Here is a 141,081-nt window from a genome sequence, read left to right on the forward strand (position 1 = left end):
ATCTCAGAAACAATGCCGGTAAAATATTAATAAACAGCCCACTAAATTGAACTCTCAGCTATTTAAAGTTTTCGGAGACACCCTTGCCTGGTGGAGTAAGTATATATAACCTTGCTCTTTGACCCCACTGCTCTCAGTAAGCAACAGCTATCATCCCTTAGTTATTCACAGCACGAGGGGATTTATCCAGAAAGTGTGTCTCTTTGAAAATACCACAAGATAGATGTAAAGGTAGAAAACCCAGAAAAGTGTTTTAATGAATACAGTACAAGTACTTAACTGCCTGCCTGCCTGCCTGCATATGGACAGCTTGTTTGAAGGAGAGATTTTTTTTCTGGGGTTTTCTGATGACGAATCGAGCCTTGGTTTTAACCACTGATCTATATATGATTGTATGACTATATATGATATTATAGATCAGTTGTTTTAACACATATTTGTTTATCTATTTACGGATAGTTAGTTAGTGGTCGCTACGTTGAGAATCTGTGAGGCATGAAATTCTGTCCCCACCCACTCCTAGAGTTGACTGGGAAACTGACCAATTGGAAAGTGTAAAGCCACGCCCATGCCGTTTTCACCACGCCCACTCATGCCTCCCATTTGGATTTGCCTTGTTTAGCGGGTCGGCGGTCCATCAAAGCATCCTTCAGGCGGAAGTAGACATAGGGATTTTTTTTTTTTTTTTGGAAGTACTTTGACTTGCGCACTAGCTGCCAGGGTGTAGTCGGATATAGTTCCTTTTCTCCAAAAGTTTTTTTTCCACATGGCGGTGGTTACAAAACACTAATAACGTGAAGGTTTGCAAGAGAGAAGTCGTGAGGAGATTAAGCCACAACTTTCGCTTTTTGGAGGTGAAGCGATTACCACCATTTTCCGCATGAGTTTATTTATAAAACCACAAACTCGGTAGCTTGCGAGTTACCGCAAACTTTTTAAAGACTGCGGGGATTTAAGTGACGGTAGCTACTTGAGGACGCGTAAACAAAAGGATACAATGTCGCTTTTTAGCTGTTTGTTGTTATGGACTTTGTGGGCAGCGTGCAGTCATGGAGCGATGGATGAATGTATAGACGAGTCCGGTCGGCCTCAGCGCTGCATGCCAGAGTTTGTTAACGCCGCTTTCAATGTAACCGTAGTGGCCACTAACACTTGCGGCTCGCCGCCTGAAGAATACTGTTTACAGACCGGGGTAACGGGGGTCACTAAATCATGCCACATTTGCGATGCGAGAGACCCCAGAAACTACCACGGCGCTGGTTTTCTCACCGATTATAACACCCAGCCGGATACCACCTGGTGGCAAAGTCAGACTATGTTAGCGGGCATCCAGTACCCGAACTCCATCAACCTGACCCTGCACCTGGGTAAGCAGCTTTCTCTTGGATTCTCGTCAAATTGTGTTTCAGAGTCACGAAAATTTTGCTTGTTTCCCTGCGCTGTGAAGAAAATTTGTTCTGGTGTTAAGACAAGTCGATGTGGCATTGTGGTATTTAATATAATCTCAGTTTCATTAGTAGCTATTCATTAGATACTAGTCACTAGTATCTAATCTGACTAATATGTGTTCTAATAGCTTTAGGCACCATTTGCACAATTACCTGCATTCATTGCATGTAATAACCTTGCTTGTTACTATTCACTATTTATTTCTTAGTTACTTTTTGGATAGTTGCTTATATCTGTTCCTTTTGTTAGATTTATTAGAAATTAGTGCTAATTTATTAGTCAATAGTGTGTTATTAATCTTATTCGAAAGTAGTAATAAACTATTAAATAACCATTCTGACTAGTCAATAGAATGTCAAGTAAAAAAAGTAACACTACAATAATATCTTATTAGTTAACATAAGCTAACATGAACAATAATTCTAAAGCATTTATTAAATGTTAATTTCAAAATGTACTAATAATTGTAAAAATACATTGCTCATTATTAGATTATTTAATGCATTAATGTTAACAAATGAAGCTTTATCGTAAACTTTAAACAAAGGCAGTTGTAGAGAGACCATACATGCTAGTGTGTCTCATAAATAAATAATAGTATCCAATAAATAAGTGCTAGTAAAGCAGAAACTAATGGGCTAGTTACTAGTTACTTCTAAGGTCATAATGATCTGTCCACTTTTTCGATCTGCTCAGATGTGAAACATCTGGCAATTGTAGTTTTCTGCATTATACTGATAATAGTGATCAATTAGTCCTGCTGGTGAAATTCATTGTGAAATTATGCTATTTCGTAGCTTTAGGTAATAATAAATATGCATGTTTCTAATCGTCATGGTTCAACTTTTTGTTGTATTGTATTGAAAAAAAAAAAACAGTGACGTGACATACAGACAAGTATGGTGACCCATACTCAGAATTCGTGCTCTGCATTTAACCCATCCAAAGTGCACACACACAGCAGTGAACACACACAAAGAAAGAAACCTTACCTAAGAAGATCATACAAGATACATTCTCTGGGTTCAGAATAACTTTTAGACAATGATATAGACCCTCTGTTAGATCTGGCATGGAGAGACCTCTCTACTTGGCTGTGAAGGTTTGCACATAACGCAAATCATTGAATTTCCTCCAGCATAAGCAGAATTATTGGGTTGCAGGAAGAGGTTCTTCTGCCTGTGGGAAAAGAGCAGTAACGTAACCCAGTGGTTCCCAACCCTGGTCCTGGAGGCACTCCAACACTGCACGTTTTGCATGTCTCCTTAATCAAACAGACCTGATTCCTATTCAGGTCATCAGCTCATTAGTAGAGACTTCGAGACCTGAAATTGATGTGTGAAACTGAAAGGAGACATGCAAAATGTGCAGTGTTGGGGTGCCTCCAGGACCAGGGTTGGGAACCACTGACGTAACCAATTAGTAGAGTCTCAGCAATCCATGACCTCTGTAGCTTTTCATTCCCAAGTAGATGCAGCTATATCAGTAGGCATGTATAAGTAATAAGCATGTCTAATGAGCTGTAATCAGGGTGTCTTTGGCTTTCAGTGTTCCTATCAATCAAAGAGGAAGTGGGCGACGGGCCATTTCAGTCAAACGCCTTTCTTCTAATTCACTTTAGTTCTTCTTGTTGATTTAGGCATTTTGCATTTGAATTGCTTCATTTAAACAGTGTAAAACTGATGGCCATATGATATTTGATGCTTTTTGTCTTGATTATGCGCCCTAAGGTAATGAAATTAACAAATTTGTTGAGCCAAAATTTTATTTTTAATTTATTTGATAAATTAAATATGTTTAATACATGTGCTTCTATCAAAACAAAATATTTATACATAAATGTAAATATTATATTTATCAAGTTTTTAATATGCATTCTGACATTTTTCTAAACAATGTTTTAATGCAGTACTCCAAAATTTGCTTAAAATACACATTTTTGCATCTCTTTTTAATAGGGCTGTCAAATGATTAATCATGATTAATCACATCCAAAATAAAAGTTTTGTTTACATAATATATGTATGTGGACAGGGTATATTTATTATGTATATATAAATACACACACATAAATTATATATTTAGAAAATATTTACATGTATATACATTTATATATTTATATTCTTATATTTTATATTATATATAAATATATTTAATATAGAAACATAACATATTCTTCTTAAATATATACATGCATGTGTGTGTATTTATACATACATAATAAATATACACAGTATACACACATATATTATGTAAACAAAACTTTTATTTTGGATGTGATTAATCGTGATTAATCATTTGACAGCCCTACTTTTTAAACATCTTACTGAAAACAGAAGCCAAAATCTAAGAAGATTCACAATTGTTCATTTTGCTTGTTTGTTTTATTCTTGTAATTTTTTTTTATATATATTTCTTTTGTTTGTTTGTTTTTTTTTAAAGCGACTCCGTAGGTGGGAATCTACAAGTAGTCTGGGTCCCAGCCATAAGCTTTTATTTTATGTGCTCTGCCTTTGATGGATTTCATGTTTATTCTGCATTCATTGGGATGGTCGAGGCAGAAGCAGGCATGTCTTAACTTGACACTGCTGAGTTCTGGGAGAGCGTGAGGATTTGGCCTGGCCTATCAGATTCAGGGGGGCGGGGAGAGATGAGGAGGGTAGATTTACTATTGAACATTACTGTATGTCCCAGACTCATTCTTTATTAACCAGTTCTGGCTGGCCTGTCATGCTCCAAGAATGCCATGAAACTGAGAAATGGGAATCATCATCCAGACACTAGCTAATGAAGATTTGCAGACATGTGCATCAGAACTTGTACAGGCAAATAGATATAATATGGTGGTTTAAAGAATGGTCAGGTTAAATGAAGATTGTTGATGCTGTCTGTTTCAAATTGGTCTACTTGTCAGACACAACCCCGAGGGATTGCAGACAAATTTAGCTATGCTGTATCATACCCAGCAAAAAGTGCAAGTTTACATTTCTGAAGTTAGGACGTTGTTTTTCCAGAATTGTCTTATTGATTGATATAATACTTGGGGCCTAAAACGAAGACTAGGGAGCTATAGGATTACAGCAAGGATTCCCAATCTGAACACTTTGACATAGATTATTTACTTGTACACCCATGTAAATGTATACTTGTATAATATATCTTTTTTTTTTTTAATTTTTTTTTTTTGTATTTATAAAACAAAAACCATTTAATTATTATTAATTCAGGTTTGCATGGAATTGAAATTAGCTTATTTTTCATTCCCCGTCCTTTCTCATGAATTCAGGTTATTAATCTTATTTCAAACGTTTCATCCTTGCAAATGTGACCTATTTTTTAGGCTTAGCCTTCTCTCTGGTGATATATCTGGCAACAATCAGCTTAAATACAATCGACTGCAAGTTTGCATTCAGATCTGCCTGCATTAATTCATTAACTGATGGATAGAACCCAGGTCCCACCCTCCTTTTTTGTTTTTCAAAAATGTGTTTCATTAAGAGGTACATCACAATATGGAAAAATTGATATGTATGACTTTAATAGCTTTTCATCATCTTATAAATCCTCTACAGTTCCCTCACAAACCTCCAGTTTGGCAAACCCTTCCTCAAATGAACCATTCCTTGTTTATTTCAAAATTGACCCTCAGTTTTGTAAGGGAGTCAATTTGTGACCTCAGTATTGGCTCTGAATGATTCACTTACAGAGTCTGATTCAAACAGCTAACTCACAAGTAAGTTCAAGATTTTTTGTGAACCTTTTTGATTGACTCATTAAAACTGCACAATAAAGGCCCTGTAGGCATTTAAAGGGATACTCCACCCCAAAATGAAAATGTTGTCATTAATCACTTACCCTCATGTCGTTCCAAACCGGTAAAAGCTCCGTTCGTCTTTGGAACACAATTTAAGATATTTTGGAAGAAAACCGGGAGGCCTGTGACTGTCCCAAATACTGCAAAGTAAATAGCAGTGTCAAGGTCCATAAAAGGTATGAAAGTCGTCCTCAGAATACTCATTGGTTTTTATATAGAATTCATGTTGAATTATAGCTGTAAAATGTTTTTGTCATAGGTGTATATTTTTTTTTAGCATTGATAGAGGAACACAGCTAATCCTACAAGTCTGTTACTTCCAAATTCTTAAACTGGTTCAGTGCATTTCAGATGAAGTTATTCTCCAAAACACATTTATTTATTTATTTTTTTGTGGAGGGTGTGAATTTCCTTTCATCTGATAAACTGCAGCAGTGAGTGATTCATTAACTTGAGAATGACCCTTATCGTGCCCAATTTCCTCTCTGAAATCTGCAGTGCTTAGTGCAAACTGTCAATCCATGCCTTGCATTTTACTCTGCATCATATTGTTTTCAATTCCTGTGTCATCTTCAATGTCATACTTAAATGCTAAACTATTAAAATGAGAGAGCTCATTTTTCTCCTGTTTGTAATCATATGCTGTCCTCGTGTGTTTATCAGGAGTTCTGCTTGTTTTCATTTCTGTTTTCAGGGAAAAGGTCTAGTTGAACATCTGCCTCATAATTGTTTAAATCTGGGAAGATTCTGGTGCACACTATCCAGAATACAATGTGGCCTTTTTAATGCTGTCTTCCTTTAAGATTTGTACAGACAATTATTTATGTGTCGGGAAAAAGCTTGTTTTATTTGGAGATAATGGGCATTTACAGTATGTTAAGAAGGTTGACCCTGGTTTACTTGACGAGCCAAATACTTGGAAAAAGTTGCTCTCAGTTCTTGTTTTCCTCCTCTCTTTTTCTGTTTCATGTCTCATCCGCTTTCTCTCTCTCTCTCTCTCTCTCTCTCTCTCTCTCTCTCTCTCTCTCTCTCTCTCTCTCTCTCTCTCTCTCTCTCTCGATTTCTTAAAAGAGAGTAGACGATGAGTGGTAGCAGTGTGGGAAACTGAACAGCCGAATGTTTCATTATTCTCTCATCCCTCAGAGGTGCTTTTTTCCCCCAAACTCCATCAAAGAACTTGTCATTTCTGAAGGGGGACCAGATGGTCCAAATTATACCAACCTGAGTGTAGGGGGTTGGAAAGAAGAGCTTGCTATCTGGTTTGAACCTATTGTTATTCTCTGGAAGGTATGATCTCAGTGTGGGAAACTTGTGTTTATGAAACCTTTGTAGTTGAGCTGTTCATGTAAATGCGCAATTTTGTTTTACTCCAGTTGTCATCGGCTCTGTTGCTGCTTTTCTCCTTTGGGACGGAAATTGGCAGTTAGGGTTAGAATTTGTTTGGAATTGCATCACTAGTAAATGTAATCCAAGCTAATTTGTTGTTTCCACACATTTGCAATGCCACCACCACCAGAAAGCACTTGGACTATTTGGTGGCTCTTATTGTACAGCCAGAGGCAAGATTTGAGCTTCAGACCACCCAGGGTGGACAAAGTGCAGAATCTTCCTCATTTCCTGGTGATAAAGCCATTGTGAGCCACTAGTCTTTTCCAGATTGTGCAAACGTGTGATGAAAGAGCCCACACTGGGTCTGTGGTGCCAGCGATAGGAGCCATCAGATGGGGAGCTGTGGTTATGGTGTCATTTAAGAGAGCGTTGTCCTGTACGTCCGCTTGACTGAAATAGTGAAATGAGCCCTCGGGGCCACTGTTTTCTGCTCTTGCTATCACTGATTAGTGGTTGTAACAAATGACTGGACACCGCTCAAAGTTAAGCTCTGGAGATTTAACGCTAGTTTGGTATAAATAAGCCTGTTTGCGTGATGGGTGATGATTTCAACATGCCATTGTGCTACTTTTCTTTCTGAATTAGATGCTTGAGAAATATTTAAGGGTTATTCTTATTTTTGTGTGTATCTTTTGATAATTTTTAAAGAGAATTTATCAAATGATTAACGAAGATCCTTCAAAATATTTGAGAATATTTTTGATTTCTGTAATTTTGTAAAGTAGACATATTTGCAGTCCCCCCAATGATTTTAGACCACTCCACACACACACACACACACACACACACACACACACACACACACACACACACACACACACACACACATATATATATATATATATATATATAAAATGAGAAATTTTGCCAAATAGTTTTGACTATTGTTTATATTGTATTTTTCTTTTAAATATTATTGATGTGATTAATTTGCATGCCTTGTACCACTTCGATGTGCAGTGTAAAAGATGCATTATAGCTGGAAAATATAGTAATGACCGATATAAAAATTCTGTGCTATTTTGTATAAATTAAAAAACTGAAATGATTTTTTTAAACAATTAAGGTGAATTTGGGTATCACATCATTAGATTGTTCAGTAAGAAAAAAATAAATCTATTTGAGTTTTGCTTGATATTGCATTTAACAGTGTTATGAAATTCTTGTAGTTTTTAAAAATCAACATTAAGTGATTGATAGAGGGTGGAAAAAGTATTGTAAATGTAAAAAGAGTAAAGTGAGCATGAGCAGCTATTCAGTATTGAACAATACCAATAAATTTATCATTACCAATAAATCAGTGATATCAGCCAATTCTGCATGCCTGTTGCCTATGAAAAATTTGAGTGTACGCTACTTTTGTTTGTTTGTTTTTCCCAAACAGAGTTGAACAACTTGGTAATTATTAGTATTGTTGCTTTTTGTTTGTGTTCAAGGAGGAATTGAACATTTTCCACAGTTGCCTCCCTGAACTTAGTTCTCACCCTTTTACGCACACACTGAATGTACATTATTCATCCTTGGTCTTTCAATACCATAAGACTTGCTCTCAGCTCCACCTGTAAGCAGCGTTCATCTTTGGATTTGGCTCTTCTCAAATGTCTTTGATTGTCTCTAAGGTACGACACCCTATTAAAGGCTTCACAGGTGATGGCATGCATTAACCTCCAATCTGATAACAGCATATATTTACAGAACACTTTGTTTCCCTTCTGCCAGCACTATATTGTCAAAATTCATCATGCAGTGTTATTCCTCATTTCTTTGCTCTTTCATTTGATCTTAAGTCTAGACTTGTAATGGAATTTCATTCTGTGAATGTGACTGCTCAACTCGTGCTAGTGCATGTGTGGAATAAGTCTGTGTGGCGGTAATTCTCCAATCCTGTAATTCACAGAATGATATAAGAAGCAGGGAAATACTTCCATGAACACCTAGATGTGCAGCTGATGGCCTTTGGGCTGATGCCAGCATTGCAACCAGGTGCAAAAACAAAATATTATCAGTGCTCTGATATGACCTGAGATGTAGGTCAACCAGTTCATCTAGCATTTAGCCTGACACATGGGGTACATGTGATTGTACTTGCAGCCTCTTTGTTTTTGTTTTTTATGCATTTTATAAAAATTAGCATTTCAAATAAGCCTAATATTTTATGTATTTTTTAAATGCTATTTTTTACACACACACACGCACGTATGTAAAGATACACATACAGATGTATGTTAAGATACACACACACATGTATGTAAAGATACACACACACACACACGTATGTAAAGATATACACACATACACAATTACAGTCCTTAATAAAAGACATAAACAAACGTATATAAATAAACACACGCAATATACCGAATGAATTTCTCATTAGGGATGGGCGATATCTTATCGTTTGCGATATACCGGTAAAAATTCTCCCCACGGTAAAAATTAGTCTTCCCACGATAATAACGATAAAGTCTAGTTGATGACACATTTCTGTGTGCGACTGTGTGGAGTGATGTGAAGGAATGCGGACGTGAAATTGAGCAGCTCCTCATACAATCTGGAACAGGTTTGGATAACACTGTACAGTGCGACAAAAATCAGTCTGAGCCTTGAGTAAATGTACTACAGTAGCACGTGTGCAATACAGTTTTACACCTGTACCAGTCTCCCACAAACCTGTTGTCCAACAAAGATATTATTTATTGACGTGCTTTTTCTCCATATTAACTTCATAACAGGTTTCAAATAACTTATTTTTGAGATCAGATGTGTTTCGTATCACAGAATAAGGCAGAAATCATACTATTTTATAGCATTATATACAGTGATAAAGGCTATGTCGATTACCATTGCATTATAAATATACTTTAATCTTACGAAAATACCCAAGATTGCTTGAAGAACACAGACCATGTATTTTGTGCAATCGCGTGTTTATTGTCTTCAGGTTTCCTCAGTCAATATTTCTCTATCTGTGTTTTATTCAGCTACAGCGATCACTGGATACCTCTGTCCATATCAGTGATTTCCTGGAGCATTACTTCTACTGTGCATATGTGGAGTTTCTGCGCAAGGGCGCCCTCCGGCTTCCAGTATGAAATAAATAGTCGTGTGAACTGCTCACAACACCCTATTTTGGGTAAAACTAGGAAAGATAATACTTTTCTCTAAAAAAAACAGGATTCCCTAAATTATCGTCATTGATATCGTTATCGCAGTAAACATCAGAAATTATCGTGATACATTTTTAAGCCCATATCGCAAAGAAATATCGCAAATGCATGTAAAGAAACACATACACACAGGTATGTAAAGATATACACTCACACGTATGTAAAGATATACACACATGTATGTAAAGATATATATACATGTATGTAAAGATATATATATATATATATATATATATATATATATACATATATATATATATATATATATATACACACACACACACACACACACACACACACTCATGTTAATATATACACACACACGCATGTAAAGATATATACACACACATGCATGTAGAGATATACACACACACACGTATGTAAAGATACACACACACACACACACACACACACACACACATGTATGTAAAGATATACGTGCACACAATTTTGCCATTTTTAACTTTATATTTTCCACAAAAGGTCATAAAAAAGCTTTTTTAGTTTACTGACACCTCAACTTAAAACATGGTTTTCAAAACATATCCAGTGTCGAGCCCTTCGCTCTGTTATTTTCCAACAAAAAGTTCTTCTGAAGCTTCAAAGGGCTGCATAGGTATTTAAGTGTGAATCCGATCTCTCGGCTTCCTTGCAGATTGTCAGTTGTCAAATACAGCTGTTTTCACACACAAACACAGCTTCACAAGCCAGATGGCAACGGGAGTGTTGTCCCAACACAATGGGAAAAACTCAATGTATTTCTTATTCTGCATTAAATCTTCCAGCACATCACACTCACTCGGAGCGGGTGGTTAAAAGAGCTGGCAGTACACGCTACACAACTGGTTCATAATTCATGAAAATACCCTCCCTCAGGCATCAGTGATAGCACATGCTTTTACAGTGAAGCATGATTTGAAAGTAGAGTAAAATATAAGGTTTACATTTGGAGAGTGAACGACCTTGCTTCCTTTGTTTAGAGACAAACCTTTTTCAGTGCATGCTACAATAATGTATCATAAAAAATGTTGATTCGTTACACTTTGTGAGTGTGTTGACATGCATAACAATGTGAGATTTACCATACCTGATTATTCCAGTTTTGACATCAGAATGCAAGCATGAACACCATTACAGATGAAGTGAAATTTGGGTAAATGGCAAAAATCCAGGTGTACAAGTTTAAGCAAAACCCAATCAACAAACTTTTTTTTTCTTTCTTTAAATTAAATCGGCTGATACCAAATAATCTGCAGCACTGCCTAATATAATTTTTGACTTGGGCATGTTGATACAGTTGTCTACATTTTGCGTGCTTTCAGGAATGCATAATTAATAGAAAATTTAATTCCTAAGCCATTCTTCAGTACTGCATTCACACAAAGCTGATTTTAAAATTGGCTAAAGGTTCAATATAATATTAATATGATAATAAAATGCACAGTGTTTTCAAGTGACACTCTCCATTGTTAAATCTCTCTTCCATTAGCATGTTGTGTGAGGAATATCATGTTCTTGAAACAACACCATAATGCTTTTTTTCCTCTTGTGGCTGAGCAAATAGTTGTTTTAGTTGGTCGTGCCTTGGGTCCTATGGTTTCCTGTGGTATGTTTTTCTGAACTGCCTGGAAAATAAACTCAACCCTTTTTGATAGAATGTTAAACAACTGATCTTCTGACAGTTTATTGCGTGAGAGAAAAAGAATCCCATTTGGTGAACCATGACAGGGTTTATTAAATATTTGCTGTTTTGATTACTTCTGTACTGTCAGAGATGGTTGTCGTCTTATTTTTCCAGTGATAGAAATATATCAAATATGAAATGTGCATTTTCTTACCAGTTTTATGTTGCTTACCACCTTTTTGTCCTTCAATGGAGGCTGGATTTTAAGACTATTTCATAACCGCGTAGTTCATTGCGTAGTTCCTTCACGCATTCCTTTTAGATTATTTGTCATGCCAACCTTGTATAAAACTCATTCATCAAAAGATCTTTTTGTTTAGCAACACTTATCTGTCAATGTAAGAGTTTTATGTATCCAGAAATAGGTTATGACAGAAAACAAGTCACGTTATAGAGTCAGACAGGTGGAGTCTTGGCATCTCTCCTGTTCTAAGGAAATGGCTCTGATTCCAACCCATGATTCAGTAATATGTCACATCATATTGAACTTCAGTGACTTTTGTTTACACGGCCCTATATGTTAAGAGCTGCTTTATTAGTAAAGGTGACCCCCTTGTCTTGTATGTTTTGATTATTTGATTAAAATACAACTTATTTTTAATGGATCTCTGACCTTATGATCTTGTAAAGATATCTCGCACACACACTCTATTGACCAAAGGTCAGTTTGGTTTCCGGCACCCAGAAAAACATTGAGCCACGATTGTAATCGGAGTCTCAGCAGTCACTTCCTTTTGTCTCCCCTGTCCAAACACGATCTCCTCCTGAGGAATAACAAAGCAAATTCTGCACTTTGTTGTGACATTCCTCCTGCCTTTGTGTTGGATAATTGGCCAGAATGCTAGTTTGCAGGGGTGATGTGGTAATAAGCGCTACAAACTCTAGAGGGATGAGTAATGGTCTATAGGCTACGTTATCTTTGAAAGATGCATCACACTTTACTCTGTTAGTCCATATTATCACATCTTCTGTATTGTTCTACAACCATCTTTGCTTCATTTTAATTTGTGATTTTTAATCCCTAAACTCAACTTTCCGAGAAAGTATTAATTATCACTCACAACTGTTGCTATGTGATATGGACTTGATTTTATTTAATAAAGTTAATTTCAGGGTAAATAAAATAAATGCATTGTTTTTTGGTAGATCATGTATTACTTTTATATTATTATTCTACTATATTTATACTTTATTATATATTTTTTTATATTTTAATTATTTTTTTAATTTGATTTGATTAAATTGTTTGAAATATTTCTTTAAACTTGATTGTTTGTTTTAATGCAGTTCATTGTTTGCCAGGTAAATATCTGCTTTCTTGTTTACATACACAATAAGACTTACGAGTTGATTTATGTGTATTATGTGTGTTCGCACGTTCGTTCGTTCGTTCGTTCGTTCGTTCGTTCGTTCGTTCGTGTCTGTCTGGAAAAGTTTGTTGTGCAGAATCATGAAAGCCGATTTACTTTATTGTCTTCCTTTGACTATGACTGCCTGAATATCAAAGATTATTTTTATCTTAAAACAACCACTGAACTCTTTCTCTCACTTTTGTATGTAGTTTCTTTCATAATCATAAAACTACACAGACTTGTCTACAAGTAAGAATGAAGGGAACTCCACCAAGGAGCTTATTAAAGTAAAAATGTATAGCAGCTTAAGGAATGTCTTGAATAGTTGCTCTCTCCTTAAAGCTCTTGAAAGAAGCTCCGTCCCACCGGAGAAGCCTCAGCCGTGTATGTCAGGGTCCTATCTTTAGATCTGAGGCATGGGCTAGTGCTCCCCCTCTATCTGTAGCCCACCCTCTTCAAGTTCTACTTCACAAAACCCCTTTGTCTTCTTTTCTTTACATGGGGGAAGGGTTATCCAGTAACTGGATTAGTCTTTTTGTTTGGTTATTCCTACTTGTCTGTTCATACACCCCCCACCTTTCAGTCTGCTTGTTTTTTCTCTCTCATTTCCCTCCATCCCCTCTTTCTTCCCTTCCTGGCTTTCTTTTTTTTTAATTGATTTTTCTTAATTAGAACTTACTCTCAACTTCATTGCCCCGTCTTAGAAAATTCTTCATCTGGATGAGATGTTAAACACCAAATTTACACTCTAAAAGCTTAACCACGGCCCGTGTTTGTAGTCCATTCATCACTGTTTACTTTGAAGTTGAAACTTAACATTCCTGCCATTGGGAGTAAATTGAAGGGTCCGGAGCAGCTTGAACAGCGATGGACAAACCATTCACTCTTGTTCAATGCGAATGCCGTATGCAGGAATATGAGCAGTCATTTATTCTGTCATCACCTGGGTGCTGATAGCATGCTGAAAGTGTGCGAGCACAGGTAAGACCTGAACAGCACACATTGATATCTGTGTTTAAACTAATCTCATGTAAGCTTTGCCAGTTTAAACATTTAAGAAAGTGACAGCACTTTCTTAATATTAATCAAACCACAACAACAAAGAAGTCACTCACTGCTCCCACTACCCACTATTAAAGGGATACTCCACCCTAAAATGAAAATGTTGTCATTATTCACTTACCCCCATGTTGTTCCAAACCCATAAAAGCTTTGTTCGTCTTCGGAACACAATGTAATATATTTTGGATGAAAACAGGGAGGCTTGTGACTGTCCCATAGACTGCCAAGTAAAATACACTGTCAAGGTCAAGAAAAGTATGAAAAGCATCATCAGAATACTCCATCTGCCATCAGTGGTTTAACCGTAATGTTATGAAGCGATGACAATACTTTTTGTACAAGAATAAAACAAAAATAACGACTTTATTCAACAATTTGTCTCCTCTGTGACACTCCACATCAGCATAGCGCCATTTTGCAAATCTGAGCTGTACGCAGCCAGCTTACGCTCTTCTGTGTCAGCCGCACCACAGGATGCACTGTTTTCTAGGGCTGGACCAGAATGCTCGATTGTTTGAATATTCGTTTGATGGGTTGGCATTTGATTTTCAATTCTGAGATTAGAATAATCTCCAAACAGCCAAGTAAACTGCTACTGTGTTCAATATAAAAAAGAAAAAAAATGTCTTGAGACAGTTTATACCCGTCGTCGCCTTCTGTTTATTTTATTTTTCACATAGAGAGTTGTCTTTTTTTTTCTGTTATTGAACGAAGTAAATATCAGATAAAAAAAACAGAAATATCTGATCATCATCCATATCGCTGTTTATATTACGCTTGCATTACTAAGGCAAGGACTGACGCATTTGTATAGCATTCCAAAGAGATCCGTAATAAGCACCACAGTGGAAAATGAAACCGTATCCGTGCTGACTGGCCCGGATCGGCACGGAATGGAACGGTTAAGCAAAGAGAACCGTTCGGCCCGATAGTAGAAAAACTGCTTATGAATCGCCCATGAGTGAACGTCATGATTCAGTTCATCTGGAAGAGAAGACAAAAATGCAGAAGGCCTCAGCTGTGTGGAAGCACTGTAAATTGAGTGAGGACAAGACAAAGGTAGTGTGCCAGATATGTGATTTGAAACTGTCCTACCACAACAGCACATCAACTTTGAAAAATTTGTTCTGTAAGTTCTTTAAGTAGTATGCCTATAGTATATTGTTGGTGTGAAAAAAAAAAAAGAGCTGCATTTATCCGGCATGTTAATCAGTAATTTTGCACACAAAAAAAGTACAGTAGCCCAGCCTAATAATAATAAATCCAAACAAAAAGAATTTGTTTTGAAATCACTAGTGCAGTGTCTGTTCTCTATTGGATGAACGCTTCTCAACACAATAAAAATGCAAACAGACAGACACACAGAGATTACTGCCATTAGAGAGAAGAATATGTTCAGCCCCTCCCTCCGAAGCTTCGAATATTCGGTGTTAATTACTATCGATGCTTCGAAGCTCAAAAAATTCTATCAAAACAAACCTTAATTATACCCATAAAATCAATCCTTGTGGCGCGGCTGATTATGCCACCAAAACAAAATGTGAGAAACACAATCTCTATCTGATCTGTCTGAAGAATTTTATCTGGGTGTATTCCAGAAAGCAGGGTTAACTTACCGTGAACTAAACCCTGAACTCTCTGTTGACTAACCCCAAACCTTGCTTACTCAAGGTATGTGGTTCCAAAAACGCATCAGGGAGTAAGTTCATTAAACTCAGAGTATGTTCCTGGTTAAAACTCAAGACATTCTCAACAGAGCCACGAATCAACGAGTCACTATGGAAACGGACGCTGAGAAAAAGCTTATTTATTACCTTATTTATTACTTATATTAGTGCTTCCTCATTAACATATAATATATATATATATATATATATATATATATATATATATATATATATACAGTACAGACCAAAAGTTTGGAAACATTACTATTTTTAATGTTTTTGAAAGAAGTTTCTTCTGCTCATCAAGCCTGCATTTATTTGATCAAAAATGCAGAAAAAAAATTTAATATTGTGATATTTTATTACAATTTAAAATAATTGTTTTTAAATTTATTATACTTTAAATTATCATTTATTTCTGTGATGCAAAGCTGAATTTTTAGGATCATTATCACATGATCCTTTAGAAATCATTCTAATATGATGATTCATTATCAAAGTTGGAAACAGTTCTGCTGCTTAATATTTTTCAGAACATGTGATACTTTTTTAGGATACTTTGATGAATAAAAAGTAAAAAAAAAAAAAAAAGAAGCTATGTTTTTAAAATATAAATATTTTGTAATAACAATATACACTACTGGTCAGTAATTTGGGGTAAGTAATTTTTCTTATCAAAGTTTTTCTTTAAATAAAATCAATACTTTTATTCAGCAAGGATGTGTTAAATTGATAAAAAGTGATAGTAAAGAAAATATATTATTAGAATATATATTATTAGAATTTTTTTTTTTTTTTTTTGAATAAATGCAGTTCTTTTTAACCTTTTATTCATCAAATATATTAGACAGCAGAACTGTTTCCAACACTCATAATAAATCAGAATATTAGAATGATTTCTAAATGATCATGTGATAGACTGGATGTTACATGTGACACTGAAGGCTGGAGTAATGATGCTGAAAATTCAGCTTTGCATCACAGCATCACAGAATAAATTAATTTTTTTTAAAGTATATTCAAATAGAAAACTATTATTTTAAGTTGTAATAATATTTCACAATATTACTGTTTTTTCTGTATTTTTTATCAAATAAATGCAGGCTTGATGAGCAGAAGAAACTTCTTCATAAAAAACATTAAAAATAGTAATGTTTCCAAACTTTTGGTCTGTACTGTATATATATATATATATATATATAAGCTATATTACATATTGTAATATTATATAATGCTGTGCGCTATCTGTCACGCCCACTGAAGGCACGCTGAAGTGAACTAACCCTGGAACATAACCTGCTCCGGAGCAGGTTAAGTTCAGAGAGTGAGTTGCTATGACTACTAACATACCCTGAAAGTTACCTCCATTTTTGGAACCGAAAGTTGAGGTTATCCACTTACTTACTCTTAAACATACCCGGGTATGTCACATAACCAACTGAACTGAAGAGGAAGTTTAGATGTCTGAAGAATTTTTTTTTTGTTTTTTTTTTTTTTTTTTTTTTTTGAAACAGGCATCAAAGCCTTTGCTGTTTGTCAAAAATATACTAATTTATAATAAATAAAAATATAACTTTAATTTTATACATGTTTTTATACAAATGTCTTTCTTTTTGATTATTTTTAAAGATTTTTATTTTATAGATTAAAAAATATTCAAAATTCAAAATTTGTTTATTTTATTTATGGATCGATTTTTGGCAAGAAAGGTAATTTTGGACCCTTACAGAAGGTTTGATTAAATTTGCTTTCTTTGTAACGTTATGTTTTACGCATGTTTTTACAGGTGTTCCTAAACATTTGCTGGTGCTGTATCTCTTGTGCATTATTAGTCCTTTTTTGAAATGAACTAGGTCTGCTACTTCCAGTTATGCATTACCTACAGTCAGGGATGTGTCCACTCAGTAATGTCTCTGACCGTAATGTGACCCGTGAGATTTCATTTAGTCATTGCTTTTGGATCTGATAGATGATCTACAAGCTCAAACATGCCATACTACAGGAAATGGCGCCCTCAGGACACGTTTGACTTGTACCCCTATGCCCATACTCCCTGTTTCACTGGCCCGTCATTGACTTCTGACCCCTTTTAATTCCAAAACGCCCTCCTTTTTTTCACCCGTGAGATCACAGAGCAGTATTGGCAATGTGTGGCATGAATTTAATTGCTTTTGCAGAAAAGTCCCTGGTTGTTTGTAACAGAAAAAAAGAGGAAAATAATCCAAAGCCAGGTTTTCCATATTCTCCCATAGGTCATTTTGATACTGTTGATATCAGCGATCACTCCGCGTGTGACAGATAACTGAAGTGAGAGAAAAGTGTTTTTTTTATATTTGAAATATGGATATTTTTCTTACAAAAATGCATGCATTCACTACAGAAGGCCTTTATTCACCCCCCGGAGCCGTGTGATACACGTTTTATTATGAATGCGCACACTTTATTTGACGACTAGTGGACTGTTCAACTGAAACACCCACTGACTGCAGTGATAGAGCTTGGAATAGCCAGGACAATTTTTAATATAACTCTGACTGGATTCGTCTGAAAGAAGAAAGTTATATACACCTAGGATGCTTCGAGGGTAAGTAAAACACAGTCTAATTTAAGTGACATGTTTTGATGTGAGAAACAGTTGGCATTTGGTTCCTATCAGCTTGTTCTCCGATATGCAGAGTTGAGGCACCCGTAGTGTTAAGGATCTTGTAGCTGTCAGATGATAGCATCAGAGGTTCGTAATTAACATTCAGGGTCTGATGAAGCTCCTCTCCCAGATGTGACCAAATGATATCTTGGTTCAACTGTATCTTTCAGCTGCTGGTGATACAGGAAGTCTCTTGCAGAAGATGTCATTTACAATTCAGTACATTGCAAAGTTGAAAATGTGTCTGCTGAAGCTGATTGTAAAAACTGGTGTTCATGTTGTAGCACGATCATGCTTTGAGACATAAAGTATGATCAATCATGTTATTATCTGCCTGTCTTTTATCCATTTTCTATCCTGAGATTCTGGATACTTTCCCTGTTCTTTCCTGCAGGCTTGTTTTAGCCATAGCAGCTGTCTTGTATACCAGACTACGATCAGTTAGCCAAATTTAGGCCCGGCAGACTGAACTAACCTGACTTATTCCATTCTTTTTTTGTCCTCAGAGTTTGCTATGTAGCATGTGCTTGACATTCTGCCTGGCACCAAACAGCATTTTCAAGTTTGTGCCCATTAGCATGCCTAGCATACTCTCCTGAGCCTTCACAAGACAGTATGAGGAGGAGGAAGAGAGTGACCACACATAGAAAAATGAATGGGAGAAAGCGCAACACTCAGTATGGTGACTTTAGCAAAGGAATTCTCGCTTTTAGTTAAACTGGCCTAATTTGTAAATGCATTACTTGGTTTGTGTGCATGTTTATATTATGTATATATTATTTATAATTAGGGTTATCTGTTACATATAATAAATTGATGTTAAATATTATGTTTATGTGTTTATTTTATATATTTTTATAATTTATATATTTGTATAATATTAGGAATTTTTATTAGTATTGTTTTATTAAAATTAATTATTAATAATAGTATATATTATTGTAACTGTTATATATTTGTTTATTTTATTATACATACACACACACACACACACACACACACACACACACATATCCTTCTGACATACAAAGGCAAAATGCAGCAGTGATGCCAACATTGAAGCTGAACGGTTTTATTTTTAAACACATTTATATGTTAATTTTGACGTTTCTTCTAAATTTTCACATGCAGTTTTCTCTGAATTTGTACAAGGATGAGCCTATCCCATCTGTCACAGGAAACAATGTAGTCTAAATAAATATATAAATATTTTAGTGTGACATACTCGTTGATGATTGCCTTTACAATGAATTCGCTACAGCTTCGTGAAGTAAAAAAAAAAAAAACCTTTTCACATTGGGGTAAATTCTTCAGTAATCTTTTGTTTTCAGCCAGCATCTTATATAGTCTCATTACAGAATGGCTTCGAATGAAACAGGATTGTGTACCATACTGCCAAATGTCATATGATTGGTTAAAACCTGAAATCTTTCTGAACTCTTGTCGAACACATGCTGGTTCAGACTAAACATTGCGATTATCCCCTCAAGAAAATCTTTGATGAAAATCTTTGAAAATCAAAACCCTACAGCCAACATCTACAGTTGTGATGAGAGCAACGAATGAGTGACTTTAGGTGATTTTGTCTATTAAAGCAAAGAGATAGACAGATGTCTCCTTCCTCTTATCACTCTCGGAAAGGACCCTTTGAAAAGAGCAATTATCCCCTTTGGATCTGCGCTGTATCTTTTTTGCTCCTGTAATGGCTGTTATCATGCTGGCTGTTTGCGCTGTGTTTTATTAAGGGAAAAGCTGGGGGTGACAGACAGGACATTGCCGGCTGATTGTTGAACCTAATTGGAAATAACTGAGTGATGGTGTTATGGTCCTGGTGTTTTAAATATTACACTTGTCAGCTTTAATATAATTGAGCCTCTCAATGTTGATAGTCTGACATCTTATTGCATAAAGGGATAGTTTGCTTAAAAATGAAAATTCTGTCTTCATTTATGCTTCTACATATCCGTGACAAACCTATGTATGACTTTCATGGTATGGACAAAAAACATTTGAAACAGCATGAAGAATGAGGCATGAGGAAATTATGACCGCATTTTCATTTTTGGGTGAACAAACTACTTTTCCTTGAGTAAGTAATAGTTCAGTTTCAGTTTCTTACCAAAATTGGGAATTAAGTCATCGGTTTATGATCTCATCATCCATAAACCCTGACCTGATAAAACCACAAACCCAGCCATAGTTGAACCTGGGGCTGTGGGAATGGGACCGAGGGAGTGGTTTGGGCTGAGCGAGGCTGCTGTCCTCTGGAGGGAGCGCTGAAGGAAGTTCTCCAGACTGTTTGTGGGGGGCTCTTCCTCTTTGTCTGATTTTTTTTGCACCGCAAATTATTAAATGTCCAGGAAGACCTTTCTCCTAATTATAGATACAGTCTGCCTGTTTATGCGTGTGTAAATGTGACAAGATGGAAATAGATGCATTGCACAGGCTTGCAGTGTAATTTTACCTTGTTTTATATAAGGAACCATCCTCTTATAGTAGATGTGAAAGGAGAGGGGAAAAAGAAGAAGCCATAAACGGATAATTATGGAGAATGTGTCCAACACACCAAGTGTTCTACACACAGGAGACTGAAATTCTACGCTGAAATCTTCTTGGTATTGTCACCCGTAAAGACCTTTACCACAGCTGCTCTCGATAAGTTCCACTCAGCAGACACACATTTGACATGTATGACCTTGAGCTTTAATGTGAGCAGGTAACTCCGTTAGCTATGGTTACGCAAACAGGATGTTTGTCCTTTGCTGCAGGATATTTGTTAACTTCCTTGCTGTTTTGACATGTATATTTTGCATGTTTAACTAAAGATTGGCATGAACACCCAAATACTCCATTACAGCAATGATTGATAATTTTTTCCCCAGCAAAATTTGAATGTTTGAATGAGGAGTTTGACCACTTCAGTAACTCTTTATGCAGCTGTTGCATGTCCTGCATCTATGTTTAAACATGCATCTGTTTAACAGTGTTTGCTTTTTCCTTGCATGATCTCGAATAGGTTCAAACATCCTCCCCCAAAGTTTCCCAAGTTCAACTCCTCTAGAAAGGTTTGAGATTTTTGTTGGTTTGGAACGAGGCCGTCGCTTGCCTTAAAGGCCTGACTTTAATGAACAGTGAAGTGAGTGTTGAGCCAAAGCACCCTTTGGAATAGAGTTTGACAATGTAAAGTTATGAGTATAACTGAGTTTATCATTAACTCTTCTGTATATGTACAGACCTGAAAGAATGAGAAGAGGCTTTTCTTCATTTTGCCTTTTCCCCCATATCCTTTTAGGAGTATTCCAAACAAGTTAAGCTGAATCAAGTGCAACTCCTCTAGAAAGGTTTGAGATTTTTGTTGGTTTGGAACGAGGCCATCGCTTGCCTTAAAGGCCTGGCTTTAATGAACAGTGAAGTGAGTGTTGAGCCAAAGCACCCTGTGGAATAGAGTTTGACAATGTAAAGTTATGAGTGTTACGGAGTTTATCATTAACTCTTCTGTATACATGTGCAGACCTGAAAGAATGAGAAGAGGCTTTTCTTCCTTTTGCCCCCATATCCTTTTAGGAATATTCCTGACAAGTTAAGCTAAATCAAGTGCATTTGTGGCATAATGTTGATTACCACAAAATGTATTTAATCTAGTTTGTACCTTTTTATTATTAGTTTTTATTTTATTTTGTTTATTATTTTTGAGCAAAAATTCAGGGTAAAGTGAGTCACTTAATGAAACTAAACAGGGCCAATTTTTGAAGGATTTAAATGCAGAAATGTGAACTTCATAATTTTATAAAAACTTTATTTTGTCTGGTAAAACTTGTCTATTACTTGTAAAAAAAATTTGTGTGTGTGTGTAAAGTATTTTTTTTTCTTTCATGGCAACAAAGTTAAAAAATTCACTTACTTTATACAGAAAATCTTAGTAAGTGATTCATTGTGACAATAAAATAAACATTAAAATGGTAATACCATTGAAAAAAGTGATGGATTGTAAGTGTCTCACTGTAACCTAGAGCAAAGCCTATTAATTTTGTAGTAATCATCAACATTGTCACAAACTCTGTCAATTGAGGTTAACTTGCATCGAACACAGAATATTCCTATAAGTTTGAGATGAAGTGCTTTAAATGATTGCAATGCTGCTTGTCTGATCGCCATATTTGCAGGTGACCTTTTAATTGCATTTCATGAGTTCACAGACTGACTGTCATACACACTTTTACTCTTTTTAATGCTAGAATGAACAAGACCAGACTAGTTAGTACTTAGCTTCTCTGGCTGTCTAGAACTCAACAAGTTACCACCATGTGTAGAGTTACAGCGCAATAAAAGCCCGTTATTATGACTAGTCAACCACAAAAATTTGTCTGTGAAAGCTGTGTGATGTGGTTCGTAGGAGGCTGTGATGTGTGGCTAGTGTCACTGTGTCTGCACTGCGGTGTGGTTTAAAATGCATCAGTGTCTTGAAGCTTTACCTTAAAGCTTCCCCTTGAACCAGTGATGACAGCATTCGGTTTCATAGAATAATATTCAAAGTAAACCACATCTTTAAGACTTGATTTTACTTAATACTATGCAATGATTCATGGTTAAATTTAATTAAACTGATGCTTGTCAGTGAAGTCGAACATTTCCTAAAGTTTAGTTTTTCCAGTCTGATGAGTGTAATATAAATAGATGTGATGAACAGGGTTCATTTGTACTGTTGTTATTGTTGCGTGATGAATATGTAGTTAAGATTTGTCAATAATAATTTATCTTAGTCCATTTTACTCTATAATTGCATATATTTTTCATTGACAAAAATAACATTATAGTTGATGATAAAATGAAACATAACAAAGAAACTTATTACATTTCTCTTTTTTTGTACGGTGTTGGAAAATTATTAATTTAAATGTCAGTTAAATTTCATTTAAACCTGCTTCGCTGTTGGTGCAAATGTAATTTGTAATATTAAATTTCTCTTAAAACCATTGTTAGTATCATTCACTTATTATATTTTTCCATTGACACTGATTTAATGTTTAATTACCATCATAAAAATTACTATTAAAGATACATTTAAATGCCCTATTAAATCACATTTGTTCCTTAGCCGGGAACCACCTTTTTATATTTTATTCTACTTAGACACACCTGTATATTTGTTTGTCTAGATGATGTCACCCTTCATGTCTTTAGATATTTTAGTCAGACACTGGAAGACCAGGATACAGGTTGTTTGATCTATAGAAGTATTGCCAATGTTTGTTGTTTGTCCCTTTTGACATCTAGGGTGTGCAGACAGGGTTGGGCCTATTGACCCTGTTTTCCTTTGTGTTTGCCCTGGTTTCCCACAGTGTAATGGTGCTTTTCAACTGCATGGTACGGTACCATTTTGGGGGTTTTTCCACTGGGTTCAGTACCTGGTACTTTTTTTAGTACCACCTCTGTTGAGGTTCCCAGTGAACCGTACCGTTACCAAAACGTGACGTGTAAACTCTGCTGATCACGGATTGGCCGGAGAGAATCGTCACTACCTGAGTCACTAAACTTGTGACACAAACACAACAGAACTGAGAAGTTTTTCAGGAGTCGCGGTAGTAGAGGCGGCGCAGCTATAACGACATGTGAATAATCCTGCCCACACAAAAACAGTACTAAACTGCAGTGGAAAAGCAAACTGAGCCAAGCCGAGCCGTACTGAGCCGTGCTGAGCAGAGTCATATCACGAAGTGGAAAAGCGCCATAACAAACATTTGTATCCCCATGTGATCATTGGTGGCCATCGCTGTCAAAGCTCACAATAGCTCATTTTGTTTTCCCATCTAGTTCCCCTGTTTGGCTGGAAGAGTGTGAAGACAATTACTCCTAATTGGTGTGGAAATCTCTTGACTGTAATCAAATTATTTGTTTGATTTGAAATCCCTTGATGTCAAGTAAACTCTTGAGTTGTGAGAAGATTGATTGATTTTTTTAGTCTGGCTCCTAAAAGATGTTTGGATTTTGTTGTCCACAGAGCTACACCAACACGCCTTTTCGTGTCAACGCCAGCCATTAGTGATTCTCACACCAAGGTCTGTCTTCTCTATAATGAGTCAGGGGGCCTCAGGCATTAAACTCAATCATTACTTCCCATCCTCCTCTCTGTTTTTCATCCTCCCCCCTTCCTGCCTCCTCCACCCTGCCCAGGGAGCCACCCTAGGGGTCCCCGTTAAAGTTAAGTTTAGGTAAAGATAGTTCATGAAAACAGGACGGCTTAAATTGGTCTCATCCTCCTGTTGTTAACTCATAAGTCTTGAGGACCTTGTAGATCTTGTGGAAAATAAATGGCCATGATTGGAATGGAAAATGCCTATTATGAAGTTTGATGTGACATTTGACTGTCTAATCTACTGTTACTAATACTAATCTGCTCTGTCTAATCTAGTTTTATTAAATCATCTGAAACTCAAATCTTTATTTCTTTCAAGTTTAAAAAGAATTAAGTCAGATTTTTGTTCCTAAGTGAAAGTTATATGGTTACAAATGATGAATTTATAACAAGTATCTTCAGCACAGTTTGCAGTGCAGGATGCAATATTTAATAATATTATTATTATAATTTTTTATTTTTTTGGTCTCTTAGAAATGTACATTTGACAGTAGCTTAGTAGTGGTTATGATGCATATGTAAATTCATCTTCATTATCAAAAACAGATTTAATTATTCTGACTGTTTGAGTTTTATAAAAATTAACCATTAGTCTATAGTAGCATACATTTAGATCATGATAATCACAATCAATTAAATCTACTGATTTGTAGATTGAAAAGCCTTCTGACTGTCTCTTTGCACACAGTGTTTCTCCTGTTTGTCAGCGCTGTTTCATTTGGCTTTAAACTAGTTTAAATCACAGAGACATTTGTGTTCTTGGATTTGAACTTTGAGCCAAGCGCATGAATGGTCCATGTGGTGCGGTTCAAATGAGTAGTGCTGTTTAGTTCCGCTTTTGCCACATTAACATAATATTGAACATTTAATGAACTCTTGTTAGTTTTATCGAGGAAAATTCTATCACGATAATTATCGTTATCGTTTTATCACCCAGCCCTACTTATCCAATAGAGCAACACTGCCAACATAAAGCCAATAGGGCCTTTCGCACCGCTTTAGTTGCAGAACTAAATGTACAGTACTAAAGTACTGGGACGATTTTGTGCGAATGGTTTCCTAGTACCATTTAAAGGGTTGCATTCGCACCGATAGGGTGTACTAGGATGTGACGTAAGCGGGTCGACAGCGATGTCATTTGTGCGCGGCTTTCAACAACGTTAACAAAGAAGAACAACGTTAACAGGAGGATGGAGGGCGCTGTGATCGGAGCTGTGTTTTTGTTGTGTCTCGCGGGTTTCACAATAATGGACATGGAATGTCGACAGATATGTAAAGCAATTGAAAGAATGGAAAAGAGGACTAAAAATATTCAACGACAACTGACAGTGCTACAAGTGCCTGCACTTCAGCGTCCGGATATTTATCGCTGTTCGTCAGACTTGCGAAATAAGTTGACACAATGTTTACAGTATGTTACACGGCGTTTTAAATCATGGCGGGTGAGGGCGTTTTCGAACACGTCTGGCCAATCAATGTCTACTTACGTCACGGGTAGTACGGGTAGCATGGGTAACAGGAAGGGAGGTGTCTGTATTACTTGAGTTGTAGGTTAAATTGAGTTTGCCTGTTGCTGGGAAGCCATGTTTTTACATGAATACTTAAAGCCATGTTTTTACATGTTACTTAAAGTTCACTAGTTAGAATTAGAAGATTGAGGAATAAATTTTAGATCAACAAGTATAAGTTCTTAAATCAATATGATTATTTTAAAAGATTTGAGTAGAGATCCCACTAGAGGTCAGATAATTTGTCAGTTCTGAAATCAGAATTTCTATAGACAGTTGTTTACCTCCATTGCCATGAATAAGGCTTGAAAGCCTGTAAAAATGTTGATTTTTTTTTTCTTTGCCCTGTTGGTTGATTTGTGAGAAGGGCGTAACAATTGATAAGTTTGCAAATGTTATATGTACATGGAACAGTCTTACAAAATACATTTTAAAGGCTAAAGGTGTTTTTTGTGTTTTTTTTTTATCCAATGAAACTTTAAAAATTTACATTTAATAGCCACCTTATGTATTACTAATAAATAGTTCTTTACACCTTGGTGAAATCTGTTTCAAGAAGTGTGTGAACAGTAGAGTTTGTAAACTGTACAGTTTGTGCTGTCCAGGCTGGTGGTATATGTTGTGGGAGTGTGGACGCTAACAGATGTTCGACATTTCTCCCAGCAGGCCGATGGGCAGATGGTAAAAAGTTATGTACAGGAAAAAAAAAACCTGTCATGCCCACATGTTTAAAAAGTCAAAGCTGTCATTGTTCATCCCACCATTGAAGAATGCAGTGAGGTCATGAGAGGAAGTCTAATTGGACTGTAGCTTTGGGCTGAAGCTTTCCCTCCAGACAGGCCCCCACTCATGTACTCACACAGCACCCCCTAATCCTTCTAGTTCCCCCTCCGGGGTCTCCGTCTCTCTTTAGGGCCTTTCGCACCACAAGAACCTTTTCATAGTACCAGAACTAATTGTGGACCTACCCACTTTTTGTCGTTTTCGCACTGCCGGAACTGGGTATGATTTTTGTACCAGACTGCCTTTTTCGAGAACCAAATCGGCTCCTACTCCGGAGCAAGGTCTAACCAGCACAAATGGTACTACCCGTGACGTAAGTATACATTGATTGGCCAAACGTGTACGAAAACACCCTCACCTGCCATATTTTAAAAAGCCATGTAAACATACTGTAAACATTGTGTCAACTTATTTTGCAAGTCTGACGAACAGCGATAGATTTGACAGACGCTGAAGTGCAGGCACTTGTAGCACTGTCAGTTGTCATTGGAGAATCTTAGTCCTCCTTTCTGTTCTTTCAATCGCTTTACATATACGTCGACATTCCATGTCCATTATTGTGAAACACAGCTCCGATCACAGCGTTCTCCATCCTCCTGTTATTAACATTGGTCTTCTTTTTCTTTTTCTTGAATTTTTTTGAATTTTTTGAATATAGAACACAAACTGTGTGTTTTAATTGCCTTTCTATTAGTACTATGTTGAATAGTACACAAGTAATTTTCCAACTCTTTATGAAACACTGTAAAACAGTTTTTTTTTTTGTTAGAAAATGTACATTTATGAATGTGAAGCTTAACCAACAAAATAAATAGATTTATAACAAAAACTTCGTTATTTACATTTTCATAATTAAAATAACAAAAAAAAACAACATCCAAAAAAAAAAAAAAAAAAAAAAAAAACCACCCTTTCATAAACAAACATAGAGACATCATACCATAACTTTTTAACATAACTACAGTGCCAGAAGATACATACAGAAGGTACAGTTTCCAAGTGCAAAGAGCAAAAAGAGCAATTAACATCAATATCCTTCATTCTTCTTTGTTTTCGTTGTTGAACGGCTCGCACAAATGATGTCGCTGTCGACCAGCTTATGTCACTTCCTAATACACACTATCGGTGCGAATGCAACCCTTTAAATGGTACTGGGAATGGGAAATAGTTCGCGCAAAATCGTCCCAGTACTTTAGTACTGTACATTTAGTTCTGGAACTAAAGTGGTGCGAAAGGCCCTTTTTTCTCTCTTTCTCTCTCTCTCTATTTCTCAGGCACCTTAGGCAATGTTTGAGAGGTTTGGAAGGGTGCTAAAGGAATGCTGAGCGAGATCCAAACTTACGGTTACCTCACCCTACAGAACCATTTTTCTCCTGGAACAGATAGAAGTAGAAATAGTCATTGTTTTTTAAAAGCTGGGTGTAATTTTATTTTTTGTTTGCAGCAAATCTGGGTTCTTTCTGGGTCAGTCTTGTAAAGATTCATATTTCATACCAAAATATGATACAGTAGTGAGAAGGTATTTTATTAATAACAATAATACATTTTTATTATTTATTTACTTATTTTTGCTGACTAAAAATTGAATATGGTTCCTGCAAATGTTATTTGAGATGAATGTTGTGCAATGGTCATCTATTGAGGAATGGTTCTCCTTAATGACAGAGGACTGTTGTGACCTGACCAACGCCTTCCTTCAGCCCCACCAAAGAGGCAGGCCTGAACATACAGGGTGTAGCTCAAATCCAATTTCTGTTCTCGTGGGGAACGCCAAAAACAGAGCATATGGTTTTTCCGCACCATAAATCTCTCACTAAAATGTCCACCACATGACATTTCAGTATGGCTTCTAATCAGTTTAGCCACGATTATAAACATTCACACAGCCGTAAACTCACAACAGTAAAGCTTTCAGAGTTGTTTAGATAAGGCAACCACTTATTCAGAGTTTTACTCCCGTCTTGTAAACAGCTTCGTGAATTAGTCATCCCCTGCAAGCCAGTCAGCCTGGGGCCCGAGACTCTATTTGCTGCTTTGTTGAATGAATGCATCTTTCTTTTGTTTTAACAGTGCTGTAGCTCAATTGTCGTAGGTCTTTATCACCTCAAACATCTCCAATAGGGCTTGAAGGTAAGCTGAAAGGTGTGAATTCATAGCATAGCCTTTGGCAAAGTACTCCACCTCTTTTTTTTTTTTTTTTCTTCTTTTTTTTTTCTAAACCCAGGAATGTCAATCCCAAATGGAATCCCTGATTGCAAAGATCTGGATCTCACCTTTGAAACTTATGAATGGGCAGAACTCCCCCCACACAATGAGACCTGCGCATTAGTGTTATTTGGTGTTTGTTTTAAGAGGATTTAATTGGGGCCATGTGACAGTTGTGTACCAACAAGACTGACCATGTTAATGTGATGTGATTTTCAGAGCCGGGCCTCTTGGCAGTGCCTCCTTTTGAAAGGAGACTAGTCAACGGCCTCTTCATTTCAAAAGGCTTTTCAGTTTAGTGATTTTGCCCATAAAACTTGGATTTACCTTCAGCACACAAATTAAATACATTTGACACTTTTAAGGGCTAAATCTTTTGCCCTCCCCTCTTCTTCATTTCTTACAAAGATATTGTTTTAGTTTTTGTGTTTTCTTTACTCTCGCTCTAATCAGAAGCTGGCCACCATGTTTAAGGAGGAACTACTAAGCAGCCATTGAAAACTCTAATGGAAGTGAAAACTCCTGGCAGATTTTTTTATTTTTTTTTTTTACACCCTCAGTTCCTGAATTTAGTCTTTCTCTCAGGGCCGATGTGTTCCATCTCAAGGCTCTGTCTCTCCTCATGCTTGGTTTAAAGTGGATTTATGGTGGTCTCTTTAGACAGCTGCTGCCTTTCTTCGCTCATTTTTCAGTGTTGAACTCATTCTGAAATGTTATGATATATAGAGTTCCACAAGCACAATGCACATTTGTCTGTGGTGCTGGTTTAAAATTCAAGTAGTAGGTCTGCAACATAAAGAATGTGATTCAGCTTGGTCTTTAGGAGGATGTTTAGAAGGACAGAATGTAGAACAAAGTCCATTTATGTCAAGGGGAGGGAGTTGCAGTGTTGTAGCAGCTGAGAACACTATCCAAATTAAAATTTAAATGCTCAAAAAAAGGATGTTAAAAAAAAGTTAAATGTTTAAAGTTTGGTAACTTGTTAAATGATAAAATAATAAAATATGTTTGGTAAGGTTTTTTTTTCGTTTTTGAAAGAAGAATCTTATATTCAACAGGGTTGCATTTATTGGATCAACAATAGAGTAAAAACAGTTTTATTGTGAAATATTTTTGCAAGTATTTTTATGACTGTTTTCTGTTTTAATACATTTTAAAATGTAATTTATTCCTGTCTTGACAAAGCTGAATTTTCAGCAGCTGTTACAGTCTTCAGTGTCAAACAATCCATCAGAAATCATTCTAATATGCGGTTTTGCTGCTTAATATTTTTTTGTAGAAACCATGATTCATTTTTTTTGAGGATTCTTTGATGAATAGATTTAACTGTAACAATGTAAAAGTCTTTAATGCCACTTCTGATCAGTTTAATGTATCCTTGCTGAATAAAAGTAGAAATTTCCTGAAAAAAGCTTACTGATTAGAATGAAATAGTGGGTTAGTGAGGCCTGTGTTTTTATGGTTTGCACACAAGCCTCAGCATGTTGCCTGAGCCCTTCTCTCATCTTTCATAATGACCAGTTAAGCCACACTGAACCGCACAGTGCTTTTTCATGAACTTCCTCACCTCCTTCAGAGGATGTGCTTTAAATTTAATGCCATATATTTATATATTTCCTATTCCCCCTTTTTATAATGCCAGTAAAGTCTTTTGCACCCAGACCCATGATCTTTTGATGACAGATGCAGGTGATGAGAAGGACATTTTGAGTTCTGGACCGTACAGTTTGTTTTTAATAGTACAATGGCCTCTTATCACAAAAAAATCATAGAAAATGCTTCATGATATAATGTGGCTAAATGTATTTTTCTTTACTCATCCTTGCGCCTCATTAGGTACTTTATGGCAGCAGTTTTTGCTCAACCGAGATGAACCTCTTGTGTGCCTTGCATTGTTTGATTTAGTGACAAGTTTCATCAAACATGTCTCTCCCCCCCTGTGGTCTTGGATGTTATCTTCTGTGTTTGATCTCTTTCTTTTAAGACCCTTTCACACTGCGATTCCGGAAAATACATGGGTAATGTGTCCCAGAAATTGTTCCCGGGTTGCTAGATTTTGCCCCTTTCACACGGCCAGTGATTTCCCGGAATATGTGCGTGCGTTCACACACAACCCGTAAAGGTGCCGTAATGACACCCTTTACGGCATTGGTTCTGGCTTTTGTTCACAAAGAGCTCGTTCCGAGACTGAACCCGGCAATGTTACTAGGTCCCCAACTTGTTTGCGTTCACACAGAAGGGGATCCGGCAATTTTCCTGCAATTTTCCGGGACCAACGTGCAATGTGAAAGGGGCTTTAATCATTTACATTTACATTTAATCATTTAGCAGATGCTTTTATCCAAAGCGACTTACAAATGAGAACAGTAGAAACAATCAGATCAACAAGAGAACAACAACGGTATACAATGCTATGACAAGTCTCAGTTAGTCTAGTACAGATCACGTAGCCAGGGTTTTTTTTTTGTTTGTTTTTTTTTAAGAATATGATAGAAAAGAAAAGGTAAGTACTAGTATTAGTTGGTTAAGTGCTGGCGAAAAAGATGAGTCTTTAGATGTTTTTTGAAAATGAGTAAAGACTCAGCTGTTCGAATTGAGATCGGGAGGTTATTCCACCAGCTGGGCGTAGTCCAGGAAAAGGTACGTGAGAGTGATTTTGAACCTCTTTATTAACAGACTTTACATAACACTCATTAAATCCCTCTATCAGACCACCACAACAACTACAATACACTCCACAAAAAACAAAAACACATGCAAGAATCTGCCTGACCCCCTACACTTGGCGTCACTAAATGCGGAAACACATTCCAGTCAGTTCAACCAGTTACTACCCCCCTCCCGCTTCGACGACTCCTATCCTTGTCACACAGTCACAGTTCTGATTACAGGTATGTGACTGAGAGAAATTGCATCTTAATGAGTCTGTTTACAGCAAAGGCTGATAACCAGAGATATCGTGACCTTGAACAAGGCACATAAACCCAGATCATCCCAAAGGGTGTTGTCCCTATAAAAAAGTGTTCTAACTCATCCCAGTGTGACATGTTGTCCGTACTAAAGGCGAAAACAGAATTTGATTATTTGATGTTTTGGAGCAAGATTTTGGACCAATGAAATCTCACAGAGGGTGGGGCTACATGAGGCTGCAGCTGGTTGGGACACTTCATTCTATTTGGTGAAGATATGACTGCATGTGTCTGTAAGTGTGTACAGGACAGATTGTGAAAGACAGGAAGTGGAATAGAATGTCCCTGTCTGAGAACTTGAAAGCTAAGCTTGATATTTGCAGAGATGTTGATGGTGGATAATGATATGCCTGAGACAGTTTGATCTGAGCAGCATGAAAATGTATGGTTTGGCTTATTCCATCCTCTATCTATTCAGCCTCCCAATGGGGAGCCCCACAGTTTTTATCATCAATACCCGGATTGTTCTGGAAGGAGTGGTGGAATTTCTCTTGTTCTTCTGCTCAGGGTGGTCCTGAATTTGAAGGGCTTGGTAAAGCCATGTACTTCTGTCATTCATTCATTCAACACTCTTCATGGACTTCTCACAACTTCTTCACAAGTGAAATAATGTGGCAGCTTTTTTATTTTATTATTTACACCCACTTAAATTAGGAATATACTGTGGGATACAAACAAATATCTTAAACTTTTGGAAAAATATAGGCTTTTTTTTCATTGGATAAGAACAACATTTTTTTCAACTGGATAACAACAACATAAATTTTGATAGATTTAGACTCTCCTTCTGCTCATAACAATTTTTTTCGGCTTCAGGGGACACCTGTGGTTACTTCCCTCACAGCTGCAGTCGATGATGGTTTAGGTCTGCAAGTGTCTGCTCTGTTGACCCAAAGGAAATGAATAACTGCCCAAAGGATTTGCAATATTTTTGGGATCACAGGTTTCCTTTTTTTTCTGGCTGCATATGTCTTATTAGGATGTTTTTCTTTTCTTTGCTCTGTAACTGTAAATGTAATGTATTTTACTACTATAATACTTCTGCCTCATTGTTTGGAGATGTTTGAAACAGTCCTCCACATTAATTCTCCTATTCCAGTATGTAGACCCTGAAATCACCGCCTCTAAGTCTCCAGTGGCTCAGTGACAAAGATGAGATGTCATCAAGTGTAAGTTCAAAGACCATCCAGCACAGCGTCCCCCACAGGGCCTGACCCTTTCCTCTTCATGTGTGCCCTGGCTTCAGTCATGCTTTTGAGCTCCAGCACTGCTCCAGTGAGCACTATGAGTCAGTGCTCAAGTGCTCTTTGTCTGTCTTCCTGAAGTGCATTGGCTACGTGAAGGAACTTTTTTGTTTTCCTCTCAGCCAGCTTCTGGCACATTTCTTCACGGCTTTGCCAAAAAATTTGGTTCGTCTTGTTTTGCAAGGATGCCGGGGAGACTTCAGAGGTGAGGCATCAATGATGGCACTATTTGACAGCGGAGTACATATATGACTCATTTGTGAATGTTTTAAGGCATTGCATTTGTTTGGGTGTTAGGTTTTAAAAGTCATCCTGGTGTTGTCGGATCCATGGCGTAGCAGTGCCATATGTGGATGTGTTGGGTTGAGGACTTAAATGGGAAATGGTCCTTTTTTGGCCCAGTGTTCTTGCAATCGTTCCCAGTCTTTGTTTCAGTGCACCTTACCTGCAGTCAATTACTATATGATCAAGAGACAAATTAAGGTAAAATCATGGCTTGAAAACATCTGGATAAGGGTTATGAGTAAGAGTAAGCTGTCCACTGAGAGAGGAGTAGAATTTGAAAGGTCCATGAGAAATATGGACATGTGTTAGATAAAACTCTTGCTGGAACATACCTTTCACTCGCTGTCTGAATTTGTATCCGGGAATTTTCCAGTGTGCATGCATGGGAATATTGTCTTATTTCATGAGTGTGACCGTCGTCAATTTCACTCTTTTGCAGGAGCCAATGCAGTGATTTTGTAAAAAAAACATCAAAAATCTTTCATTTTCTGGTCAATCTTAAAATGATATTTTGCCAAAACATTTAAAAATCTTTCATTTACTCACCCTCATGTTGTTCCAAATCCATTTGACTTTAGTTCCGTAGAACACAAAAGATGGTTTTGCCCATACAATGAAGGTCAGTGGGGTCCAAAACAATTGTCATTGTATGGACAAAAATATATTTTCCTAAATATCTTCTTTTGTGTTCCACAGAAGAAAAAGTCATACAGGTTTAGAGCAACATGTGGGAAAGTAAATGGTGACAGAGTGTTCATTTTTTTTAAGCTATTTTTTTGTTCTGTAGAGCAAGTGCAAGTTCACTCAAAAATTGGGGTGAGCTGTAGCTCATTAGCATTTAAAGAGACATGCACTGAAAAGGGTCGCTGTGAACAAAGCAAGGTAAAAAGGGTGTCGTTTTATACGACCATTGAAGAATTTTATCCAAAGTATGTTGCAGATATTTCATGAAGACCCTAAAGATTCATACTAACTTGTGGAAAATGGGCATCCGATGTCCCCTTTAATATTTTTTAGGATCATGACAGCTAGCTATTTTTTGGTGAATGAACCTTTGAAGTCTTTGATTCACCTTTGAGTCATTGTTTGTTAAGCACTACTTGAGGCATTGTCGACTTATTCACTGACAGAAAAGCAGAAAGCTCACGCCCTATTGTAAAAATCTCTCTCACTTCTGTTGAACTTTGACCTTGACAGCATGATGTGTGCAGGGGGCTCCTAAAAGTCAGCAAGTTCATTTTCATGTTAACAGCCATAATACTCTCAGAAACTGCTGCAAGGTACGAGTCTCTTTGTCATTGCTTTAAATCAGTCCCTGCTTTAGCTGCAGTTTAACTTTTTGATGCAATCTCTGTGTTTTTACTTAACACACATTGTCCCTAGTTTTTGTGGATTTGTTTGGAGAGCAAATTCCTAGCTAAAGCAAACTTAGGGCCCCCCGTGGCCCTGCTGAAAGATGGTGTCATTTTCTTCACACTAAATAAATGATGTCTCTCCATACCATTTCCATTTGGCCCCCGGTTCCAGTTTCTCCCAAACACACACAGCTTGCTCAGACATGCAAAAATATGTCTTTACAAGCTCCATATAATTCCCCAGAAGACCCCGAAAATCAGACTAAAACAAAAAAATAACAAAAAACTAAAAAAAAAAAAAAAAGAGATTAAAAAAAAAAAAAAAAAAGAGATTAGAGTTTAGAGATTATGCTCGTCTTTTTACAAGACTTTTTTTTTTTGCATGTTATGCTTTAAATAGTGAAAAGAAGGATTTCAGGGTGATTGATGATGAAATGAATACAGTAGTGGCAGAGAGATAAAAATAGTGTTTAAAAGAAGAGATTAAAAAGAGAGATTTAAAAACATAAACTAGTTTAAAACAAGTGCCAGGTTCTGAAACTGAAAGGTAGACTATGTGGTGTAAAAGTCAAATAAAACTTTTTTCTTTACATTTTGAATACGTATTGTTTTTAAAAAGATCTTTAAATTGTTTTTAAGGGAAAAATATATTTTTTGAAATATTATAAATAAATTCATAAACACCACCTGACATTTTTCAACCTGAACTAATCTAAATAAAAAATATCAATTAAAAACCTGCTCATCGTAGAAGTGGTGCATTCAAGTCATTGTCAATTATACATTTCATTATACTTTGAATAAATAATGCACCAAAATATTATGTCACAATCATTTGGAAATTGGGAAGTCCCCCTCATATTTCTAAGGTGGTTACAGCCCTGATTATTTCAGCAGCTAGAGGGAAAAAATTAGCAGAACAATGGAAATTTGAGGGCATGGATTTGCAGATCTTATCAGGCAGGAAGGAGCTCTCAGGCACTTTGTGGAACAAGGTTATGTTTGCATGGCGTTACGCCAGCTGTGTATAATATCAGTCTTGTCTGCTTAACCTTGATCCCTTTTTCTGTGCAGTCTTTCAGAGATGCGTGTATGTTTGGCACCTGCAGTGCTGACTTAGTGTCTTATCCAGTCCTTGAATCCAGCTCTATCTGCTAGTGGGCCGTACCGAAGCACAGATTGTTTAGAAAAGAGAGCTTATGGTATCCAGTCATCTTCCGCTTTATCTGAACTCTGTTCTACCTTTAGTTAGCAGACACTACTACCAGTATATCTGTGTGATATCTGCCTGGCATTCTCTGTACATTATAGAGCACATCTCACTAATCTCACTTCTTTGTTTACCTATGCTGCATATCCTCACCATACCTGATCATATGTTTATCTCAAACTTTCCCATGCAATGCGTGCCGACTCTGCACCCCAACTATTTAAAATTGGTTGCATTTCCCATTTATATATTAGACTGGTAATGAACCATCCAACTCTGTTTTAATGCTTTACGATGTTAAATCTCAGTGCTTTCAATGTGTTTTGAAGGAATGAAGATTAAACTGTAGTATTCAGTGCCTTATATTGCCTTCTCTCCTCTTCTAGGCAAGGCTTTCGACATCACCTATGTGCGTCTGAAGTTTCACACCAGTCGTCCTGAGAGCTTTGCCATCTACAAGCGCACTAGTGAAGATGGGCCCTGGATTCCCTACCAGTACTACAGCGGCTCCTGCGAGAAGACCTACAGCAAGATCAACCGCGGCTTCATCCGCACTGGTGAGGACGAGCAGCAGGCTCTGTGCACAGATGAGTTTAGCGACATCTCACCGCTCAGCGGAGGAAACGTGGCCTTCTCCACACTCGAGGGCCGACCCAGCAAATATAATTTCGACAACAGCCCTGTACTGCAGGTAAACGAGTCTCCTGTCTTTTTTTTTTATCTCTCACTCACCCTCCCTTGATTGCTCTAACTCATGAAGCCAAAAGCGTTCACATCAGTCACAGTCTCAGACATAACAAAGTTATAAGTGGGAATCGAAAACTCCGTTTCCAGATGTGTGGCTGTGTTGTAATGTGTGATTGCGGCCAAGTTACTTTTCCAAGATTTTTCTGTCCAGATTGAGTAACATTCCACAGCCTCAAACAAACAGCTCGTCAAAAGTGTTTGCATGTGAGCGATATTAGTATTTGGAAAATATTACAATAAAACACATTTCCATTTACAAGTTGCTATTGTAACTGCAATAGCAGAAAATAATGATAAAAGTGATAAAATTGATAAAGTAATAGTAAAATAGTAGTAGGATTGGCACATTGAGTTTGTTTAGTTTCAATTTAGTAATGTAGTAAATAGTAATACAGATTTAAAGGTGCTGTATGTAAGATTTTGACTCTACTAAAGCATAAAAATGCCATAATATGTTTGCAGATATTTAAGATACATGCTAAGTTAACATACTTGTTTATCTGAAAAACAATGCTACAGTCAGTTATTCTCCTTTGAAAATGTGAAATCTTTGTTTTGGTTTGTGAAACCCACCCACTGCCAGTTTACCCAATTGCATTTCAGCATCCTGGGTTGCCAGGTGTCACTGCATATTTCATTTCATTCATCATCAAGTGTGCTCGTTCCTGTTTGTGTCGTCAATCTGGCAACCTGCGTGTGCCTCAAGTGTGAGGAGGAGGGGCCGGGTGAAAAAAAACCCTCTCCAGTATTTTGAATTTGGACTGCAATCCCTAGTTCATCCACTCGGTGTCAATCCTACATACAGCACCTTTAAGAAATCTCTTACGCTCACCAAGGCTGCAGTTGCCTGATCAAAAAAAAAAATGTAATATTGTGAAATGTTATTACAGTTTAAAAATTTGATTTATTCTTAGCTGAATTTTCAGCAGCTATTCACTCTTCAGTGCCACGTGATCTTTCAAAAATCATTCTAATATGCTGATTCATTGCTTAAGAAACTTTTCTCATTACAGTTGGAAATGGTTTTGCTGTTGTTGTTTTTTTTTTTTTTTGGTTTGTTTGTTTGTTTACACTTCTTGAGCCTAAACTTTTTATTGGTGCTATACTTTTATATATATTTTTATTTTATTTTAATTTATTTATTGCACAATTATTATGTTGCTTCACAAAAGCATGAATTTTATTTTTAAATTGGTTTACGACATGTTTCTGCCCATTACACACCACAGGATTACTGTTATGCAGAAATCCTACTGTTACATTGTTTAATTTCACCAGAACTTGATTTATTTCCCGAGACCACAACCACAGAGAAAAAAAAAAAAAAACCTTTTCAGACTAGTTAGCTGAATAAGTGTTACATTGTTTCATTTCACCAGAACTTGATATATTTCCCGAGACCACAACCACAGAAAAAAAAAAAAACCTTTTTCAGACTAGTTAGCTGAATAAGAGACAGAGGCTCAACCCAATGTGAGCTGAGTCAGTCTTTCCGTGTGCTGACTATGGAATTTGTTGTCAGGCAGAGAAAGCGCACTGCATGCCGAGCCAAAACAAGATGCTGCCGTGGTTACAGGGAGGCGAAAAGAGGTTAAGTGTGTGAGAGATGAGCAGGAGTGGGTGGACAGCATATGATGTATGGCTGAATTGATGCATGCAGGCAGGCAGGCTGGGGTGTGTTTGTGAGACCCGTGCTGCGCTGTCCAGGTACTACGTCGCCTCCCGCTCCCTCAGCACAGCCAACAGTTTCAACACGTTACTAGGTGTTGAACTCATCATCTGTCATTAATATCATAAGTTGATAATTAGCTGTTAGTTTTAGATGTTCTCTTTTGTGTTTCCAAGCAGTGCTAATGGTTAGATCTGGTTGTATCTCATTTCTTGGGGGCTGAAAAGGGTTAAAGTGAAAGTGCACTCAAATGTGAAAATCCTGTCATCATCATTTTGCTTAAAACAAATGATGTAAGTTTTCCGTGAAATACAATAGGAGTCCTGTTTGCTCTTTTCCAGACATTGAAAGCGGATGGTGACTACAACTGTCAAGCTCAAAAAATGACCTTATGAATAGTGCAAACATTTGACATGCTATATTCAGACTCTACTAACACCATCCTTGCAGAATTTAGAGTCCAAATGATCTGTTTTATAATTTTAGTTCTGAGTAACTTTTGCTTTTAATCACGAGTAACGTAGTAGTGCTGTAAAGATTTTTTAAATCTTTTAAAAATGGATTATTATAAAATGTATATTATTTTAATAGTAATTTAGAAACACTATAAACATGGAACATTTCACTTTAAGTTACAGCTAAAATGACACTACAGATAAAATATTATGAAAAATAAAATTGTGATATACAGTAATAGTGATATAAAATTACTCGCACCTTGACAGAAGATTTGGATTATACTGTCCATCCCTAATCTATCTAGCTTTGATCATTAGTGATAATCCTCATATTTCATTGGGATAAATCAGTGTTTATGTGGCAGGTTTCTCTAGGGGAAGAGAACTGTGGTATCTTTGGCTGTCTTCCCAAACAGGAACATGCTCTAAATCACGGCTGTCTGCTATGGATAAGGTGTCAGAATGACTTAAGGATGTTTCCTCCTCAGTTCCAGCAGGGGTTTGGTGGACTGAAAATGTTCACTGGTGTTACAGGGTTGCCTGGCTCCACTTTGACCCCTGTGTTATTCTGTCAGCCCTGCTTGTAAAATAACAACGTTTATAGTGAAACTAGAGGAAACGCTTGTAAAGCTTTCAAAAACAGGACTAAAGTCTTGGTCTGAGTCCTGTTGTCGTTGGTTCCTGAGATTGTTTCCATTGGCACTCCCAGCATGTGGCCACAAACAAGGCAAAGTTCAACTGCAAGTACTGTGCGGCATTATTCTAAATGACATTTACATGCTAAACATCACACTGGTGTTTTTCTCTTCCCATGAAACCTTTCTACAGACATTACAGTGCCTCAACGTGACTCCCGCGGGTTTTGTTTAGATTAGAGGCCAGAGGATGTATTTTCTTTCGACATCTGCACATAGAACAGATGGGAAGAATTCTTCCCTCTCTCTAACAACAAAAAATTATCTTACCAAAAAATGAGCTAGTCTTCTCTGGGCTTTCTCTATCTACATTCTTGCTTTTATTGTCTCATTTTGTTTTATTTTATTATTTTTTTAAATGCCTAATTTGTAATTCCGTTTCTCTCTGTCAGGATTGGGTGACTGCCACGGACATCAGAGTGACCCTGAACAGATTAAACACTTTCGGAGATGAAGTTTTCAATGATCCCAAAGTTCTCAAATCCTACTACTATGCCATCTCTGACTTCGCTGTGGGAGGAAGGTACATTTTCACTCTGTTGCTTCGCTCTCCAGCGTTAATATGTCAACATATAGTTTAATGATGCATTCACATATCTTCCTGGTATTCAGACAATTGATATCAACAGCTCCATCTGGAATGCTGGACATGTGACCCGAAATATGAGTCTTTGAGCAAACAAAAGAAAAGAACCACCGCTTTGAAAGATTAGATCGTTGCAGTGTGAGCTTTCATGCTTTGAGCGATATAGGTTGATTGGGATGCATTGCTTCATTTTAAAATCTTTCTGCATGGGAAAACTCACTCTCTGTGACAGCAAGCCTCTAGTTAATAGAATTCCTTGTTTTAACCAGTTTGTTTAATTGTATATGCAAAAAAGGACCAAAACAATGAATTCCTATGCAATTATCTTAAATCTAGACACAACAATTTAATAACTACCTTTTTACTTTCTGTCTGTGGAATCTATAAACTCTGACAGTGAGCTTTAGAGATGAAGGACATGCTGAAGAAGCCCGTATGAGGGATCAGAGCACTGTCGAGCAAGTGTGAAACATCTCTAGGTGCATCATTGCATGTCTTTTCACCTTAAACTGTTTGAAATATGGAGCAGATTTCCATTACACAGCCCACATTCCCTACATTCCTGCCTGGGAGTGCTGGATTATAGAGCGCAGTGGAACTGGAGTGGGGCGGGCAGAGAGTCTGGAAAGGGAAGGGAACAAGGCTGAGGCTGCAGATAATCATTTACACCTGTTCCCTTACGGCCTGTGGGCTCCTGTCCAGCTTCAACATCAGTGCTTACGGACAGCCGTATGTTCCTCAAGTGATCTGATCACCAGAAACGTACCATCCTGGGAGTTTTATTGTATCCGTGATAAATATATATTAGGATAAGGGAAGACTGCATGTCCGATGAGTGCACGTCCTCCAAGTTATTATTCCTCACGTCACCTTTTCCATGATGCTTTGCCAAGGATCACCTGAGACAATGTGCAAGAGTTGGCTTTAACTGCACAAGCCCTCTCTTGTTCTGAGTCCTCTGCCAAGGTGTCTTTATTGGTGAATATGTTCGTTGCTGTGTGCTCAAGTGGAGTTGAGTACAAGTAAGTTTTTGTGCCCAAACTATGACACTGAATTGGTTTTTGCAGTGAAGATTTGGAACTAGTTTTCTCATGTTTCAGGGTATCTTTCATTTTATTTTGTGTAGCTTTCACTCCAAGTTGCACATTTAATTTATGCAACAAAAAAAAAGAGAAAAAGAGCTGAATTTGCAAATAAAAGCTGTGTTTTCATCCCATGTTAAAGAAAATTTTCGCAAAGTTGTGAAAAACAGAAATTGAAGATAAAGCCACTGACACACTTTTAATAAATGTTATACATTTTATTAAGTGGGAGCAAATAGATGGTTTAAGGAAGTAACAGTAGCCAATCATTTGTGCGTATTATTCAATCACATGACTTTTTCAATGCATATCTCAGAATTTATGCCGTACATACATTTTCATTTTAGTTTGCCGCCTTAATGGATAAAAAAAAATGGCAAGCAGTCTTGTACATATATTTGTGCATTTTGGAAATATATTATAAATAATATATTAATAATAAAATAATATATATATTAATAATGGACGCTAAGCGCAGCGCTGCTTCTTGGATAACTCACAGGTATCGCACATCAGACGTGTCACGTACAGTTCAATACAGTAATCCAAAACAGTTAATCTAATCACCAAACAGGCAAAAGTTCAATTCAAGAATGAAAGTAGCATCAATGAGTTTGAAGTTTGAAAAAAGAGAAGTGTGATCTTTATTATTAAAGCTCTCTCTACATGAAACATGCAGACTTTATTTAAGGCACAGAGAGACAAACGTTTTACTGAAAATGCACAATACACAATCTTCCAACATAGGATGATGTTATTATCTGCATTAACAAACATTTGGGACAAAAATAATGTGATTTAATGGAAAACTATGTGAGTGGTGCTCTGTCGCACCACGGACAGATGCCAGGTGGCACTGTCACTGTGCGTACACTAAGAAAACATTAGACCCATACTCGGAATTTGTGCTCTGCATTTAATCCATCCGAGTGCACACACACAGTAGTGAACACACACACCGTGAACCATGTTTCTGCATATTCTTGCCTGCTGTATCAAAAGATGGGCAAAAAATAAAGACACAGACATCAGCTACTCAATCTCAAAAAAAAGGTGCAGTGACATTTCGGTGATAGGCTCAACAAACATTGTCAGAGCTCTGTGTTTGAACAGCTTTGCGGCACGTTTGTGTTACGCACAACAACGGCAGGATGTGTACACATACAGTAAGTGTGCCCTATCATTGTGTGGTGGCCCTTTCGCACCTGACCGGTCTGTTACCTACTCCCTCCCCACCCAGGTGCAAGTGTAACGGCCATGCCAGCGAGTGTGTGAAGAACGAGCGCAGCAAGCTGGTGTGCAACTGCAAACACAACACAGAGGGACCAGATTGCAATGTGTGCAAGCGCTTCTACAATGACCGTCCCTGGAGGAGAGCCACCACTGACAACGCCAACGAGTGTCTGTGTAAGTTTGGTCTTCAGTGTTTAGTCAACTCTTCCTCAAAAAATGACTAATTTTGCTTTCACTGGTTTTCCTCCTATAAAGAAAAAATTCAAATTGTGATCATTTACTCACCATCATATCATTCCAAACCTTTATAAATAAAAATGGCCCTTTTTATACTGCCAAGCTCTAATTCTTCAAGAATATCATGCCCTTGTATTTTGTACCTTGTAACAGATTTGTGCACTATATTCCAAATATGTGCGTGTATATACACTTTCGTTTAAAAATTTGGGATCTGTGCAATTTTTTAAATAAATTATTACATTTATTTAGCAAGTATGCATTAAATTAATCAAAAATATCCAGTAAAGACATTTATAATGTTAGAAGAAAATCTACATTTAAAATTAATACTGTTATTTTTAACTTTCCTCAAAAATATTAAGCAGCTCAACCAGTTTTCATTTGATGATAATAAGAAATATTTCTTGAGCACCAAGGGTCTAAGACAGGAGCAATGGCTGCTGAAAATTAAAGGGATAGTTTAAGTCATGTGACTGATTCAGCTAATTAAAAAAAAAATAATAATAAAAAAATAATAAATACGAGCACCAATAAGATTATGTTCCCCAAAGTTTATGTATATACTTAGAAGACTCAGGCAATAAGTCATATGAAGAACTTTTAAGATATATTTGTCCTTTTGGGAGCTAGCAAAGAAATCAATTTATTTTACATGTACGGAAAACAAAATCTTAAAAATCCTGTCTAAGGTCATTTCTGCTGCCTTTTGTATTTCAGGAAAAAAAAAATTTTAGTAGAGCAGGGTTGAAAAGACATATGGGGTAGAAAATAAGTAAACACATTTTTTCCCATTTTGGGGGGGAACTATCCATGTCCTCTCAGCATTCAGTGGAATAAGTAGGATTCGAAAGATTCAAAATCCCACCTGTTTGACCTCCGTCATGAGTACATAGAGAACTGCAGTCTTTCCGCACAGACTAACCTTCTCCATAGTGAGTCACTTTTGTTTTCTTAAACCAAAGTTATATTGTATATGGAGGGGTTTCTGGGGTCCTCCCTCCCATTCTTTGGACGAATGCATGCAGGCACTTCCTGGAAATGCATGACTAATGTGCACATCTGATGTAGAGCAGCCTGAGAGCCAGTGTTCTCACACCCACACAGCTCCTGCTCCTCCATCATCTTATTTCCATTTCTGTCTCATGAATGTGTCCACTAATTGCTCAAGCAGAAAATCTTACTCGAAGTCCTGATGATTGCCAAACCACATCTGCATAATTCAGTTCCAGATTGCTCTGCGTAATAGTCCAATTAATGCCACCCCAGGGAATTTTTACATTTAAGTTCTGACTGTCTCTGTTTCAGCTTGTAACTGTAATGGGAAAAGTGCCGAATGTTACTTCGATCATGAGTTGTATCGTGCCACTGGTCACGGAGGTCACTGCCGCAACTGTGCTGACAATACGGATGGGCCGAACTGTGAGCGATGCTTGGACAACTACTACAGAGGCTCCTCTGGCCAGCGCTGTCTCTCCTGCAGCTGCAACCCTGTTGGTGTGTAACAGACATACTTCACCAATTTTTGTTTTTTGTTTTTATCTTAATCAAGGAGAAAAATAGAGAAACTGAACAGTGTGAGAAAAATGATGTGACGTGAGGGAACCAATAGGGTTTCATCACTATTTAACATTTTGTTTTGATGTAAATTTAAACGGGCCGAGTTTCTAACCATTTGTTTTACTGGTTCTTCACCTACAGGTTCTCTCAGTACCCAGTGTGACAACACTGGCAGATGTAGCTGTAAGCCGGGAGTGATGGGAGATAAGTGTGACAGATGCCAGCCTGGGTATCACACATTGACTGCGGCAGGCTGCAGGTAAAGTGCTTTAACTCCTTCATGCTGGCATGGCTTAAACCTCCAACCTGGAATACTTTCTTACACTTTATGACTTTTTAAGGATATATTTGATTTGCAGACCCATTAATCAGTGACTTTAAAGTTGATTCATTCTCCTTGACCTTCATGCTCCCTCTTTTCCCTTTACAGACCCTGCTCTTGTAATCCAGCCGGAAGCACACAAGAGTGTGATTTCCACACTGGACGCTGCCAATGTAAGGAAAATGTGGATGGATTCAACTGTGACAGGTCAGACTCATTACTTTACAAAACATCCACACACGTTCACACACAATGGCAACACCCCTGCTGTTAGTGTTGTCCATACTTGACTTGTTCACAATGACAAACGATATAATTACTAAGATTGTTTAAATATGTTCTCAAATTAGAAACGAGTCATCAACAGAATTAACTCAGACATCAACGCTCCAAAAGCCCCATAAAGATCGTCCACCTTTCAACTCCTGCTCTTTTATAAGGATTTCTGTCAGAGCTTTTATTAACAGACATTTCAAAAGGGGCGTCTGACATCTACACTGTTTTTCTTATGGAAAGTCCTCTGAGATCATGTGTGTGTCTGAGAAACAGAATTAGGACTCTCAGTGTCAGATGGAAGAGAAAATATTGTTCCCGGGTTGCTAGATTTTGCCCCTTTCACAGATTTCCCAGAATCTGAATAGAGCTGTACACAGAGCTGTATTTTAAAATATAATTGATTCCTGATTTTCAGCAGCCATTACTCCGGTATTCAGTGCCACATGATCCTTCAGAAATCATTCCACTATGCTGTTTTAGTGCTCAAGGAATATTTATTTTTGTTATCAGTTGTGTCCTGCTTAATATTTTAGTAGAAACCATGGTATATATATTTTTTCAGGATTATTTGATGAATGGAATATTCAAAAGAACAGAATTTATTTGAAATCAATATTGTAACATTATACATGTCTTTACTGTTACTTTTGATCAATTTAATGTGCTCTTGCTAAATAAAAGTAATCAATTCTTAAAAAAAAAAAAAACTTACTGTCCACAAATTCTTGTACGGTAGTGCAAAAGAAACATTACAATAAAGTACAGTAATTGCAACAATTCAGTGTTGTAATCAACTCATTTGTCTTTTTCTCCACAAATATTGATATTGTGATTAATTCAACTGATTAATTAGGATGTGATGTTTTTTGATTGGCACCCTTAATTTAAACATACATCCTAAAAATTTATCATTTCCATTTTGATTTTGCATAATCCCAGCTCTCCAACCTTCTTTTGTCTTGCACTTTGTGTGTTTCACTACACCTTTTGTGACAATAAAATAAATTATTATTCAAATGTTCATCAATGAGTTTTCATTAAGTAGTTCATCAAGTAGTGTGAATGGTGGTTTTGAAATATGTTAAAAGAGAAATAAATAAAACTGCAGTAATAATAATAATTGTATTTACATGGGGCTATAAGATTAAATTAAATGATTAAAATGTCCCTGAACTTTACAAATCAATTAATCAGCCATGCTGTCTCATTACTAATAAACTCTTGCCTCTTTCTCTTAGGTGTAAACTGGGCTACTTTAATCTGGACCCCCAGAATCCTCAGGGTTGTACTCCATGCTTCTGCTTCCAGCATTCCACTGTGTGTGAAAGTGCTGATGGCTACAGCATACACAAAGTTACCTCCACTTTTGACAGGGGTAGGTATCCAACCAATAGTGTGTCAATAGTGTCAACATCCTCTTTATACTAATTCCTAATGTTTTATAGTGCCAATGTAAAATCAGCCACAGTTACAAAGGATTGTGACATGGAGAATGAATAATATATGTTATGTATGTCATTGAATAGATGAAGAGGGCTGGAAGGGACAGCAGAGAGACAGCTCTATCGTTCCTGTGCAGTGGTCACCCACCACTCGAGAGATCTCACTCATCTCAGAAGACTACTTCCCCATCTACTTTGTGGCTCCAGGTATAATAGCAGACTTCTCTGTATGATAAAGGGGCAGAAGATTTCATGAATAAGACTGGTCTAATCATCTGGGATTTTTTTTTCTTTTTTGTTACTGTAGAGAAGTTTCTTGGTAATCAGCTGCTGAGCTATGGTCAGAACCTCACGCTGAACTTCAGGATTCAGCACCGTGATGCACGACTCTCAGCGGAGGACGTTGTGCTGGAGGGGGCCGGCCATCGTGTTGCTGTGCCACTTATTGCCCAGGACAATTCCTACCCAGGAGAGGAGACACAAACCTTTGTGTTTAGGTGAGGTCTTTGTGTTCCTTTTTAGTAAAACTAGGGCTGGTAATCGCTTAAGTCAAATTAATAAAAAAAAAAAAACATATTCAGGTACATAAGAATACAACAAAAACACTAATATTGTGAAATATTATTACAACTGTTTTCCATTTTATTATATTTTGATATATTATTCCTGTGATGGCAAAGCTGAATTTTCAGCATTATTCAGTAATATTTTATAAAAAAAAATTCAGGATTCTTCTATGAATATTAAGTTCACATTGTAAATTAAAAGTCAAATTCATCATAATACAGTGACATTTATTGCATGCATTGTGCCATAAAAATAAATATACTTAAAATTCATAGTCATCTCATTCATCTTTTTACAGATTAATTGATTTATACATATGGTTAGCTTATCTGATGTACTTGTAATGTTAAAAATCATCTCTTTTGTCATTTAGACTCCATGAAACTACTGACTATGCTTGGAAACCCAACTTGAAACACGCAGACTTCCAGAAACTTCTGCACAATCTGACTTCGGTTATGATTCGTGGAACCTACAGTGCAAAAAGTACGTCTACTAATTCACTGAAGCAAAGCTTTTGTTTTTAGATATTCTATTAAGATAAAATAGGAAGGTGTTTTAATTTCAGTTTGATTACAGTGACGTTGGGTTCCCTGTTGCATGATTCTTCAGGTCATTTTAAATGATACTTGAACTAACTTAATAATGTTTCTGCTATAGGTGCTGGTTATTTAGACAGCGTGTCCCTTGTGACTGCCCACCGTGGCTCTGGAACTCCTGCTCGTTGGGTTGAGAGGTGTACTTGTCCTCAGGGTTACGTGGGGCAGCACTGTGGGCAGTGCGATCTGGGATATAGGAGGAGCCAACCTGAGCTGGGCAGCTTTAGCAGTTGCGAGCCCTGCAACTGCAATGGACACAGTGACACTTGCGACCCTGTGACAGGTTTGTCATCACAACTGACTTATTTGTGTTGCTTTGCCACAGTGTTGATGTATCATTTACTTATCTGCTCTCAGGAGACTTGATGTTGATTTCACTATTTATTATCTGGATGTGGGCATTACGGAAGGTCATGTGCTCTAAATTCATGCAACATGAAAGCCATATTTTAGATGATGTCTGTACTTTGTTTTTACCCATAAAGGTCTTTAAAGACGGGTGAGCAATAGGAAAATTACATTTTAAGATTCAAGCCAAAACGGAGTTGTGAAAATACATATTTTTGGATTTTTCTAAAAATGCCATGCTTAGTCAAAATTCACTCTATACATACTATACTGCAGAAATAATCAGAGTAGTGGTGCTACTTTTTCCTCTGTGTTTATAAAACGTTGTGAGATGTGGTATTACATGGTGTCTTTGTTTCAAACTTGCAGGATTTTGTAACTGCCAGCACTACACTGCCGGCAAGAGCTGCGAGAGGTGTAAGGACGGGTTCTATGGTGACCCTATGGTCGGCTCTCCTTCAGACTGTAAACCCTGTCCCTGCCCAGCAGGTGCCACGTGTGCCGTGGTGCCCAGGACCAAAGAGGTGGTCTGTACAAACTGCCCAGCTGGAACCACAGGTACGGGCTCTGAGCATTCAGTCTGTTTAGAGATTCAATATAGTAAATAATACAGCACATGATCTCCAACTTTAACTGTCTCCAGGTAAGAGGTGTGAATTATGTGATGATGGCTTCTTCGGGGACCCTCTTGGTGAAAATGGTCCAATCAGGGCGTGCCGTGCCTGCAGCTGCAACAACAACATCGACCCCAATGCTGTAGGCAACTGTAACCGAGAGTCAGGCGAATGCCTCAAGTGCATCTACAACACAGCCGGAGTCTTCTGCGACCGTTGCAAAGAGGGTTTCTACGGCAATGCCCTTGCTGCAAATGTAACAGACAAATGCAAACGTGAGTGTTTATTTTTATTTTTTTATTACTTTTTAAAGGGTTTATTTCACAATACTTTCTCAGAGGTATAAAAATCAGGTCATGTAAGCTTAAAGAAAGTTTTATATATACATACACTACCATTAAAAATTTTATAAATGTATTTAACAAGGATGCATTAAATTCATCAAAAGTGACACAGACACTTTATTACACATTACAAATGATTTTGAAATAAATGCTGTTCTACTGAACTAGTCAAAGATTCCTGTTTGCACAAAAATATTAAGCAGAACAACTGTGTTTTAACACTGATAATAATTAGAAAAGCAATAAATCAACATATTAGAATGATTTCTGAAGGATCATGTGACACTGAAGTCTAAAGTAATAGGTGTTGAAAATTCTGCTTTGTCATCTTAAAATAGAAAAGTAATTTTAAATATAATAATATTGGTGGCACTTTATTTTACAGTCCTGTTCCTCATGTACATACTATGTACTTATTATAGTAATTACAATAACTATGTAATAACTAGGTACTAACCCTGAACCTACCCCTAAATCTAACCTAACCCATGTAGTTAGCTTGTATTACCAGAACTTTCTTTGATAAATACATTGTAAGTACACTATAAGTACATGTAAGTACACGTACTGTAAAATAAAGTACAACCATAATATTTCATAGTTTATATATATAAATCATTTTATTTTTAAACAATTATTTTTCCACCTCTGCAGCGTGCTCGTGCTCTCCGTACGGTACAGTGGACAAGAAGACGACCTGCTCTCAGGTGACGGGTCTGTGTCAGTGTCTTCCCAATGTCATTAACAGAGACTGCAGTGCGTGTGAGCCTGGTTTCTACAACCTTCAGAGCGGCAAGGGCTGTGAACGGTATGGGATTTCTTTCTTTCTCTCATTCTTATTGATACAGTATCAACAGAGCTGCAAGTTTTTAAAACAAATCTTTCAAATTTTATCCTCAGATGCAACTGCAACCCTATCGGCTCCACAAACGGTCAGTGTGATATCTTTAGCGGCCAATGCGAGTGTCAGCCTGGGGTCACAGGTCCACACTGTGATCGCTGTGAGATCAACTTCTTTGGATTCAGTCCGTCGGGTTGCAAACGTACGGTGTCCTTCTCTTTTGTCTTACTACAGCAGTTCTACTTAATGCAAAATTGCTTTAGAATTTATCCTATATCTTAGATTTGTTCCATTTACCATTGGTTTGGTTTTGCAGCTTGTGACTGTGACCCAGAAGGGTCAGAGTCTGCTCAGTGCAAGGATGACGGGCATTGTCAGTGTCGCCCAGGCTTCGTGGGAGCGCGCTGCGACATGTGTGAGGAGAACTACTTCTACAACCGCTCCACACCAGGTTGCCAGCAGTGTCCTAACTGTTACAGCCTGGTCCGAGACAAGGTAAGAGATCATCTTATAAACACGGGACTTTATGTTTGATAATAGAACAGAGCACTTCTGATACCTCTGAATTTTTTTTTTCTTTTCTCTGTACAGGTGAACCAGCAGAGACAGAGGCTTCATGAGCTACAGAATTTGATTGATAATCTGGACAATACTGAGAATACAGTGGGTGACAAAGCCTTTGAGAAAAGATTGAAGGAGGCAGAGAAAACAATAATGGACTTACTGCAAGAGGCTCAGGCTAGCAAAGGTATTGTCTGACAATGTAGTAAGTTTCAAAATATTTCATATAGTTTTAATACACAAAAAAAAAAAAAATTCAGATTAAGAAAATTAATAGGTCATCATATTAATTAATTATATGAAATAAGAAAAACAATTTTTTTAAGGTAAATATATATATATATATAAGATTATTATTATTTTATTTATATTTTATATATATATATGTATATATATATATATATATATATATATATATATATATATATATATATATATATATATATATATAAGATTATTATTATTTTATTTATATTTTTTGTACTGAACAATAATAGAGCAGATATATTTCAATTTACATGATTATTATTTTGTCATCTTTAACTATTATAATACAGAAGTGGATAAAGGCCTTTTGGACCGTCTAAACAACATCAACAAGACCCTGAACAACCAGTGGAATCGAATGCAGAACATCAAGAACACAGTGGACAACACAGGAACGCAGGCAGATCGAGCACGGAACCGAGTCCATGACACAGAGAACCTGATCAAGACCGCTAGAGAGGAGCTGGACAAAGCCAAGGAGGCCATCAGTAAAGTGGTGAGATTTCTATCTATTTCTATAGCTAATGGTAGTGGAGTCTATTAAAATGTCTCTAAGTTGACAATACTTTTTTTTTTCATCCTTATCGTCTGTTCCCATAGGACATTAAAATACCCACAACCCCTGGAGATCAAAACAATATGACACTTCTGGCAGAGGAAGCCCGCAAACTGTCCGAAAAGTGAGTTACGGTATTTCATGCTGTGTTAATAATGATTTGTCATACCACATATTCAACGTTTTTCTATGGCTGTTTGCACAGACATAAAGCAGATGCAGATCAGATTGAGAAGATCGCGAAGGACGCCAATGACACTTCCACTAAGGCCTATAATATGCTGAAGAAGGCGCTCGATGGCGAGAACAAGACAAGCAGCGACATTGATGAACTCAACAGGAAGTATGTCTTGGACATCCCATTTTATGCAACTTTCTTGTCTTGTCAATATTCTGTCATCTGTTTTTAGGAAAGTATCAAATATTTAAAATGCAGATGGTCATCCTTTACAACTAGAATGCTGTTCATATGTGTGCAGATATGTCGAAGCAAAGGATCTAGCCAAGAACCTGGAGAAACAGGCTGCTAAAGTACAAGCTGAAGCAGAAGAGGCAGGAAACAAAGCTCTGAAGATCTACGCTAACCTGACCAGCTTGCCCCCAATCGACACCAAAACATTAGAGGTGCTGATTTCATGATGTTTTATAATTCTTGCTGAATTTGCACAATCAACATGGATGCATCTATAATCCCGTCTCTTGAATTTCCCTCAGGATGAGGCCAATAAGATAAAGAAGGAGGCATCAGACCTGGACAAACTAGTAGACAAGACTGAGAAGGAGTACAATGACCTGAGAGAAGACCTGAGGGGCAAAGAGACAGAGGTCCGCAAACTACTGGAAAAAGGAAAAACTGAGCAACAGGTACATACTTGTTCCCCCACAGTATTGCTATTCATTCCTGTAAGTAATTATGCTCATGATAAACACAGTAAATTACTTGTAAGTGCAGAATTTGACCTTCTGAATGTTAGCCAGACAAGTCATTGAAGAGAGCAGCGTAAAAACTCAACGATTCTGTGTTTTCCAACTCTCTTTCCACTTCTGACTTCTTCAGACGGCTGATCAGTTGTTGGCACGCGCAGACGCAGCAAAGGCCTTGGCCGAGGAGGCAGCAAAAAAAGGCATCTCTACCTTCAAGGAGGCCAAGGACATTCTGAACAACCTCAAAGGTGAGAGGTCTTGGGTCATTGTGTAAAATATATTTTATTTATAATGCTAAAATTAAAATAAATATTATATATATATATATATATATATATATATATATATATATATATATATATATATAAGAAAATAACTATATATATATATATAGTGAGAGAGATCTAAACATCAAAGTAAATACGTGTTTAAAAATTTATTTATTCAAATTTGTGTCTTTCTTTTAGATTTTGACAAGAGAGTCAATGACAACAGAACTGCTGCTGAGGATGCCATAAGGCGAATCCCAGAAATCAACGCGACAATCAATGAAGCCAATGAGAAGACCCGACGGGCCGAGTCAGCTTTAGGCAATGCAGCTACAGATGCTAAAGAAGCTAAAACGAAGGCAGAGGAAGCTGAGAAAATAGCTAAGGATGTGCAGAAGGTACATGTTGAGTTTCAGATGAAGAATATTAAAAACATACAAAAGTTGTGGGATGTCCGTGTTCTTATCAAACTGTGCCTTTATTTGATTTGCTTTTTTTTTTTTTTTTTTTTTTTTTTAAATTAGGGTTCAGAAAAGACAAAGACAGATGCAGAAAAAGCTTTTGAGGACACCAAGATACTGGATGGAAAGGTGAATGACATGATGGACCAGCTCACAGCTGCTGAGAAAGAGCTAGAGAAGAAGAAAGCCGAGGCAGATGCAGACATGATGATGGCGGCCATGGTGGGTTATGGCCTTGACTATATGTGTGCGATTTGTTTAAAAACCATATTATAGACATTGTATTAACTTTGCTCTCCTTCACAGGCATCTGATAATGCTAAGGAAGCTGAGGGCAATGCCAGAAAAGCCAAAAATGCTGTCAGGACAGTGCTGAGCACAATCAATGAATTATTAAAGCAGCTCGGTAAGACACTTTAGTTGCCGATTAATAATCCACATTTTTGTGGCAGACATAATAACCAATAATTAAAAAAAAAAAAAGTTTGAAATCATGCAAGATTTCATCTACATTCCTCGATGCCTGATTAAAGATGCGTTATGCGTTATGATATTTTATTCTAGCTTATCATGAGTTTTTTTCCATTTTTAACTAATTAAAACTATTCACAATTGTTTACAGTAACTGAAATAAAGATGAAATAAAATACAAATATTGAATGAAAATTACAAATGTTGCTTTTTTAAATGAACTAAAAAATTTAATAGGTTTGAGTTGCTAAAATTGCTTAAAATGAAATAGCCAAATAGGAATATTTATTTAAAAAAAATAAAAAAATAAGAATGACAAAAGCGCATTCTAATTTACTATATTCTTAACCAAAATTAAAATGAAAATTGAAGGTATAAAAATAAAAGCTAATTCAGAATATAATATAATATTATATTATATAATGTAATAAATAATATAGTACAAATTAGCATTTTTAGATAGTACCACTGTTGGTATTGATGCTAATTTTATTTTCCTTGTTATACTGAGCAAGAAGAATGCACTTCTGTGAAATGTGTAACACACACCTTAAAATAACACCACCTTATCCTCTTCCAGGTGACATCGATAAGGTGGATCTGAGCAAATTGAATCAGATCGAAAAAGCTCTGAAAGATGCCAAGGACAAGATGGCAGAAAGTGAGCTGGACAGGAAGCTGAAGGAACTGAACGACATCGCTAAGAGCCAGGAGGACATGATCAGCGACTACGACCGTCAGATCCAAGACATTCGAAAGGACGTCGCTAACCTCAACGACATCAAAAACACTCTGCCAGAAGGCTGCTTCAACACTCCATCTCTAGAGCGGCCTTAACCTCTCCACGCCACACCGCTACGTCTGCCTTACACTCCCTGTGTTCTTCAGCATCCCTCTCCACCGACACCACTCTCAACCAAAACAGGCCTGGTTCTGTTTCAAATTCTTTTACTTGCATTTTATTTCCTTTTATTAGGTTATTGTTTGTTTGTATTTTCTGTACGTTTCTTCGAAATCATGTTTTACAAACAGAAGACAAAAGCAGCTTTTAATCTTTTGATATGCAGAAATGCTATGTGAAGAGAGTGTGTGTGTGTGTGTGTGTGTGTGTGTGTGTGTGTGTGTGTGTGTTTGTCTATATTTGTGTGTGCATGAGCTGTTAGGGGCCTCGAGTTAAACCCTCATGACTGCACCACTTCCAGCTCTTCCTCTCAAATCTCTTGTCTTTACAACCAATCAAAATTATGACCTAATCAGAAGCCAAGACATTTGTTTGAGGCCGTTTACTACGTAATCATTCTTAACGCTATTCGCTCAAAGCTAACAGTGAAGGAATCTTCTTCACCCCTCGTGCTACATTTGGTACTGAGAGTGAGTCGAACACATAAATCCAGTATTTCAGTTCATGTGTATATAAATTGTTCAGTACTAAAAGTCCCTGCATGGCTCAGCTGACTTCATACATTTCATGGTTGCGACACATTTCAGTTTTGTGTTTGTTTTGATTTTTCAGACGCTGCTGCTTATTACAGGTGTCCTGCGAAACACATTAACATGAGCAAAACACTATGCAACTTTGTACACTGGCGTAACAAGACTTTTATCTGATACACTGGTGCTAATAATTATTTCAAATGTTATATTTTTGTCTGAATGTTGTTTTTTTTCTTCTTCTTCTTTTTTTATTATAATATAGAGTTGAGGAACTGTTATTTGTGTAAATATGCTTAAATGATTCAGGAACGGCTGATTTTTGAATCCAAGACCCAACCAGCCACCTCATCAGTTCATGAGAAAAAAGAAATAAATCAGCCAAAACTTCTGCATAATATATATAATTTTATATATATATATGTTCTGTGGTATAATACGCTTGCCTGTATACATGGGTCAGTGTTGCATCATAGCTCTATCATTTATTTTATTTGTGGCTAATTTTCAGCGGATGGTGATAAGTAATGTCTTGACCCTTTGATTTGCACACCCCCAGACATCTGCATATTTTTCGAATATTTCCTATTTATCAGAATGATTTGCTTTACATGAGATGGTAAGCTTAATCTATGGTAAAGCATCTTTTTAGTGCCTAAACACTTGGACGTAATCCTCGAAATGTGGACATTGCATCTTAAGTTAAAGAGATCTTTTGAAGTCCAAATAATGGTTTAGGACATTTCACGGTTTGTTTGTTTCTTTCAGTTACTGCATCCGTAGTTCCTTTAGTTACAGTCTTACAGGTTTGCTAAATTGAGCAGTTCCTCAGCCAACTTATCGAGAGATTGAACTATGGAAAGTGCCACTATAAAGCATTAGATTAGATCTAGACCTCTCCTCTCTACCACTGTGGACATAAGTGCAACACGTACACGTTTATGTATAAAACAGTATTTTTAATTTATAAAGTATCAAGTATTTGTGATCTGTAGTTAGAGTATGTGTTTGCTGCACAGTCTTTATGTGGTCCTTTGGTTCTAGAGAGTGTAATGGTTTTTAAAGACTCCCTTCCCTCTGTTTTAATCAAGGCATTGACAAACACTCACCCAAAGGACCTGACACACGTCTGCTTGTTACCTATTTGCCTGTAAATTCAATCGTAACATTTGAATAATAAACAGTGGTTATTACAGGACTCACTGATGTGTTACTCTGCTTCATTTACTCTTGTTTCTACTTTTTACGGTAGTGTGAAGTGTGATTCAGTGCCCCAGAACAGCGGGTTTCAAACTTTTTAAAGTTAAGAATCTCCAGATATTACGACAATGCATACTTTTTTTCAGTTATGGATTTGGCAGTCACTTACATTAATATATATATGGTTATTTTCTTCTATTAAATGCTAGGGCTTCCAAAGGAATATAATAATTAACATTATTCACATGATTTTTGACCAGTTTTTAGAAAGCAGAAGTGAATAGTAATATAAATAAAGTGTTAAGTTCAAAAGTTTGCCATCAGTAATTTTTTTTTCTTATTATTTTCTTTTATTTAGCATGGATGGTTTCATGGTTTCCACAAAAGATTAAGTATCACAACTGTTCTCAATACTGATATAAATAAAAAGTATTTTCTTGAGCACCAGATCATATTGGAATGATTTCTGAAGAATCATGTGATCTTCTTCCATCTGAAGACTGGAGTAATAGCTGTTGAAAATTCAGCTTTGCCGTCACAGGAACAAATTACATATTGAAATATATTAATATAGAAAACCATTATTTAAAATTTTAATATTTCACATTTTTACTGAATTTCTGATCAAAATAATGCTGCTGTGGGGAGCATAAGAGGATTCCTTCAAATACTTGAACAAATCTTACTAATCACAAACTTTTGACCGATTAGAATTGGATAATTAGAATATCATCAAAAAGTTGATTTATTTCATTAATTCCATTCAAAAAGTGAAACTTGTATATTATATTCATTCATTACACACAGACTGATATATTTACAAAGTTTATTTCTTTTAATTTTGATGATTATAACTGACAACTAAGGAAAATCCCAAATTCAGTATCTCAGAAAATTAGAATATTGTGAAAAAGCTCAATATTCGAGACACCTGGTGCCACACTCTAATCAGCTAATTAACTCAAAACACCTGCAAAGCCTTCAAATGGTCTCTCAGTCTAGTTCTGTAGGCTACACAATCATGGGAAAGACTGCTGACTTGAGGTCCACTGAGGTCCAAGGTCAACGCAGCCGTATACCAGGAAGTTTTAGAGCACTTCATGCTTACTGCTGCTGACCAACTTTATGGAGATGCAGATTTCATTTTCCAACAGGATTTGGCACCTGCACACAGTACCCAAGCTACCAGTACCTGGTTTAAGGACCATGGTATCACCTGACCTTAACCCCATGGAAAATCTCTGGGGTATTGTGAAGAGGAAGATGCGATATGCCAGACCCAAGAATGCAGAAGAGCTGAAGGCCACTATCAGAGCAAACTCGGCTCTCATAACACCTGAGCAGTGCCACAGACTGATCGACTCCATACCACGCCGCATTGCTGCAGTAATTCAGGCAAAAGGAGCCCCAACTAAGTATTGAGTGCTGTACATGCTCATACTTTTCATGTACATACTTTTCAGTTGGCCAAGATTTCTAAAAATCCTTTCTTTGTATTGGTCTGAAGTAATATTCAAATTTTCTGAGATACTGAATTTGGGATTTTCCTTAGTTGTCAGTTATAATCACCAAAATTAAAAGAAATAAACATTTGAAATATATCAGTCTGTGTGTAATCAATGAATATAATATACAAGTTTCACTTTTTGAATAGAATTAGTGAAATCAACTTTTTGATGATATTCTAATTACATGACCAGCACCTGTATAGTTGACATTAATAACTTAAAAAAAAAATACATTTTGTAAAATCTTTCTCAAATTGTCCATGCACCTTCTATAGCACCCTCTTGTGGTCTTCTATGGGTCCCTGGACCCTGTTTGAAATCCCAAGATTAATAACAATAAAAAAATAAAAAACAAAAAAATCAAAATCATAATTGCACCAATTATTTGCAAATAAGTCAAAAATATTTTTTAAGATCGAAAGTCTATAGAGTGTACAGCATATTTAAACCATGTTCATGTCATAATAGCAGTGCAGTTATACAGTAATGTGTAGGCATAGCTATGTCTTTATTGCTGTGCAGGAAATGACACAGACTCGTTACCAAATCTAGTTTTTCAGTGTTATAGACCATTCGCTCATCTGATACAAAATCAGCACTATTATCAATATCTTTCCTAATTAAATTTGGTAAGACTTTGCCATGACTCAGCGGCCATCATCATATGCGGTTGCATTTCATTCAATTTGATTAAATGTGTTTTTCACCTCCAAAAGGCTGAAAGTACAAAATGTGAACTAGACACATAATGAAAAGCATTGTGCCAGTTTTGGCCTTAACTGAGTTTTCAAAAGTCATTTACATCTTTAACATAAGGCTCTCTCTTTTAACATGCTGGCAGTCATGACTCTAAAATACTGAAATAAAGAGGGTTTTTCTCTAAATCTACCAGACTGATGACTAGATTGAAAGGAACCATCATGTGAACTATCATCTGCAGAGTCAAGTCCTTGAATCAGTCGAATCAAACGAGTTTATTAGAACTTCTATAGTCATTCAACTGAATTTAAATCTTTATTACAAAATAACTTACTTATTGCAAAAGCAATAAGTTTGTTCTTCATTTTGTATATCTGTAACCTAGTTTTATCATTTAAAACCTAAAAAAAAACTGTTTTGTGAAATGTTGTGTTTAGAAAGAGTGTTGAATGTTTCTTTAAATAATATAAAATAATATTTTAAATATATGCCACAATACATATATTAATGCATTTTTATTTTACTTTATTTTATTTTAAATAGACCCAAATTCTAAAGACATAGCCCTAAAGACATTTAAATGATTAGAAATATATATATTTCAAATAAATGAAGAACCCTTAAAAAATAAAGAACAAAAAATAATAACAAAAAAAAAATGAATAAAACATTTTAACATTTATTTTTATTTTAATTAAATATATATAACAATATATATTAATGCAATTAAATTTTTATTTTATTATTTTTATTTCAAATATATGCCACATTATATGTTCATGAGACGACATTTATTCATTTTTATTTTAATTTATTATATTTTAAATAGATGACACCTTATATACTAATGCAATGACATTCATGCATTTTTATTTTATTTAGTTTTTTTTTTTAATAGATGTCACATTATATATTAATGCAATGACATTCGGCCATTTTTTCTTCTTTTTTGAAATACATGCCACACTATATATTAATTCAATGAAATTCATACATTTTTAAATGTGACATAAATGTCCAGATTCATTTTAGGGCCACTGTATATGCTCTCCAATCAAACCTATGGAGGACATAAAATTTGCAGTGTTTTCTTTATGTAGCCTAATAACTGAAAGTCATTATTTCATTATTTGTATTTTCGTTGTCCTCAGTGATCTATGAGAGAGCTTATGAGACTTTCTCTACCTTCTCTCTGTTTCTTATCCTGTCCATGTGTGAGGGTGTGGTGCTGGCAGAGTCCTGCGAGAGGTAGACAGGGTGTGCTTCACACTATGCCATGCTGTTCTCTGCGGCCGGAGCATGTTTACCTGGAGAGTTAGGTGGGGCTCACTGCGTCTGTGTGAGGAACAAGGTGTGGACGATAAAGATGTGTGGCGCTGGATGTTTGGGTGTGTTTTGGTTATGCGTAGCTGAGACACCTCTGACTCAGCCCAGCGTCTTTCCTTTCCTCTCGAGAGTTCGTGACAGGGCGTAGCCAGCTGAACACAGTAGAAAATTATCTGCCCTCCGGCCGTGGATTTTTCATGACTCCGGTATATTTGACTGTTCTACAGTCACTCGTCCAGTGCGGTTCAGTTTGTGCCGGTATTTTGATGACAGCTGTGGTTTCTGTGGAGATATAATGTTTTTTCTTTACTACTCATTTTCAAGATAGGGTCTACTGTATATAACTAAAAAGATGCCAAATGTGAATTAATTAAATTAAATGGCACATTAAGTCAGGATCTGTGTACACAGTTCAACACAACAGATTCAGTGCCAGTACAGGCATTATACAATTTGTAAACCCAAACACGACGTGCTAAATAAGATAAAGCTCACAATAAGTGTACTTTCCATTTCATCCGTATCATTTTATTGAAAACACTTCTATGGATCTTATGTCTATTAGGCCTACATACAGCCTCAAGCTTTAATATCCTACTTTTAATATCAGAACCAAATAAGCTGAAGCATTGATGAACAATGGGTTCATTGTTCTGGTGCTGTAGTTATAGGCTTTTAAATCAAACACTTCTTTATGTGAGGAATGGCATGATACATTTCTTATCAGGCACATGGTGTGTGAATCACTCCTGAGTAAATGAACAGTTGAGACACGGAGCTTGACGTGCCCGCGCTTGTCAGGTAGGGAAGTTTTTAAGTGCGCGCGCGGGGATCAGCTGGCAGAACCGTCAGGTGTCCGCTCATCGCACCGAGGACTAACGGACCGCCAGGATCATTAATATCCAGCAGACATTATAAAAGAGAGAACGTGGCATTAAATCTTGTTTCTTGGATGTGGAAAATGAAGATCAGTTGGATCATTCTTTGCGCAGTTTGCATCTGGTCTCCAGTTCACTCAACAGTTCGATGTAAGTAAAGTTTTGCCTGCCTGTTAATTCATTTTAGACATTATGATGATGTGTAGACAACTGGTACGTACAGTAGTAGGCTACTAATTTGCTTTGCAAGTGTTGCTAAATCTTGAGTGATTTGTGAATAGTTTTTTTTCATAACTGATAGGCAGAATAAATTCAGTCCAAGAAAGCTATTTTAAGGTGAAAGTGAAACAGCTAGTACAATAAGTTTGTGTATTTAACATTTCTTCATATTTTTCTCTGTTTTAAATGTAACAGTGTACCATGGTATGGTATTGAGTGGCTAATCCATTTGGCATCATATTTTAAGACAACATTAGTGACAGAAAGTCTCCCACTTTATCTGTATTTACTGTAGATTATAATTAATCTAGAACAGAGTATAGTGAATTGCAATGTAACAAAAACTACTGACAGAGTTATTGACTTAAACATCATATAACAACCAGATCATAATAATAGTCTTATGATAACCACAATACTCATCATAATCATAGCTATCAGGGGAAAATGTGTTAGCTAGATACAGTTAGCATAATTTAAATTGTAATAATGATAAACTTGTGTTATGAATGTAGGCTACTTCTAGGCAACTGGCCCCCCTCCCCCACAAAAACGAATTCAAATTCTACAATTATTATATATGCAGTTCATTATGACTTTTTTTTTTTTTTTTTTTTTTTTTTTTGTGCCGCATCCTACTGCTTTTTCTGTGTTAGGACTCCTTGTCAAGTAAACAGAATAAATATTTTTTCCATTCTTCAATGATATCATATATAGCCAAAGAATTAGAAACACCATTGAGGAAGTGTTCACAAGCTTTTTTTAATGCCAAAGTAATACATCATAATAAAATTAAAAACATATAACAATGAGAACAAACTTTGAAGTTGGCTTGAGAAAGCCTAGCCTGAAAGTTTGAAGTTGTAGCCTAAAAGCTTGAAGTTTGAAAGTTTAGATAGACAGATTAGACTGATGTTATTAACATGTTGCTAGCATTGTTATAATTTTATTATATAATTTATAATTTTAGCATGATTAGCATGTTGCTAGAATGTTGTTAACATATTTTTAATGCAAACATCATGTTGTTAACATTTTGTTTCTAGCAGGATTATGTTTCTAGCATGATAAGCATAAGCAAATATCTTAAATATCAGATCAGTAAGTTGGCTTTCTCAAGTTTAATAATAATAAAAATAATAATAAAAAAGAAAATAAAAACTAAAAAAAAAAAAAAAAAAACCATTCGAAACTGGAAACACAACAGTCTGTGCGGGAAAAAAAAAATTGTCCTGGGGCCATGTAAGGATGACTGTTGTCTAACAGCTGGGTAGTTTTGTCTCTCATTGAGAGGCTGTTGTTGCTGCCTGCCTGTGTTGCTCACCTCACCTGTGAGGGACCCTGATGTTGCCCGGTTAGGCGGAATGTAATGTCTGTTCTGAGTGGATGAGGTTTGGTTCATGCTGACTTATATTTCCTCATTATACCTTTACGATAAATTACCTACAAGAGTGAGCTTGTCCTACCCACAAAGCCTGTCTATTATCTAACATACATAATCGTCTGTGTGTTCAGCATACTGTGGGCCTGGTTGAACATGGACTAGGTTGTTTTATTGCAGGTAATCCTACATGGTCTAATGAGTTTACACAGCTGAGGGCATTTCTTCTTCCCTTTGAAAAGATGTCCACCTCTGGATGTCCGGAGTGTCTTTCAGATACTTGTTGATCCCCAGACATGTGTGGTTTTGTCATTGTATTCTGCGGTAGCTTATGGTTTGTGGGTTTCAGTAATTGTCCATATAATAACCTGGAGAGTGAGTGAATAAACCTTAGGGTGGGGTGTAATTTTCTGCATTTGTGGGAATTGTTAGTTTTTATAGGTATAAAACGGTCTTTAGATGTTACTTTCCATTGCTCACAGCAATCCTACTAAAAACTTGACTGGCGCCAGTTAACTTTGACAATGCACATCGATACTATCTTTTCAAAGACTGTAAAATGTCTGCTTATTCAGCAGATTCCTTAACCACAGAACGTCTTTATGGGCGCCTGCTTTGAACAGAAAAATGTCGACATCAAGTAACCCATCTTGGCATGTTGTCTTGCAGCCTCTGCCTGTTCATGTCATGGTAAGGCACAATACTGCAGAGCAGATCAGCTGGGATTCTACTGTATAAACTGCCAGGGAAACACCGAAGGGCGGCACTGTGAAAACTGTAAGGAAGGATACTACCACCAGAGGGCAGGAGACAACTGTGTGCCCTGCAACTGCAACACTGCAGGTGAGCTGCTGCTTTAAAGGGATGCTCCACCCTGTTATATAATGAAAATGCAGTTTTAATAGTTTATATTTAATAGTATAGTATATAGTATATTTAATAGTTTACATTTTTTTTGTCTCCAGTCTATACAGGCATTATCTGAGTAAAGTTGTACAAAATGCCTATACTTTGTTCTGTCCAGGTTCTCAAGGACCAGTCTGCAACAATGAGGGACGGTGTACTTGTAAACAAGCAGTTTATGGAGACAAGTGTGACCGCTGTCATGATGGCTCTCCAGTCACTGCCAGTGGATGTGAACCTTTGAGGTGAGAACAGTGAGCCTTACATCTCTGACTGCCATCTAACTACAGTATTACTATGTAGAATTATTTGGTTCAATCAATGTTCTTCTTATGCAGGCTAAACTGCCGGTCACGTAACAGTGGCCGTCTCACGTATAACACAGAGGAATGCCTGCCCTGCTTTTGCAATGGCCACTCAAGTGTGTGCTCCTCAGCTGAGGGATATTCCATTCACAACATCACTTCGACTTTTGAAAACGGTGAGCTTGATGTGTAATCTCTGATTTTAGTAAATCACATTCAGTGTTAGTTGCTGATTTAATTCAAAACTTTGTCTCGTCTCACAGGACCTGAGGGCTGGCGAGCCGCAACCGCTCAAGGTGTGAACCCTTCAAAAGTGCAATTCAGGTGGTCTCCTACTCACAAAGACATTGAGGTTATCTCTAAGGAGGTCCTTCCTGTTTATCTGTTTGCTCCAGGCATGTGGATTACATTTTATATTACTTAATATCAGTAATATACCATTAGTGATGTATTGCCATTTCCTTGACTCCTGTGCTTCTGTGTTTAATGTAGCATCGTACCTGGGGAATCAGGCATTGAGCTACGGTCAGACGCTCAGCTTCGCTCTGCGTCTGGACAGAGGTGTCCGTCGTCCTTCCACCTCTGATGTCATCTTAGAAGGAGCAGGTCTTAAGGTGTCTGCTTCACTAGGAGACTTGAGAACTGTGGTGCACTGTGGCAAGAAAATCACCTACACATTCAAGTGAGTCACTTCATTTCTAATAACCAGATCATTGTGTTTTCTGAAGAAGTGTGAGTGGTGCTTACCTTGCCCTGGTTCCTGCCTCTGTTTAAGTCTAGGAATTTTTAGGGATACATAATATATGGGTACCATATCAGTGTAGAGATATTTTGATTGTCCTGTTTAAAGGTCTATGACTGAGGCTGATAATAAATCTTCTTATGCATATTATACTTTATAGACTGGACGAACAGCCTGGCAGCAAATGGAAACCACAGCTCTCATCCACAGAATTTCAAACACTTCTGAGCAATCTTACAGCCATTAAAATCAGAGCAACATTTGGTGAGTCTTTAATCTCTCCACTCCAGTAATGTATCACTGAGCTGCATATATTGTGGAAAACATATATATGGATAAAAGAATTGTATATCTGCTTTCACAACAGGACGTGGTTATCTGGATGATGTCTCTCTGGTGTCAGCTAAACTGGGTCCTGGCACTCCTGCCATCTGGGTAGAAAAGTGCAGATGCCCTGCTGGTTATGGTGGACTGTTTTGTGAACGCTGTGCCACTGGATACCGGAGACGTTTCCCTGGCCAAGGCCCCCAAAGCCCCTGTGATCCCTGCTCCTGTCAGGGTGGAACTTGTGATCCAGAAACAGGTTTGTTTTTTCAGTGTTTAATGAACATTCGTATTTCAGTTATGAAAAAGAAGTCTGAGCTGAGAAAGGTGGATTTGTTGTGTTTACAGGAGGCTGTTACTCAGCTGATGAGATACCAAATCTGCAGATGTGCCCTAAAGGTTATTATGTCAACCGCCAACAGTCCAACTCCTGCCAGAAGTGTCCTTGTCCCGAGGGTGAGGCTTGCTATATTATTCCAGGAACCCAGGAGGTGATGTGTGCTCGCTGTACCCCGGGGACTACAGGTGAGGAACACCAAGGAAACATTGACGTAGATGTTCACCCAAAACTGAAAAGTCTGTTGTTATGTACATAAACTTGTTTCATTTCCTGGCTGTCCTTTTCAATATAATAAAACTAGTTGGGTCTGTCAAGCTGTACATTGTCAAAAAGCACTACAGAAGCAGAATTATAAAAGTCATGCATTAGATTTTATTATAAACTTTAGCTGAAATTTAAATTTAACTCTAAAATAACTTTGTTTCGTTACGATTGTGTACTAAATTGTTGTGCTGTTAAACATTATGGAGCTATTCCCCATATTTACTAATAACACATTTTTTTAAAGGCTCTCGTTGCGAAATCTGTGATGACGGTTTCTATGGAGACCCTCTGGGAGAGTACGGCCCTCCCAAACAGTGCCAGCCTTGCCAATGTTATGGCCACGTGGACCAGAACACTGTCGGTAACTGTGACCGCCGAACAGGGGAGTGTCGGAAGTGCCTGAGTCACAGCACCGGCCCCAAGTGTGAGAACTGTGACGATGGATACTACCACAGTTACCCCACAGAGCCATGTCAAGGTATGGAAAAATACTATAATTGTCACAAGCCTGAATATATGCTGCAGATTGTACTAGTGATGTAATCCATAACAGTGAAAGTCACCTAAGTTTTGCTTTTTTCTCCTTGTAGCTTGTAACTGCAACCGACAGGGTTCTGTGTCAAATTCATGCAATGATAAAGGACAGTGCAAGTGTAAGGAAGGTTACGATGGACTCAAATGTGACAAATCAACATGTCCTTCCTGCTTTAACCCAGTCAAGAGCAAGGTAAGACATTGCAGAACTGAAAACAAAATTAAGAAATACAAACTAATAAAAAAAATATATATTATATTAGTAATTTACATGGAACATATATATGAAAAATAATTTAGGTCAATACATTTTAGTTTGATGTAGTTTGAATTAAGTCTCTTTGAATTATTGAATTGTATGAAATACAGTAAAAACAGTAATATATTGAAATATATGTATGAGGGTGTGATTTAACCATGAGAAAATAATGATCGGTTAATATCATCATGTCAAAATAAGCACTTTACACTATACGCTGTGTGAAAGAAAAAATGAGTGAGCCCTGCTGGATTTGATGATTGTTTATTATCTGGACAGTGATATAACGGTATGTTGCTTTGGCGCTGATCTTGAACACTGCCTGTGTGGGTGGAATTAAATGTGCTGTTTGCCCAGCGACCAGCATGCACAAAATCTCACTGCTGTTAACTCTAGTGCATTTACAAAAGCCTGCTGACTCAAGGTTAAATATGTCATTTACTGTAGCGTTGGATCCAGTCCCTGCACACCTGTTAAAGTAGAGGTATATGAATAAATGGTGGTGAATAAATGACGAACATTGTGGGGTTTTTCTTTTCAGATGGAGGTTTACGCAAGACAGCTGCAAGACATGGAGGATTTATTTAAAGGAATTGGAGGTGATGATGCTCCAGTCAACGATGCTCAGATGGTACGAGCTATTAGGGCTGCAGAGGTCATGGTGCAAAGCCTGCAAATCAGAGCAAATGAACTCACAAGTACGAAAATCCTTTATTCGTCTTGTTTCATTTATTGTTTTTAGTTAGTTTACTGTCTGTTTTTAACACTGGCTTTTTTATACCAAATAGATACAGAGAAACAGCTTCAAGATAAACTGGTAAGCATTAGCCGATCCCAACTGAGAGAGGACAGAAAAATGGAGGCTTTGTTGACAACAGTGGATGGGATCAGAAACAAGGATCAGCAGTACAGAACAGAAGTTTCAGAAATCCGTAAACTCATCAGTGAGATCAGGTTAAAACTGCAACAGGCCAAACGGGACATCCAACAGGCTGTGAGTATTTCATTATTAGATTTGTATGGGTGTTTTTATATATATATATATATATATATATATATATGGGTGTTTAGATGTGATCTCCAGCCTAACTGTCACATAGAGAGTTAATAAAAATTCTCAGCATTTCCCTCATTCCCTTTATGTCTATTTCAGGAGTTTCCCTCAGGTGATGCGCTGCCAGGCGCTGACACCTTGTCTGATTTGGTTCAGAGAGCTGCTGATCTTGCTAAGCAGTAAGTCATGTGTTATTCTCAAATGCCACAAACAGTGGAACAACACATGCTGAGATCCATAACTGCATGTGCACTAATAAGGCAGTTGCATATTCAACAAAAGCTCTAATAGTTTTCCTACAGTTTCACATTAAAATGTGGTGGCTCTGAACCTTTTTTGCTTCACGACCCAGCCTTAACAGGGAACATCATATGAAGACATTTTTATTGTACAAAATAAAATAAAAAATTGCTATCATAACTATGCATGATTATTATTTGCATTACATTTGTTGCCATATTTGCATTTAGAATTGTTTTTTCCCTTGCTGTCTATGGTAAGAAAGATTTAAAATTTGCATTTGCATTAAAAATGCCTTTAACCGCTGACTAGACTTCCACAGCACATCTGCAGTACATATCTTGCTGTGAATCCAAAATATGTGACTGACTGAAAAAAAGACTGACTGAAGGGGTTTTTCTTGCCAGGCACCAAGGTGAGGCAGTGACAGTGGAGACCATTGCAGCCAATTCTCTAGCAGAATCTGAGAAAGCCATAGACCTCATCCGAGGTGTCATCAATCGAGAAAATAATGTCAAAGGCGAGCTCAGGGACCTCAAAAGACAGTAAGTTGCATATAGCTTAACTTTTATATTAGAAACACTGTTAAACCAAATAATGTTCTCCAAGTGTTTACCTGAATTGTGCAGAGATAAAGTCAGTGACCTTACTTTCTAATGATGTTGTTTTCAGGTATGAAGCAGATGTAACTAAAGTACTTGACATGGATAGGAAGGCCGTTCAACTGACTGATACAGCTGGAAAGGAGAGCGGAGTGGCTCAGAACACTCTCAAACAGTTATCTGACCTGGAGAAGAAACTTCCAAAGCCCCTTGCGGTAGTCAATCTTAATTAAATATTTATGTTTGTAGAAGAGTTTAAGTAAAAATAGGGGAATACAGGAGATGCAAATCTTTGTTCGAACCCCCATTCGCTTCTACAAAATGTTTGCTGTTCATGCCAGAGTCTCCAAAAATACACAATATAACATGAACAATTTGTACTATTATCGTTCTGTTTCTGCAGAAGGACATTGCTGGTGTGGTTTCCAAGTTCGATAGTCTGAAGGGTATGGTGGAGGGGAATTTATCACAGTACCAGGACTTTCAGCAGTATTTGCTCAAGGAGCAGAAAGAGACAGCCGATCTGTTCAATAAGGCCAAGAGTTTCCAACAGGTAAACCTAATCCTCTGTTAAACATTTCTGACAGTGTAGATTGTTCAGAAACCAATCATTTCAAAGAACAATGTGTGTAAGAATGTGATGACTGAAAATGAGCTTGATGTTAAGTCGATGGTATGCTGACAACAATCAAAAATTTGCAACAAGACTTGACCTTTAATGGCTGTTCCTGGGTCAACGGGAAAATTAACAATTGTTTTAACTTGATTTAAGGTTCAAGACAAACTTCTTGCCAGGGCAAATGATGCAGAAGCAGTTAAAAATAAATCTCTGGAAATCTTTGCCAACAACATGGATAGTCTGGATAAGACACTAGAGACACTCAAAGGTACAGATGAACACTAGACTTCTACAAGCTATTAAATATTATGTATGCACTTCAGTTGAAGATTTTGTCAGTCAAAAGGTATGTTTTAACATTTTTGGAGTCTCTGCAAGGCTGCATTTATTTGATTAAAAATACAGTTAAATAAGAATATTGTTAAATATTTTTTATTTTTATTCAAATATTCATTTGTTTATTTAACAGAGACAACTAGCTACAGAACTAGCTACAGAGATCATTTCATCTAACTGTAAAAAAAAAGGAATGTTCTGATATTCTTAGTGCTTTTGCATGCATGTTACATAATTTTATGTATATTCCCAATAAACATATCTTTTAAAAAAAGAGATAATTTAATCTACAGTCCCTGTTATTATTAGAATAACTGTGTTCGATTGTAATATATTTCAAATGTCATTTTTTTCTGTGATGGCGATGCTGAGTTTTTAGTAGCCATTACTCCAGTCTTCAGTGTCACATGATTTTTCATAATCAGTGTTAAAAATAGATGTGATACATTTGTAAAATGTAAACAGTAATACATTTTTCAGAATTCTCAGATGAATAGTTAAAAAGAACAGCACTGATTAGAAATTGAAATATTTTGTATCGTAATAAATGTCTTTACTGTTACTTTTGATAATTTTAATGCATCCTTTCTGAATTAAAGTATTCATTTAAAAATATTCTTACCTACCTTACCTTTTGAGCAGGAGTGTATATATCTCCAGATAATGTTCTGTCATTATTTAAACTACAATTATTTACATTACAATAAACCTTAACTCTTTAAAAAAATATGCATTTCTCTATTGTGTCTTTACTCAGGATTTGATGATCAGATCAGTGGTAATAAGGATCTGGCAGATGCCGCTATTCGAAAACTTCCTGCCATCAATGCCACCATCCAGAAGGCCATAGCTGACAACATTAAGACTCAGGACATTCTGGATGCAATGTCTCCTCAATACAGAGATGCTCAGGATACTATCGACACTCTTAAAAGCACTGCAACCAAACTGCAGGTATGACGACCTGTTACCTTGAGTGCTCACCTGTTTATTTTGTAAAAACAGTATTTGTGCCAATGCCGTTAAGATTTCACAGAAAGACCAGTTCAGTTTCTCACATCATCTGTCACTAGCTGTACTAAATGACCCGAGTTGAGTGGGTCTATTTGAGTCATATACAGAAAGTTTTGAATGCTTGTATGTCTCCACAGGGAATGTCAGATGCTCTTCCGCCCTCTTTGGAAATTTTGGAAACTGCCACTAAACTGAAAAAGGATGTGGATGGTCTGATGAAAGGGGCTTCTGTAACTAGAGACAAACTGAATGAAGAGAAAAACCAGGCAAAAGCACAGATAACTCAAGCAAAGAATGTAAGAATGTCTGCTTATATAAAACTATTTGAGAAAGATATTTGAAATCACATGTAAATGCTAAATTTTATTTTCTCTATTGTTAAATCAGGCTGTCATGGCGTCCACTGGGGCACTTGAAAACGCAAAGAATGCCAGGAATGCTGTTAGTGATACTTTAAAGACAATCAATGATATTATGAGCTCACTAGGTGAGTTATAACAATAATTCACTACATGCAAAACATACAGTCAAGTGCAGTGTGAACATTTTTTTTGTATCATTTATATACTATTATAGTATTAATATTTGAAATTAGCTTTTGTTCAGTGTGTTTATTTTTCATTTTAGTTAAAGTTGTAGTAATTTTGTTATGTGCTTTTTTTTTTGTTAAATTTCATTTTGTTTTAAATATTTTTACTTCATTTTTAGTAATTTTAGTACTTCAACTTCAACATGTTTTATTTCAGCCTAGGTACCATTTCTCATTTTTGTTAAAGTTTTTTTTATTTTATTTTTATTTAAGTTATTCTATTTTTTTATGTATATTTTATTTTAGCTTTATTTCAGTTAACAAAAATAATTTGTGATAGTTTATTTTAGTAATATAAAATACATTTGGTAATAAAAGTGTGACAAACTTTGTCAGAGAATCTTAGACTTTTCTATAAAATGTAACTGTGATAATGGCATGTCGGAGGCAGAACTAAAAATATTATTAGTTGCTAAATATATTTTCATATCCAAATTTTTATCCCAGCGCTGAGCAAGGATTCACCATGACTGTAATACTGTTTTCCAGGAACTCCCGGGACAGTTGACGGCACACGACTGGTCGAGCTAGAGAACGCCATCACTGAAAGCCGCAGTCGCGTGGAGAAGGAGCTGAGGCCCAAACTCAGGGAGCTGGAGAAGAAGGAAGCCCAGCAGAGAGACACCATTGCAGGCATGATCAGTGACATTGACACCATCCTGGCTGACATTGCCAACTTAGAGGAGATCCGTAAAAGCATTCCTAATGGCTGTTACAACATACCACCTATTGAAAGGCCGTAAAAGTTACTGCAGGGCTAAATCACAATGTTACATAGTTTAATCTATGTAACATTGTGATCATAGTTTAACTTACTGACCCTAGTTAAAAAGTAATAACATGATTTTGTACTGTGTGAGAGAATTTTTTAGTATTTATTTTTTCAGTTTAATTTGTTTTTCTAATTTTTAAAATTATTACTGTGAAGTTTGAAATGTTGTAAATGATATTTCTGTTTTGCATGATTGCCAAAGATATTTTGTTTTGGGTGATCAATAGATAAATATATACCATATCTTTAATTCTTCTAGATAAGAAGTAACATCCAGTTGCTTCTCCATCTGCTTCAGCATCTAGTAAAAAATACTTTCAAACATGAAAGAAATGCACAAACTAACAATGTCCATTCTTTTTGTTCATTCTTGTTATTTTGTTTTATTAAATTCAGTATTGTCATCAAGGACACAAGTTATTGTCATGGCAACATACTGTTTCTGTTTTTGAATGCTTATCGAATAGCCACTATAAAGTAGAAATATATTAATGTAAGACATTACACAGACACACTTATACGTGCTTTACACCATTGACAGCTAACTAAAAAATGAATAATATTGAAGATCTAAAATTAAGATCTACAGTTTTAGCATCTTAAAAACAGAACCTTATAATCTTATATGGTGTTTTATATGTATACAAGGAGATTTATCTCGATAATCAATTTAAAAGCAAGAGGGCAATAAAAATACAAGAAACAAACTATCATCAACAATATCTATTTTTGTTGCTCATGATTTTGAATGAAGGCGTGAAGAATGCAAGGAAGCAATGAAGATTGTAGAGCTACAGAAAAATGCAGCATGAAAAATATGCATGAAAAAATATATTATTTGTATTTCCCACTATTTTTTAATGAATTTACATTGAGAGAAAATTAAGTCTCCTAGTGATTCCTCATATACCAGTTGCTATGGTTACTGCTCAATGAAAATGAAAAAATTACATAAAAATCATGAATTTATGTTATGAGGTATTAGTGTGTTTAATAATTCTCTGTATATTAGAGAAATATAATCCATTCAAAATATGAAATGGGGTGTTATATTTCTCCTTTAATGTCTGTGACAATGAACATAACCAACAGCACACAGTTACACAAGGAATATCTAATAAAAGTTACAATCTCATTATTTTAATTTGCTTTACATTTTCGAAGATTAACATTCTGGCTTCTAGTTTCATTTATGAATAGTCTCTGGTTAAAATTATCAAAATGAATCATCATGTTCACAATAATCACAGTAATATATTGAAGTCTTCTTCATATCATAAAGCCAGAGCCTCCCTAAAATCGCAAAGCCGCTCAAAATCAATTATGCACAATATACAGAATTCGCTGAATCTGTTATTGTTCACATCAAATACACTTTGATTCGTTTATAAAGGTTGTGTTAGATGTGCAGCAGTTCAAATAATAATTTAATCATTTAAAGGATGTTCCAACCATCAAACGGCTTTAAAAAGAGTTTAAAAGCATATCGTTTTTTTGTCCTTGTCTAACATGAACAGAAAACTTGAACTATCTCAGCATGGTCTCTTCAAAAAACAAGCGAAAGTAGAAGGAATCTCATCCTGAAATGAATGGTTTGATGCACAGGCAGTGACCGGCTTTACTAGACACCACATCCGTGACATGTTAGCATGTTAATGTTGTGCAAAGGAGCTCTGTGAGAAGTAAATGTGCACGAAAGCAAAGTAAATGAAATTGCATTCTTTAATGTGCAAGCAAATACTCCACGTATACATGAATGCACATTGAAGACAAAACATTGAGCCATAATACAGTATATGAGATGTTCTCTGTACATACAGTTGACTGATGAGTAGAAAATGTATTTAGAGATGAGATGAGTCAAAGCACAGTTTTTGTTTTTTTTTGCAGACACTGTAACCACAGACTACGGTCTACGTGGTATTTTAAACACTCATGCGCTGAAAGAAAACCCTTAGGCATGCAACCACAAGTACAGAAAGTATTAAATCAACAGCAAAGACCGACATTATAGCAGGCAATGAATTATCTAATTCAATCAAAAACACTCTTTTTCTGTCATAGTGGTAGTGAGGCTCTCTCCTCTTCCTCCTATTGGGCACCTAAGCCCACCCAGTCCCTTAAAGCTGATTGGTGGAGCAGATCCCTTAGGCACAGTGCTGTACATCCCAGTGAGACACAAGTAAGAGGGGAGGACAGATTAATGCTCCTCTACATGGAAAAGCAGTGGTAGCACAGGAGGGTTATACTCTAGATTACACGGAGAGACAGACAGGGATGACTGATGGCTCAGAAGTGGACTTCTTCACCCTATCCAGAAGCATTGATGTAGAGCTGACTCTGCAGGATGTAGTCGATGACGGGCTGGCTCAGGTAATCCACCACGTGACCATCACCGTGCTGAAGAGCCAGTCTGGTGAGGAGAAAAGCAGAAGGTTGCGGTACAGAATGGAGAGATGAATTATGCAGAGACAGCGAGAACACGCACCTGCTCTTGGTGGAACTGACGATTGACATCGGGTGATCGATTTCATCCTTTACCACAATTATATTGTCCTGTGAGAGGACAACCAAAGCAGTATTAACATCACAAAACAGCAAATACACTCTACACGGCATGCATTTACTGTGTATTAAAACACAGTTGCTGTGAAACATGTTTTTAGTCGCAAATAATAATAACTACAGAAGCAAAGCTAAAAGGTTGTACCCCAAATAATACCTTATGCTTTCGGAGCACAGATGAATGGTTCATTATCCTTTCTGTGTCAGCTCCATCCCGAGGAACCACCACTATCCCAAAATCCTCCACAATCACTTCCATCTAGAAGAATATAATAATCACATACTTAGTTTAACAACACATGCTAAAGATGCATTGTTAGTGCTGTAACTGATCAATCAAAACCGATGCCATTTTCTTTATTAATATATGTTCCTGGTCTTATTGTGTAAAATTCATTAATGCATGTTATTCTGAAAAAAAATAAAAGTTTCAGGTTGATTATAATTTCCTTAATCCATACCTTGCATCAAAATTTAATGACTGTCACATTATATTTATGATTTTTATACAGACATTATTATAATAGTAGACTCATAAATATTAAAATAACTCAAACTAAAACTGAAATAAAATTAATAAAAACTGTATAGACATGTTTTTAAGAAACACTAATAAAAATGACAAAAACTACACAACACAATAACTAAAACATAAAATGAACAAAAATAAAATAAAAACTAACTCAAAATATCAAAAAAATAAAATAGTATCTCAGTGATACTAAAAAACACTGTTTAGTAGTGTGGAAATAATCAGGTTACATTGTACCACCAGTAGGTGGAGACAAGTGACAAATATCTTGATTCAAATGATTCAAACCACATGCTAGCATTCTACTACTACTAATCCTTCTATGGCAGAATTAGTACAAGTAGTATGCTGCTCCGAATTCATCAATTCACTTAAAATATTTGTTCAAAAACGCAGATTGATTAAGGTACAGATCAAGACTGAATCCGAAATCACCCCCTATTAGGCCACTAATACAGTTCACTTGAAGGAGTGAATGAAAAACGAGTGAGTGAATTCGGACACTTAGTGCACTGTTCGTATAGTTCGTGCTTGCTTTTTAATAATCATTTGAAACTGGCAAACTGGCATCTCCGGGCGATTCTTTCAAGAACAAAACAACACTGTGTTGCTTGGAAATGCTCAATGCTTGATTCTGCTTTCGCTTCATTTGGAACCATTTCATTGGTGGAGCAAAACAGACAACCGTCAATGCTGTGTCTACAATTTAAGTTGCTATATATATATATATTAATATATATATTATTAACTTACTGTTTATTGAACTGTTGAATAAAAGCAATAGCAATATATTATAATTAAAACTGCATGTCACTGGTCTGAACTTGAGATATTGCTTAATTTATGCAAACATACAAGCTGCGTGCTAGAATACTATATTCTATAAAATATTTAGCCATTTATGAGTAAGAAACACAGGGAAAGAAAGAAGTAATTATATCTTACATCACTCTCTTTCCATAAGCCGGGGATGCAGAAAGATTCCAGGAGATCGCTGCCACAAAGGAGCAGGATACGCAACTCTGAACAAACCACAATCACAGTTACACATCACACCATAAAAAACACAGGACACAGTAATGAGATGCTTTTCCTTTGCTGTGGGGGTAAACATAACAACTTTGAAAAGATGAAAAAAAAAAACAAGTCACATTTTTCCCATGAATGAATGAGGCACTTCACAGCACACTGATGTCTTCTTCGCAGTATACAGACAAACACCACCACATTTCATGACTTATAGAAAGATTTCTACTGTTTTGTCTATTTCTCTGACAGTCGTTTGTCTTTCTTTGTCTTATTGATGTTATATTTTTCTGAGGAGAAATACACAGTGAGTTTATTTCTGTCCCTGGGCAAACTCAGTATTTTCTGACGATGACTCAAAGCGACAAGCAAGGACTGATTTGAAACCAAAAGCCACAGGAAAATCACATCGTCTCACCAATTTCCTCATAGCGCATTGCAGTACCAAGGTTGGCATTTTCGTCTGTTCAGAAAAAAACAAAAACAAAGGCATGATAGGTTACAGTGATAACTGACTCATATGGAAGTCACCAGAGTCATGTAAAATTGATACACATATCCTATGTGAGGCGGATGAATAATTCAAAATAATTATATGTAATTATGTGATTTCTACATGAACCCAACCACAAGGTTGTGGCATATCTGTTAACAGACTTTTGTTTTCTCTACATTTTAATTTCACAGATTGAAATGGGTTGAAATGGTGACATTAAAATTACAAGACTGAAAGTCCAGGGTGGTTATTGCAGTGACTAATTTTTAAAAAATGAACACAAAAATTAAATAAACTGATTTGAATGATCTGGGGGCTTTTTTAACAAATATTCATATACTGTATGTGATTTATTGAGATCAATGTGATTTATTAATTTGCATGTCATGTATTAAATGCAGTTTAGCATTTTTAAGCAATTTTTCAGCCATTGTAAAAATTAAATGAAATATGAGCCTGTTTCTTCTACGAAATAGAATATTTAAAAAGGTAATTGTGGCTATTTATCTCACAATTCAGACTTTTTGAATTGCAAGATATAAACTGAGAATTTATATCTCTAAAATTGTGAGATTTAAACTATACACACACACACACACACACACACAAATTTTGAGTTTACATCTCGCAATTATTCTTCATTTTTTTGTTTCTGCCATGTAATAAAAATAAAAAGGGTAAGTGCAGCCTTTTATCTTACAATTCATACTTTTTTCTCGCAATAATTTTTTTTTTGCAAGATATAAACTCAATATTGTGTTGCAAGTTACAATTACCATTTTTATTTTTTTTTTATCCATAGTTTTCCATAGTTTTTGACTGTCGACTAATCAGTTACAACATTAATATGTATTACATACTGTACATGAATATACCAACTTACCAACAAATGTATAACGTTCCATGTGTGGGCGAACACAGCAAATTTTACCCAGACTTTCACTCATCTTTCCCCAAAGCTTAACTGGAGAAATAGAGACATAAGTCAATCATGAAAAGCCTGTTCTCCAGAACACCAAACATAAACATCGGAACATTTAAAAATCACTTACTAGCTACAGACTTGTTGACTGTGTTTTGATAAATAGGAGATGTCCCATTTTGAGGCTGACCAATCACAGGGGTTGTGGAAGGTGTGTTGACGTTGGACAAAATGCATCCTGTGACTCTCTGCAGAGCAACAATACAGTTTATTACTTCAAGCCAAGATTGAGTACAAGTAAAAAATTTGGTAGCATTCAGACCAAATTTTGGACTAACCTTCATTAGGTCTCGGTGATGCTCCAAAACGCTGCAAGTGGTCTGCCAGGTGTCCTGGTAGCACTCCCAAGGATCCACTCTGCAGAAGACCATTAATCCATCAAACATTTTATGTCCATTTTACAATATATATCCATCATCAATATAACTCAAGGCTAAGTGCTGCATAGCATTCTAATGAGGGTGTTGCCGATCTACATTCTGTCTAATTGACAGTTACCTGATCCAATCAGAAGACTGAACTGCCAGCTGACACATGGTGAGACGATGTCTGCTTGGGACAAGGCCCTACACAAGCAGAAAAGAAACCAAAACAAGAAAAAGTGAGTCATCTAGGCATCCACCTACCAATAAAGAGAATATCTTCAAACTTCAAACAATATTCTTTTTACATCTGTTTACATCTGCTTCTCAAAAGAAGGAGAACCTATCTGATCAAAAGAAACCCTTTATTTACATATTTGCCTTTTTTTTTTTAGATAATCAGGGTTCAAAACAATGATTTCTAAAATAGTTTCTTTGTTATACCTCTCCCATCAAAAAAGGATTTAAGTAGGAACGACTGAATCCTGCTTTCTAAAGCATTTATTATTCATATTTTGTTGCTAAGAGAGAAGAAAACTAGGCCAAAGTTCTTTTTAATTCAGGGTTGTGTTGATAATATTAGAGATGATTTGTATAATTCAGATTAAAACCAACCTGCTTGGTTTTAAAGTGACTTATATGTGAGATGTGTTACAAAAAATTTGCAGCATTTACCAAACCTTCTTGGTTTTAAAGTGACTTATATGTGAGTTGTGTTACATAACCAACCTATTTTGACCTCAAAATTTCACTAACGTGACTGCACCTTAAACAGACTACTGGTACACCAGTCCACTGTTTGTATGGGGATTTCTTGACTCTTTTTGCAGGTTACATAGATACACCAGTAGATGGCGACAAGTGACTTTCTTAAGAATGGTGATCGAGTCATGGAATCATTTGCTTCATTCAAAAATGTTGATTCATTTGAGAACAAAATAAGTTTCTTTATGAGTAAGTCACTGAATCATTCCCTAAAACAGTTCGTTCAAAAAAACTGATTCATTCAGGAAGATGCGCAACGGTTCTGCTGTGGCTTTGTTTGGAGCTGTGTCAGATGGCAAAGCAAAAATAGGAAAAGCAACAGGTAATATATCTGTCTAAAGATGTAAGCTACTGAACTGCAATTCTACACACAACGTTAGCCTCAACATCGATACAGATGTGATTATCTACAATATAAGAATCAATAGCACTCTATTTCTGGGATATCACTTAAATATACAATAGTAAAATAACTTTAGACCTTAAAATGTACAGATTCTCTTACCGGTTTGCCATAGGAATCATGTACAGGTGAGATGATACCCCCAATCACAATGAATCGTCCAGTCTTGTGTAGGTACTCTCTGGCTTTTTCTGCAAACCAAACAGGTTACCTTGTTATCTCATGAGCATTTTTTGTTATCTGTAACACACTATATGCCATGTTAGACTGGATGAAAGCAATTCTCTTAGAGACATAAAAAAGTGAGAACAGCACCTCTGTTTTAACTTTGATGACTGATATCTGATTTCTCTCACAATGTAAGCACAATGCTTCATCTGTCTAATATAACCTCACACCCCCAGCCCCATGAAAATATTGACAGAAGGGAATGTCAGAAACAAAATCTCCTGCTGGGGGATATGAGGCAGACATAACATGAAATAATCTGAACAAATCTCCTTAGAAAATATCTCTTGTGTGCAAAACAAACTACAAAGAAAGGAAAAATGAGGCCACATCGAAAAGCAGAGGCTACAGAAACCAAGATATTCAATACTTAATAAATGAAATGCTAGCATTTAAATGTGTTTTTTTTTTTAATCATATTTTTAGTGGTATCAGATATCCAAGCGGTTCAGCATAGCCTGCATGATACCACTGATCTCCGTCAGAACCATTGCTCAGAATAAGCCATAAACCCCGTTTTTATTTTTGTACCTCAATATATGCAAAGACATGCAATAGGAGAAGGCTTAAAAATTAGGTCATGGACACGCAGATGCTTTTGCTTCAAGGGAAAAACAGTGGAAATGTATTGATCAAACTGTGGTGTTGGTACTCCTCATCTTGCTTATGCTCTGAGAAATACAGCTGCAGTAACTGGATTAAGGAAACTACAAAGCTCCTATGTTTTTTTCCCCTGGTATATTTATTGGCACACTGAAATGTGGAGATGGACGAGCCGATGGAAGAAATCTCTCTCTCTCTGAGTGTCTCTTCCTTTCCCACATGCACTCTTAAGTTTCTGTCACATACAGTATGATGGTATAAATGCATATTTTCAGTGCAAACATCCAAGTTTAAACCCTTGTGTTCTTTTGAGATTTACTTGACTATTTTTTTTCTTTTTAAATATACAAATTCATATTTGTTTAACATGTTCCTCTGACCTAATCAAACCCATAGGCACAGTTTTACCACAAAGTAGATATGCATTTTAAAAACATGGGTCACATATCAGTATTTACTGGAGGATAAATCAAGCTGAAATTTTGTTTATAATTTTAAAGTCATAAAGTATTAAACTAATTATTCCTGGGCTCCCCAAATGGAACATAAGAGCTTAACAGACTATATACAGGATCATTTATGTGGTCATTTTTTCTTTTAACTACACAGGTTGGACTTATTAAAAGTCTTTTGGTTTTAATTTGTTTTGGTCATAAATGTTTATGGAGCAGTGACTTTCTGTCCTCATAATTCTAATTATAAAAAAGATTTTTACTGGTTTTCATGCTTTCACATATATTTGTTCAATATATTTTCTTGTGATATAAAGGTATAAAACATATATCCTGAATTGAAAACTGAATTGAATGTATACTGTTTAATGACTGAAACTAATAGTGATACATTCATTACACTCTCAACCACTTTTGACTATTAAAAACAAGGAAGACACTAAATCAAATTAAATCTCTGAAAACGTATAAAATCAAGTAGACATGACAAATTACTTTGAGAAGTTAAAAGGATGCAAACATATTTAAATGCATGAATTAAAACTAGCCCCAAATATATTTCACTTTCCTTAGGTCTAAATTAACATCAAAAGCTCCTCAGTGTCCTAGATGCCGCAAGAAGGTCGGTCTATACTAAAGTCTCTTAGAGTTTCAACGTGCATATTCATATAACATTAAGTTAAATGTACAATGTTGATTGTTATTTGTCTTCACATAAGCGCTCTAGCATGCCAAGTATCATTAGCAGAAGTAATGATTAATTACGTGTGTTGAAATATCATAAATCATAGTTTTATATTGCTTGCGTCCGCAAAACAGTGGATGAATATAAAGATTTCTTTGCTAAAAATGCGGCTGCGCAGCACCATCATCTGAACCTAGAGTCGATTTGATCCTTCAGGGTTTTGAGGCCGTCGCCCATTTCAGCACCTCCGCTTTGGACAGCGAACGACAATAAGAATTTATCACAGAAACATCTAATCGATCATCAAGCGTGACATGACAATGTCTGAAATCATCACGGACACCATGAATCCGTTTACATACAAATTCAACAAACGGCTGAATTAAAAATCAGCTCGCGCGTCCACTTCATCCAGAATAGGCGAAATACTCACCGAACATATGAATGTGTCCCTTCGTGATGGGGTTGAAACTTCCACATGACAGCAAAATGACATGCGTTTTAGTGGTCTCCGTCATTTTGGTTGAGGTGATCTATCGTTTTTTAACATATGTCGCGGATTTGAAGGCCTTTTGTTTTGTTGTGAGACCGCAGCAAGAGGCGAGGTTCATTAGGCTGCGGCAGGCGCGAGAGGCAGAGCGTCACTGTGATCTGTTCCTGCGCATTTAAAGAAACACGGCTTTCAGTTCCGATTCATCTTAATGACTCTGTTTCCTCTTAACGATTCCGATTCTTTTAGTGCTTCTTATTTCTGTTGTTACTTTAGAACATGACAAACGTTTTCAGATATCAAAAGATCATATGACAGATCAGAAAATAAATGAACAAAATTACTTTGCATTTTTTTCACAAACATTTAGAGACGTTTGCAATTGTATTACTTGCAACCCTACTGCCATTAAAATGATTTAGATTTTTATTGCTTTATGTTTATTTCTAGAAAATTACAAAATCGAAGAGTTTTTATTGCAGAGAGATTATAAATAAATTAATATTAAATTGAAAATTAAATAATATATATAATGAACAATTGATATATTTATAAATTTATGCAAATTGATTAATTGGACGAAAAAATTGCATTAATCCGTTATGAATTTCCTTTTGATTTCGTTGCTTTATGTTTATCCTACAAATAACAAAACCACACAAATCAAGGTTCTGTTTTGTAGTAACAAATTAATAAATAATTGTCAAAAACAAAAAAGTGGATCCCATTGCAAGAAACAAAAATAATCCATGTCTTGTTGCCAAAAATGGACACAAACAGGTGTTTCTGAACAGCTGCATAGCTTTCCTTTTATAATCTTGCCGTCTATGATCCTACACAACTGCTTAATATAGTATAGAATTTATTAATATCAGTACATTGTAAGAAAACTTCTGAAAAAAAAAAAAATGGAAAAGGTGTGTTCATTTTCTACCAGGACACTAGCTATTAGATTTACATACATATCCTTTAACCCTAAAACACAACAATGCATAATTCAAAATACAGTTAAACACCTGTGAAAAATCAATATGGAAAATTCCTTTAACACATTGTGCCTTATTTTTACAGACTTTCTTAGTGCAGCAGATTGGTATGCCCTGTGGGTAAACTGCATTTGCACCCCATGTTTGTCAACACTAAAAATACATTCAGTACACACATGTGCAGACAAGCAGTCAAGAGAGGCAAGCCAGTGGCCCTCATTAACACTGGCTGCCTCTGTCTCAAACAAAAGGTCCTATGGCTGCAAGGTGTGAATCATGGATCAATTTGAACAGAGCCTCACTGGATTTGTCTCTCTCAGACTATTCTCAAGCCAATCATAACTAGTCAGCAGCAAATGCTGTCCAATATATTATGCAAATGTAATTAAAAGTCCAGCTGCCGAACAGAGCTGCTTGGATTAATCACTTCTGCTTGTGTTATTCTCATCTGTAAGTCACTTTGGATAATAGCGTCTGCTACAGTCAATGAATAAATGTAATGAATTAGACTTGTGTGCAGTTTTGAATCAATGCCATTTTTTCTTAGTTCAGCCTTAGTTGAATTTGGCATGACATCAATGATGTGTTTATCTGTACAGCGAACACCATCCTTGATGATGGCATTTGAATATGGAAGCACTGTAGTCACAGTGTGACTCATCAATTGCAAAACAAGCTCTCAAACATGTTTCAAATGGTGAAAACAACTAATTTTAACAAATCATTTTACTGGAGATGTTATGCAGTTTTTTCTCTCTATAAGCAAATGCAACCAGTGGGGATTGTTAGTCCTTCTTTACTCACAAAACCCATCAGAGCGCTCAAAACATAAAGGACCAGAAGCATGACTGCATATTGCAAGGGTTTGTGCAAATCATTTGACACAGGAAAGTTGGTGAGGTTTCCTTTTGATAAACATCCTTGTGAAATGTGTTGAGTATGCCTGCAACCAGGGGCGTCACAACCGGGGGAAGGGGGGACAGTTTTTTTCTGGCTGTTTAATTTGCCAGTGGGCTAGTTTTGTTATGCAAATCTGGCAACCTGCGTACCAATCTTTTATTTGACACACTTTTTTTCGTTTTTAAACCGAGACTGCGCTTTAAAATATATATTGGATGTTAAAGCTTAGCAGGAAACGTTTCATAACAGTAGCAGATTTGTATTGCTTGCAGTGTAGCACATTATAATTATACCTACCCGCTGATAGGCCAGCAAAATTTAGTATAAGAGGTCAAACTGTACGGACCCTTTAAAGTATTTAGCCTTGCTACAATGCACAGTCTGGATTTGGCCAAGCTGTGAAAAGCGAGGGGGCGGGGTCTGTGACGTGATTCAGCGCGCTCCTGTGTGTACGTCATCACAGATTACTAACAACTACGACCAAAACTAAAATATGGCGCCGGGAGTAGATTTAGCCTGTGAACCTGTCGTTGTCTAAAAGACTGGTGATCCGAGAGGATGAACCTCTGCGCCCAATACTTACGGTGAGTAAAATCCGGAGATTCTCAGGCTCGAATTGGCGACCGAGTCCGTGTTTCTATCGTTGAGGCCGAATGTGGTTCATCGGAATGTTGCTCGGCTACCATTGGCTGGCAGTGCTAGACGCTAGGCTAGTTAGCATGCAAGTCTGTAAACGAGACACGAAACTGAATACAGGCAGAAGATGCTGACATTTTGCCCTAAATATTGCAAAAAGGCTTGATAGATGGGCGGTTGGGCAAATCGCGACATTTACTTGATGTAACGATAATTCGTGTCTACATAGCAGCTGTTGTGGGAGGGCATGCTAGGTGCTGTGTCGTGTTAGCCCGCGTTAGCTACAAACATACCACTGGATGAAGTCAGAAAACAGTCCAGTCACACATGCTTGCTACGTTAGTCACTTTAAGGCTTCGGGTGATTAATCATCTTTAAAATCTACCTAAAAAACCGGGCTTCATTTGTTGCGTATCTGCTGTACACAGGTTTCCTTTCATTTCAGGTTGAATAATATCTTACAGTGATGAGCCTATGGTGACAGTGAACTGGTGTAATACGCTTTAATAAGCTGTTAGGTTATTTTATGTTTGATATGTGGTTGACAAGTGTGTTTGACCTTGTTTTAGTCGTGTCGCTCGATCGTTTTCGCTGTACACGTATCGATTTGGACAGATAACGTAACGTTTAACGTTAGATTCGGAAAAAAATCAACATGAATTTCTTAAGAGTTTTCTTTAGACTTTTTGAGACCTTATCTGTGTGAATGTCTGGTATGCAAGTCAGTGTTTCTGCATCTGACATGCTTCAGTAACCTTGAGTTGGTTCAAAACAGTGTCCGTGACATGAATCGACCAAGGGAGTTTGTAAATGGAATTAGTGGCTGGTAATGACAAATCCAGGCCATTTGAACGTGAAAGGTTGTCAGCAGTGTGTTGAGTAGATGTGTTTGTTGTTGAGGAGTGTTGTGAAGGAATGATGGTGCTGTCAAAATGCACATTTCTGCTCCAAACTGACAGTGAGTTGAGAACATGACTTTTGTACTTGCTGACATAGGGGCAACAGAAAAGCTGTATGTTGTTATGCTTTAATATAATCTGAAGTATCATCTAGATCTTAGATAACAATATTCAACCTGATCCAGGTGTTTGGTTTCATTCCGCCAGTCTTGTCCTGGCTTTCATTTAGCATGCGATTCCAAATGTTTGGACAGGGACTTGAAAGCATTAGACAGGTACTTTTTTTAAAAAATTTTTTTAACATTTGTCAAGTTTCCCAAAAATTATTTTACATGTAGTTTTTAAAAATGTATCATCACTAAATGTGGCAATGTTTTTCCTTATAAAAAGTTAAAAAAAGTTACCAAGTTACTTATTCAACATGTTTCTTATTGTTCCTTTTTATTATAGTATTGGATAATAATAAGATGTGTCGAGGGATCATGACATGCACTTTTAAATTTGATCAGTTTTGGCACCTCATTTATTTTTATTTTTTTTGTGTGGCTTTTCAGATTACCAAAAATCAGATTAGAGGTGAGTGTTAATGTAAATAAGGAATTTCGATGATGCGAAGATTTAATTAACAATTATATGAAGAAGTGCTGAAAGAAAAGTCTATATCACTCAGACATCAGTTCATCCATACCAGGAGATCTACCATTTGGTGTGAGTGAGACCGCATTATGAAGTCAGCAGTCAAGTTGTAGTTGTGTGTTAGAGACTTTCAAGCCAGCTGTTTGAATTGTCACTTGCCAACTGGTCCAGTGCTGCATAGTCACATAATTTTTATTCACTAATCTTGTACAACGTGTTTTTTATGCCTTGCAGAACATTTAGCTTTGTATGATATTTTCTATGAAGTTTTGTACATTGTTGTACTGATGATTTGTGTTGAACTGCTGCTCTAAATGTTACCATGTTATCAAACTGGATTTTTTGATGGTCTTGGATGCATGTGCATGAATGAATTAAAAGTCTATATATATATATATATATATTAGGGCTGGGCGATATATCTAACGATATGATCATGCGCATCTAGTCAGTAAATCTGGTTCCTTGATTACCGCTAAATCACCATCACCTGCTTTCAAATGGAGCGGCATTTAATAGACAGAGCCGTAGATCACTGACAAGCTACTCAATATCGCGTTCATTATCCCAGATGAATCGCCTTCGATAATCAACGCGATATTGCGTACCTTGTCAGTGAACTACGGCTCTGTCTATTAAATGCCGCTCCATTTGAAAGCAGGTGATGGCGATTTAGCGGTAATCACGGAACCAGATTTACTGACTAGATGCGCATGATCATATCGTTAGATATATCGCCCATAACCTCTGACACAGAGATATATATATATATATATATATATATATATATATATATATATATATATATATATATATATATATTATATATATATATATATATATATATAATTTTATTAAAATTTCATGTAAAATAAAACTTCCATTAAATAATAAATTACACCTTTGAAATAATTTTTGAAACACTGAAAATGTTGACAACATGGCAAGTATCTAAATATTTATATTGGCACATTTTTGCAGAAAAAAAAAAAAAGAAGAAAAAAATTGACCCCTGAAATGTAATTATATATATGTTGTGTAATCATACATAGTCTACTTACCAGGGACTAGGGGTGGGCGATATGACCAAAATCTTATTTCATGATAACGATAGTTTTTTTCTTTTAAAAAGGTTTTTATGGTATTAAAATCTTTGATACCATAGAATTCTCATAATCCTTGTCACCAATGTCAATATCATACTAAAACAAGCCTAAAAAGAGACAACACAAAAAAAAAAAACAAGCTCACTGAAGATAAATAAGCAATCACTGATGAATTAAGCATAAGAAACTAATAACAAGCAAAAGGACAAAAACTATAATAAATAAGAAACACTACATACATTGTTTAAATTAGTCTTCACTGTGTAAATTATAGATAGAAATTAACACATGTATTATGTATAGATTCTATATATATTTATTTATTGTTATTATTATTTTTTAATTTCTTCTTATTAAAGCTACAAAAGTGATTTAGTCAAGAGCAGTGAGAGATTTTCTCTCACTGTTTTTTGATTAATAGGAATGGCAGACAGAATGGACCATACTGGACAGCTTCCCTTTTAAGACAGAAGTCCAGATCCTATATATGTTACCACTGCGTATGTGTTTTATTTTTCAGCTGTTTAGTCTCTCTTAAGACCTTAATCACTGTGTTTATGAGTATACTTGCAATGACAGGGATTATGATGCATATAAGTGTGTTTATAATCGTTCGAAGCCAATAAAGCAGCAAAAAATGTGCGCTCCTCAGAAATGGAGTGTTTCCATGCTATAGATTAGGGGTGGCACGGTTCAACTTTTTCATGGTTATAGAGTCACGGTTTCGGTACAGTTCGGTATGTGCTATGTTTATGGAAAAACTATACTTTCAAATAGGGTTGGGTATCGATTGGGTTTTTTACGATACCGGTACCATATCGATACTTTTAAAATGGTACCAGTGCCTAAACAGTGCCTGAACCGATACTTCAAAAAAAAAAAAAGGAGCCACAAAAAAACTATGGATAACATTAAAGAACATTAAAAATATTTTAAATAAAACCATAGCATTCACACGCAACAACAAAGAAATCACTCACTGTTCTTGATTGAAAAGCTTTTGTAACTTTAATAAAGAATAATCTTTAATTTATACAGTCCAATATGCAATGCTGTTTTACATTTGATTACTTTATTCAATTTCTGTACCCAAAAACTAATGCTAGACCAACCTTAAAAACCCCTGAAAATCACTGTTTATTTTTTTGTATCTTTACTCTATTGTATTTATTTTCTGCTGTTGCTTGTAGTTGGATAGAATATTCTTGTTTTTTATTATTTTTATTTGAAAGTAGGGTTGGGTACCGAAGACCTATGTAACCGGTATGTACCGAACCGAATCAGAACGCAGATTTCGGTGTCTCATTTCGGTGCCTCTTAAATGCCTGAACGATCGATTGAAATATTTGTCCTGGTTCTCCCAAATGTACGTAAGAAGCATGGGCGTCGCTAGTTTATTTTTGGCAGGGCTATAGCTCCATAAACTGCACACAAATTTGCGATCGCCTCAGAGTCAGTCCCCTTAAATAAAACGATAGAGCATAATATGAAATGATAGACTTTTTATTGCATAATATGCAACGATAGACTTTATTTCGTCCATCCGATATATATTGTCATATCGCACAGCCCTACCAGTGACCACTAAAATATCCAACAAGAAGTCCTTATTGCCAGTATTGTTAATTAGACCAATAGTATTGCCTTAAATTTGCTGTCTATGTCTTCACTCATCACTTGAACTATGTGCTTGACAAATAAAAAATGATATCCAAAATGTATTTGAGTTTAAGAATATATAATAATGAAGCCCTGAACTGCAATGCTTTCTTGTTCATTCCAGAGCTGTGTTCACCAGACCTTGCCCAATGATTCTCTCTTCAATTAACATATTCATTTCTTGTTTTGAGCAGGCAGGCAGAGGCCCTGAAGGCTGACATGACAGGTACGTGCTAGTTTAGTCTATTAAGTTAGGACTTTAAACATGTCTTTTAGTGTATTAGCATGGTACTTAGATGTGTTTATGTAATGTGTAATCTTTAAAATATTGATAATATGACTGCGGTGGTTAAAAGTTGCAGATATTATTAGAATTATTGATGTGATGTATGAGGTTGCTTGGAGTCTATTGCTGTATTTCGCATTTGTCATCTTATCCCTGTCACTCTGGTAACCATGGCATTGAATGTGGTTACTAAGACGTGCAGATCTTTCTCCAAATGAACAGAAAGGCGCTGTTAGACTCAGTCAGTCACATTCTACAGTGCGGCTGCTGCAGTATTAACTGTTTAACATGTTCCACTCTGTGTGTCATGCAGATTCAAAGCTTGGTGCCGCGGAGGTCTGGACATCAAGGCAGGCTCTTCAGGACTTGTACCAGAAAATGCTGGTTACAGACCTGGAGTACGCCCTGGACAAGAAAGTGGAACAAGATCTGTAAGAATACCAATAATAATGCTATGTATAATTGACATGCAGAAATGCTTGTTTTTGTGTATTTTTTTGTTGAAAATATCTGATTGACTATCATCTTGTCTCACTTTTTTTTTTTAGCTGGAACCATGCTTTTAAGAATCAAATAACCACACTACAGAGTCAAGCTAAGAACAGGGCCAATCCTAATCGAAGTGAAGTTCAGGCCAATCTCTCCCTGTTTCTTGAGGCAGCTAGTGGATTCTACACACAAGTAAGCTTCGTTATTGTACAATGCTCATTGTTAAGTGGATGGTGGCTGAAACAACCACAGACCAGACCCAAAACATGACAAATCTCACCAGTCTCCAGATTAAAACTATAAAACCTTTTATAAAGAGCTTGGACAGTTAATTGAAAAGTAATTCGAAACCGAAATTCAGAACCTCGAACTGAACCTAATTTTCCCATGATGGTTATTTTGTTTTTTTTAATCATGTTAATACTTTGCTCACGTCTTTTGCAGCATTTCACACATGTGCGGGCTTTTTTAAGATGCTGTGTCAAGTTAAGATAATTTCTACTTTTACACGCAGCGCCACTCATCAATGTCAGTTCCAAAACAGTGGACCAATCAGAAGGCCCCAGAGGCTGGGCGAGCGTTGTGAGCTTCTGTTTACAGTAGCAAGTTGGTATGGCAACATGGCTGAGGAGGCAGTCTGCACTGTTTATTTTTTACATTCCTGAGTGCTTTGTCTCACGTTTTTAGGTGCAAAAATGCCTTCTGTGTGAATGGCCAGTAAGAAACTAGAGTAAATACTTGTGCATATAGAGTGACAGGACAAGATCTCTGAAAGGAAGATCACATGCAGCAGCGATCATGAGTCAGATTCACATCTATAACATTATGAGCACACAGGATATACAGCCTGCTGAGCCATTAGAGGTGCCCTGTCCAAGCCCTGCTCTTGCTCTAAATCAGCTGTGGTCTATTTACATTTTTGCACATGGCATTAATTAAAATATTTGTTTACAGGAGATGCAAGTTATTATTTTCTACTTTTCACATGACAATATTTAAAGGGGACATATGATGTGATTTAAAATTTTCCTTTTTCTTTGGAGTGTTACAAGGTCTTGTTGCATAAAGAAGATATGTAAAGTTGCAAAGAATAAAGTCTCAAATCCAAAGAGATATTCTTTATAAAAGTTAACACTCGTCCACGCCCCCTAAAACGGCTCGTTCTAACACGCCCCCACATCTCTACGCCACTATGTGGGAAGATTTGCATAACGCCGCCCAGATGTTCACGCAAAGAAAGAAGGTGTACCTTTTATTCTCGTTGTAGTATTGTTGTTGCCGCCACCGCCGCCATGTCATATAGACGCTGTGTGTTTCACTGTGAAAGCGAAACTACAGTCGAGGCCAAAAATATTGGTCCCCTTGGTAAATATGATTAAAAAAGGCTGTGAAAATTCATCTGCATTGTTAATCCTTTTGGTCTTTTATTTTAAAAATTCACACAAATGTATCCTTTGATTGGATAATAAGAATTTAAAATGGGGGGGAAATATCATTATGAAATGAATGTTTTTCTCTAATACACATTGGCCACAATTAATAGCCCCCTTTTATTCAATACTTTTTGAAACCTCCATTTGCCAGTTTAACAGGTCTAAATTTTCTCCTATAATGCCTGATGAGTTTGGAGAACACCTGACAAGAGATCAGAGACCATTCCTTCATCCAGAATCACTCCAGACCCTTTAGATTCCCAGCTCCATGTTGGTGCACATGTTGGTTGGAAATTCTTAATTATTCCCTGGTGGTGGAAATGGGAATTTTTTTTACTGCTCTAGCTCTTTTCTTAAAGCCACCTCACCAATTATCTTTTGCTGCACATCAGAAATATATTCTTTGGTTTTTCTCATTGTGATGGATGATTAAGGGAATTTGGGCTTTGTTTTCCCTCCTCTTTATATTTCTGTGAAACAGGAAGCCAGAGCTGGATGATTTCATGTTTATAATCATGCTGGAGTGCTCAAAATTGTGAAAATGAATGGGAATATACTTCAGAGATATTTTACTCATAAGAATTTATAGGGGGGCCAATAATTGTGACCAACGAGTATTTGAGAAAAACATTCATTTCATAATGATATTTCCCCTCTGTTTTAAATTCTTATTATCCAATGAAAGGATACATTTTTTGTGAATTTTTTAAATAAAAGACCAAAAGGATTAACAATGCAGATGAATTTTCACAGCCTTCTTTGATCATATTTATCAAGGGGGCCAATATTTTTGGCCTCGACTGTACTTTGTCTGGCTTTCCAAAAGAGGATGACATCCGCTTCATGCCTGTAGCTGATCCGTGCTGGTCGCTGAGGCACTGTTGATCGCCAAATCGGCTTTCACCATGGACGGAGCGAAGTCCAGCCCGGGGTCGTCACATGTGGGTGCCGCAAGCCCAAGGCACGCTCCTTCCTAGAATCTGCCTGCCGCACCATTCTCAAGCTGCCCGCCTCTGCTCACTGAAGCCCGCCTCTGCTCACTCTAGACCTCCGGCCTCTGCTCACTCAAAGCCGCGGTGTGTGATGCTGTTTCGTTGAGAAAGCGAAACTACTTTGTTTTTGCCTTCCAAAAGAAGACACGACTAGAAATCATGTTTATATCACGTTAATAATGGGTTTTGTTTGTCTTGTCGCTCCGGCCGGACAGGGCATCACACTATGTTAAGAGGCATAATATTTCCGTTACACGCTTGAGACATTCGGCCAATCACAATGTGCTGGATAGCTGGCCAATCAGAGCACACCTCACTTTTCAGAGCGATGAGCCTTGTAAAAATCGACGCGTTTCAGAAGGCGGCGCATAGAGGAGAAACTATAATGTACAGTATGTGGAAAATAAGTTTTTTAACCTTAAACCACATAAACACATTTCATTACACCAAATACACAAAATAATGTTCTTTTTAGCAGTATTAGTTCTTTTGCAAGAGATGCTGGTTATTTTCTTCTTTTGATATGGCAGTATTTAAACTCATTTATTTATTTATTTTGCAAAAAAATGCAAGTTATTTATTTTCTACCTTTTTAGGAAACTTGCTTTTTACATTAAAACTGAAATTTTACTTTTTTCAAAAGACTTTTCATTTCAAGCAATGTTTGTTTTATTCTAAATACTCAATACATAACCTGTAAAGAATTTGTTTCCTTCAATTATTTTCAAATCACAAAGATGAGAAATGCACTCTTTCATTGGAGAAAAAAAAATAACCCACCTTTAATAGTTGAACATATTTACACTAAAAACCTTGTCAGTGAACTGTGAGTGCAAAAAAAAAAAAAAAACCCAAGCAAACAAATAAAAACAAAAGAATCATTCATTAATTGTAATCAAGCTTAAAAGGTTTGATTAATCAAGGTTTTGATTTTTGGTCATATCGTCCAGCCCTAATTTTATAAAAAAAAAAAAAAATCTCTCTCTGGATCCTTAGCTGTTGCAGGAGCTGTGCACAGTGTTTAATGTGGACTTGCCTTGCCGTGTGAAGTCATCTCAGCTTGGCATCATCAGCAATAAACAGAGCAGCACCAGCGCCATAGTGAAGCCCCAACCCAGCTCCTGTTCCTACATCTGCCAGCACTGTCTTGTCCATCTTGGAGACATTGGTGAGCTCACTCAGCTTTCTTGTAGCTAGTTTCTGGAGAACACCACCAAACTGCTTTGCTGCATTTATGAATATTAAATATTTAGAGGCATAAAAATTGGAAAGAATGCTATGCATGGGAGGATTTAATTTGTTGTTGTTTATTTTATGCAATCCACAGCACGTTATCGGAATCAAACCAGCCAGGCTGAGTCGTACTACAGACATGCAGCTCAACTTGTTCCCTCAAATGGTTGGTTTGTTTTCACATTCTCAAGCACACCACTGACATATGAATATGTAAAACGAATGAATTAAAAATGATATTTTCCCCCTCTGCTCTCAGGTCAACCTTACAATCAACTGGCCATCCTGGCTTCCTCTAAAGGAGACCACCTCACAACAATCTTCTACTACTGCAGGAGCATTGCTGTCAAATTCCCCTTTCCTGCTGCCTCCACCAACCTACAGAAAGCTCTTTCCAAGGCCCTTGAAAGGTCAGAATATTTACATTTATTGGATCATAAAGTTTTGCTCACATTATCATATGTAAATATGAAACTAGTGCTTAATTCTGCTGTGTCTATTTAATCCACAGCCGTGATGAGGTCAAAACAAAATGGAGCGTGTCTGATTTTATTAAGGCCTTTATCAAGTTCCACGGCCATGTTTATCTCTGCAAAAGCCTGGATAAGTTGAACACCCTGAGAGAGAAACTAGAGGAGCAGTTCCAGGTAAGGCCTAAACCACCAGCTGTAGCACTTCATGTCATTTTTCCCCATTAAATTAAGGTGGCAGTTATTTGACAGATTTCTGTCTCATTAGTCTTTCTTAGTTTGAATTTGCATGCTCATTAATCTCCCTACTAATTCGCTCCACAGAGGCTGATTTTGCAGAAAGCCTTCAGCTCCCAGCAGCTGGTCCACATCACAGTGATAAACCTGTTTGAACTGCACCACCTCCGAGACTTCAGCAATGAGGCAGATGAGCACAACTACAGCTCGGATGAGCAGATCAGCTGGATTCAGCTCCTCGGCCTCTTCAGTATGGCTTTCTTTTCACACTGCTCTTAAGCCATGTCTTATGGTCTTTTTAAATTCTGGGTTAAGCACATTACCGCTTGTTATTTTGAAAGATTCTTGCTACCATTCAAAAGTTTAAGGGGGGTAATTTTTTTAACAAGTTTCTATTTATTTGATCAAAAATACAGTAAAAAGTGCAGTAATATTGTGACTACTATTATTATATTTTTATATATTTTATAATATTATCCTGTGATGGCATAGCTGAATTTTCAGCAGCTGTTACTCCATTCTTCAGTGTCACATGATCCTTCAGACATCATTCTCATATGCTTGGTGCTCAAGAAACAATTCTTATTATTATCAGTGTCAGAAACAGTTGTGTCTCTTAATAGTTCTGTAATAGTGACATTTGTTTTAAAGGTGCTGTATGTAAGTTTTTGACTCTTCTAAAGCATATAAATGGCATAATATGTTTGCAGATATTTAAGAAACATTTTAAGTTAACATACTTGTTTATCTAAAAAACAATGCTACAGTCAGTTATTATCCCTTGAAAATGTGCATTCCGGGCCAGAATATCTCTCGTTGTTTTGGTTTGTGAAACCCGCCCACTGCCAGTTTACCCAATTGTATTTCGGCACCAACCGTTGCAAGTTGGAGGAAAACACACCGTATTTCATTTCATTCATCGTCAAGTTTGCTAGTTCCTGTTGGTGTCGTCAGTCTGGCAACCTGCATGTGAGTCAAGTCTGAGGAGGAGGGGCCGGGTGAAAAAAAAAACCTCTCCAATATTTTGAATTTGGACTGCAATACCTAGTTCAACCACTCGTGTCAATTCTACATACAGCACCTTTAAATATAAATCTTTTGTAATGTAATAAATGGCATTACTTTGACTTTTGAAGTTTAATGTATCCTTGATGAATAAGAGTAATTATTAAAATAAATAAATAAATAAATACCCCCAAATATTTCAACGCCCATGATTAATTATCCTGAACCCAGAATTACAGTAACCTGGGTTTTAGAATGACCTGGGTTGACCATTTTAAACTGCAGTTTTAATACTGTTTTGAGTCTAATGAAGAAAATCTGAATTATAATGTTATTTTGTAAAATGTATAAAATGTGGTGATAGATCCTGCAAATAAAATGTGTAACTCTATTTTGTGCAATGTTATAATGTAAATGTCTTTCCCTAGTGTCTTTCCTGGGTGTGATGCTAAGCCGAGCTTTACTCAATAAGAACCGAGAGGAGATCATGGGGGAGTGCCCTCTTCCTGCCATCAAAGTGTCTCTGGACTGGCTGAGGCTTCGACCCAGTGTGTTTAATGAAAGTGCCATGGACAAGCGACAGTAGTAAGAAAGGCTTCCTTTTTTCCTTTCACCATAGTGCTGAACACTATTTCAAAACAGAAGCTAGTTGATTTAGCATTTGAATGTGTTTATATTTGATGGGGAACTTGGGGTAGTTTCTAAATAACCAGAGTCTCTTTAAACCACAATTTGCATAATCCCAGCAACAATAACCCACAATCCATTGCACGGAATGTCTGTTTTTGTCTTTTAAAATGATTCTGCTTGAGCAAAGATTTTGAGGTATTGAATACTGTTAAGATGACACATCTTTGGCATCTCACAGCATCTGGCCATGGCTGGTGTCCATTCTGAACAGCTTTCAGCCTAAGGAGGAGGATGTGTCAAATGTGTCAGGTAGTGAGCACTGCATCAAATGCTTGTATTTGCTCATGAAGATTTCTTTTCTTTTTGTTAATAGTCATGATTGTTTGTTTCACAGTGATTCCACTTCCCGAGGAGTTTGAACTGCAAGGCTTTCTGGCCCTTCGGCCTGCTCTGCGGTAATTCTTCATGATTAATTGATTGCTGTTCTTGTTTTAACTCTTCATTTCGCACACATGACTATTTTAGCTGTATTTGTTCTCATAAGGCTGTTATTCAATGGTTTCAGAATGCTGGACTTCTCTAAAGGGCATCAGAGTATCGTGGTTGGCAAAGAGAGCCTGTTAATTCATTCCCGACACCAGAGACTCATCAGCGTAGGCAAGTGGGTGGCTGACAACCAACCACGGTGAGCCGTTGTTTCATTTTCTATTCTTTATTTCTCGGGCTTTCTTGGACTTTCTTGAAGTCTGTCACCTTAATTATTTCTCCTAGCTTTAAAAATAAATAATTTGATCATTTTTCTACTTAATAGTTTATTTATTTTTCCTTTTGTTTCCCTTTTCTTTACTTTTTCCTTTCCTTTTCTTTTCTTATCTTTTTTTTTTTTTGCTTTTATTTGCTTGTTTCTTTTACTGTTCTTGACTTAACTTTTTCTGTAACTTTCGTTTTCATTTTTTCCCTTGCCTTTTTTGCTTTGTGTTTCGTTTTCTTTTTTTTGTGTGTGTGTGTGCAAAAACTTACATTTTAATTTTGGTATCAACAGGTTGATCCAGTGTCGCATGAGTGATGGCCTGCTGCTCTTCATCACTGATATCCCTGAGATGGTAGTGGAAGAGCCACAGGAAAAAGACACACCTGTCCTCCAGGAATCATCTAATGGTGAGCAGACCCCGAACGACAGCACCCAGGGCCTGAAGTCGGTCCTCTCGGCCGGAAAGAATCAGAACAGTGGGCTGGATGGCAGTGAGAGACCTGTGGTCACCTTTAAAGAGAACATCAAACCTCGAGAGCAGAGTAGAGAACCGAACCGGAACCAGAACCAGAGGGATGCAGGGAAGGACAGAGCTGGATTTAATAAAGGAAATGGAATTCAAGGGAAGAACGAGCAGAAGAAAGAGGGCAAGAGAAAGAGCGAGGTGAAGAAAAACAGTCATGATAAAACAACAGATGCTGGGAAACAGGTGAGAGAGAGAGAATGTCTCATTTTGTTGTAATTCTTTTTGAAATGTGTGAACCCCTCCTGATCTCCTCTTTGATTTGCTGCAGTGAACTCAGACTGAGATGAGGAAGACTCCAGTGTCTGAGGCGAGGAAGACTCCAGTCACACAGACTCAAACAACATGCTCTTCACAGTTTATCCCCATCCATCACCCAGGCGCTTTCCCCCCTTTGCCCAGCAGACCAGGTACCCTCAGACACTCTCCTACATGCCACACCTGAACATTATTAACACATGGGCTGTTCAGTCAGTGCTCACTTCCTTTTTTCTTCTTCTTCAGGTTTCCCCCCACCAGCATATGTGATCCCTCCTCCCGTGGCATTCTCCATGAGCCCGGGTTTTACCTTCCCAACAGGTGTATCCGTACCTGCACCCTTCCTCCAGACTGCTTCCCACCCTCAATCTGCCAATCCAGTGCAGACAGGGAAACCCTCACACATTCCCTACAGCCAGCAGAGACCCTCGGGTCCTGGAGCCCTAAACCAAGGCCCTCCACAGCCTCCCCCTCAACAGCCATCCCAACAGGCCTTGCAACAATCTGTACAACTTCAAGTACAACAACAACAACAACAGCAGCAGTCGCCCACAAAGCAGAGCTCCCAGCTTGGAAAAAGTCCACCACATCATCACAGCATGCAACAGGTAATGTGACGCTTTTGTTTGGTTTTTTTATGCCCACTTCATTGGCTCTTGTGGTGCTGGGGTTCAATATCTGCTCTTCTGTTTCTATGACAAGTCCGATTACCATGGCGACTACTTAGAAACATGGATGTTGCTGACCTTGTTGGGTAATGATTTTATTTTGTCCTTGCAGTCGTACATGCAGGTGCCTGAACAGCCTGGTCAAATGTGGAACCAGCACCAAACTCAGCCCACCATGCAGAAAATGCCCATGCAGATGCCAGTCAAACAGCCTTTCTTCATGCCCACCCAGGACCCAATGAAACTCTTTGAACACCCCATGAGCATGCAACCTCCTCAGCCCAGCATGGACAAGAAGATGAAGTTTCCGGAAGTCAAAATGCAAGATTTCTACTGGGAGCCTTCTTACCACATGGGAGGAGAGGGTAGGAGCGGAATGGGGGACAGGATGGGCAAACGTCAGCCTGGAGTCTTCTGCCCTGACCAGGAGAACATGTCCAGAGGCCCTCCATATGAAGTTAGCATTCTTTATCTTCTCTGTTTAGACAGTTGCAGTTATGTTACAAACTTTCAGATGAAGAAATGAGTGTCGGGCTTAACATAATATGATAAAAGCATACTATCCTATTACTCTATATTTAGTAGGCATACTGTGCATAGAAAATTTAAAAACAATAGAAAAATATTATAAAAAAAACATTTAATATAAAATATAAAATTTAATTAAATAAAATAAAAAAACAAAAGTATAGGTAAGATAATAATATAATTTTATATTTTTATGTAAAATAAAAGAAGCCCCTCATGCATTCCAAGGCTGTAGTTATTTGATCAATTCAAAAACAATCATATTGTGAAAACGGAAGTAGTGAGAGATAATTTTTTCTGTGTTGTGGCGCACATCTGAGTGTAACGAATCATCAGAAAGGAAAAAAATTGGGACATGGTTCTTCGGACCGGCTGTGGATTGTATTTTGAGATGTTGCCGTTGTACTCAAAAATGGTGCAAAATTATCATGCAAGGGCAGGGTTCATATGATTTAAGTCATGTATACATCACCTGAGAGAAGTCAGTGGTTTTTCACCAGAAGGCCCAATTACAACAAAATAATTTAACTCTATTCTAAATCATTCAATAAAAATTAACGATGAAAAACAATTTAATCAAAAATTAATAATCTTATCATATTCTAAAACAGTTTTCTATGTAATTTATTGATTGCAAAGTTTTCCACCTGCCATTTACTCCAGTCTTCAGTGTCATGCTATCCTTCAGAAATATTTCTTATCATTGGTGAAAACAGTTGCGCTGCCTAATTTATTTTTGTGGAAACCGTAATTGAATGATGTAATTAAATGCAATACTTTATTGCAGACAGCCAAGTGGCAAGACATTTTAAACAAATATGGATTTTAAATATTTTTATTTCCAAATTAATAACATTCATCATTCATGAATTTAAAACAGATAACATGAGGTCAAGCATGCAATATAGTTCATAAATGTTTTAAACGTTTGTTTAAATTGTTCATGTTATTTATTAATAGTGTACTGCTTGGCGCAGTGTTCCCTAAGTAGTAAGCAAGCATTCCTTTCCGAACACAGCCTCAGTCCTTATTCTCAGTCAATTCCTTCCCACTTGCCTTTGGATTCTACGGGCTTAGCGTCTGTACAATATCTCTTATGACTCTATGATTATCATGAGTTTCCGGCATTAGCTGGGGATCATTTACAGCCATACTGGGTTATATTGAAACTTAATCTCAGCAGCTGTTGAGATGCGCATGCTTTCTAATTTTTCATCTCTTCTTTCACGTTTCCACCTCTAGCTGTCTAACTGCCGTGAAGTATTTGAGATGCATTTCTGTGTTGTTTGAAAGACTAATTTACTTTTGAGCAAGTCAAACAGCTTTATCACGGCCCGTGAACAGAAGTCAGGTTGAGAATCGCACTAATCTTCACAGGCTGCTGTTTTTCTCTCAGCTATGACAGGCCGCTTCCTTTTTTTCTTACATCCTGTTTCTCTCATCCCTTTTCCTCCCTCCCTCTGTCTCTCCTTCCTTCCCCTTTGTGCCTCGTCTCTCACTAGGACAACAAGAGCTCCCCTCTTCTGCCCCCAGACCTGTTAAAGACTCTGGCGGACTTTGAGGAGGAGGAGGAGCTGCTCTTTACTAAACCTCATGATTTCTACCAGGCCTTGGCTGGCCCTCTTAATTCTGCTCCTGGAAGGAACATGTTTGTATGTAGTTCTCCTCCTATCATGTTGTCAGGCGGGAGTGGATATTGAATTTTCATATATGCGTCTGTGGATTAAAAAAATTAAGAAATCTGGTTCCTGTGTCCAATAGCAGTTAAAAGTTTGGACATACCTACTATTAGGTTATTATTACCGTTTTCCACATATTAGAATTCACATATAATAAAAGTAATTGAAACTAAGGAATGATAAATGTATGGGACACATATAACTTCATGAGGCACATCCTGGAATACTTTTTAAACCATATTGAAGGATTAAAATAAATAAATAAAAAAATATCCATGAATATTTTCTAGATACATGTCTTTTCCACTCTTCTCTTCTTTTTCTTATATCACTCTTCTGTTAGAAATGATTGATCTGTTGGAACTTGCATGTCTATTGCGGTGTTCTCATCTTTTTTTTTTTGCTTCTCTCCCTCTGTAGTTGCCAAATCAGTCCCGACTAGACAGTGGAGCTGATGTGATTGGTCAATCATCTCTTCTCCCCCGATTTTCCATTCAGGTAGGCTAAAGCTGCTTTGCTCTTTCTCAAACAATCACTTTAGTCCTCGCTTGCATTTTGTATCAAAAGTCACCAGGTGGCAGTGTTTTCATTCAAAACATAACCAGTTTTTGTGTTTGCTGGGCTGGGTGTTGCTATATTCTTACTTTCCAAACATGCTTTGACTGGTAATGAAATTTAAAAATCTTTTTTTTTTTTTGTCAGAACTGACTGGTAAACTTATTATGAAGTGCAATAACCCGATATTTTCCCAGTAGCATTCCCCCCTTTTTCTGACCTCTCTCCAGTATATCTATCAAAGCTAGTAGCAAAAAGGCAAATAAAATAAAGAAGTTCTAAAAAAAGCTGAAATATTGATTAAATTGCTTTTGTTGTTGTTTACAGGAGAACTCCTACCAGAACAACAGCATTTTTAGCGAGGCCTATGGTAAAAATATGGCTCCTGTGTCTAAGCCGGACATACCCATGATGCACCAGGAGCCTTCACTCTACTCCCTGTTTGAAGGAACTCCATGGTCCCCCTCCCTTCCTGCTAGCTCAGGTAGTGTGATTTTGATTTATTGTAGTATGTAATCAGTTATAGAAATCATATAATGATGGTTAATTTTGTTCATACCCATTATTTTAGATTGTACAGGGGAACTAGCAGCATCAGTTTGTTAATGGTCTGTTCCTATCTTTTGTTGTTATAGATCATTCTACACCAGCCAGTCAGTCCCCTCACTCTTCCAACCCAAGCAGCCTGCCTTCATCCCCACCCACCCACAGCCATGGCTCCCTGCCCTTTTCCAACTTCGGCCCCATTGGGACGCCTGACAGCAGAGACCGCCGTGGTACAGATCGCTGGAAGGCTGATAAGACTGGTAATGCTGGTTATTCCCATGCAGAGAGCATGCTCTATTGGTTTATGTGTCTCTTCTGTTGGTCACCTTTGTTATTAACATTGGCCGATCAGTTTTTCTGAAGTGTCAGACTGCACTGTAGGTTATGGTGTTTACTTTCTTGATATTCATATTTCTTTATCAAATTTATTTTACAAATACTACAACAGGATTAGAAGGTTAGATATAGAATCAAGAAGTTGCTTAAGTAGAAGCTATTTTTCATCAGTTTCTAAATTCCCCCACTTTGTTTTTTATTTTCATTTTAAATTGTTTTAATGTTTTAGTTAATGTTATGTAGAATGAATATAAATTGAATTGCAGTAATTGGTAATCTTGTATTATTTACATTCTTAAAATGAAATAGTCTGATCAGCCACAAGGAGTAGTTCATGTAAATGGTTGGGTTGACTGTCTTCAGGTGTGAGCGGCTTTGGGTTGGACTACCTGCCTTCTGCCTCATCCTCCTCTGTGCCAGATACCAACAGCTGGCACCAGGGGGCGCCAACCAGTAGCTGGGCAGCCCAGGACATGCCAATGGAGGACTCCTCCACTGTCCTCCTTGACAGTTTCAAGGTAGCATGGGATGTTCTGTCTAACATTTAGTGTTTACTATTATCTACACATTCACAGACCAACAACAGAGTTGTTGTTCTAACTGCAGATGTTCAACATGTATTTTGTCGTTTTACTTTAGTCTTAATTTCCCTCCATATTCCCTTTCTTCTACCCCTCTTTCTGTAGTCAATCTGGTCGAGCTCTATGATGCAGCCTGGTCCGTCTGCTCTGGAGCAGCTCCTGATGCAGCAGAAACAAAAGCAGCAGCGCGGCCATGGCAACATGAACCCACCACACTGAGAGTCCACGGGATAGCGCACTTGTGTGAAACATGATTCAACAGAAGAGGTGAAACACCACAAGCTCCAATCGGAAATTTCCGGCATTACCTGCGCGCGGAGGCTGGAGACGGCGAACGATGTGAAGCGACAGGCTCAAAACGAACCGCTCGCCTGACCGACGAGGGACGTGCAGCCCTCTCCTCTCCTCTATCTCTCTCACTCACTCTGTCTGTCTCTCTCCCTGTGAGGGCGTGCAAGCACCTGACCTGTCACGCTGCTCCGCACGTAGCCGCTGCAGAACACTGACTCTGAGGGGGACAAACTCTCTCTGATTGCAACACCTCTCTTCCTCTGGGGGTCAAAGGTCATTCTCCTGTCTCATCTGGACTTAAGACTCTGGACTAGACACCCTTATGCCACCTGCTTAAATCGCTCTGTGTGACCGGCACGCCACGTTAAGGAGTTGGGTGTGTGCGTGTCAGAAAGTGATGTTTATTGATGGCAGACATGGTATTACAAGGGACAAAAAAAGAAAGAAGGACTGGTTTTGTGTTTTATTCTAAGTCTGGATTCATTTTCTCAGAGGGATTCCTGTTGCTGTGTTCAGAATAAAAAAAATAAATAAAAAAAGAATGAATGAAGGATGATGCGAACAGCATGAAAGTGCACTTCTAGAGAATGTGCTCGGATATTAGATTGACACAGGCATGGATCATGGTGTTGTCATGTACAGTCTGTTGATTTGTAAGAAGAGTTCGCAGAACGGGACAGGGAACGTCTCTAAAGTTCGAACCATTATGAAGCTCATAGCGACATTATAGCTCGATCAGTATCAAGCGGAGTTGGGGGTTAGACTATAGATGTAGGATGTAGTATCAATAGCTGCAATAGAGACTGCAATTATTAACAATACTGTATTTTGTGACTTGTTCTGTAGCAGTTTTAGCTCTCTGAAATATTATTCGGTAAATATGTTCAATAGTTTACTGCTAAAGGGGGAGTTCATTCAATATAAATGTGTGCCTCCCCTTCTCCCTCCTCTCCTCATTTCTTTATTCTCTAGCTTAAACGCATAACAGCTTCTTTTGTTCTTGTTCTGCCTTTTTATTAATAGTTTTAAGCTTTATCAGCTCTCTTTGTGCCTGGTCTGTGTTTTCTCTCTTCCTTTTGTTGTTCTTTCTCTATTTTTGTTTAAGGAATCGTTAGCATCGCAATCACAGTTGGCACTGAAGGGATGAGGCGAACGGGTGTAGCTGTGACGCTGTTAACTTGGAAGAAAGGGATGTGAACCGGGGAAGCCCATTTTCCCACAGCCACTGTACTCGGTTTAAAAACCACAGAACGTACCTCCGAAAGGACGCTTCAGCTCCCGTTACACTTAGCACTAAAAAGTTGTCTCTGAGGAAGAGCGTCAAGCCCGATTACTGCTTCATTCTGAAATCTTGTAACGTATATCATCGGTTGCATCAGGTTAGCGTCACGTGGCCATGTTTCTCAAGCTAGAAAAAGGACCCGTCATTATAGACGCCCTGTTTGCAGCCTGTTTGGTTTTCTCTTCTTCTAAGTAAAAAGCAAATATTGTTTTGAAAACGTAACGGTTGTCTTTTCAGTAGAGGATATAGCACTGAGTAGGCCTTCGAGACCTTGTGTGGGTGCCACTGTTTGGTAGAGATGTTCTGGGGCCAGGGGTTTGTGTTAGATAGGCTGAAATATCTATAAAGCATTCACAGTGGTTATTTCTTCCTGGTTAAGTAAGATGTTTTTGTTTGGCGAAGGTTATATGAAAGACGTACTCTCTTGTATGATGAGAATAAAGCGTGTTTTTATTTTTGAGTAGAGAACATTTTATTAAAGATGAACTTTAAATGATGTGTCTATTTGCCGTGTGATTGTGCTTCTCTTGTTGCATTTAAAATTGTATTAAAAAAATAGAGGAATAAATGATTAAATGGAACCTTAAAAGTTGAGTTAGGTCAAAGTCAAAAAAGAAGAAAAAAAATCTACGAGCAAAGTTTCAGTGGGAGCTGTGCAGCCCATTTTGTTCATCTTTTGTTTCCCTATAAGAATCGTTCAGCAAGGAGTTTCAGAAGCCTGTGCTCTGATTGGTTGCTGTGGATGCCTAACATTCTTTTATTTTGGATGAAGTTGTGGTGCACAGTCTGTTGTGAATGTGCTTTTTTTCGATACCCTGTTATCTCACTGCATTGTAAATGTGGATTTTTCCCTGTTGTCCAGTATTCATTTTTTTTTAACTGTGGCTTCTGTAGTGATGTGCATTACAATGCTGATCACAGGACAACAGCCTTGTGCCTCTGGGCCCGTAATATAACATTCCAATAGTAAAGCTAAAAGAAAATATAACAGCCAGCTTTTTACATTAAATTAACCACTAAGAAAGTTTGTCCCAACCCTAAATTCAGTCTGCCACTGATTCTGCATGAAATCCATATTTCAGAATGCCTTGTATTTTTGGATTAGGGAGATATCCAGGCAAGGTTTTTTTTTTTTTTTTTTTTTTTTTTTTAAAGAGGATTTTGTCAGGGAATAGTTGGGGGTGAGGATATCTCCTTCTATAATGGGCTTGATTTATTGTGTTCTTGTCTCTTTGTGGACACTTGTAAACTCTGGAATCAGCTATGCCTTTAATAAAATAAACCATGTCCTCATATACAGACTTAAGTCTTTTCTGTACCTCACACTTTCTCATTATACCTTGAAGTTCCTCATGATGTGAATCACAGACACATGCATGTCAGGGACACTGATAACTTTTAACCGCAACATAACTAAAAGCTGCATGCATTTAAACAGCTGGTATTGCTCCTTGACCCAATATCCTTTATATTAGCCATTTGATCATTGCTTCATTTCTGAACTCTGTAAGAAAATCTCTGCATATAGGTTTTTATGGTGCATTCTGGAAATTTCTACAGGGCAAATCTCAAATGCAACAGCCATACAAGTGCTTCAATGTACACATTAATACTTACAGCTAGCGTATTAGAACCTGATAACCTGCTGTATTTAAAGAGTTTTTATTTTATAGCTTATAAATATTTAATTGTCCTATACATCTTCATGGGAGACATGGAAATAGCAATTTTAAAATCATTCTGCTGTATTATAGGAAGGCAAATGGCTTCTGTTTCTTTCCCACAATCCCACCCAAATGTCTGTTCTGGTAGTTTAGTGAGCAGGTACGAAATCCCGTGAAAATGATGGATTGCTTTACTACAGCAACAAATCCACAGTACTTAAAACTGTGATATATTTACCAAGTGACTTCCACAAACTTAACTGTAGGGGGCTGCAAAGTCATAAAAATGCACAGAACTACATACAGTTGATTTAAGTGACGTGACTTACAGCCAAGTATGGTGACCCATACTCAGAATTCGTGCTCTGCATTTAACCCATCCAATGTGCACACACACACTGTGAACACACCCAGAGCAGTGGGCAGCCATTTATGCTGCGGCGCCCAGGGAGCAGTTGGGAATTCGGTGCCTTGCTCAAGGGCACCTCAATCGTGGTATTGCCGGCCCGAGACTCGAACCCACAACCTTAGGGTTAGGAGTTAAACTCTCTGACCATTAGGCCATGACTTCCCCATGATAGTTATCATGAGCTAACAATCACCAACAATTTTTACAGTGTTTTGTTTAAAGTTTATAAATGTTTTGGTTAAATTTATAAATGCATTCTTTATTTTTCTTTTCTTTTTTTCATAAGAGATAGTTGAAATGTGCGTGGAAATTAACATTAATCTATATTGATAAATGCTGTAGAAATATTGATTGTTTGACAACTAATTAACTAATGAATTAACTAATTAACATTTAGTTAATGTAGACATATGGAACCCTATTTGTAAGTGTTACCATTTATTTTTATTTTGTCACTATCCAGTTAATTATTGTACATTTCATTTGGTATAAAATTTACTTACTTGAGGGTGAAATGGGGTTTACTGTAAATCACAGAGGAATGAACTGTGAACTTGATGCATACATCTCTCAGCTCCTCACCCACTTCCTGAGAGGAAACCAGAGTGGTTGAAGACCATCATACCACACACACCAGCTGCCTTATCATCTCGCTCCTTAATGTAAGCTCTATTGAACCGTTTTTGCCACAGAATATTTCAGTGTGTACTGGGAGCCACGTTGAGTCAATCTTTGACAAGCCCCTGCAAAAACTCACATCATTTGATTTCAAAATGCATGTCTGTTTCCTACCCTGTTAGATTCAGTTAGACCAGACCCTCAGTCGTGGCCTGGTGGCCCTTAACACACTACCACAAATCACTAACAAATTGTCAAACTGCCTGATTTTAATATAAATTGTAATATTAATATTTATTCTACAAGCTACATTCAGAGCCAGAATCAGTGTCTTTGAATTTAAACTAATATCTATTTTATCTCTAGGTTGTTGATTTAAAGATAACGTAAACCATTATAAACCATTGTTACTATACATTTTTAAATTATTCAGTGCAATAATTAACATTAAGCATTGTATTTGTGACCGTACATTACTGTATCTGTATGCGGTAGTGGTCACAGTTTCACAAGGCTAAATGCACTCTATCTGTGTATTGTTAATTTTAACAATTAAATTATTGTTAAATGTTTTTTTTCGGTGCACCTAACTTTTGTGCTGGTGCACCTAAGAAAAAAAGTTAGGTGCACCTGTGCAACCAGTGCAAAAAGTTAGTCTAGAGCCCTGGTACCCATTTTTACACATGAACTGGACCAGTGGTTTTCAAACCTCTCAGTAAAGTACCCCCAGCACTGCACATTTTGTATGTCTCCCTATATCTGACACACCCACTTCAGGTCTTGCAGTCTCCACTAATGAGCTGATGAGTTGAATCAGGTGTGATAGATGAGGGAGACATACAAAATGTGCAGTGCAGGGGGTACTCCAGGACAGGTTTGAGAACCACTTAACTGGACGAAATGACTAGCAACATAGGCACTATTTTCTCTAATACATTGGAAGCTGTTGCACCCATCAAACTGAAAAAGGATAGAGAAAAACGTACTGTGCCATGGTGCAACAGTAATACCCAGTCTCTCAAGACAGAAACTCGTAGTCTTGAGCGCAAATGAGTTGGCTCAACCACAACTAGATCCTAGTGAACTGGCAAATTACAGACCCATTTCAAATCTTCCATTTATGTCTAAAATTTTTGAAAAAGTTGTGTCTGCTCAATTGTGCTCCTTCCTGCAAAAAAAAAAAAAAAAAGGATCTCTATGAAGAATTTCAGTCAGGTTTCAGGCCCCACCATAACACAGAAACTGCACTTATTAAAATTACAAATGACTTGCTTCTTGCGTCAGACCAAGGCTGCATCTCATTGCTAGTTTTACTTGATCTTAGTGCTGTGTTCGACACCATAGATCACGACATACTCATAGATCGATTACAAAACTATGCAGGTATTCAAGGGCAGGCTTTAAGATGGTTTAGAGCCTACCTGTCCGATTGCTACCACTTTGTTTATTTAAATGGGGCGTAATCTCATTTATCACCAGTAAAATATGGAGTGCCACAAAGATCTGTCCTAGGTCCTCTGCTATTTTCAATATACATATTGAAAAATATGGGATTAGTTTCCACTGTTATGCTGATGATACTCAACTATATATCTGAACGAGACCAGATGAAACTTCTAAATAATCTAAGCTAACAGAGTGTGTTAAAAATGTAAAAGATTGGATGACCAATAATTTTCTCTTATTAAATTTGGATAAGACAGAGATATTTCTTATTGGACAAAGAAACAGTACACAGAACCTCGTAGATTCCAATTTGTTATATCTGATCAAATGCATGTTATTATTCTTTAGCTTGGGTTAAGCTAATTAATTTTACTTGATTGGAACAGCAGCCATCATGCTAATTATGTCTCTATTTGTTTCTCTGTTTTGCTACGGGATTGACATCCAGGATTTACACAAGCTTCAGTCTGGATCCAGAGCACCTGAGAAGAGATGATGCCAACCCCTCAGAGGACCTCAGATGATGCCAACCCTGAAACAACATATAGAACTACCAAATTTTGCTTGCAAAGTTTGATTGCATCATACAAACCCGATTTCAAAAAAGTTGGGACACTGTACAAATTGTGAGTAAAAAAGGAATAAACTTATATTTTATTCACTATAGAATATAGATAACATATCAAATGTTGAAAGTGAGACATTTTGAAATGTCATGCCAAATATTGGCTCATCTTGGATTTCATGAGAGCTACACATTCCAAAAAAGTTGGGACAGATAGCAATAAGAGGCCAGAAAAGTTAAATGTACATATAAGGAACAGCTGGAGGACCAATTTGCAACTTATTAGGTCAATTGGCAACATGATTGGGTATAAAAAGAGCCTCTCAGAGTGGCAGTGTCTCTCAGAAGTCAAGCTGGGCGGAGGATCACCAATTCCCCCAATGCTGTGGCGAAAAAAAGTGGAGCAATATCAGAAAGGAGTTTCTCAGAGAAAAATTGAGTTTGAAGTTATCATCATCTACAGTGCATAATATCATCCAAAGATTCAGAGAATCTGGAACAATCTCTGTGCGTAAGGGTCAAGGCCGGAAAACCATACTGGATGCCCGTGATCTTTCGGGCCCTTAGACGGCACTGCATCACATACAGGAATGCTACTGTAATGGGAATCACAACATGGGCTCAGGAATACTTCCAGAAAACATTGTTGGTGAACACAATCCACCGTGCCATTCTCCCTTTGCTGGCTAAAACTCTTTAGGTCAAAAAAGAAGCCATATCTAAACATGATCCAGAAGCGCAGGCATTTTCTCTGGGACAAGGCTCATTTAAAATGGACTGTGGCAAAGTGGAAAACTGTTTTGTGGTCAGACAAATCAAAATTTTAAGTTATTTTTGGAAAACTGGGACGCCATGTCATCCAGACTAAAGAGGACAAGGACAACCCAGCACTCAGTTCAGAAGCCTGCATCTCTGATGGTATGGGGTTGCATGAGTGCATGTGGCATGGGCAGCTTACACATCTGGAAAGGCACCATCAATGTTGAAAGGTATATCCAAGTTCTAGAACAACATATGCTCCCATCCAGACGTTGTCTCTTTCAGGGAAGACCTTGCATTTTCCAACATGACAATGCCAGACCACATACTGCATCAATTACAACATCATGGCTGCATAGAAGAAGGAGCTGGGTACTGAAATGGCCAGCCTGCAGTCCAGATCTTTCACCCTTAGAAAACATTTAGCGCATCATAAAGAGAAAGATGCGACAAAGAAGACCTAAGACAGTTGAGCAACTAGCATGTATTAGACAAGAATGGGACAACATTCCTATTCCTTAACTTGAGTAACTTGTCTCCTCAGTCCCCAGACGTTTGCAGACTGTTATAAAAAGAAGAGGGGATGTCACACAGTGGTAAACATGGCCTTGTCCCAACTTTTTTGAGATGCGTTGATGCCATGAAATTTAAAATCAACTTATTTTTTCCCTTAAAATGATACATTTTTTTCAATTTAAACATTTGATATGGCATCTATGTTGTATTCTGAATAAATTATTGAAATTTGAAACTTCCACATCATTGCATTCTGTTTTTATTCACAATTTGTACAGTGTCCCAACTGGAATCGGGGTTGTGTAATAATTGCTGTTAATAGTGTTCATCGTCTGTTTGATTACGTCTTTAATTGATTTTTCCGTACATTTCTGCCATATGTACATAAATTGACAGTCACCACTGATAAACTACTGCTAAATATTGTAGAAACTTAATTTTCTGTAAAGTTGCTTTGCAACGATTTGTATTGTAAAAAGCGCTATACAAATAAACTTGAATTGAATTGAATTAAACAAACATCATAATCATATTCAAAGTAATAGCAATTAAATTCACTTAGAACCAATGTTCCATTGCCATCAAGCTTATCTATCTATACTGAGTTATAAACATTTTATATATATACTGTATTTTATATATATATTGCATTTAAATATAAACCCCTTATATATATATTGCATTTTATTATTTTCTCCTACATTTTGGATCACCAACTTTATTCTCTTAATAATACAGGTAAATCCTTCCATTTTTTTGTTCATGTATAATGGTGAAAGTATTAAATTCAAAAACTTGAATTGCATCTTGTGTAACATGCATGTGTATTTATATACTGATATATCAGTCAAAAAATAAACTAAAAAAATAAATACTTAAAACAACAGTTTATAGTGCCTGTTACTATTATGTTAATAATTAATATTACCTAGTAATTATATTCAATTATAAAAAGTGATTATGTAAATACAAACAGCTCCATAAAGTAATATGTCAAGTATGTGTTCAGTAGTATAGTCCTCACTTGCTTTATTCTTATGTTTCTAAAGGGTTTTCTTTGAGGTGGTCTTTTAGGTAAGGTAAGACCAATAATTTTCACAAATGTTCTGTTTCTAAAGGGTTTTCTTTGAGGTGGTCTTTTAGGTGCCAATTTTTCCATATATATATATGTGCTTAGTTATTCTGAAGTGATTCTATCACACAGAGGAGGATGGTTTTTGTTTCGAGTTGTGTCATTGTGGACTGGAGTACCACAGTGATTCATTTCTGGTTCTGCCTCATACAAAAACCTCACAGAGTTTGATTTGCTGCCACTGCAGTGAATAATTCTTCTGAGGCTGTTCTGTCATCTTAGATGTGAAGACTTCTACTGCAGCTTGGGGTTTTATCTCATGGATATGGATTTTTAACATTAACAGCAGTTTTATTCAAATATGTCTGTTGAGAAGATTGTTCAGATGACAGCATTTCTCTCTCTTCCATATAAGACAGCCCCTCAACAAAGGGCATGGGATTTTGTACTGACGTTTTTCATCGTGTTGGGACTACCACAGTGATACATTCTTCATTAGGCGCTGTACAAAATCTCATATCACTGTTATTTCTGTGTATAAACTTTATTGATAAATTTAAACCAATATCTGACTGAAAGACTGAACTATCACAGAACTATTCTCTCAGTTTTGTTGTTTTTGTCTTGAAGGCTTTTGTTCCAGCCACCTGTTTGTATGTGAATGGTGCAGACATGGGTATATCTTGAGGATGGACTAACAGATGAAATTGCCTTGGAAAGAATAACAAATTGGATTTCTTCAACTGGATATTTCACATCAAAAGTCCAGATGAGTCTATAGTGTATTTCTTAAGACGTTAAGATACTTTCCACTACCAAAGGATATTGTCAGAAGGCTGAATGAAGTGGAGACCCCATTAACTTTTGGGAATCCTATCCGTCTCACGGTCAAACCAAGTAAGTAAATCCACTTTCAATGTTATTACAATGCATACACCTGATTTTGTGAAAACATGAACTTTGGTCAGTTAGTTGTAGTTGCCAGGGCTCAGTTAGGTCAGTTTGTCAGTCCTAATGCTGATGTAGGGTCAGGAGCGTTTTTGTAAGGGTTAGAGTAGCGGTGCATTTTCAGCTACTGACACCTTAACATTCGGAAAGCCGATAACCCTCAAGGTCGTACCAAGTAAGTACTTTTTTTTAACTGGTACAAGCGTTTACACCAACACATGTGCTGTAGAAAATAGTGAAAAACCCCTCAAAATAGCTTGAAACAGTTGGTTAGTTGTTTGTGCTGCTGTGTTGCGTTCTGCTTCTGATCACAGCATGTTTGTAGACTTGGGATGTTGCTCAAAAGCAAACATTTCTAGTAGAGTAATTGCATTTGTTCTTAAGACGTGTTGTTCTTAAGAGAATAGATGTTTTGTGCATGAATAGATGATTGCAAGACTTTTTCACTGACATCATGAGCATAGTTTTGCAACTGCCACTGTGTAGAAAGTACGTTCTTACCAAAGGATTGAAATTCTGATGAAAACGGCTTCTTTTTCTTTGTTCAGAAGATGTACCGGCAACTCCTCCATTTCTGTCCATCTTGTCCCCTTTGAAGGGCGATGGACGGGATATTTGTCTGGCCGCCGGGTTCTTTCCTGAAGAAAAGACTATGACTTTGACTGTGAAAGGTAAAGACCCTGTGAGCCTTACAACCAGAGAAGCACCCTTGTTTAAATCGACCAAAACCTATTATTATGCTGGATTCAGTGAAGATGATAAAGTGCAAACATGCGAAATGGATGGACAAACAGCAGACAAAACTCTTGACACTGCTGACACGACAGGTTTGTACTTAAATGGATAATTATTGTTTCTTTTTACATTTTTTTAACGACATTTCTTTCTTTTTTTAAGTATTGTACATATAAAGTATATATAAAGAATTATTTGTTTTGTTTTTCTTAATATTTATTCTGCAGAAAACCCCGAAAGAGTGACTGAACAGACTTGTCCAACTAGTCTTAGTGCTGATGCCTTAGAGTTCATAAACACTGGTTAGTAATAAAATACACAAGATATTCTATATGTATATCTTGCATTTGTGAATTTATCTACATTATGCTATGATTTACAAGATTTAAATTCATTTAATATCAAAGGATTATTGATTTGTTTATATATATATATATTTGTTTTTCAGGTGATCCAAAAATGAACTCCATGAATCTTCTTGTGACAGGTCTGAGAATTCTGCTTGCTAAATGTGTCGCAGTTAATGCATTGATGACTGTGAAGGCATTCATATTTTAAAAGTTCAGTTCAGCCAAATCATTGGAATAATCAAAAATTGTAACTTTGCTCATCAAGGCTGCATTTATTTGATCAAAAATATAGGAAACATTTAATATTGTGAAATATTATTATGATGTAAAATACAATTTTTCTATTTTAATATACATTAAAATATAATTTATTTCTGTGATGCAAAACTGAATTTTCAGCATCATTACTCCAGTCTTCAGTGTCACATGATCCTTCAGAAATCATTCTAATATGCCGATTTATTATCAATGCTGGAAACTGTTGTGCTACTTAATATTTTTTTCAGGATTCCTTGATGAATAAAAAGTTAAAAAGAAGAGCATTTATTTAAAAAATAAATCTTTTCTAACGATATACACTACAGTTCAAAAGTTTGGAGTCTGTACATTTTTATTATTTCTTTTTTTGAAAGAAATTAAAGCTTTTATTCAGCAAGGATGTGTTAAATTGTTAAGAAGTGATAGCAAATATTTATATTGTTAGAATTTTTTTATTTTGAATAAATGCTGTTCTTTTTAACTTTTTATTCATCACAGAATCCTGAAAAAAGTATAGCCGTTTCTAAAAAAATATTTGACAGCACAACTGTTGCCAACATTGATAATTTTAATAGTAAATCATAATATAATAAAGCGGATCATGTGACACTTTATAATGGAGTAATGGCTGATGGAAATTCAGCTTTGCATCACAGAAATAAATTCTATTTTAAGAGATATTAAAATAGAAACCATTATTTTACATTGTAATAACATTTTGAAAGATTACCGTTTTTTTTTCTTTCTGTATTTTTGATCAAATAAATGCAGCCTTGATAAGCATAAGAGACTTCTTTAAAAAAAATTCAAGTCTTACTGATCCCAAACTTTTGACTGGTAGTGTATATTCTGATTAACAATATTACATGGAATGAAAAATACAAATTGTTAGCAATGTATTTCAAATATAAAGAATATCCATAAAACTTTTATTGCAAACTTTTAGAAACATTTCTGAATTCAGTTGTATAATGTGCGTATTGCTTAGCTATGGTGTGTGTATTTTCAGCTTTATTTGCAGACAAGTGCAAGTTAATTTTAATTTTTTTTATAATACAGTAATGCATTGTTTAAGACTTTTATATTCTCTAATTGTGTAACTGATAACTATTTGACTTAACTACTGAGGCTCTGATCTTTGCATGTAAAATGATTTTTCAAAAATATATTAAATAATAAAATGTCTTGATAAAAGAGAAGTTTCATGTGAGTATGTCTAAACCACAGTTTCAACAGCATATTCGCACTGGAGGCAGAGTCTAACCACAGTTTCAGATAAAGATCTACTGCTCGCTTTGGGTTCCAAGAATTAGTATGTTGTGTTGCTGTGTTTTTCCCCCCTTCTGTTAGGCTATAGAAAGAGAAAAACAGCTGTAAAGTCTTACAGCTACAGTTTTGGGGGCATATTTATTTATTTATTTTTTGTCAATTAATTATTTAATTTTTACATAGAATGATTTGAAAATAAATATTCTACAAAATAGTTTGTCAAACCATTGTTTTGATGATGGCATTTATGAAACATAAGTTACTAATCTATTGAGAGCACATTTTTTTCAGTTGTATTTATAAATCACTTCATTTATTAGATATTAATTATTTAATAAATATTAAAATATATAATAAATATTGAGTGAGTTCTCACTCTCGGTAAAATGGTGAGCTGAGCTTGCTACTCATCTAAGACTATGAAATAAAGTGTACTGCCCTCTTGTGGCCTTTAGTGGGATTTTGCCATTTGTTTTGACAGGCAGACTTGAGTGACCTCTAGTGGCCGAATAAGCCTACGCATCCAATGTGATTTCGCATATTCCAAGAATTTTTGTCAACATTCAATACTCCTATGTGTGAACCATAGATTGTATAAAAACAGGTGTGAACATGCAAGACTGAGTAGGGGGAGGCTGCAGACCTGGAGCAGGCAGATCTAGGGCCCAGACAGTTTTACGCCCCTGTTGTTCCTCATGCGTCCAGTAGGGGGAGGCTGTACAGTATGAGCTATTCAGAACAGACAAAGTCAAGAAGCGACATGAAATAAGAGGTTTGTTGAATAAGTTATTATTGTTCAGCAGTCGTGCAACGTTGCAACATTTATAGTTAAATGATTAGTTAAGAGCCCACGTCAATTAATTTTAATATGTTAATAGATAGGTTTATAAATGTACTTATTGACGGTCAGGTAGATGAAAGTAGTAACATTTGCATGTAGCGTTATTCTATTTTTTTTTGTTTTTTTGTTTAAAGAGCTTAGACTTTTGTGTGTGTGCTATCTATTTTGATTGTTTCTTTTGCAGATTGGAAATGCCTGCATGAAACTCGTCTATGAAGAGGTTTGAGCACATGTATAAATCTTTTTTTCACGTTATTTTATATCAGCTGTAGTTTATTTGAGACTTTTTAGAGAGTTTCTTCATGTCATATTTGAATGGTAAGTGGTAGTCTGCTTAATTTTTCCTTTTACTCTCACAGGGCAAAGACATATACCCTGCCAACATGCATGTTATCGCCAGAATCCTCTAGCCTACTCTCCAGAATGTGTAAATCATACTATTTGACATCTACATCTAAGTCAGAAGTAAAATAAAAGGTATTCTTTATTGGTGTTATTTATGTTTTTTTTAGGATAATGCTTTCATCAAAGTCCCATTAAGGGTATTCTATAGTCTTTGCTTTCATGAAGGATGCATGAACACAAGCCACCGGCCCAGATCATTATCTGTTATGTGTAAGGCGTTTTACACGGTGTAGCTCATAAGAATATAGTAATTATTTAACTTTGTGGTTTGCAGGGATTGTTCTTTCATGCTGGTTTATGGAGGGTGATTTTACCCCAATTTCATAAGGCAAAGATAATGCAAATGTGAAATGGATTGTCATAACACTTTTTTACACTCCCTGGCCATAACAATTGCTTATGCATTCTTATAGGTACAGAAGCCACTCTTAAGAGAGATCCTCCTTCTAGTCTTCCTTTAGAATAATCAAAGCCTGGTTTTGGAGATGACAAACACAGAGACATCTTTAGGTCCACAGCTAAGAGATTCCTGATAACCTACATTTAAACAATTTAAATTAAATAATTTTTTTAATGATGATTCTGCCTGTTTATTATCAGTTAAGAGTTGTCGTATTGGGTGGGGGGGGGGGGGGTCGGTAAATTAAAATGTTTTTGCTTTCTTTTGAAAGGCAAGGCAGTGGCCAAAAAACTTCAAAGTGGCTTTACACTTTTTCCAAGCATTCTGCCAAGCCATCACCTGTGCCGGTATACACTGAAGATCAGGAGCAGATGGATGCAATCCACTCTCACCTGACTTCAATTCTGGACAGCACAGCCACAGTGACGAGATCAAATTCATCATGGATGTACTTTTTCCAGAGGTAGGTGTCATGTGTTAGCTGTGCTCTGCATGATGTCAGATTCACATTGTTTTTAATGTCAAATAGTTTATCCATAATGTTAGACCATTGCTCTAAAAATAATGTTTTTTTTGTGGTTATTATGGAAGAGACACTTTGCGTTTTGTTGTAAAAAGCTAAACATTTGAAATGATACTTGGCTACTTGGGGTGTGTGATCAATCGCAATTCTTTCTCTGGTAGAGTCCATTATCTGTGCCCTGGCTTTTGTGAAAAAACTGTCCATCCTGGAGTCTGAGGAGAAATTTCTGCAAGGACCTGACATTTACAAAAGGTACTGTAAGGATACTATAAAGGAAAACGTCAAACATGACATCCTGCCATTATTCACAAATAAGGCAAGGCATTTTTATTTCTTAAGCACATTTAAAAAAGCAGCTGCTGATCAAAGTGCTGTACAATCTAAAAATGTAAATGATCAAATACACACTAAAAGAAAACACAATATAATAAAACAGATAAACTAGCAAGAGAACACCCTGATGAATAAAATTACATTGATCCAAAAGCCAGAAAGAAAAGGTATGTTTTCAGTAAAGATTTAAAACACTCAGCATCTGATGAAAGCCTAATGTGTACCGGCAGATAGTTCCACAGTAGTGGAGCTGCAACAGAGAAAGCACAATATCCTTTTAACTTCAAACGTGCCCGTGGGGGCCTAGAACGTTTCCGGTGGACAATAAGAACAGAGATGTATTGTGAAGCCTGGCCATTTAGCCCCTTATACACATACAATAAAACCTTAAATTTAACACGGTATTCAACTGGCAGCCAATGAAGAGAAGCCAGAACAGGCGAGATGTGTTCCCTCTTTCTAGCTCCAAGTAAGAAGCCTGGCAGCAGCATTTTGTACCAACTGAAGCTGAGATAGAGAGGACTTAGCCACACCAAGATACAGGGAGTTACAGTAGTCCAGCCTGGAGGACAAACAACCATTTCTTTCTACAACTATCCAACTTTTTATTATTTTTTTTCTGTTATCAGTGAGGACTGAACAACAATTAAAAGAGAGTCATCAATGGAAGTCACCCTAGTTCATGTTTTTAATAAATGGTGTTAATAAATAATATTGTTTTACACATAAAAGTTGTCTTTTTCTTCTCAGATGGCTAAATGGCCTTTGGAATTTTAGAAAGGGATGTACTGTTTGTCTTCATAAAATGCTTTGCAGGACACTGTTCTGTTGCTGTATGGCAACCAGTAGTGAAAACTAAAGCATTAATAAATATTAAACAAATATTTCATTGATGGTCCATATTATGATTACACTGTATGTCTGATGGGCTAAATATGGTTAATATCTGAATGTAACTTTCTATATAAATTCACAACAACACAATACATCACTCCATCTCCTGTATACATGAAAACCTAAAGTGAATGTAATTAGGCTACATCAGATCATGTATCATTACATTGTCCATTTGATCCAAATATGTGTATTATTAATTTTTTATTCACTAATTAAATGTGTACTGTTAATATATATATATATAAAAAAAAAAACTAGTTCAGTTTTCTCCTGTAGGATGTATGTAGTGAATATAGTGAATATCTACAGATATTTTAATCTGTAGTGCAGATCTTCTGATATCTTAATGTAATGTTTATATTTAAATTCACACACATGCACACACAAAAACAACAAAAAAACTCTCAATTAGTCAATGTCTATGGACGGGACAGTTATTAACGAAGTTTCGAGCGTCGGTTTAAAGTCCACATGAAATAAATTATTTACTTTACTAGCTTACATTGCTAGTCTTGATGTGAACAATTAATTCTTGCAAGTTAATCTGCTGAAAAAAAAAAATGGTTTTGGTAATCTTTAATCAAAATCAGAAAATTTTTTCTTCTGCTCTGGAATGGCATTCCTTCTCTGATGACGTCAGTTTGATGGCTTGGGCAGAATATCTTTAAACACACCCCTCTGACCGTTAGGTTGCTATGAGGTGAGAGACAGAGAGGAGGAGTGCAAAAATAAAACCCTGCCCTCTATTCAATATTCCGTTTCAGCTGGAAATACATAACTACACTGAAATAAATTTGGCAGCAACTTCCGGTTCACGCGGACTTTCATAATTTCATCGTATATCCTCCTCTCCCTACTGGACGCATGAGGAACAACAGAGGCGTAAAACTGCCTGGGCCGTAGATCTGCCTGCTCCAGGTCTGCAGCCTCCTCGTTTAGGGCAAGACTTGCAAAAGCTGTTGGCTCAATGGAAACATGGCTCGAGTCGGTCTGGCTCATGTCCCGTTTTCAGTCTGGTTTTACCCCGCTGTTAGAAGACAGAAGACAGAATAAACTTTATCTTAGCTCTCTGCAAGTAGCACATTTCTAAGGTAGCTTCCTGGTTTGTTTTTGCTCCATCGAATACAAAGAGGCACTCAATATTAAGTGGTTTGTTCGAGCACAAAAGTTAAATTAGAGCTTAAAATACAATATTTATTTTTACTATGACATTTAGTTTTACTTTGCGTTGACAAAACAAAAAAAAAGTAAAGCATAGCTATGTAAATATTAGCCTATTATTTCAGACACTGTGTCTAGATTCACAGAAATGAAGAAGAAATAAGACCATGTGTTACATTAAATCTAGGCCAGTAGAACACTGATGTCTATATGAAGAGGTGAGTTACCATTTATTTCTCATTTGAATGATTGTCTTCACCTAAAATAAAATGTTCTGCTGAGCAGGTGTCATTTTAATTCTCTGGTTTGGATTGATTATTCAGCAAAGACTGACATGTGCAGGTAAACCCACTGATATATTTAATACACTGTTTCTTACAGAGGAAGTGCAAACATTTTCCAAAATCTGATATAAATTGGGAGTAGGGACACTAAGGTTTACTAAGATTTACACACACACACACACACACACACACACACACACACACACACACACACACACACACACACACACACACACACATATTGAGTAAGTGTCTTAAAAAAACGGCAAACCAGTGTCTTAATATGTGAGTCAATGAGTCATTTATTCGATTGATTCTTTCAAAACGACTGATTTATTCAGGAAAGAAGTAAGAAATAGTTTTTATGAATGGATCAGTGAATCATTGAATCACCTGATTTGTTCAAAAACGCAAATTCATTCAATGAGTAAAAGCCGCAGAGACGCTTAACATGGTTTTGTTTGGAACCATTTTTATTATTATCTCTATAATTGAAATCACTTACTGTTTATTTTTTGTTCATTGAATTGTTGCCCTGACACAAATTTGCATGTCCTAGGAAGACACCACAGCATATAATTATATGATTAAATATCTATAGGCTGTTTATAGCTTCACATTGACAGTGCTCAGTAACAAATAACCTAATTTCAAAAATAAAAAAACCTCTATAACATCCAAACGCTATACACCCAAATCACATGCCGATAATAAGTATCGCTGTTTGGCCAGTTTACATGTCAATCAGAAGTACAGGCCTCAGTGGGTGGGTCTTGTTGGGAGTGAATGACAATGCAAGTAGATGTTGGATGTGCAGAGAGCAAATTTGCGGTACTAATAGAAATCATTTAATGCGCATGAAAACTCAGTGATGATTATTAAAGGGCATAGTAAAAACATTCAGGGCTTTACATCTTAAGATTTTAAAATGCAGGAGAAGTGTCACTAATTAAACAAGTATATGTTCAGCTTACTGTCAGCCTCTTACATATATGCCATTGTATGCTAAACATGTTAGAAACATACTCAAACTTGCTAAGTGCTAAAGCATGCTATTAACGCCATCAAACACAAAGTTGTTGTAACTCATGCATACAATGTCCAACCTGCCTAAAACTTCACATGTTTGATTAGAGTCCTGGCTTGAAGATATCTACATGCTCATATTCCGTTATAGTTATAGCGCCACCTACTGGCAACAGGAAGTTTCATGTTTAACACAGTGATGCACTATTAGCAATACAGTAAAATATGCCGTTGTGTGCTAAATATGCTAGAAATATGCTCAAACATGATAGTAAAACTTACTAGGTGCTAAAGCATGCTATTAATGCCATGAAACAGGAAGTTGTTGTAACTAATGCATACAATGCCCAATCTGCCACAAACTGCACATGTTCTATAAGAGTCCTGGCCTGAACATATCTAAAGGTCAATATTCAGTTATAATTATAGCGCCACCTGCTGGCAACAGGAAATGACTTGTTTCACACTAACTTAAAAATGCAATGCCTGATCTGCCCTGAACTTCACATGTTTGATAAGAGTCCTGGCCTTAACACATCTTAAGGCCAGTATTCAGTTATAATCATACCGCCACCTACTGGCAACAGGAAGTTACTTGTTTTACACAAACTTAAACATGCAATGTCCGATATGCCCCTAACTTCACATGTTTGGTAAGAGTCCTGGCCTGAAAACAGTTACATGCCAATATTCAGTTATAATTTATAGTGCTACCTGTTGGCATCAGCACATTTCATGTTTTACACTAACTCAAACATACCATGTTCAATCTGCATCAAATTTCACAGTTTTGATAAAAGTCCTGGTCTGAAGATATCTACATGCCAACATTCAGTTACAGTCATAGCGCCACCAGCTGGCAGTAGGAAGTTTGGCACATATAAATGACTTTGACATATTCCTCCTATATTAATCACTTTAAATGCATATTGCCCGCCGTTAGCTGTTTTCCTGAACTCACCCGGGGGCGGTGAGCCCGGGTGCGAGTGCCCTTTCAACGCTGCTTGTACGTTTAATTAAAGCTGTCATTGATTCTATGGCTACTTAAGACTCTTGACTTCATTATTATGTGTTTCAACTCAAATTAGAGATAAAGTGTAAAAATCCTTCTGTTCTGAAATGTTCAAAAAAGTTCATATTTTTTCTGCATTTGGTAATTCTAAAATTTAAGGGAAAAATATTAAAAATATACAAAAATAGAAGTATATTGAGCATTTTAAGATATGATCATTGATCTTGAATATTTGGTAAATGATTTTAAACTATTTGTATCTGTATCTTGTGTGAAAAGGTTTTATGTCTGAGAATGCAACACTGTGGACGTCTGGTTCTGGCTCTAAGTTCTTAATAGGATCTGGAACAAAGTTAATTGTGCAGACCAGTGAGTATTATTTTAAATAGCTTTTATTGTTGCTTTATAGCATAAAACAATGGCTTGAAACTATGTTTTAAATATGTATATATATATATATTATATATATATATATATATATATATATATATATATATATATATATATATATATATATATATTTTTTTTATGTAGTGAAATGAGTGATGATGATTTTCTTTTCATCACTTGTGATAATTCAAAGCATATAAATTAAATGCTTAGTTTTGAGTTTGCACATAGAAATGTACTGAAGGATATTTTACATGGTGTTTAGTGTTGTGTGAATGACCAGGGAATCAATAAGATAATCTTTGGCTCCGGTACAAAACTTATTGTGGAATCAGGTGAGATTTATAATTCTTTATTGCATTTAAGTTTTCTGTAAAGCTAGAAAGTGACATTTATATACTACTCCGTTTATAATACAGGCATGAATATTGATTCACTCATCTGCTCATTTACAAACAATTTATTTTTATTTTGAAAGTATGGAAAAATACAAACATCTTTCTGTTTGCCTTAGTATATTAGTTGCAAATGCAATTTTTGACTAACAAAATGACTAACATAGCACATAATAAATGTTTCATTATTTATTTTTTAATTAGTAAAATATTTTAAATGACAACAAGCATTGGGAATTGACTAGAAAATATTTTTGAAAATGTAAAATAAGAACTAATACAGTATCAGTTCTTAAAATTGGATAAATTGGTGCTCATAATGCTTTTGATAAGCAGTGGAGCGCTGTGAGAATGCAATAGGGGTGAACCAGGTCGTATTTGGCCATGGTACCAGACTCATTGTGGAATCAAGTAAGTTGTATTTATTTGTCGGAAGAAAATAATTTGATAAGTCACTGAATTCAGAAGATTACACATAAAACTGATTGCAGGTCCACTGACATTAAAAGATCCAACTGCATACAGTAGCTGCATACAGTAGCTGAAAGAGTTAAGTATTCAGTTGCTTTTTTTCAGCTAAATCCAATTTCAATCTATGGGAAAATTCAACTAAATGTAATATGCTACTTAATAAGAAAATAAAATGATCTATTTAATTATTAAACTTGAATTAAAAACATTTCTATGTTTTCAAAATTACTGTATGATGGGTTTGAGGCAGTTACAGGGAGTTTCTGTTATGGTGTATAACTTTGTGTGACTAGAGGGAATGAAAAGCTTATTTTTGCAAATGGCATGAAACTAATTGTGGAATCAAGTAAGTTTCTTCTCTCTCTCATCTTAAAATCACAAAAATGTTTATCTTAGAAATGACTTTTAAGTAGTTTAGTATAATACAACATATATATTGTGTGCATTTTAAATCTACTTATTTTTGTCACAGTTCTTCAAAACATACTTAAACATATTGTATAATTAAACATGTAATGTTTGGTATTATGTTTAGTACATTTATCCTACAAGTACAACATTCCTGATGGCACCGCTGGGCTTTTTTCAGAGGTAGAATTAAAACAAGCTAAATGTTACATAAAACATGGCAAATTTTCTTGAACAAACAAATCTAACAGAATATTTTAAAGTAAATATGCCTAATGAAATCTCCTCTGATAGATAGCATGTAGTTTTAGAGATTGTCTCTGATGCATATGTTTATGTATGGATGTATAGTCATGTGTGTATACTGGCAGCCTTGGAAAGATAATCTTTGGTAAAGGAACCAAACTTTTCATCCATTCAAGTAAGTTTGCACTTTTTGGAAAAAACAAAACAAAACAAAAAAAAAAAACATTTTTAAACAGTTTTAACATTAAATCTTAAGAAGGTTCTGTAACTTCTGGTTCTGTGGCAGTATTGCTTTAGGAACTGGGCAAATTTTGAAAGTTAAAGGGTTGCTGAAAGAAAGTCCTAGAGAAATTTTGAGTTGCTCTCTGTTCATGAAACATATGCACCAAATAACATATGCACCTTATGAAATTTGAATTATTTTATATGCCTGATTATTAAAGACACTTTATATTTTAAAATCTTACATTTAAGATTCTAAATCTATGCTTTAAAAAATAATTATAAAAAGGATTATATTATTATTGTGATTATAAAAAGGATTAAAAATAAAAATTGTTCTGTTGATTGAACAAATATCAGTTTCAGTGTTTGGTGGTATTTGATATGGAGCATCCCTTTGTGTGGTTAATAGTGCAGACAAAATCTTTTTTTTGGAAAGCTGCTAATTCAAACCAGTAAGTAAAATGTAAGTAAAAAATGTATCATGCTTGACAAAGGAAACCAAACTGTATAATATATATATTAATATTTCCAATTGTTAAATTCCTTAACAATGTACTACATGACAAATATGCATAGTCATATTCTTCATTTTAAATCCTAAAAAATAAAGGTGGATGCATTTCTGGATTGGTTTAGCTTCTAACATTTATCGTACAGTAGAAATGGTTATTGTAGTGGGGTAGTCAACTGTGTGAATGTTGGTGGTGGAAATAAGCTGATACTTGGTCAAGGGACCAAACTCTTCATTGAATCAAGTAAGTAAAAAATGATGTATGTTATAGAAACAAAAGAAAAACTAAGAAAACTAAACTAAGACCAAATGTGCTGAACTATATGAATTTGTAAAAATGATTCATATAGTTCAGAAATGAAAAAGTTTTTACCAAGGTCGTTATCGTGTGTGTACACTTGCAATATCTTTGAATCATTTGAGCACTGAATATACCTATAAAAAATATCCATTTAGGAAATAATAATGAGGTTTGTAAATGGACATGGAACTGTTTACGGTAACATTTGGGAAGTTGCACTAAGCTCGTTCTGGAAAAATGTAGGTGTATTTTTTCCCCATTTGGTCAGATTGGATGGTCATTGTTTTGGTTACTGGACTGAGAGTGTGATAGTTAAAAGAACATCAACACTGTATTACACAACACTTTAATGTAAAAAAATACAATGACTATTTACACCAGTTTTAAAAAATTCTAAATCTTTCTACATTTTCTGCTATGAAAAGTAGTGCATTGAGTATTTGATGCAGGTTGTAGTGCTGTGTGGATGCAAATACTGACAAGTTGTTTTTTGGAAGTGGAACAAGGCTCATTGCTGAATCAGGTATTTGTATTTGAGTAATTAACTTGTGAATGTTGTGTCACTGAATCTAATGATGCTGTACAATCAAGCTCAAACCATAGTAGTTTTTATCTCATTAGATCTTTGGCATGTAAATCTCATTTGTTTTATAGTACAGTAATGCATCTTTGATGTGAATGGATAGAAACTCAGTTATTCGTTCATAGTTCGTAGTTCATCGTTTGATTATAAAAGGTCTCCAAATAATTGTAGTGATAATAATTGAGTGAAGATTGCATCATATACATTCAATGTATTTACTTTAACCACTTATTTTGCTCTCTAAAGTTGCATAAGTTTAGTGACTGAGAACTAATCTGCTTGTAAAGCGTAATTAATATGGTGTGAATACTGGAGGTGGATATAAAAAGCTGTTCTTTGGGTCAGGCACAATTTTACAAGTTCAGTTAATTGAGTATATAGAAAACAACACAAGCTAATATATTTAGATGGTGTTTCCATTTGCATTACACATTAATAAATACAAAGAACATTAAGGCACATTGGCTTCATTTAAATCATAGTCTATCAACACCCAGGTTGAAAAGTAATTTTGTAAACATGGACACACCATTATTTTGTTAATTGTGAAAAGTCAAGTTATACAACCGCGTCAAATAATATTTTAAAGATAGAATGTAAAGTGAATTTACATTTTAAGTTGTGTTAGACAAGAATCAAAGTTAGCAATTAAAGAAATGAGAGGAAAGAAGGTAAATTGCATAAAATGGCAATTCTTTATCAGTAGTTATTGTCAGTATTTATATTTGTGCATTTTTGCTTTGTTTATGCCATGAAAGTGGCCATGTATTTGTTAGCACACAGAGCACTGTGTGTCTAGTAGTGGAGCCACATGGAAGATTATTTTTGGAAAAGGAACAAAACTCACAATAAATTCAGGTATGAATAGATCTAAATACCTCAAAAACAAACATACACAGTCTCATAACACCTTTAGACAATATTGCAATGTAAAAAAAAAAAAAAAAAAAAACTTGGATAAAATAACTGATTGCTTAAAATCATAAAAAATGTGTGAATGTTTTAGTCTTCACATTGTGTGCCTAGAACAAACAAACCCGTTTTGTTTGTGAAAAAGGAAAAAATAAATCTACAGCATAATCTGTCAAAATCCACAATTCCATTCATTATTCAGCTTTAGTAATGCAGAAGTTAGATCATCTGAACAGGTGAATTATAAAATCTTGACCATTGCTAAATGGTTTAACTGTTTTTAATATGCATGTACTATAACAAATGCCCATATACGAACCATACATATGCAGATGCAGAAAATGCACATGTAAAAGGAATGCTTATTCTCTCTTTACATTTTTATAATAAAACACTTCTAAATGTGAATGGCAGTTCTCTGCAAAGAGAGATGTGCATGGGGTATTTGGTATAGGTTGTGGCACTGTGTGTATACAGGAAATTATAAGATTATATTTGGCGGCGGAACAAAACTCATTGTTGAACCAGGCAAGTATTTCTTTCTGAAAGTTACACTTTTAGTAAACACTTGGTGTATTGTTTAATTTAGTTTAGTCGTGTGCTAAGAGAAGGTTAGTATGAGTATTCTAATTATTTATGCAGCACATGCATTGCAATAAAATAATTATCTTCTAGAGGGATAAGTTGAAAACAAGTGAAAAAAAAAAAAAATTCTTTCTGGCCTTTTGTTACATACCAACTCATTAGATTTATCCATTTGTAAATTCAAAATTATTTACCAGTTTGATTTCCATGGATTTATCATGATGTTCCTAATAAAAGAGAAATAGATTAGATAGATATAAGTAGATAGAGTTAGATAAATAGATAGAATTAGAACATTTATGTACTGTTGGGTGTATTTCACACAGTATTGATGAGGGGTTATTTTTGAGAGAGCAAGGAGTTATTGCTAAAGACAAAATTGGTGTGTGACTAGTGGAGACTTGAAAGTCTATTTTGGATCTGGAACTAAACTTACAATTGAAACCAGTAAGTGCTTTGTTTAGATTTGCATTAATGCATAACATATTACTGTTATTATTTTGCATATTATGTTTCACTGCACATGTTTCTGAGTATGTCAGTATGCTCATTGTTAAGCAAAATATATATATATAAAAGTGAAATTTATTACAATTTTACTTATTTACAAATTCCATGCTTACCAAAACATAGACTTCCCTATAGATTATAATGTCCAAGGTCATAGGGTTTTTGATTTGTAGTCTGACATTGTGTGAATGCTGGAGTCGCAGGAAAGCTGTTCTTTGGAACAGGCACAAAACTGACGATCCAAAGCAGTAAGTTCATAAGGATCAGTGATGTTAACTTTTCAATATTTTATTTAGTATTTCCTATATTAAGAATTGGGCTGTTTTAATTAAAATGCAGGTGGATATTAGTAAGACATAAAAGAACAAAGTGCTTGTGAAGGGTTATTGTTGTGCGTTCTCATTTTTTTGTGACTGCAAGTGGACTGAAGATTATTTTTGGTAGAGGCACTAAACTAACAGTCAATGGCAGTAAGTTTATTATTCTTGGCCCTGTTTACTTCAGAGGAAAATTAAATAAGGTTGATGTAGTCCTCAGGAGAAAGTGACACATGTGAAGACATTTGTTTTATTATCTTGATTATTCCACACTTATGTTATATACTGTATGTTTATAGACCATTCTCTGTTTGGTTTCCCTCAAACAATCAGCATGTTTTTGTGTAGCTATATAACTGTGTGTGACTTATTCTGGAACACAGAAATTAATATTTGGAACAGGGACAAGGCTCAATGTGAATACAGGTAAATAATTTCTATTTGCACATTAGATTTAGATCAGATCTCTTATTCTCAAACTAACATGCAAAAAATAATAATCTTGTTTCCAATTGGGTTATTACTAATATATACTTATAATACATATTGCACATAGAGGGAACTTTATTTGGAGGTTAAATTTAGGTAAAACATGTGAAAAAACAGTAAATTTAGTAACGTAAAAATGTATTTAAAAATATCTATAAAGTGTTTATACTGTTGACTGTTACAGTGAAATACAGTACTCAGCCAGAGAGCTGTAATCAGTTATAGTTATGATACTTTACATTGTGTGACTGATGGATATGGAAAAGTGATCTTTGGTTCTGGCACGAAATTACATGTTAGTACAAGTGAGTATGCAGAATCAAACACAGTTTACCTTTTTTTTTCCTACTGTTACCAACTTTCCCACATTGACCTGTAAAATGGACAGAATCTTTGTGGAAAAGAATGACAGGTCATAAAACTCAAGCAATAACTGAATCTATACTTTTCAATATATGAAAGCAGCTTAATCAAATAGCAGATTGGTGGCTGTTGGAAGGTTTTGGTTGTGTGGTGTCATGTTGTGTGACTACTGGAGGAGGATATAAGATCATCTTTGGGTCAGGCACAAAGTTGATAATTGACACAAGTAAGTTTATTAATTTCAACAGTACATTAAAACTGCACATACTTACATTCTTTTTCATATTTATCATATTTGCTTACAGAGCTATTGTTTGTTTGTAAATGACCAGTGTCTTTACCTAGACATTGAACACTTTAAAATCGAATGTAATCTGTTCTAATAATCAGATCGATAATGCAGTGGAAAGATGCTAAACACTTCAGTGCATTTTTGTGCTAAATGAAGTTGATCCATAAAATAGTGTTGCAATGAATCCAGTGTTGTTTTAATGGGAATGTCTTATAATTTTGGTCTATCATTGTTCATATCCCTATAACCTCACACTGTTATTAGTAACATGGGTACATTTTTTAAATCTTAGTCACTGGTTTGGATTCACTTCTTCATGCTACATAAATCATTGATTTAAAAGTAGAAAGTTATTGTGATGGTAAACTGCATTGTGTGACTTCATCTGGACTCTATCAAATCTATTTTGGCTCTGGAACCAAACTGATAGTTGAAACAAGTAAGTCTCTATAGAAAATTGGAAAACATCACAACCATTCGTGATCCAGATCATGATAATAATGTGAAATTGCAATGATTTAGACATACTCATAGTCCCAGTGCTACATAGTTAACAGCGCTGCTGTTAATTTTATTTATTTTTTAAAGTTCAGTATATTTATTAAAATGCTTTTAATTATAAATAATTAGTTTTCACTTTGCCATTAATAGGTTATGGCAGGTGAGTTAATTTTAGCCTTGCAGGACAGTTTATGTTCAGTGATCTGCTATTGTGTGACTTCTGGAGTTGGAGGCTACAAGATATTTTTTGGGACAGGCACAAAGTTAATAGTTGAAAAAAGTAAGTTTGTTTATATTGGATTATCATTACCATTCAAAGTGTGCTAAATTTTTCATTTTATTTTTGTATAAAAAAAAGAAAAAAAAAAGTGAAATGCCGTGATTCAAATATGGCTTTTCAAGAAATCTATAATTCATTCTATCCATGACTTCTAATTTAATATTGCAGTGGTTAGCTCAGTTTCAAATGTCTAATTTAATATCGCTGACAAATTAGAGATAGAATCTGACACTATAACTTGGTAGTATACCCTGTCTACAGGATGAATACTACTGTAAAATGTGAAGCTTGCTTGGTAACACTTGAGGTTAAATTAGTTAAAATATATTAGTAGAAGTTAGCATAAACCTAGATTAATAAATGCTGAAAAAGTATTTTTCACTGCTATTTTATGTTAGCTATTGAATGAATTCATGTTAGCAAATTGAACCTTATTATAAAGTGTTACAGCTTTCTTTTATAGTTCATGTAGTAGCATTGAGGAGGTTTCTGTAGAGACAAAATATTGTGTGTGAAACAAGCTGGAGGCTTGAAAATAATTTTTGGCTCTGGAACCATACTGACAGTTGAAAATAGTAAGTGTTTTGCCAGTTTTGAAATTGCTGAAGATTAAATGGTGAAATAGAGTAATTTTTTTTTTTTTTTGGAAGGTTTTAGTATGTAAGCATAAAAGGAGCAATTCATTTGACACAACATTGACAATGTATGCAAAAAAGTAATTAAGTAATATTGATGTCAGTTTATAATTGAGGTTTAAATAGAATTGTGTCTTTAGAGTTTTGACAAAACACACTGTAAAGTAACTGTGTTTTTCAACAAAACCTATAGGTTTGTGTTGCATGTGACAAGAGATTTTGATATGTGGTGTGAGATTGTGTGTATACTGGAGGTGCACAGAAACTTACTTTTGGGAGAGGCACAAAATTAACAGTTGATTCAAGTAAGTTCATTATGTTTGGCACTATTCACATCACTGTGAACACTTTATCTGGTATAGATCGTTTGAACATAGTCATTAAAACTGAAGCATTGTGTTAAAGTGTTTTTCTTTCATCAATCCCAAACATGCCTTTTGCCATTTAAAAAGATTTACACAAGGTCACTTTTCTGCCTGATCACATGCAAATGTATTTTTTTTTAATTAGTATAAATCAAGTTAAACTTTACTGAACATTTTAAATTCATTATGCGTATGCGTGATCATTATGCATAATGACTGACCTTCCTGATTTTCTTTTAAAACAAAATGGCAGAAGTCAGGATTTGCATTTAATTATCAACATTTAAATAGTTCTAAGGGAATAGATAGTATAACATCTGAATAAATAAAATGCTTGATTGAGCATCTCTGGAAAATCTATATCAGGTTAAAATGCTGTAAAATGTACTTGGTCTTATCAGCTGAAATGCATTTAAATATTAAACTGTAGCCGTTACACAAGACTAAGTTGGACTTTATAGTTATACTTGTAGAGTTTAACAGAGCAATGGAGGGCACTTTGGCTGGCTCACTAGTTTTTGTTGTTTGGTTTTGTAATGTGTGAATACGGGTGGAATCAGTAAGCTTATATTTGGCACAGGCACACAGCTGCTCGTTGAAACAAGTAAGTTAATTATAATAATCTTCAAACGGAGTACAGCAAATTCCTGGTGTTGTTAACAGTGTCCCAGTTTTGGTAAATTAAGAAATACCTTGGTTTTGGGAAAGGTAATTATTAACTAGTATAAACTTTTGAGTATTTTATAGGTAAACTCTAAAAGCAGCCAGCATATTTTTGAGTGGCAATTTAACTGTGTGTGTCTGGTACTGGATTGCAGAATATAATATTTGGGAAAGGCACAAAACTCACTGTAAATGCAGGTAAAATGTATTTAATTTTGCACTTATGTTCTCAAGAGAGCATATATGGTAACTATTTAAAAAAAGATCAATTTGTTAACATTAGTTAATGCATTAGGCATCGTGAACTAAGCGTGGACAATTTTACACGCATTTATAAATCTAGGTTAATGTTACTTAAAAAATACTACTGTTCATTGTAATGATAATAAAAAAAAAAAACATTGAAATAATATTGTTCATTGAAATAACACTGCCAGCGATCATTTGTATTGGGAGGTCCCTTACATTTCAGTCCACAATAATGTTATTATCCATATAGCTTTACATTATCACTAATTTAATAATTAATTTATCATATAATGTGTGTGTGTTGTGTGTGTGTGTGTGTGTGTGTGTGTGTGTGTGTGTGTGTGTGTGTATATATACATGTTTTATAAATATATATATATATATATATAAATGTGTGTGTGTACGAATCAGCAACAAATATTAAGATAACAATTATAGTTAACAATAAGTTAATCATATGTAGTCCTTAATAGAAATTAATACATATTTAACCATACATTTCATATGCTAGGAAATTTATATATATAAAATACTTTATCAACCAAAAGTCAACAAACAAAACATTTACAAATTCAAAAAAAAATTACAATTACACACAAATCTTTGACTGCTTGAGAAAGTCTTTCAAGTAGTTTTTGCTTTGTGGTCTTATGTTGTGTGACTTCTGGAAGTGGAAATTTCAAGCTTTTCTTTGGGACAGGCACAAAGTTGATAATTGAAACAAGTAAGTGCTTTTTGAGATTAATAAAGAGGTATAAAACAACATTTTTATACAGACATCAGGAACGCATGTCAGTATGCAAAAAAAAAGCAAAAGTGTTATTTACTATTGTGCTATTCACTAATGGCAGTTCATAAGTGTGTTTTAAAATGCATATTTTATATACCTTATCAATTCCAAGTTGTCATTTTAATCAGATTCATTGAGGAGAGTTAAGTTTCAGGTCAGGTAGTTTTTGCTTAGTGGTCTTATATTGTGTGACTTCTGGAAGTGGACTCAAACTTATCTTCGGTAAAGGCACAAAATTGATAGTTGAAACAAGTAAGTTTGATTATCGGTTCTATTTAATGCGTTCAGAATTCTTTTTTTGTCACTAAATAATCTTGTTCCTTTGTTCCAGATAGAATGTTTCTTAAAAAATAAAAGTAATAACAACTGTAAATCTATAATTACAACATGCATCATTTCCAGCATGTTATTGTGTAGCTATATAACTGTGTGTGACTCAGACAGGATTACAGAAAGTAATATTTGGGAAAGGCACAAAGCTCACTGTGAATGCAGGTAAACAATATGTTTCCCAATCTTATAACATCATTAAGAGAAAATGGGCATAAGAATAAACTTGCAGATTCCAACAAAGAATTTAGATATTTTAGACATATCCTTTAAATTTCAAGTCAAAATCATTAGTATAGATTTTCCTACATATCAGGTATCCAGATCATAATATAAATTTTGTTTATTAAGTATATTTGACAATTTAGTTCTTAAGAGAAATTAACTCATATATGAAGTATGCCAGAATAGTGCATGTGCTTGGACAGCACTGGATAGCTTAATAACATTATAAAAATGCTTTCATGTGAAGTGAAAACTGATCATTGCTTATTATTCATTTATGAAATGTTTATTGAGCCACTCAGACCAAATAGTTTTTGTGTGGTGGTCTTACATTGTGTGACTTCTGGAGGTGGCGGCTTCAAGATTATTTTTGGGAAAGGCACAAAATTGATAGTTGAAACAAGTAAGTTTGTGTGGTATTGTGTGTGAATTCATTGTATTTAATATTGTTCCTTTATAATTGTCAGCAATTTGAAGCAAACATTTTACACCATTAATGGATGGTACGGCAATGAACTTGATATGAAAAAACAAATCACGCAAAGGAAGACGTTAAATTGACAGGATATAATAAGAAGAAATAGGATGCTTGTAAGGATGTAATCTTTACAGTTTTTTGTGAAAAACCATCAAAAGTGTCACACAAGAAATTCTGGGAAAGACAGCTGTAAAATACTATAAATTTGACAGTATTTTATTGTAAAAGTACATGAAGTATTCCGTTAGATTTATAAAAAATAAAATAATTAGTGAAGTATTCCACTATATATATATATATATATATATATATATATATATATATATAAATAAACATACCATTAAACAACTGACAGGTTTTTACAGAAGCATAAAGTTATTGGTTTGGTAAACATAATAATGTAACTTACCATTAAACAACTGACGGGTTTGTACAGTAGCATAAAGTTATTGGTTTGGTACACTGCATTGTGTGACTTCATCTGGTGTCGGCCAAATCTATTTTGGCTCTGGTACTACACTGATTGTTCAAACAAGTAAGTGTTTTAGAGGCTAGTAAAGATATAATAAACTTTTTTTTTTATTTTTTATTTTTTTACATAAAACCAATATGTAATAAGATATACATTTAATAATAAGTTAATCATGTGTATTCCACAAGATAAACCAATGCATAATTAATCACACATTTACATCCTAAAGACAAAATGGTTCTTTAGTAATGGACTTTTATACCAAGTGTCATTGCTACTATGCTTTGACTTGCATATTTAATACCCTTTATCAAAGCTCTCAAACTAATCATTGACTGCCTAAGAAAGCCTTTCAGGTAGTTTTTGCTTAGTGGTCTTATGTTGTGTGTCTTCTGGAAGTGGAGTTGGCAAGCTTTTCTTTGGGAAAGGCACAAAGTTGATAGTTGAAACAAGTAAGTTTTTTATTTATGTTAGTAAAAAGGTATTTACTAGTGTGCTGTTCACTAATGGTAATCCATTAACAGCTCAATTTACCATTTAAAATGCATATTTAATATACCTTTTCAATTAAAATTGTTCATATTAATCAGATTCATTGCGAAGAATTAAGGTCAGGTAGTTTTTTATTTGTAGTCACTCATAGCAAATAGTTTTTGTTTGGTGATCTTACATTGTGTGACTTATGGAGGTGGAGGGAACAAAATTATCTTTGGGAAAGGCACAAAATTGATAGTTGAAACAAGTAAGTTCATGATTATTAGTATTATGTGTCATGAATTCATTGTATTTGAAATTGATATATGCTTGTAAGTATGTAATCTTTAGGTCAGATACTGTATAATGAATGTTTAAAGAGTGCTACAGCGCAAAAAGAGAATTCATTTTGATTTTAGACCCAAAGGAAATGTTGGCTCTTATCGGCAGAAGTGCATTATGTAAAATATTTTTTACATATTAGAACTAATTCCAGTATTATAATAAGATTTATATTCTGATTCTCTCTTTTTTGGTCAATCATCTATTTTATTATCAGAGTCAGTTTAAAATTTCTGCCAAAGTTCCCTTTATCTGGAAACAGTAGTACACATACAGTTCAACAGCTGAGTTTGACATAGTGATCTGAAGCATCTTGGGTATCCCTAGTTTTTGGTGTTTGGTTTTGTAGTGTGTGATTGGAGGTGGATTCAATAAGCTTATATTTGGTACGGGCACACATCTGAATATTGAAACAAGTAAGATAATTATTACTCACTATACACCAGAAGTTGTTTGACATGTTTGGTGTTTTAAGAAAAGCCTTGGTTTTTCTTTCCTAGGATAACAGTATAGTGCACATAGAAATAGATTAAGGTTGTATTAAAATATGTAATTAGAAACTTAAGGAATGTTAAAAAGAATTGTGTCAATGGAACGAGAGGAATTGTAAGAAAATTAATGTAAAGACAAACATTAACATCTAACCTCATAATCTTATAACTCATAAGCAGTAACCAGTTAAAGTTATGATGTTTCGTACTGTGTGAATGATGTTAGCAGGTTTGGGAAGCTGATTTTTGGCTCTGGCACCAAATTATATGTCAATGGAAGTGAGTATACACATTTATATATTTTTTTATTGCTACTGTTGTTAATTTTACATAAAAACAACAACAAAAACAACAAAAAGCCCCCCCCCCCACACACACAGACAAAATAGAACAAGTAAGATATATAAGCAGGTAAAAAAAAACTTTAATTTATTTTTTAATTAAACTTTAAATTCCTTTAAAGCAGATTCTTAAAAACAGAACAATGGTACATGTGTTGGAAGGTTTTAGGTGTGTGGTCTTATATTGTGTGACTGGAGCTGGATATAAGATCATCTTTGGGGCAGGTACAAACCTGATAATTGAAACAAGTAAGTTTATTAATGCTAGTGGTATTCTCAGCCATATATATTTATTTATAATAATTGTTATTTATTATGTTATTTATGATCACAAAAAAAAAAAAAAAACTTTTGACAACTTAATTCTCAAGAGAAACTATACTAAAATTTACAGAGCAAAAGTACACTAAAAAAATTTATAAAACTTCATTAGTAATTTTGACAACTTAATTCTCAAGAGAAACTAACACATATCTAAAATATGCCAACAAAACCGTGCCTCACTTCAATACTGGAAAGCTTTGTAAGATTGTAAAAATGTGAAGTGAAAACTGATCATTGCTAATTATTGATTTGTGAAAGGTTGATTGAGCCTTTCACACCAAATAGTTTTTGTTTGGTGGTCTTTCATTGTGTGACTTCTGGAAGTGGAAACTACAAGATTATCTTTGGGAAAGGCACTAAATTGATAGTTGAAACAAGTAAGTTCATGATGAATTCATTGTAACTGATATCTGTCCTTTATAATGGTCATTCATTTGAAGCAACATTTAGGGATGGTATAGCAATGAGCTGAATATGAAATAAAAAAAAACAGATTATTAAAAGAAAGAAATATAATGAATGTTTAAAGAATACTACAGCATAAGTAGAGAATTAATTTTGACTTTAGACCCAATGGGAAAGTTGGATCATATTGTCAAAAATGCACTACATAAAATACTGCTGTCTTTTTTTACACATTACACCTAAATCCAAAATATAATATGATCTATCCTCTGATTCTGTTTTTGTTGGTCAAACATCTATTTTACTATCAGAGGGGATTTAAAATTTGAGTACAAAGTTCCCTTCATCTGGAAACAGTAGTTTTGAGTTTTACAGAGTAATCTAAAGGATTTTGAGTATCCCTAGTTTTTGGTGTTTGGTTTTGTAGTGTGTGACTGCGGGTGGATTCAATAAGCTTATATTTGGTACGGGCACACATCTGAATATTGAAACAAGTAAGTTAATTATTCCTTACTGCGCTCCAAAAGTACCACTGACATGACATTGTGAAAAGCCTTGGTTTCATCTTGGTTTCATTATTCAATATCTAAGATGAAACTTTACATAATTAATAGGACAAGATCTGTAAGCATGAGAGCATAAAACTGATTTAAAGCCTAAACTAATTATTTTTGTACTAAAGCTCCATATATTTGAATTAAATTCTATTTTGATTTTGTGTTTCCCTTAAGCAGCATGTTTTTGTATAGCTATATAACTGTGTGTGACTAACAACTCATTAAAAAAACATATAAAACTCTTTTCTTTTTTTACAAGAAAAAACACACAAACATTTTTACACTATTACAAAAAAACTCTCAAAAAATATAACACAAAATAACAAAAATTGCACTCACTTATACAAAATTACGGTAAAAATATGAAAGCAACATTTCAGGTGTTACCGACTTTTTTTTTTTTTTTAATTAAACTGTAAAATGCTTTAAAGCAGATTCATAAAAACAGGGTGGTGGTACTTGTGTTGGAAGGTTTTAGCTGTGTGGTCTTATATTGTGTGACTGGAACTGGAAATAAGATCATCTTTGGGGCAGGTACAAACCTGATAATTGAAACAAGTAAGTTTATTAATGGTAGTGTTATGCTCAGCCATATATATATATATATATATATATATATATATATATATATTTATTTAAATAATTATATTAGATTATTATTATGAGCTGTTATTTGTTTCTTTGTACCTAGCCATTCAAAAAAATTAAAACACAATTTTTCCAATCAGTCAAGGTGATACTATCGCTGACAGAGGAAAACTACAAAACAACACAGTAAAAAATCCATAAACGTTACGGTAAAAAACAGCAGCTCTGGCTGATAAAACTTTATGGTAAAAATACGATAGCAACATTTCAGGTGTTATCGACTTTAATTTACATACACAAACAAACAAACACAAAAACATTTCATTAACTAATAAATTGTTAATATACCAACCTACTGAAGTACTAAAAGTTGCTTTTCCACAAGTTATGTAAATACTAATATACAGAAGGTGCATGGTGTCATACTCACAAACAAAATATACACAATATAAGATGTAATATAAAATCCTAATGTATATAATTGATAAGAAAAAAGCTAAGAAGAAACAATGAAAAACCATTAAATGTGAAGTGTCTCACAAGGAATTCTGGGGTTGTCAAATAAGTTTTTATACTGTAAAATATAACTTGTTTTTTTTTTCACTTCCAAAAACTGTACACTAAACAGTATTTTACTGTAAAATCATGTAAAATGTCCTGTTAGATTTATTATATTACAGTTTCTCAGGTTAGGGTACTTAGTTTTTTACCATAGCATAAAGTTATTGGTTTGGTAAACGCTATTGTGTGACTTCTGCTGGTGTCAGGCAAATCTATTTTGGCTCTGGGACCAAACTGATTGTTCAAACAAGTAAGTGTGTATATATATATCAGTAATGCATATTAAGATAAGAAAAAAAAAAACAAGTTAATCATATGTAGTTCTGAAGAGAGACTAATGCATATATAAATGACAAAATATGCTTTTATACTAAATGTAATGCACTTTGAAATGTATATTTAATACCCTTTATCCACGGAAATTTGTCACATTTATCTTTGACTCCATGAAAAAGTCTTTCAGGTAGTTTTTGCTTAGTGGTCTTATGTTGTGTGAATACTGGAATTGGAGCTTACAAACTTTTCTTTGGGACAGGCACAAAGTTGATAGTTGAAACAAGTAAATCCTTATAAAAAAAAATTTATAAAATAACAACTTTATACATAGTGCTTTTTTGAGATTAGTAACGGGATATGAAACAAGACATTTTAACACCAGCAAAAAATCAATCAACAAAGTGCTTTAAAATGCATGTTTAATATACCTATATATATATATATATATACCAGCAAAATGGTTATTTACCAATGTGCTATTTACTAATAATCATTCAATACTGTGCTTTAAAATGCATGTTTAATATACCTTATGAATTACAAGTTGTCATATTAGTTATTAAGAATGAGGAGCATTAAATTTCAGGTCAGGTACTTTTTGCTTAGTTCTCATACGTTGTGTGACTTCTGGAAGTGGACTCTACAAGCTTATCTTTGGGAAAGGCACACAATTAATAGTTGAAACAAGTAAGTTCATGATGATCAGTGCAACTTAATGTGTTGCGATTCCTTTTTGACACTATTTAATCTTGTTTATTTGTTCCGGAGAGAATGTTTCTGAAATAACAAAAGCAATAATGACTGTAAATCTCTAATTTATCTGTGATATGTCATTTAATGTGGCATCAATAATCTTTTCAGTTAGTACTGGGATGGTCATATGTGTAGGATGGTCATAGTTTTAAGGTATCAAAACACATTTTATCTGATATCCTGATACCGTGCCTTACATTAAGGAATGAATACAACATGGACATTGAGTGAAATTTATAAGCTTTCTTTTATCATTTCAGTGGCAGAGGTACAACATATTGTTGAGGAAGTTAGTGTAGAGATAAAATATACTGTGTGACTCAAAGTGGAGGCTGGAAAATCTATTTTGGCTCTGGAACCAAACTGACCGTTGAAAGTAGTAAGTGATTTGTAAAAAATTTTAAAACATTTGTTGGAAATTATTATTTCCTCCAAAATATAGATTGATAAATAAAGCAGTATGTTTTACAGTAGCATAGAAATACCAACTTAATATAAAAAAATGAGTTAGAGATAAAAAAATATTGGATCATAAAATTTGAGGTATAACTTGGAACAGATTCATTTTGGAGAACATTAATAGTATGCATGAAGATTTGTTTTATTTTGGTTAGAAAAACTGGAGTCTTATAGTTGTTATAGTTTGAGGGATTTTGCTGTGTTGTTTCGTACTGTGTGAATCTTGGAGGTGGACAAAAGATTATTTTTGGAACAGGCACAAAGCTAGAAATTCAAACAAGTACGTTTTATTCTGTTATTTTATTTATATGTACAGTTGCGTGGTATTTATGCAGATTTGACTTCTGAGAGTTTATTTATCATTGAAAAAGAATTACTAGCTGTTTTGCTTGAGAATTTCTGAAAAGTACATTCATCTCAAGTTAAATTATGTCAGTCCACATTCATAATGATGCTCTTGATTTATTGTCTGTGGTCCAGCATAGCAGTTTCTGGCATGTCTTCATTAATTAACATTACTATGGCCCTCAAAAAGTGATCAGTCTTCCCACGTTTTTATGCAGTGTTAATTTAACAAACCAAAATTTAATTCAGTGTTTACTTAATCTGCAGAAAATCTTTAGAGTAAGGCACAAACAGTGATCATTGACCTTAATAGTCTTGTGTTTCTAAGGCTGCATAGTTTTTGCTCTGTGGTCACATACTGTGTGACTACTGGAGTTAATGTTAATAAACTATTCTTCGGGACAGGCACAAAATTGATCATCGGAACAAGTAAGAACGAAAAAAAAATATTTAAAATTTTATTAATTATATTATGAAAGTAGTTGATTTTGATGAATTTGATGGGTCCCTTAGGTATCAATACACATAATTAATTTTTATTATTACTAAGTTATTGTTATACTTTAAGCTAGCATGTGGCAAAACATACATTTACAGAGGTTTGAAGTCAGAGATGTTTTTGTGCAGCTATATAATCCTGTGTGACTAACACCGGAGGTGTTAAAATAATATTTGGGACTGGAACAAAGCTCACAGTACAGTCAGGTATGGCACAATAATATATTCCCCAATTTATTTTCCTTGACTCTAAAAAATCCTGTTAGATATGCTGGTTTCAAAATTAAACTGAAATTGATACTTTTAAAAAAAATCTGTAACTGCAAATAAAAATACATATTTAAAAACAATCCGTTAATAATAATAATAAGAATTATTATTAGCAGAACTTTAGGTGAGGAAGCAGAATGACTGAGTGAAAATGGAAAACGTTATGAAGCTCAGTGTGTCAACAACATACACAATATTCAAAAAAATGTATAACCAATTTATACTTGAAGGCACAAACCTAGTTGTTGATACTAGGTGCCTGCTTTAATAATGTCATTAAATTCACTAAAACTCACAAAAAAACAAAAAAAACAAAACATAATTTTGTTAATCTGAAATTCATAGTCAGCAACAATAATGGATAGACATGGATGTACAGTACATGCGTTGTCAAAGATTAAAAAAAAAAGCATTGTTACTACATATGGTGTATACAAGCTTATTTTTGGGAGAAGCACAAAGTTGATTATCAAAAAAAAAAAAAAAATAATAATCATCATCCACTATTTCTCAGATAAAGCTGTATTGTAAAACTGTCCTTTTAAAGCTCAGTGTAGTTGGATGCTGACCTCTGGTCTTGGTGATTGAGAGAAAAATGGAAGACCAGCCAGAAAATGTTATGAAGTTTAGCACTGTGTGTCTAATACCTTTGGAGGGAAGCTAATTTTTGGTCAAGGTACAAATCTGCATGTTGACACAAGTAAGTGGTTTTGTTTTTTAAGATTGCAATATTATGGAAGTAGTTCAAAATTGTTTCAGTTTGACAAGAACAAGTGTGTAATGAAAAATGAAATAATGCATGAGAAAGGACAGTTATACTAGCGAATCAAATTAGTTAACAGACACTAAAAAAGATTATCATGCGATGATTGATCCAGATAAGTTTATTTGAAGTTTAATAGAGGGTAGAAAAATAGCCCTGATAGATGTCCAGTAATGTTAAAAACAGTTTTTTTAATGGCCTTAAATACATAATGCATACGTTTTTGCTAAATATTTTGCTAAGACTCAAACAGTCCACTGTAGAGAGTTCTAGTTATCAGGTTTAGCACTGTGTGACTTCTGGATATGGAAAGATAATCTTTGGATCTGGCACAAAATTAGAAATTCACACAAGTGAGTATCCAGATCCGTATCTATTTGTATGTTGTTTCAGACTTTTGTGTTAAAAGAAACAAGATTGTTGAATTAAAAATCTTCAACATCAGGATAATTTATATAAAGTAAATAGGTCTTTTTCATTTACCAAGTGCAAAATTTAGAATTCCTCGTACAAATGTTTGTAGAATATTGGGGTTTTTGCGAGCATGTTGAGTAATTGCTAAGAGGAAATGCAGTGTGTGACTGGAACTGGAAACTGGAAAGTAATTTTTGGCTCTGGAACCAGACTTACTGTTGAAACAAGTAAGTCAATAATACTTTTTGATATGAAGTTTTGAATTGAAATGAGAAAAGGACCTTATACAAATTCAGCAGTGCTTACTTCCAGCTCTTGATGTATAGTCTGATAGATTTTGCTGTGCAGTGTAATGTTGTGTGATGTATGCAAGTGGAGGAAACAAAATTATCTTTGGGACAGGAACAAAATTAATAATTGAAACAAGTAAGTTTGTTTAATTTTTTTTTTTTTAAATTGTTAAATTATTATTTTATTTTTTTCATTGTTAAAAAATACGGACACACTTTATTTAAATGTCCAATTCTCGCTATTAACAAACCATTAACTATGACTTTTGCCTCAATAAACTCCTAATTTGCTCTTAATAAGTTAGTTATTAAGTTATTTATTAATTAGTTAGTAAGGTAGTTGTTAAGTTTAGGTATAGGGTAGGATTAGGCATGTAGAATATGGTCATGCAGAATATGTTTATAAGTACTAATAAACAGCCGATATGTTAATAATAGGCATGCTATTAAGCAAGTTAGTAGTGAGAATTGGTCCCTATACTAAAGTATTACCAAAAATACTAAGTAAAGCATTAATCCACATGATGTCTAAACTTTAGAATGTTTCCTATTAGTAGTTAGTATGTTTTAGTGCTGCCATGTTAAACTGTGTGACTGATGCAGGAGGATTGAAAGTGATATTTGGAAAAGGAACAAAACTTACCATCAACTCAGGTAGTGCTTAATTTTCATAAATTGGTTATTTTCATATACCAATATTAAACAACAAAAAAACATAAAATGCTTGACACAATCCAAGGATTTCGGCATTTTCAGTTACATTTGTGAAAATAAACACAAAAACAAACAAAAACAACTGCACACACACACAAAACCTCAAAAATGTACTATTAAAATATTTCTATTTTGCCTGCAAGACCATTTATACTGTCCTTTTTGCAATTTGCTCTATAGATTAATATAGTTTAATTGCTTTTTCTCTATTGATTTTTAAAGTAAAATATATGTTTTGGAACCAAATTGATTGCTTATCAGTATTAACCTGAACAGTTGAATGTGGCCAGTCTCTAATTCTTAGTTTTTGTTGCGAGGTTTTTCATTGTGTGAATAATGTGGGATATGGGAAGATTATCTTTGGAACGGGAACAAAACTGATAGTTGCAACACGTAAGTGAACAGTCTTGCTGTTTATTGAAGTTAAGATAGTATAATATTAGATAATATTTTTCAGTAAGTTGATTTCATATTCTGTAAATAAAACCTCTTAAGTTCTGAATAGTGCAACATCAACCTTTGTGACTTGTTATAGGTTTTACTAAATCAAACAGCAGCGCTCATTATATTATTAATAATCTTAAGTTTTTGTAAAGCTGTGTAACACTGTGTGATTAACGCCGCAGGACGTATAATATTTGGGAAAGGAACACAACTTACTGTTGATTCAGGTATAGTCAAAATATATCATTACAACATTTTCATTTTATTATTTTATGTATTCATATAAAATGGCAGTGATATTTCTCATTATCCTTTTATTTCAACCAGTTTTTAGTAATTTTCTTCTTTTGTTCATCTTAAAAAAAATCTACATCCTCATTCTGTGTAGTTTTTGTTATGAAGTTACTGGTTGTGTGAAAACTGGAGGATTTGAGAAGATTATCTTTGGAACGGGATCAAAATTGATAGTAAATTCACGTAAGTTTATTGCCTACTAATGAGTTTTGTTTGATAAATCTGACAT

General features: G+C 35.7%; 4 protein-coding genes and 2 long non-coding RNA genes across 10 annotated transcripts; 5 read left to right on the plus strand and 1 right to left on the minus strand.

The window, feature by feature from the left end:
* The first annotated feature begins 645 nt into the window (after positions 1-645).
* Positions 646-55,678, plus strand: LOC109108370 (laminin subunit gamma-1-like). Its single transcript, XM_042776147.1, has 28 exons — positions 646-1,367; positions 36,307-36,611; positions 39,882-40,012; positions 42,398-42,564; positions 43,936-44,124; positions 44,329-44,446; positions 44,618-44,716; positions 46,024-46,160; positions 46,312-46,434; positions 46,535-46,724; positions 47,168-47,280; positions 47,455-47,676; positions 48,111-48,299; positions 48,385-48,630; positions 49,354-49,507; positions 49,600-49,742; positions 49,857-50,035; positions 50,132-50,288; positions 50,659-50,864; positions 50,969-51,048; positions 51,130-51,267; positions 51,404-51,548; positions 51,639-51,788; positions 51,982-52,096; positions 52,316-52,515; positions 52,642-52,800; positions 52,885-52,984; positions 53,630-55,678. The coding sequence occupies exons 1-28, from the start codon at positions 998-1,000 to the stop codon at positions 53,884-53,886; spliced, it is 4,782 nt and encodes a 1,593-aa protein (XP_042632081.1). The 5' UTR covers positions 646-997; the 3' UTR covers positions 53,887-55,678.
* A 4,205-nt stretch (positions 55,679-59,883) lies between these two features.
* Positions 59,884-71,294, plus strand: lamc2 (laminin, gamma 2). 2 transcript variants are annotated; one of them, XM_042776153.1, is made up of 22 exons: positions 59,884-60,241; positions 62,361-62,534; positions 62,716-62,839; positions 62,933-63,075; positions 63,163-63,294; positions 63,392-63,581; positions 63,802-63,909; positions 64,004-64,224; positions 64,314-64,490; positions 64,814-65,047; positions 65,160-65,296; positions 65,904-66,060; positions 66,151-66,356; positions 66,516-66,595; positions 67,064-67,201; positions 67,329-67,473; positions 67,662-67,811; positions 68,031-68,145; positions 68,971-69,167; positions 69,365-69,523; positions 69,615-69,714; positions 70,306-71,294. In XM_042776153.1, exons 1-22 carry the CDS (start codon positions 60,166-60,168, stop codon positions 70,557-70,559), a joined length of 3,417 nt encoding a protein of 1,138 aa, XP_042632087.1. In that variant the 5' UTR covers positions 59,884-60,165; the 3' UTR covers positions 70,560-71,294. The 2 variants fall into 2 exon arrangements, with proteins under 2 accessions (XP_042632087.1, XP_042632089.1); XM_042776155.1 differs by having other exon boundaries at positions 63,802-63,905; positions 64,009-64,224.
* Positions 71,295-72,459: 1,165 nt separating this feature from the next.
* Positions 72,460-80,345, minus strand: nmnat2 (nicotinamide nucleotide adenylyltransferase 2). The gene is made up of 11 exons (XM_042776163.1): positions 80,121-80,345; positions 77,822-77,910; positions 76,688-76,755; positions 76,468-76,546; positions 76,260-76,377; positions 76,091-76,171; positions 75,130-75,174; positions 74,631-74,707; positions 73,311-73,412; positions 73,077-73,144; positions 72,460-73,001 (listed from the first exon to the last, which is right to left on the minus strand). The coding sequence occupies exons 1-11, from the start codon at positions 80,203-80,205 to the stop codon at positions 72,899-72,901; spliced, it is 915 nt and encodes a 304-aa protein (XP_042632097.1). The 5' UTR covers positions 80,206-80,345; the 3' UTR covers positions 72,460-72,898.
* Positions 80,346-82,547: 2,202 nt separating this feature from the next.
* On the plus strand, positions 82,548-103,065 carry smg7 (SMG7 nonsense mediated mRNA decay factor). 3 transcript variants are annotated; one of them, XM_042776182.1, is made up of 24 exons: positions 82,552-82,647; positions 84,153-84,174; positions 87,194-87,225; positions 87,599-87,716; positions 87,834-87,966; positions 91,196-91,367; positions 91,527-91,598; positions 91,692-91,842; positions 91,944-92,079; positions 92,227-92,389; positions 93,573-93,729; positions 94,013-94,083; positions 94,169-94,229; positions 94,340-94,459; positions 94,817-95,234; positions 95,323-95,458; positions 95,553-95,914; positions 96,087-96,431; positions 98,005-98,154; positions 98,602-98,679; positions 99,064-99,220; positions 99,372-99,542; positions 99,982-100,136; positions 100,305-103,065. In XM_042776182.1, exons 3-24 carry the CDS (start codon positions 87,219-87,221, stop codon positions 100,416-100,418), a joined length of 3,447 nt encoding a protein of 1,148 aa, XP_042632116.1. In that variant the 5' UTR covers positions 82,552-82,647; positions 84,153-84,174; positions 87,194-87,218; the 3' UTR covers positions 100,419-103,065. The 3 variants fall into 3 exon arrangements, with proteins under 3 accessions (XP_042632106.1, XP_042632116.1, XP_042632121.1); XM_042776172.1 differs by lacking the exon at positions 84,153-84,174 and having other exon boundaries at positions 82,548-82,647; XM_042776187.1 differs by lacking the exons at positions 84,153-84,174; positions 98,005-98,154 and having other exon boundaries at positions 82,554-82,647.
* A 5,997-nt stretch (positions 103,066-109,062) lies between these two features.
* LOC122148764 lies at positions 109,063-111,442 on the plus strand. Of its 2 annotated transcripts, XR_006162604.1 has the most exons (5): positions 109,063-109,325; positions 109,452-109,718; positions 110,318-110,596; positions 110,732-110,806; positions 110,953-111,232. It is a non-coding gene; the product is annotated as an uncharacterized LOC122148764 (long non-coding RNA). The 2 variants fall into 2 exon arrangements; XR_006162603.1 differs by lacking the exons at positions 109,063-109,325; positions 109,452-109,718 and adding an exon at positions 109,789-109,944 and having other exon boundaries at positions 110,953-111,442.
* A 1,717-nt stretch (positions 111,443-113,159) lies between these two features.
* Positions 113,160-117,377, plus strand: LOC109105842. The gene is made up of 5 exons (XR_006162606.1): positions 113,160-113,442; positions 113,582-113,699; positions 114,041-114,490; positions 114,712-114,802; positions 117,323-117,377. It is a non-coding gene; the product is annotated as an uncharacterized LOC109105842 (long non-coding RNA).
* The last annotated feature ends 23,704 nt before the right edge of the window (positions 117,378-141,081 follow it).

Source organism: Cyprinus carpio, chromosome A2 (genome assembly GCF_018340385.1).
Source record: "Cyprinus carpio isolate SPL01 chromosome A2, ASM1834038v1, whole genome shotgun sequence".
Lineage (NCBI taxonomy): Eukaryota > Metazoa > Chordata > Actinopteri > Cypriniformes > Cyprinidae > Cyprinus > Cyprinus carpio.

Bases quoted from the DNA above. Each gene is read 5' to 3' on its own strand.
- LOC109108370 (XM_042776147.1), top strand. From the start codon at position 998: ATGTCGCTTTTTAGCTGTTTGTTGTTATGGACTTTGTGGGCAGCGTGC. The intron at 44,717-46,023 runs GTCAGACTCATT...TCTTTCTCTTAG, and splicing joins GATGGATTCAACTGTGACAG to GTGTAAACTGGGCTACTTTA. The intron at 47,281-47,454 runs GTACGTCTACTA...TTTCTGCTATAG, and splicing joins TGGAACCTACAGTGCAAAAA to GTGCTGGTTATTTAGACAGC.
- lamc2 (XM_042776153.1), top strand. From the start codon at position 60,166: ATGTGGAAAATGAAGATCAGTTGGATCATTCTTTGCGCAGTTTGCATC. The intron at 63,910-64,003 runs GTCTTTAATCTC...ATCTGCTTTCAC, and splicing joins ATCAGAGCAACATTTGGTGA to AACAGGACGTGGTTATCTGG. The intron at 64,225-64,313 runs GTTTGTTTTTTC...TTGTGTTTACAG, and splicing joins AACTTGTGATCCAGAAACAG to GAGGCTGTTACTCAGCTGAT.
- nmnat2 (XM_042776163.1), bottom strand. From the start codon at position 80,205: ATGACGGAGACCACTAAAACGCATGTCATTTTGCTGTCATGTGGAAGT. The intron at 76,172-76,259 runs GTAAGTGATTTT...CTATTTCTCCAG, and splicing joins AGTCAACAAGTCTGTAGCTA to TTAAGCTTTGGGGAAAGATG. The intron at 73,145-73,310 runs GTATTATTTGGG...GTCCTCTCACAG, and splicing joins CTGTGCTCCGAAAGCATAAG to GACAATATAATTGTGGTAAA.
- smg7 (XM_042776172.1), top strand. From the start codon at position 82,622: ATGAACCTCTGCGCCCAATACTTACG. The intron at 87,717-87,833 runs GTAAGAATACCA...TTTTTTTTTTAG, and splicing joins AAGAAAGTGGAACAAGATCT to CTGGAACCATGCTTTTAAGA. The intron at 93,730-94,012 runs GTAAGAAAGGCT...GGCATCTCACAG, and splicing joins GCCATGGACAAGCGACAGTA to CATCTGGCCATGGCTGGTGT.